The sequence below is a fragment of the Caretta caretta genome, chromosome 9, assembly GCF_965140235.1.
Source record: "Caretta caretta isolate rCarCar2 chromosome 9, rCarCar1.hap1, whole genome shotgun sequence".
Lineage (NCBI taxonomy): Eukaryota > Metazoa > Chordata > Testudines > Cheloniidae > Caretta > Caretta caretta.
The window spans coordinates 58,563,411-58,704,492 of NC_134214.1; the positions used below are offsets into that span (position 1 = coordinate 58,563,411).

At 46.8% G+C, this 141,082-nt stretch overlaps 3 protein-coding genes and 2 long non-coding RNA genes across 6 annotated transcripts in view; 3 read left to right on the top strand and 2 right to left on the bottom strand.

Annotated features, from left to right (window-relative positions):
• CLIC2 (chloride intracellular channel 2) overlaps positions 1–3,767 on the bottom strand; it is a 17,271-nt gene extending 13,504 nt beyond the window's left edge. Inside the window, exon 1 of the mRNA XM_048864027.2 lies at positions 3,323–3,767. Within this exon, the coding sequence (XP_048719984.1) occupies positions 3,323–3,379 (57 nt within the window). The 5' untranslated portion in view covers positions 3,380–3,767. The remainder of the gene's footprint in view (positions 1–3,322) is intronic.
• A 7,552-nt stretch (positions 3,768–11,319) lies between these two features.
• Positions 11,320–65,802, top strand: LOC125643007 (protein eva-1 homolog C). 2 transcript variants are annotated; one of them, XM_048865050.2, is made up of 8 exons: positions 11,320–11,729; positions 29,967–30,166; positions 52,699–52,822; positions 53,487–53,639; positions 54,526–54,669; positions 55,692–55,763; positions 58,559–58,648; positions 64,163–65,802. In XM_048865050.2, exons 1-8 carry the CDS (start codon positions 11,621–11,623, stop codon positions 64,546–64,548), a joined length of 1,278 nt encoding a protein of 425 aa, XP_048721007.1. In that variant the 5' UTR covers positions 11,320–11,620; the 3' UTR covers positions 64,549–65,802. The 2 variants fall into 2 exon arrangements, with proteins under 2 accessions (XP_048721007.1, XP_048721008.1); XM_048865051.2 differs by lacking the exon at positions 58,559–58,648.
• On the top strand, positions 32,878–34,758 carry LOC142073203 (uncharacterized). The gene is made up of 2 exons (XM_075132345.1): positions 32,878–33,811; positions 34,200–34,758. Exons 1-2 carry the CDS (start codon positions 33,232–33,234, stop codon positions 34,739–34,741), a joined length of 1,122 nt encoding a protein of 373 aa, XP_074988446.1. The 5' UTR covers positions 32,878–33,231; the 3' UTR covers positions 34,742–34,758.
• Positions 65,803–84,793: 18,991 nt separating the features above from the next.
• On the top strand, positions 84,794–88,531 carry LOC125642610 (uncharacterized). Its single transcript, XR_007358451.2, has 4 exons — positions 84,794–84,900; positions 84,998–85,046; positions 86,332–86,412; positions 87,499–88,531. It is a non-coding gene; the product is annotated as an uncharacterized LOC125642610 (long non-coding RNA).
• Positions 88,532–122,866: 34,335 nt separating this feature from the next.
• On the bottom strand, positions 122,867–127,182 carry LOC142073285 (uncharacterized). Its single transcript, XR_012670086.1, has 4 exons — positions 127,139–127,182; positions 126,993–127,041; positions 125,627–125,707; positions 122,867–124,540 (listed from the first exon to the last, which is right to left on the bottom strand). It is a non-coding gene; the product is annotated as an uncharacterized LOC142073285 (long non-coding RNA).
• Between the last annotated feature and the right edge of the window lie 13,900 nt (positions 127,183–141,082).

Genomic DNA, 141,082 nt, shown 5'->3' on the forward strand with positions numbered 1-141,082 from the left:
CAATTTGCAATTTGATAAATGGCCCCTTACAATACACTCCTGAGCTGGAAGGAGCTCTCCCTGCCATTGCAATGGGGGCAGCCATATCACCCAGGCTTGAGAGTTCAGTGACAACTAAGGAACAGCCACTGGGGAGGGAGAGCCACAGACACAGAAAGATTATTGCTTGGGTGACCCAAAGAGAGGACCAATCTTGCCGACTAAGGGGGAATGAAGGGATAGAAATTGATTGGAGCAAAGTGCCAGAGTGAGGGCACAGGGAAGATCTATATTTTTTCTATTCTTTTACAAATTAATCCAAAGCTGAGTAATGTTAGACAGAGCTGAATTCTAACAACAGAATGATGATTGTAGAAAAAAGCCAGTCCAGTGACAGACAGACAGATCCTTAACTCATATAAATTGGTGTAGCTCCACCAACTTCAGTGGCGCTGCACTGATCCATAGCAGCTGAGGATTTGGCTCTTAGTTTAACAGTTCAGGCAGTGGCCAGTCTATCACCAGTTTTGACACAGACTTCCTGTGTGACCTTGGGCAAGTCACTTCAAGTCAGATTTTTAAAGGTATTCAGGCACTAACCCCCTTGGAAATCAAGGGAAATTTGGTGTCTTTAAAATACATCCTTAATGTCTTTGTGCCTCTCTTCCCCATCTATAAAATGGAGATAATCATTCCTTTCTCCCACCTCGTCTGTCTTGTCTTCACCACAAAGTTGACTTGAGTTATAACTCGAGTCCCATCCGGACACAAAACTTTTGACTCTAGTGTGGTGATGCTGTTACTTCCTGTAGATGAGCCCAAAGTGTGGGTATAGGGTAAAGCTCAAGTTAGTACAACTTGTCAACTGCTGGTATGACCACTCTGCAGTGTGAATGCAGGCTAGCGTCACTCGAGTGCTGATAGTTCTCTGATGACCTTCCCACAATTCCCCCTGTGCCCAGAAAGGAGAGGCAAGTTTCCCCACAACCCACTGACAAAGAGATCATAGAGTGGCTCAGCCTACAATAATGCAAAGAACCATCGGATGGCCCCCAGCAGCCGTCATGCCACACATGAGTGAATGCAATGTATGCTGGTGTGAACACAACAGCTGAAGTGTTAGTCCTCCTTGTGGCTGTTCTCACGTACGTGAGGCTAACTCCAGAGGGGTAAATTGAGTATGGCTAACTCAAGTGAACTTCAACGAAGACATGCCCAGGGGCCATGCCAGGGACTGTCTCTTACTATGTGTTTGTACAGTGCCTGGCTCAACAGCGTATGCCTCAGGAATAGAAATAATGATCACAAATAATAGCTTTTACCATCTGAAGATGCATGAGTTACAAGGAAGAAAAATCAAGACCAAGAAGTTCCCAATAGATCTTCAGGAACTGCCACTCTGGAAACATTAGCAAAGGTAGGTAAAAGGGCAGCTGCATCACACCATCCATGTCCTGTGGGTCAATATCTCTGCCAGGAGACTAGACCAGGTGCCAAGCACCCAGTCCTGTAAGGTGCTTGGAACTACGTGTTCGGCACCTTGCGGGAAGCACTCAGCATCTCACAGGATTCTTCTCCCCCACAAAACAGTGTCGGGGTTTAAGGCCAGATTCTCTCCCACCAACACTGGTGTGAATGGGGTGTAATTCTAAAGTTACTCCAGTGTTACTTGGGGAGCAGGATCTGGCTCTTGATCTAGAGAGGTGCTGAGTGCCTACAACTCCCATTGGGATCTGTGGTTGCTCAACACCCCTTTAGATCAGACCCTGTTTCATTAAAGCCTGCCTGCCAAAGATGGTTAAAACACAGAGACTGTTACAGTAGGGGACTGTTAGTTTACCACCGTACTACTTGTTCCAAGGGGGGTTTTTACTGCTAAATTAAGTAAGTTTTAGGGGAAGTACTGACTAACCGTTTGTTTTCTGTTTCTCTTCTCTAATAAAAAGCCCCTTGATTCTGATGCAGTTTTGAAACAATCTTGTGTATCATATTCCTGCCTCTCCCTAAGATAGTTAGGGACTAGCTAGGTAACAGTGATAAAACAGGGAACCACAGAAGCATTGAATTCACCAGCAAAATACCCTGGGACAAGTTTGGTTTTATCAATTGAAGGACAGTAAACAGGAGATGATCTTAATGAAGTATCTATGTTCAGCAGCTTAGCCTAGGCTTTGAGAGGTTAAGGACAGATAATATCTTTTACCTAACCCTGAATAATTTTACTTTGGACAGTCCTGTACATCAACAATGACAGTGGAGTCTGAGTCCCTAGATTTCTAACATAGACCGAGATAGCCTTCTGTTATTTGCTGTGGGAAGGATTCGTTGTAATAGTTGGGGAATAAAACCTCCTGTCTCATTTAAATGACACTTTTAGAACATTAAACATTTCTTTTTAAAAGACTCAGAATCTCAACAATATTTGCAGCCTCAAATCTTGAGCATTTGCTGTTTGCATCAAAATGCCCTAGATAAAGTCACGTGTTGTTCTATTACTGTGATGGTGTAATCAATGGCCAGCCAAGTAACAAGCACAGGGCCGGGGAATTTAAAGTTATGGAAGTTGTTCAGGGTCATGTCTCTCTCTCAGACATTCATTTGGAAATTCAGGATATCTGATTTATTTATTGCTCTCTCCACTTCTGTTAAGAATGTTTTGAAGAGGGGAGTTGAAGTGTTCCAAAGGACATCCATCCCCAAAGCACTTAACTGAGGGGAAAACATTTCTACAGCAAAACAACTGTCAGCTGAATAATTGACACAGACAGAGTAAAAGAGAGGCAGAGCAGTTCAGAGAGTCTGTCTTGCAATCACAACTTGGAGAGAAGCAGAAATTGAATGAATGTGTTTGTATTATTGTCTGTTATCTCTTCTGGACAGGATCACGCCTTATCTGTCTCTGTAAGGCACATGCCATATTTACACTGCTGTACATATGATTTATATCAGCATAACAACAATTAACAACACAACATCACACCAAAAGAACTTGATCCCCGTGATAACTTTATAACCTGACGGTTCCTTTGGCACTATGCAGTAGAATGCATAGATCCCTGCAGAGCCCAGACTCAGAATTCCTCCAGTCTGGGCATGCTTGGCACCCTTTTCTGCCAACCGCTGTGCACACACACATGTAGTCACGGGTCTATTTGACCATATGTACCGCTGACAATTGCAAATGGGACAATGCCCCCCCACTCTGAAATGATAAAGAACTTGCAAAAAAATCTGCAGGTAACTTCATCAAAAGTAACTGGTGAGTTTAGTGGGTCATTGTCCTTCCTGCCTGGGGTGAATCCAGTGTGCAGAATTCATAAGCGTACATGTCTCTGAAACTCACCTTCACGAAAAGCTCAATCTCGGGCTCCTTCCGAGGGCTGTGCCACTGGCTTGCCATCCTCTCTGCTTGTTCAAACTGCTAGCCGCTCTCCACTGCAACAAGTTGCTCTGTTCTCTGCTGCTATTGAACCTCTGAGTGGAAGCAGGTGGCGATCCAGTGGGAGAGCCACTGGTGTACGGTGAAGGACCTCTCTAATGAAGATACACCAAGCCCCGTTGCCAGCTTCACTCACCAATGGGCAGTTCTATCGTGGCTCTTTTCCTTCCTCCTCCTGAGTTCTGAACTGAGGAGGAGTGACAGAGTGTGTGCAGCAGCTGCTGGAGGGGCAAGGGTATTTCCACAAGGGCCTCCCAGTTGTGACTCAGCATCCTAATCTATCGGAGAGCATGCATGAGGTCCCCCTGTCAGCTATCAAGCAGACCAGATGCTGCCCTGAGCTCTCTCTGAGCTGTGGGCTCATGTCCCAGAAAAGATCCTTCCACTTCTGTTACTGTAACCTCCCACCCATGAGATCTTTTATCACAGGAAATGGGCTGGAAGTGTCTTGTGCTTCATCAGTTGGAGAGATCACTTATCTAATTATCCTGTCCAGGAGGCAAAAAGTCCCCAGCTCCAGAGCACATCCTTCCCTACCCCACAACTCTCACTAAGGGAAAGCAAGTGTTGTTGGGAGAGACCTCAGATTCACTGATAAAAGAGGCCTATTTCCCTCTACTAGGCACAACTTTAAAATACATAGTATCTGCCTTAAACATCAACATCTGAGCAGGGCCCACACTGGCAGCTCAGATCTGAATCTCTCTCCGCCCTTTGGGGAAAGCCCCAGAGATCCAGGGAAGGGTCTGAATTTCATACCTCTGGCCTCTCACTTTTGTGGGCTGAGCTAGAACCCCAGATGTGAGCAACCCCCAAATTGGCAGGAGTTTCAATTCTGATCCTGATCTGAAGCTGTGGCTCTGGCTCATCTCCTCTGGATCAAGTTCGCTTTCCATGTGTTATTCCCCCATTTCCTTAGAGAGTTTCATGGATTTGTCATGGATATTTTTGTGTATCATCAAGGGCTGTGTGACAGGGGAGAGGGGATCTGCTTGGTCCATAGTAAACAAGGGAATATCTCCAGGTTTCCCCTGCCCTTGCACAGGTCGCGCAGGAGAGGGAATGCTTGGTGAAATGGAGGGGAAGAATGGTTTGGGGGACTTAGGAGAAGCTGGAGAATTTTACTGTCGGCCTTCCATACTCTGTCCTTTGCTGATTGGGGGCTGCTGGGACAAAGAGTTTGCTTTGGCTCAATGAAAGTCCAACATAAATAGATCAGCTCTTCAGACAAAAACACGGAGATTGAGGATGGCTCCTTCTCTTTGGCCCAGAGACTCCCAGGGGCCAATGGAGGGCGCTGCTGTCCTTGCAGCACAGGAGTGGGGGAAGTGACTGCCCTATGCCTTAGCAGGGAATCTCTCAATCAGACTCAGCGTAAGAGCCTACTACTGGAGATGATGTAGTGTCCCCCCTCTACAGAAGGGATGTGGACAAATTGGAGAGAGTCCAGCAGAAGGCAACGAAAATGATTAGGGGGCTGGGGCACATGATTTATGAGGAGAGGCTGAGTGAAGGGTTCATATAGAGTTTATGCACCTGGAAACATTCAGGACACACTCTAAATGTTGTGTAGGAGCAGTGCATACACTGCTCCGTCCAAAAACATAAACCATAAAAAATCGCCCAAAAAACATAAACCATAAAAAGCTTCCTTAAACTAGGCTCAAAGCCTAAAAACAAAAATTATAATAAATAAAAACTAATAAATAAAAATATTAATAAAAGTCATATTATTTCCTTTATTAATGCCTTTTACGATCAAAATATATAATACACCCCAAAAAAAAATAAATAAAAAGCTAACAGGCAAAAGCCCGTTAGCAAACCAGCTTGCTTGTTTACTTAAAGCTTTGTCCTATCTTGTCTTTAAACCGCAACAGGCTGAGGGAACTGGGCTTGTTTAGTCTGCAGAAAAGAAGAGTGAGGAGGGATTTAATAGCAGCCTTCAATTACCTGAAGTGGGGTTCCAAAGAGGATGGAGCTAGGCTGTTCTCAATGGTGGCAGATGACAGAACAAGCAATGGTCTCAAATTGCAGTGGGGGAGGACTAGGTTGGATATTAGGACACACTATTTCACTAGGAGGGTGGTGAAGCACTGGAATGGGTTACCTAGGGAGGTGGTGGAATCTCCATCCTTAGAGGTTTTTAAGGCCCGGCTTGACAAAGCCTTGGCTGGAATGATTTAGTTGGGGATTGGTCCTGCTTTGAGCAGGGGGTTGGACTAGATGACCTCCTGAGGTCTCTTCCAATCCTAATATTCTATGATTCTATAAAGTTATTTCATTAGAAAACCAACTTGACCAACTTGCTTTTTCTCCAGAAGGGATGTTGTTACCGGCTGGCTGCCCTTCCCTTCCCCCTCCCCCCTTCCACCCCCACCTCCCATCCCCACCCTGAGATTCCTGATTAGAGCTAGAGCATCCACTAGGAAAACAAAAGTGAAGCCTCTCCATTACAGCAGGGGGCAATTTATTGGATGAAACTTTTTTTCAATGAAAAATGTGGATTTAGGTTGATCAAACCATGTCGTGAATTCAGGTCAAATTTACCGAATTGTTTCAGTTAAAAAAAAAAGCTTGGAAAGAAGCCAAAACATTTCCATTTGGGCTTTGAACTGACTTGTTTGTTTCAAATTTCACTTCACGCTGACTTTAAAAAAAGTTAAAAAATACCTCCGCTCAAAACCAAGCCATTTCCTCCCACCTTGAAACTAAACTTCATTGACTTTTCCCATGTGGCCACTGAACCAAAAACTCAGTTATTTTCACAGATCTCCTGCCAGCCCTCATACTTCAGGACATAGGCTGAGCCCCAGCAGGGGTCGGAGAATGATGCTTCTGCCTGGAACAGCATTGCACACTTCAGTATTGTAGCAGCAGCACCCACTGTCAGCCACAGTGCACAGTGCTGGTCGATTCTGCTCTGGCTGCATGTATGGGCCAACGGCACAAGCCCCAGCCTTGGAATCAGGGGAGCTGTGCTCTGTAATGATAACTGCTTGCAGTTATGCTATTCAGCAACTAGGGGGGCTATACTGAAAATTTCAGAAAGGCTGTGGTCTGTGGGATTAAGCAAAAATGGAGGCTTCACAGATTCCAAGGCCAGAAGAGACCATGTAGGCTACGTCTACACTAGGAGCTTGGGGTGTGATTTCCCTACTCGTGTACATATACTAACACTAGCTCTCATCGAACTAGTGTGAGTATAAATGGCAGCGCAGCTGCAGCAGTATTGGTAGCAGCAGCAGGGACACGGATTAGTCATGTACCCACCGGTTTCAGGTAGGTTTGTCCTAGGCATGGAAAATCAGTGCCTTTGCTGCTGCTACCATGGCTACACTGCTATTCGTGCTCATGCTAGCTCACTGAGAGCGAGCACGCATGTGTACATGAGGGCGGAATCACACCCTAAGCTCCTAGTGTAGACGTGACCCTGGTCTGACCGCCTGTACTACACAGGCAATATTTCAGAGTAGCAGCCGTGTTAGTCTGTATTCGCAAAAAGAACAGGAGGACTTGTGGCACCTTAGAGACCAACCAATTTATTTGAGCATGAGCTTTCGTGAGCTACAGCTCACTTCATGCATCCGATGAAGTGAGCTGTAGCTCATGAAAGCTTATGCTCAAATAAATTGGTTAGTCTCTAAGGTGCCACAAGTACTCCTTTTCTCTTTACACAGGCAATAGAACTTCCCCCAAATAATTCCTGTTTGAACTAGAGCACATCTTTTAGAAAAGCATCCAGTCTTGATTTAATGATGAAGCTGGAAACTCTGATGGAAAGCGGCTTGTTTGGTTTGCTGCTGTTTCCCCCTAATAAGTACTTGTTGTTTAAGTCAGATGGTGGATTCATCCACTCTGACATTGACACTGAGTGTGATCTTGGGCTAGTCCCTTCGCCTCTCCATGCCTCAGTTTCTCTATCTGTAAGATGGGGGCAAAAATCCCTTTCTAAAGTGCTCTGAGATAATAAGTGCCATGAAAGTGTTAAGTATGCTGAGGATTAGCTCACACGCAGCACACAGCCCCTGCTTCCTATCTTGAATGAGTCACCCCAGAGTCGCAGAGAGAATTCAGAGATTTCTGAAAATGAGCATGCCACTGGTCAGAAAATAGCTATTGTAAGGACAGTTTGGTGACCAAAGTAGTCTGCTGCAGTGGAGTGCGTGGGAAGCATTTCTGCTCAGAGCTCCTGCTGTTATAGCATGGAGCCATAAGACACAGCCACTGGTGTGGAGCATATCATCACCTGCCTGGTGATACCCTGCAGCTCTGAAGTTGTCCTCTGCTGTTCACCTCCTGCCCAAGGACAGGAAGGAAGAGACACTCTTTGAGGTATCTCACCCAGCCACCCACCTCCTGCGGCTGGCCTTGCAATAGCCTAGACGCAGGAGATGCTCTTATTGTATATCAGGAGTATTACTTAAACCAATTGTAATGCTGCCCACTCAGAAAGGGAACCTGTGTGTAGGGCACTGAGTTTGTTTCCTGTAGTGCTGACAGCCTCGGTTATCCCCTGCCTGCAGTGGCGCTGGGGTAGCAATGAACGCAGGTAAAACAGATGCAGGACAGCATCTGTATACTGATGTATGATGGCTGTGGGAGACATGAGTTCCCTGGTGTGTAATTATAACAAGTACACTGACAGGCCCCAAGCAACATTTCACTGGGACCAGGGCAAACTCCTAACACTGGCCCCCATCCCATCCCACACAGACACATTAGTTAATGAAACAAAAAAATACTCTTTGATTTTTGAAATGGCAGAGATAGGCCTCGTTTCTTTACAACTTGCCTTTTCTGGCCTTTTTCATGGCAAAATCACGAACAACTTCACTAAAGTCAAGTTTTCTTTCAAGTTCACACTCAATAGACCAAACAGCAAGGTGACCTAAGCCTTCCTGCGCCTTAGTAGATTGGCTGCAGTTTCTGATGAGTGCTAGCTTGCTGAAACGTCTTTCAGCTTCTGCCACAGTCACTGGCAATGTGCAAAAAATTCAGAGGGCTATGCACACCTCACTGAAAATTAGTTGTTGTTATGTGCTGTCAATCTCATTAAGTAAGATATGTGGTGGCAGCTTAAGTTCTTTTCCAAAAGTAGACTTGAAACCAGTCTTTTCTCTGTTGAAGGAAGTCCTACATTTGAGAAGAAATTCAGGGAAAACTACGGCCGTCAGTATCTTTTGGCATTGACTTTACTAGCTTCTGCATTACTCTGAAATTCGGTGCTCAAGACAGAATAGGCATTTGATGAACAGAATCTGTAATGTATTTAGGTCACAATCCTGGAACTTTTAAAAATCATGAATCACTATGGACTGCGACCCTATTCTCTCCTGTTTCCTGAACACCTTCCTCTGACACTGGTGGTGCTGGTGGCGATATTACTCGGCTATCTTGGGAAGTCATTATCTTGGAATCACATGATTCATCTGGCTGCTTGTCTTCATCACTTTCCACAGTCTCTATATTGAAATCCCTTTCACCTTGCTGGTTCTTTCATCCAGTTCCCCAGTTTGGGCATTGCTTGAGCTAAACTGTTTACAGGTCTTGTTTGTCTTGAAAAACTGGAGGCTTGATTGGAGACCTTTATCTTCTCTTCCCCTCTCTCCCCCCCGCCCCCCCGCTTTCTTTATGCTCCTGATATTCCTGGCTTTTTGATTTGTATTGATAGCCAGACATGGCAGTATGGAACATATATTAATAATACACCAGTGACAAATGCTCTCTAGGCACCCTGGAAGTACTGTTTCCTGTCCCTGGGATCTTGTCTCAGCCCTTCTAGGCACCCTGGAGGACCAGCTCCCTATTCGGAATATTGCTTCTGTTAAGTAGCTCCGGTAAATCTCAGCAGATCTTGCTAGATCTGGATGCCGCATGGATACAAACAGACTCACCGGGATGATATAATTAACATATAAATAACATTTAGTCATTTAGTAACATGTAAACATATTTAGTAACATATAAATAACATTTAGTCAAATGCAATTTAGCCTGAATTTTTTTTCTCATGGAGACAGGCTTGTGGCCCTCTAGCCTGGCCCCTTGTTGGACCAGGCCCTGGTAGAGTACCCATTTTCCCACCTTTACTTGGGCCTGCCCACAGAGGTATAACAAAGAGGGGAGCACAGTACATTTGGGGTGAGCTTGGAATCAGTACACTGAGACACAGCCTGGACAGGAACTCTCATAAACTGACACAGAACCGTGGCAGGGTCTCACAATGCGATGGAGCAATAGGTGTGCTGTGGGCAACAGTACACAGTGATCTAAAGTAGGAGAAAAGGGAAGTGCACTAATTCTGGGCTGTTTATCTGGAACCTGAGTCATGGGAAGGGTGACCACCCATCCTGAATTGTGTGGGACAGCCCCGAAATGCAGACTTCAAGTCGCAGTCCCAGGCTGAATGACTCTGGGACAGCATTTGTCCCGGATTCCCTGTGGCACTGCCCATGCCTGCCTGAGGCACAGGGGTGGCACCAGCCTCTTCACAGTGGGGGCAGGGGCTGAAGTGGGCCTTAGCCCCCCCTTCACCATGAGGCCCCGCTCCTCCTCTTCCCCCTGATGTCTTGCTCCCTGGCCAGGCCAGAAGCCAGAGCCAGGCTGTGGTAAGAGCTGCAACAGATAATGCTGCACAAACACTTCCCATCTGGTATTTGTAATCAGGGTATCCACAAGAGGAAAACCTGATTTTAAGAGTTATGCTTGTCCAATAGGGGAACAGAAACAAAACTACGTGACCAATCAAAACAGCACAGCTACTGAATAGTCCAACAAACTGGTCCAAAGGAGGTGCTGACACAAATTATTTGATAAACAATTTAGAGTCATAAATAAATCTAAGGACATTGCAGTCAGTTCTTGAGCAAGAAAAGGCAATTTTATGTACTATATACTGGGCAATAACATGAGAACGCTCCTGATTTCTGAAACTAACCTGGCTCTTTCTAAAGAGACCTTTTTACAGAGATGCTGCAGCTAGCATGCCAACCATGTGCACACAGACTGACTTCCTTCTCCAAACTCTTCCCTACTGCCCCCGATGCTCTCCTCTCCAAGTTCCTTGCAGGTTGCTGCAAGTGACATTTTCCAGGTAAATTTCTAACAGCCACGTGAGAGCTCTTTAAAGAGTTGTGCCAGTGCCCTTGTCCTTGACACTGTTGTCTTGTCTTTCTGGTGCTGACCTCAGATTCTAAGCAGCTGATTCTCTGGACTTTGGAGGAGGAAATCCTTTGCTTTGGGCTTATCAAAGTTCTGCAGCTGAAGTAACCCTTTCAGACTGCCAGGCATAACAACAATGTGTTGAAGATTTTCCCCCACTTGTGAAAGTGCTGTGTGTCCTGAGTGCCCCCAAAAAGTCAGTTCAATGCCTCAGGCAAATTACTGATTTCTCAGCAGGGGAGGGTGGGGAGAGCAGCTGTGGATGGATAGAGGCAGCTAGAATTGCATACAGAGTGGTAGAAGCTATGGGGCTTTACCGCTGCCAGGGAGAACTAGCCCACTTGCTCTCCCTGAGTGAATTTTCATGCAAGGAATCATTTTATGAGCATTTGTGAGGTTGGTGCAGGGTGCACATTTCCTCTGGAAAATGCCTCTTTGTGTGGCAGGCAGCTGCCTGGCACCATTCCATTAAATGCAAAATGGAGACTAACTGGACATTTGCTGAGATGGAGATTATATATATTTAATATCTTTATTCATGGTTTAAACAGGGAAAATGGCTTTTCGTCTTTCTGAGAAACTAGAGGTGTAAGCTAGAAATCTGGCAAGTACATGAAACCCTGATTTGTGGAGAGACGTTGTTTGCGTTTGGCAACTCTGTGCACCCTGCTCCGTGGCACAATTCCCCACCAGGTCTTGCTGCAGAATTCCAGTGGACCTTTGTTGTGACATATTCCTCCTTTTAAAGTGCGTGTGGTGGTGGTGGTGGGAAAGACATCCTAGCTCTGAGAATGAGACTTTACTGGTTAATGAATGAGTCATTTTCTCATTGAAGGGAGAGAGACGCACACACACACACACACACACACACACACAAAGTTCCTAATAATTCTGGCAATGAAAAGAACCAACCCATTGTTAATGGACAATAGGAGCCTCTGAGCTACAGTACCAGCAACAACGAAAGATGAGATCCCACCCGGACTGGAGTCACGGTGGCTCTGGCACCCAGGCGACAGGGAATCTGGGACAAGCTACATGATGACTGTGTCTCAGCGGTTGCTTGGGGCTCGGGTCTCATGTCTGGGGGCACTGCTGGGCTTCCTTTTCTTCTCAACAGTGCTGAAGGCAGCCCCTGAGTTCTCAGGTGAGTTTGTGAGATGGCACAGTGGAGGGTGAGGGTTGGTTGTAGGGAGGAGAATCTTCTTAAGTCTTAGCCCTGTTATCGCTACCACTTCTTAGCAGACAGTGAATGAGGATGGGGTGGGGTGGAGATGGGTGGACAATTTCCTCTAATTGTACACCCAAGAGATCAGATTCTCAGACCTATCCAGGGAGGGATTCCCACCAGTGCAGATGCAGAGGTAGGGCAGGGTTATATTTGTCAGAGGTGTGGGGGTGGCACAGGCTGTATTTAGTTCTGGTGAGTCAGGGAATGAGTGACACAAACAAACACACCCCGTCTGAGTTCAAGACGGCTGTGATTCACCAGCAAGACTATTCTCCGTCTGACCCAGATCAGACCCCGAAGCAAACAATACCTTCCCTGAGCTCTGGCCATTCTGTGTTTGCTACAAATGGTCTAGGAGAAGGGCCCTGACTGCCACTGCTGCTGCTGGCCAAGTTAGAATGACGAAGTCACAAAGCAGAAAATTAATTCTAGGACGATCCCTTATGTGAGACGAGAATCAATGAAGCTTTAACCCCAGTGACATTTCCTCCCTGCCCCGCGGAGGTTTGGGCATAGTACGAGTGAGCTGTGAGGCACAGAGACAAAGCCGAGCAGCCTTTAGAACCCACATGTCATAGTGTGACGGGGACCTTGAAGAAGGAGTTGGGTCCAATGCACCTGTGACTGGCCAGTTGCCTTCCAGTTGGGCTTAAGGGAAGGCACCTGGGGCTGAGGGGGAGGAAGACATGAAGGGGCAGGGGAGAGCTTCCTCAGAACACAGACAGAAGGAACAGAGACTAGCCCCAGAGAGAGAGAGTTGCAGGAAGCCTGGAGAAGAAGAGTAACTGTGGCTGCTGGGGTGAGTTCTGTGGAAGGCCATGGGGAGGACTGGCTAGAGCTGGAGAAACCTGCCAAGTTGTGGGAAAGTTGCTGCAGAGGCCCCTGAGAATGAGGGGAAGACCCAGTTTGGTCAGTGTGTGCTGGGCACAGGAATAAGAAGATGGTCCTCGAGGGAGGTTCCCCTGAGTGAAGTGGGGCACACAGATGAGGAGCCCTGGGGCAGTGGAGCCTTGAGGGGGGCCCTCTCACAGGAGACCTCACGTGGGGCTACAGGAGAAGGCTGAGCTCCAAATCTTCAAGGAAGAGCAAGGCTTAATGGCTTCAAGGCTCATGGGAGAGCAGCAGGTCTGGGAACTCTCAGGTGGAGGCCTGGAGAGTGAGGCCCTGGGACAGGGGAATGGAACTGGGACCGAGAGGTTAATGACTCAGGTGAGAGATCTGGGAACAGACCTTTGTATAGGATTGAAGAGCTGGTGCATTGTGAGTGCATTTTACTGAGGGGTTTTGTTTTACCATGAAGGATCCACAGACTGTTGCCCTTTCTATGACTAAAAGGGTTTGCATTTGCCACAGAGGGAGAGAATATTCCTTTGTGTGGGTGACACTCTGGGGAAACTCTGGCAGGTACAACCTGACCCTGGAGGGCACCCAAGTCGGGGGAGCCCAGTGATGCCATATATATTTAGGACACTCATTTGAGCAGTGTTTTGCTTCTGTGAAATGAACAGGATGAAATGAGGGGTTGGGTAGAGCACAGCCACAAATGGAGTCTCTGGCTGGGATGAGAGAGCTGGAATTTTTCATTGTGCAGGGGTTCAGATGGGCAGTGATTTGGATTCTAATGCCTGGATTTGAACCAGCACCCTTGCACTGCAGGTAGTCTTTGGGGGCTACTTACACCGGCTTCAAGGTCCTTTCATGGTGCTGGAGTAACAGATAGGGGTTTCTTAGAGCAATTAAATGTCTGGCCCTAGAATTTATGAGCCCAGCTAAATGTACCCCCTCTGGGCTCAATGGTTCCGAGCACCCAAACTCCTGTGACTTCAGTGGAGCTACAGCCATTTATGCAAGTAGAGAAACTGGCCCTACTATGTGACCATTACAGTTTGTGACATTTCTCCAACTAAGCTCAGTCAAACTCCAGCTCAGCCTCTAGAGATTTGTGCCTAGCCAGAAAGAGCAAAATGTTTCCCCCCACCTTTGTCCAAAGACTCCTGGACCAAAAAGTGTTTGAGCGAAACCCAGCTGCTTCCCATTTTGTGGTAAACTGAAACCTGCTGTGTATTTTTGGGTTTCACAGTAAACAGCCCAGGGCTAGTAGGATAATAAACTGAACTGCCTGCCTTTCATTAAACCTAAGCATCTTGTAGAAGCATTAATGCATATCAAGATGTTAATAAGAATAACAGATGGGGCTGCAGTAAGATAAGAGGAAATGGCTTCATCAGGCAGGGTTATGGTAACTTCATAACCACGAGAAGAGGGACTGAGTCACTGGAACCTCAAGGCAGGAACAAGTCCCTGCAAGCCCCATTCCTTAAAACAAATGTATGGACTGAAGTCTGTTTAATTCTAACACTCCTAAAACAATATACCCCAATCCGCCCGCAGCTGTGAAAGCAGAGGCTGGATTCTGGTATTACGCAATATACCATGTACCCACGTTCCACCAGTGCCTTCACCAGCTTTGGCCTTATTTCAGATTTCATTTTAAAATAAAAGTTTTTAGTCCTAATGGTTGTAAAGAAAACTGTTGAACTGTCAGGACAATCATTGCTGGGAGGTGCCAGCTACAAGAGAGAGTGGGAGTTGGGAGCACACTGCAGTATTGAATCATTTTTGACTGCTTGGCATCAGGCACCTAAAATCACGAGACTAAAGAAAAGCCCAATACAATTTATATATATTTGGATTATTAGATGCCTTTTGAGTTTTCAGCTTTTAGGGTGCCCTCAGATCATGTTTTCAAGCTTTTCTCCGTGACCATCAGGGCTAGAAACGTACTTTAAAAAAAAAAAAAAAAGCTGAGAGTTCCATATAGTCACTTGACTCCAGGAATTGGAGCTTTAAGAAACCATCAAACGTCATGAAGCTCATGATAAAATCGTGAGAGTTGGCAACAATTAAGTTGTCATTGTAAGCTCAGTTGGCCATTCAATATACATAGAAGTTTAAAGAACAGGTCAGCACCATGTATGGCAGGCTATCAAGCAATGAAATCTCTCTTGTTTGGGCCACACTTGGAGGTGGTGTGGGCTGCCAAAAGTGTGATTTCCCCCTCTCTCTCACACACACACACACACACACACCCTCCTGGACCTGTGAGACCATTTGAACTACAGTTCCCTGTATCCTCCTGTTCTAAGGAATTTAGGAATTCCAGACTGGATTTAAAAAAAATCGTTTGGGACCTGAAAAAGCAGGAAAGCTTGTTTTTCTTTTCCAGATTATGGAATTGGATTTTTTTTTATTTAAATCAGATTTTGTGATACAATACGTTTTGAGAAAAAGACCTATCTAAAGATAGTTTTAATTAAGATACATTATAGCTCAATGATATCTCATAATGGACTAGGGATTATAAATTCTAATTCTATAGTATGAGACAATATAGTCATGTAATGTTTATGAAAAGTTTTGTAAATGAGTTCCAATAGTTCATGGATTAGGGACCCAATTTTATGGGGTTCCAGGGGCTTCTGTATAGATTATTTAGGTTAATCTTTCTATCTACCCAATGGGACTCAGTGCTCAGTCTAGAAGATACCATCAGAGATGCTTAGTTTTGCCATTCTCAAACTGTGGATTTTGTGTCTCCAGAGATAACATGCTTGTTAACAGCAAAAATGTTTTTAAATAAATAAATTAATATATAGAGGTGAGAAATAATAGACCTCAACCCTATTGTCCTTCTGCAAATTTGTGTACACAGAGTCAATCCCTTACCTCTCTTTAAAAATGCAAAGTTTCAAAAAGTTCAATGAATAGAAGATTGTTGGGGGCAGAATAGGTCTGGACAAGGAGAAGAAGTCTGGAGATAAATGTGAGAAGGGAGGGACAGGCAGTAGACACAAAAGTGAAACTGTTTGAGCAGCATATTCCAGAAGTCTTGAGGTCTTTCTGAGTGTAGCCTTCATTGATTTGAGCTCTACCATACCATTCTCTCATTAGAAGGGAAAACCTATAATGGCAGCAGGCCGTAAAAGAGACCCAGTTTGGTAATAAGAACCATTCAAGAAATATATGTTTGCTGATGATCTTTTAAAGAAAGACACACCAGTGAACTGGTAGAATCACTTAAGCGCTTGGATTCAGAGACTGTTGAAATGATAATCTCACTTTTAACAGCAGTAGTTTCTTCTGCCGGTGTAGAAAGAATATTTTCTTCCTTTGGACTAATTCATTCCAAACTGAGAAATCATTTGGGACCTGAAAAAGCAGGTTGTTTTTCTTTTCCAGATTATGAACAAACAGGAAAATGAAGGTGAAGACAACTGAGTTAGCTACAGAAGCCAATATGGCTGACATAGTCGATTTAATTTCTTTTTTTTTAATATTTGATTTAAGTATTTTAGTTAAAAACAATTTTAACAAAAACAAACCTGATTTTAAAAAACTTGAATGTTTAACTAAATTCAAAAATTAATATGCTTGTTTTGTTAAAATATTATTTTTGCTGTTGAAGAAAAAAATCCAGAATTCATAACGTTGTTGTTTTAGTTAAATAAAAAATTTAAATGTCTGTCTGATGATGTTCTCCTCCTAATACAGCATGGCAAGAAAATCCTCCAAATATTAATGATTAACCTATTGAACTGGAGATAGTTCACCTCCCAATGACTTCATAAATATCTGCTTCAATTACCTTTGGTAAATGAAATAACCAAGCAATCATTCATTTTCTGATATAGCTGTAAAACTAATCTGAAAAGTTGTCAAAATAAATCACTTAAAAATGTATAGTGTGTACCTTCTAAAAATGAAACCTACATCTATCTCTGAGTTGTGAAGAATATGTATTAAGGTTACAACAACCAACAAGAATGCACTTTTATGTAGAAAACCATGATTAAATCTAGTCTTCCTGACTAGTGATTTAAATCAAATCCACCCTGCTTCAGAGGAAGGTACAAGAAACTCTACAGTAGGTGTTTGGGTGATAATCTGTCCCCCAGAAAGATCTCTTCCTGATTCCTAATAGTTAGAGGTTGTCTTAAACCCTGAAGCAGGAAGTTTTATATCCCTTCCTATATTCTTGTTCTTATCATTAATTCTGCTGTTTCCATAGTCTTGTTATATGTATAAATGTCCAATCCCCCTTTGAATCTTGCTATTTAAGGGTTTTTTTAAAAATAACTTATGGTTCTGGTTCCTGAATAATTTATTACAGCAAATGTAATAATATGTGCTCACTGGGCCAAATCTTGCTAATGTAGGCACTCCAACAGCTGGAGATGGGACACTAGATGGGAAGGACTCTGAGTTACTACAGATAATTTTTTCCCAGGTGTCTGGTGGTAGGTCTTGTTGGCGAGAATCCAGCTCCTCTCAGTTCCCAGACACAGTTCACTGGAAAATAACAGTCCAGAGTCCAGTCTACAAGCAATTCAGTGAGTTTATGGAGTTAAGCAAGCCAGCGCATTCCAAAGCCCTTCACACCAGTTAGGCTAACTCTATACGCTGATAGAGTTTTCCTTTTCCCCTCCCCCAACTACAGTTCAATATGCTAATAGTACCCCCTTCTTCTCCTAAGCCCTAGCTTTGCACACTGATGGAGCTCCCTCTTCCCCCTCCCCCCCTTCTTGGCAAACTTAATTATATCTTTAGTTCCCCTCCCCTGGTACCACCCCTTCCAATATATGGTCGTGTTCTGTTCTGGGAGGTCTTGAGTCTAGGGGAGATGAGTACCTCTTTTGTACCTGATGGGAGGGGTAAGGAGCAGGGTTTCTTTTGGCAATGGTCACTTTCTTGCAGACTTTGCGTCTCCTTCTTATACCCTCCCACTGCTTGATTAGCCCCTTATCTTCTCTTGTTACTGAAAGGCAAGGCTACCCACTTGTGGTGGGAGGAGGGAGTGCAGCCTTGTACTTTCACTTATATTTTCTTGCTTGCTTGTTCAGCCGGTTTAAACTAAAAGCAAGGCCAGAAGCAAGATTATTGTTTAGTCTCTATCCTATTTATTTCACATTCTCCTAACAGGTCTCACCTACATGCCCAGTGTCTAACAGGTTGCTGTATTTAGGGTCAGGAAGGAATTTTCCCCTGGGTCAGATTGGCAGAGACCATGGAGGGGTTTTGCTTCCTCTGAAGTGTGGGGTCAGGGTCACTTGCTGGTTTGAACTAGAGTAAATGGTGGGTTCTCTGTAAATTGAAGTCTTTAAATCAAGATTTAAATAGTTTGGTCACCACAAAGCTGCATTTTTCTGGTGAATTTACTATTCGACCAAAAAATTTCTCCCAGTTCTAGTGCAGCCACACTGAAGTTGATGGTTGCAAAGGGCCAAATTTTGTGTTCAGTTACACCAGTGTAAATCCCTAGTGACTCTGTTGACTTCAGGATTTGGCTCATAAGTCAAGTACATTGGTGCATTCTTACACCTGGGCTGAATTTGGCCACAAATTAAATGCCCACAAATTAAATGCCCACAAATTATTGAGCTTGTTAGAGTTGACTTACATAGTTGGAAAGAATTAGTCTGTCCACTTCAGGAATCAGTGGATGAATGTCTATAACCAGGATTATGCAGAAGGTCAGATTAATTGATTCCAAGGTCCAAAGGACCATTGTGATCATCTAGTCTGATCTCCTGTATAACACAGGCCAGGGACCTGCCCCAAAATAATTCCTAGAGCAGATTTCTTAGAAAAAACATCCAATCTTGATTTTAAAATGGTCAGCAATGCAGGAATCCACAATGACACTTGATAAATTATTCCAAGGATGAATTATTCTCACTGTTAAAATTTATGCTTTATTTCCAGTCTGAAATTGTCCAGCTTCAATTTCTAGCCACTGAATTGTGTTACACCTTTCTGTGCTAGTCTGAAGAGCACATATTAAATATCTGTTTCTCATGTAGATACTTGTAGACAGTGATCCAGTCACCCCTTCACCTCTTCTTTGTCAAACTAAAAAGATTGAGTTCTTTGAGTCTATCACTCTGAGGTAGGTTTTCTGATCCTTTAATTGTTCTCGTGGCTCTTCTCTGAACCCTCTGCAATTTATCAACATCCTTCTTGAATTGTGGACTCCAGAACTGGACACAGTGTTCCAGCAGTGGTTGCACCAATGCCAAACAGAGAGGTAAAATAACCTCTCTAGTCTTACTCTAGATTCCCCTGTTTATGCATCCCAGGATTACATTAGCTCTTTTGACCACAGCATCACATTGAGTGCTCCTGTTCAGCTGATTATCCACGACAGCCCCCAAATCTTTTTCAGAGTCATTGATTGCCAGGATAGAGTCCCCCAGCCTGTAAGTGTGGACTGCATAGAATCATAGAATATACAGGTTGGAAGGGACCCCAGAAGGTCATCTAGTCCAACCCCCTGCTCGAAGCAGGACCAAATCCCAGTTAAATCATCCCAGCCAGGGCTTTGTCAAGCCTGACCTTAAAAACCTCTAAGGAAGGAGATTCTACCACCTCCCTAGGTAACGCATTCCAGTGTTTCACCACCCTCTTAGTGAAAAAGTTTTTCCTAATATCCAATCTAAACCTTCCCCACTGCATTCTTTGTTCCTAGATGTATACATCTACGTTTAGCTGTATTAAAATGTACATTGTTTGCTTGCATCTAGTTTACCTAGTGATGGTACTAGTTGGCAGCTGGTATCAAGTGGAGTGCCCCAAGGGTCGGTCCTGGGGCCGGTTTTGTTCAATATCTTCATAAATGATCTGGAGGATGGTGTGGATTGCACTCTCAGCAAATTTGCGGATGATACTAAACTGGGAGGAGTGGTAGATACGCTGGAGGGGAGGGATAGGATACAGAAGGACCTAGACAAATTGGAGGATTGGGCCAAAAGAAATCTGATGAGGTTCAATAAGGATAAGTGCAGGGTCCTGCACTTAGGACGGAAGAACCCAATTCACAGCTACAGACTAGGGACCGAATGGCTAGGCAGCAGTTCTGCGGAAAAGGACCTAGGGGTGACAGTGGACGAGAAGCTGGATATGAGTCAGCAGTGTGCCCTTGTTGCCAAGAAGGCCAATGGCATTTTGGGATGTATAAGTAGGGGCATAGCGAGCAGATCGAGGGACGTGATCGTTCCCCTCTATTCGACATTGGTGAGGCCTCATCTGGAGTACTGTGTCCAGTTTTGGGCCCCACACTACAAGAAGGATGTGGATAAATTGGAGAGAGTCCAGCGAAGGGCAACAAAAATGATTAGGGGTCTGGAACACATGACTTATGAGGAGAGGCTGAGGGAGCTGGGATTGTTTAGCCTGCAGAAGAGAAGAATGAGGGGGGATTTGATAGCTGCTTTCAACTACCTGAGAGGTTGTTCCAGGGAGGATGGTTCTAGACTATTCTCAGTGGTGGAAGAGGACAGGACAAGGAGTAATGGTCTCAAGTTGCAGGGGGGGAGGTTTAGGTTGGATATTAGGAAAAACTTTTTCACTAGGAGGGTGGTGAAACACTGGAATGCGTTACCTAGGGAGGTGGTAGAATCTCCTTCCTTAGAGGTTTTTAAGATCAGGCTTGACAAAGCCCTGGCTGGGATGATTTAACTGGGAATTGGTCCTGCTTCAAGCAGGGGGTTGGACTAGATGACCTTCTGGGGTCCCTTCCAACCCTGATATTCTATGATTCTATGATCCCACTCTCTCTAAGTCAGTGACCTGTCCTTGTCATTGTTTATTCCTCTCCCAATTTTTGTCTCATCTGCAAACTGCAAATCAGTGATGATTTTGTTTTCTTCCAAGCAGGGCTGTCAAGCGATTAAAAAAAAATTAATCACACAATAAAAAAATTAATTGCATGATTAATCGTGCTGTTAAACAATAATAGAATACCATTTAAATATTTTTGGATGTTTTCTACATTTTCAAATATATTGATTTCAATTACAACACAATACAAAGTGTACAGTACTCACTTTATATTTATTTTTGAATACAAATATTTGCACTGTAAAAATGATAAAATAAATAGTATTTTTCAATTCTCCCATTACACGTACTGTAGTGCAACCTCTATGTCATGAAAGTTGAAATTACAAATGAAGAATTATGTACAAAAAATAACTACTTTGTTTTTGAATGCAGTATAAAACTGTAGCCCCTACAAGTCCACTCAGTCCTACTTCTTGTGCAGCCAATCACTCAGACAAACAAGTTTGTTCACATTTGCGGGAGATAATGCTGCCCACTTCTTGTATACAATGTCACCTGAAAGTCAGAACAGGCATTCGCATGGCACTGTTGTAGCTGGTGTTACAAGATATTTATGTGCCAGATGCGCTAAAGATTCATATGTCCATTCATGCTTCAACCACCATTCCAGAGGACATATGTCCATGTTGATGACAGGTTCTGCTCGATAATGAATCAAAGTAGTGTGGACCGATGCATGCTCATTTTCATCATCTGAGTCAGATGCCACTGGCAGATGGTTGATTTTCTTTTTTGGAGATTCAGGATCTGTTGTTTCCACATTGGAGTGTTGCTCTTTTAAAACTTCTGAAAGCATGCTCCACATCTAGTCCCTCTCAGATTTTGGAAGGCACTTCAGATTCTTAAACCTTGGGTCAAGTGCTGTATCTATTTTTAGAAATCTCACATTGGTACCTTCTTTGCTTTTTGTCAAATCTGCAATGACAAATGAACAACATGTGCTGGGTCATCATCTGAGATTGCTATAACATGAAATACATGACAGAATGTGGGTAAAACAGAGCAGGAGACATATAATTCTCCCCCAAGGAGTTCAGTCACAAATTTTTAATTAATGCATAATTTTTTTAAAGAGCATCATCAGCATGGAAGCATATCCTCTGGGATGGTGGCCAAACCATGAAGGGGCATACAAATGTTTAGCATATCAGGCACATAAATATCTTGCAATGCCGGCTACAAAAGTGCCACGTACTCACTTTCAGGTGTCATTGTAAATAATAAGCAGGGAGCATTATCTCCCATAAATATAAACAAACTTGTTTGTCTTAGCGATTGGCTGAACAAGAACTAGAACTGAGTGGACTCGTAGATGATAAAGTTTTATATTGTTTTGTTTTTGAGTGCAGTTATGTAACAAAAAAAATCTACATTTGTAAGTTGTACTTTCATGATAAAGAGAATGCACTACAGTACATGTATGACGTGAATTGAAAAATACTATTTTATCATTTTTACAATGCAAATATTTGTAATAAAAATAATAATATAAAATGAGCACTGTACACTTTGTATTCTATGTTGTAATTGAAATAAATATATTTGAAAATGTAGAAAAACATCCAAAATATTTAATAAATTTCAATTGGTATTCTATTGTTTAACAGTGTGATTAAAGCTGCGATTAATCGTGATTAATCTTTTTAATCATGGTTAAATTTTTTAGTTAATCGCTTGAGTTAACTGCGATTAATCGACAGCCCTACTTCCAAGTCATTGATAAAAATGTATCTTCTGACTTTCAAATCTATTAATGTAATGATAGTTCTAATCCTAGTTCTTTTTAGCATAGGCAATGCTGTTTGGACTATACTACCTAGAATCTGCAACAAATAATAATTATTAACATTATCATTTATAACCTATATAGAATCATAGATGTTCTTGGCATATATTTTACAATATAGATAAAGACTGAGTCTCTGTCCTGAAGACCTTACAATCTAAGCTGGTCATCCTGCAAAATCATACAATCATAAGTAGTCCCAATGACTTCAATGGACTGCTCGTGTGCATTAAGTTAAACAGATGCATACATTTTTGTACAACTGGACGTTTGTGCAGATGAGACAACAGTGAGAAAGTGAATTAAGAGGAGGGAAGCATGCAGGAGAAGAGCATGTGATTATGAGTATATGTGCTTATCTAGAAGGGAATATGACATGCTTACAACTGTGACTACGCATCAAGATGATGAATATTTCTAAAAATAAGTGATATTTTGGGTTTAACGCTGTGCTTAGCGGATTTTTAGCTGTACAGCCAAGGTCAGTGTGTTTCCTTACAAAAATGAAACCCCATGGACTGTGGTGTATTGTACATATCTGTCTTGTTATACAATTCCCAGCACCCTGCATTTTACAGAGAAATGCCAACACTTCTTTGGATGCTGAATCCGGAGATTTTGGCAGCGTCGGGCTTTTAGATTCACCTATCACAGTGCATTTTCCTCCTTGGTGTATCAATGACGCACCTCTGCCAGGAATTATTACTGTTGCTGGTTAAGCACCTTAGCAGTAAGTTCTAACTTGGGTGGGCTATTGTTTTGTGTCTCACCGATCAGAACCCTCATCCACCAATCAACTTGAGCCTCTGGTTCTGTCATTTGCTTGCCACCTTCACTTAAAGGGTATTTGCTGTGGTGCCCTGGAGGCACACTCTGACCTGTGATTTGGTTCACTGGTCGATGGACACCTGTATTCTGCTGGCTATTGATACATTGCTTGTGACATGAACTCGTGCACTGTGTCTAGCTTTTGATAGAGAGGTGCCCACATTAATTTACAGTAATTGGCCTCTTTCAGGCAGTGGCACAGGGAGCCCAACTGACTGAATGGGCTATGAAGAATGGCCCCAATGGAGCAAATTGGCACTGCCATCATCCTTTGGCTCAGTGGAACACTTTGGTCTTTGGGGCTGTCAGTCCGTCTTGTTTCACAGCACTAAATTAAATGTTGAAGCATAAGGTACCAGGCTCAGAATTAGGAACCCTGGATTCATTTTCTGGCTCTACCACCACCACTTTGCATGGCTTTTGGCAAGTCACTTAATCTCTCTTTGCCTCAGTTTCCCCATCTGTACAATGGGAATAACTACACTTGCTTTCTCCCACCCTTTGTTTGTCTCATCTCTTTAGAACATAAGTTCTTTGGAGTAGGGGTGGCCTCTTAGCAGGTATGTGCAGTGCCTAGAACAAATTGGATCTGATCCAAATTGGATCTGATCCTAATCTAGGCAACCCTATTACATGCTCGAACCACTGTACTCTGTGAGGACCCTTGAAGAGCAGTATTTTTCCAAGGGCTGAATGTTGCTCTGTGGCCTTGTTGATCCTGTCCCCCTCTCTCAGTGGATACCAGTACCCCAAGAGCTTCCCTCTTTCGCCCTTGTTGGTCCAGCAGTGTTCTTTCCTGGAACCAGCGCCCATTCCAAGGAATGCCATTGCTTCCCCTCTGGGAGAGGTGGGCTTTGCAGGGACCCCACCAAAGTGGTTGATCCGCTGCCCTCTTGGCTGCATTTCCATCCTCCTCCCTTCCGTTCTCGTTTTCTTCTTTGTAGTGGCATTAAGATGAACGAACCAGCAGTGAAACGCCGAGGCCCTCCAGGGACAGATTTCAGACTGTTATTCTTCTCTCACCAATGAAAAGAGAAGGAAAGAAAATAATCAAAAAATCTGCTGCTGTGTCCAAGTGTAAAATTAACCCTGTGGGGCCCGGAGTGAGTCTGCATACAGGAAACCCTGCACTATGAGGAGCTTTGACGCCAGACATCAAAGGGTTAGCCCTGAGTACCGGGAAGGTAAAAGAGTCCATTGTGCAGCAGAGCCTGGTACCAGTGTTTCTGGATGGATTCAGAGAGCAGGTGTGGATACACGCAGTGTGGATGGCAGCTCTCTCCCCAGATAGCTCAGTTGGGGGATGGGGGTTAGCTGGATGTACACAGCCTCGCCACACGGCTTTCCAGATCCTTCACCAGCTGTGAATTCAGAGCTTCTCAGACCAGTGAGTGAAAAATAATCTGGTCAATTGACTCCTTTACTCAGAGTCATAGACTAGGACAAGTGTTTCTTAGACTTTGACTCTTGCTTGTAAATCTGGGTTGCTGCTGGTTTGTGGATCTCTAAGGCCTTGTCTACAAATGCCTCATGTAGCCAGTCTGGTGAGATCTGCACTGGTGTAAATAGTGCAAACTCCTACAGACAGAGATGCAGCTACATCAGGGGTTGAAATTCCAGTGTAGACAAGGCCTAAAACCTAGAAGGGAAGCTGGCATTAGGTTGACCAATTCACTACCCACCCTCGCTATTAAATCCCCAAGCTCAGGCATGTGCTGTAGGTATGTAAAGGATCCCTCAGGGTTTACACACAATCCTTCACCATCCTTCCCTGGGGCAGGACAGTACTGCCAGGGAAGGATTTCGGGGAGCTGGAGTGAGATCAGCCTACAAAGAAGGAGATAAGGGTGGGACGGGCTTTGATATGTCAGGAGTTTCATACAACCTCAGTAATTAATGGCCAGTGCTGGTACTAGAGGACATGGTTCCTTCCCTCAGCAAGTATCAGAGAGGGGGAAGCTCCCTGCTAATCACAAGCTGCGGGGAAGGCAACTCACAGCCAGATTTCCTCCCCCTCGACCTGGCAATTAATTTTGATGGGGGGCAATATGAGCAAATCTAATCAAAAGCCCAGTACGATGTACGTTGGGCGGGGAGAGGGCAAGTCGCTCATGGTCAGGGCGCTATGTATTCCATGATTCTTCAGCTGCAGCATTTGTCAATGTCCACCCCTTGCCAGAGAAATGCACTAAAGATTGTAACTTTCATTATAAATATCCAACCCCACCCCAAAATGGTTGCAAAGAAAACCTGCCAGAAGAAAATTGAGTGTAAGCGGATGCAGTCTTGCCTTAGACAGCCTGACAGTCTTAAACAAGAGAGCTGAGCTGCAGTATTAATTCTGAAACCCACTGAAGACCACTTAAATAGTTAATGTGGTTGCTATTTCACTGCTGGCCCTTTTAGCACCAACATCCAGCTACTGTGCTCATCCCACAATCCCACTCTGCCTCCATCACCTTCCACGCAGCCAAAAATCCCAACTGCCGCCTCCTCAGCTACCAAAACCTCCCTCTTCCCCACTGCTGAGGCCTACATGGCAGTATCTGCCATGCACTGAGAACTGATCTTCAGGGGCTGAGTGAAATTAACAGCGTGAAATAACCTGGTACCCAGACTGGATTATATTCATTGTCATATTTAACAACATAAGGAGCTCCTGTTTTTGTAATTCACCTCCAGCTGCTGTGGATTTTTCAGCCTGACCCCCCAGATTGTCATAGAAACCAAGAGACCTTTATACTGGATGTAGGCCCAACGCCTGCACAGTATACCTGGCCTTGCCCACAATGGCTGCAAAAAGTGCAGTGTCAGGGGGCATTGGCGCCCCATTGAACGCGGGACAGTGCTGACCTCTGGAATGGAGCATATAGGTGTCTGTCTAAATATGGGCTCGTGAGACGTGAAGTAGGGAGGGTTCCCTAGGGACCTTTCCTTCAAAGTCTGGCCACAGTCATGAGTGTCAGGATATACTCAGGCTGAAGTGTGCATGGTAAGGGGAACTGAAAGTGGCCCTCAATGCTGTGCTGTGGCTTTGGCTGGTTTTAAGCCCTGTAGCTCTTGCTGCTTTGGTGCCCTCTGAGGGTCAGATTCTGCTACTGTACAGCTCACTGCCAATGATCCCCTTGACTTCCGTAGCACAGGATCACATGTTAATGAGGTCAGGGATCTACATGGGGGAGCCTCTCCACATGGTCCTTCACTTAGTAGGTCTATGTCATTAAATTAATCATTGCAAATGGCACAGAGAACTGGGAGGGAGGCAATTGTAACTTACTCTGGTTTTATTTCCTTGTTTAGCTGAGTGGGGCCCAATGAGGGAGATATAGTATGAGTAGTGGAACTGCAGAGAGAGAAGAGCAGGGTGAGGAATGACTCATGTGAGACCTGAAAACTTCATGTGTGGAGCACTGGCCCCTCAATATCTAGAACCAAGCTTTCATGGTTTTTTAACTTTGCCTCCTTGCTGCTTCTCTTGTTCTCAGTGAAACCACCACTGCTCAGCTGGCTGATAAGCAAAAGCTCCCTGACACAAGCTATGTACTTCAGACACAGGGCTGGAGCTTCAGTCATGGGGAAATGCTTCTGTAGAAGCTTTCATGTCAGACTGAGCACATCTCATTCCCTGCTGTAAAGAGCTGAATAACTCTTTCTGAGGTGGTTAGGGACTATTTAGAAAAGCTGGACGTGCACAAGTCCATGGGGCTGGACGAGTTGCATCCGAGAGTGCTGAAGGAACTGGCGGCTGTGATTGCAGAGCCATTGGCCATTATCTTTGAAAACTCGTGGCGAACCGGGGAAGTCCCGGATGACTGGAAAAAGGCTAATGTAGTGCCAATCTTTAAAAAAGGGAAGAAGGAGGATCCTGGGAACTACAGGCCAGTCAGCCTCACTTCAGTCCCTGGAAAAATCATGGAGCAGGTCCTCAAAGAATCAATCCTGAAGCACTTGCATGAGAGGAAAGTGATCAGGAACAGCCAGCATGGATTCACCAAGGGAAGGTCATGCCTGACTAATCTAATCGCCTTCTATGATGAGATTACTGGTTCTGTGGATGAAGGGAAAGCAGTGGATGTATTGTTTCTTGACTTTAGCAAAGCTTTTGACACGGTCTCCCACAGTATTCTTGTCAGCAAGTTAAGGAAGTATGGGCTGGATGAATGCACTACAAGGTGGGTAGAAAGCTGGCTAGATTGTCGGGCTCAACGGGTAGTTATCAATGGCTCCATGTCTAGTTGGCAGCCGGTATCAAGTGGAGTGCCCCAAGGGTCGGTCCTGGGGCCGGTTTTGTTCAATATCTTCATAAATGATCTGGAGGATGGTGTGGATTGCACTCTCAGCAAATTTGCGGATGATACTAAACTGGGAGGAGTGGTAGATACGCTGGAGGGGAGGGATACGATACAGAAGGACCTAGACAAATTGGAGGATTGGGCCAAAAGAAATCTGATGAGGTTCAATAAGGATAAGTGCAGGGTCCTGCACTTAGGACGGAAGAACCCAATGCACAGCTACAGACTAGGGACCGAATGGCTAGGCAGCAGTTCTGCGGAAAAGGACCTAGGGGTGACAGTGGACGAGAAGCTGGATATGAGTCAGCAGTGTGCCCTTGTTGCCAAGAAGGCCAATGGCATTTTGGGATGTATAAGTAGGGGCATAGCGAGCAGATCGAGGGACGTGATCGTTCCCCTCTATTCGACATTAGTGAGGCCTCATCTGGAGTACTGTGTCCAGTTTTGGGCCCCACACTTCAAGAAGGATGTGGATAAATTGGAGAGAGTCCAGCGAAGGGCAACAAAAATGATTAGGGGTCTGGAACACATGAGTTATGAGGAGAGGCTGAGGGAGCTGGGATTGTTTAGCCTGCAGAAGAGAAGAATGAGGGGGGATTTGATAGCTGCTTTCAACTACCTGAAAGGGGGTTCCAAAGAGGATGGCTCTAGACTGTTCTCAATGGTATCAGATGACAGAACGAGGAGTAATGGTCTCAAGCTGCAGTGGGGGAGGTTTAGATTGGATATTAGGAAAAACTTTTTCACTAAGAGGGTGGTGAAACACTGGAATGCGTTACCTAGGGAGGTGGTAGAATCTCCTTCCTTAGAGGTTTTTAAGGTCAGGCTTGACAAAGCCCTGGCTGGGATGATTTAACTGGGAATTGGTCCTGCTTCGAGCAGGGGGTTGGACTAGATGACCTTCTGGGGTCCCTTCCAACCCTTATATTCTATGATTCTATGATTCTAACAGTGATGAGGGGAAGGGGAAGAAGCTAAAAAGTGAAGGGCCTAATTCTCCCCTTACACTAATGTATAATTCTGCCAACTTTGGTGGAGTTATTCCTGATTTACTCCTGTATAAATGGGGCCTGGACATGGCCACTTCCTGTGATAGTCTTCTCAGGATAAGGCCTGGCTTACATTTTTTTAATGTAGAAGTGACCTTGGAGAGGTCTTAATGCAGGTCCCTCCAGAACAAACTTGATGTCTCCTCAGTGTCCCAAGCCCTCTGCTCAGCTGGGGAATAGGAGAACAATGTGAGGAACTCGCTGTGGAAGAGCTGGTGATCTGAACTCCGATTCCCTGAGTGCCAGTGCATTGTGTCTCGAGAGGCAACTTAATCTTGGTCTATAAGTACCTGCACAAAATATATCTGATACTACAGGGCTCTTTAATCTGGCAGGCAAAGGTGTAACAAGATCCAATGGCTGTAAATTCAAGTTAGAAAAATTGAAGTGGAAATAAGGTGTAACTTTTGAACAGTGAGAATAATTAGCCATCACAACAGCTCACCAAGGGATGTGGGGCGTTTTCCTTCACTTGGTGTCATTAAGTCAAGACTGGATGTCTTTCTTAATGATAAGATCTAGTTCAACCACAAGTGATTGGGCTTGAGGCAAGTGCTGCTGGTGAATTTCTGTGGTCTGTTATGAAAACTATTAGATTATTATAATTGTCCCCCCTGGCCTTAGAAGCTATGAATCTATGAACCATCTTGGTCTGTTTCTAAAGTAAGTTTGTTATGTCACCAAAAACCTTGAAAACCGCCAATTGGTTCTTTTAGCTTAAAGACAGGTTAAAAAAACCCAAATGTTTGTCTCCAACTCTTGCTTATTCTTTCCAAGTGGCTGAGCTGGTTTTTATTACTTTTATCCCACTTTGGACAACCCTTAGCGTAGACTAGGGTTCTCAAACTTCAATGCACTGTGACCCGCTTCTGACAACAAAAATTACTACAACAAAAATGACCCCAGGAGTGGGGACCAAAGCCTGAGCCTGCCTAAGCTCTGCTGCCCCAGGTGGGGAGGATCAAAGCCAAAGCCCAAGCCTCACTGGCCCAGGCACGGGAGCCAAAGCCCAAGGGCTTCATCCCCAGGCAGGGGGCCTGTAACTTGAGCCCCACCAACCATGGTGGGAGCCCTCAGGCTTTGGCTTTGGCCCTGGGTGGTAAGGCTCAGGCTTTGGCCCTGGGCCCCAGCAAGTCTAATGCCAGCCCTGGCAACCCCATTAAAATGGGGTTGTGACCCACTTTGGTGTCCCGACCCATAGTTTGAGAACTGCTGGTATAGACCTTGGTACAATATTCCCCTCCCTCTGCCTGGCAGAAAAGTGCATTCCCCTCCCTGCCACAATATCTCCCTCCTTTCCTGAGTTTGCATTTGCCTGGGATACTTCAGGGCCATCTCCTCCAACTGGGTCTTGAACCTTCCTGCCCCCGCTGCCAGGAGTCTGGAGGCTGTGTTCTCATTCCCTGCGGCTCTAACACTTCCCAGCTCTAATGACTCTTTATGTTTTATAGGGACAAGTTGGGACTAGCATGGCTACAACGACCCTGCATACAACATCTGTGTGTTTTACTCCTCTCAGGTTACCTTCAAAAGGTGCTGAAGAACCACACAGCCCATGCCTGTGATGGGGAGCAACTGGGAGTCATTTGTCCCCACAAGACCTCCATTAGCATCCTATCTGCATTTTATGGGCGTCGAGTGCCCAGCCAGAACCTCTGCCCAAGCACTGGCAATATCTCTGGTGAGAGCATCATGTGTGTGTCTGCCACAGCCCGCCAGGTAAAAGCAAAAACATCCTTGAAATTCACAAGTAACAACATTCCAAGGGACTGCAGGAAACCAGGGCAGTACCATGCATGGAGGTGTTCAGGGTGACATGGGATACTCTTGGGTTCAGGCAAGGGAGATCAGATTGTCTGATCAGGGTCCCCCCAAAGTGCCCCCACATCTGCCAACTGGCCCTCAAACATTGTAGCCTCAGGTCCCATCCTAAAAAATGGTGGGTGGTTTGGGACCTTGTAGTGAAGCCCCGCCCCTTACCTATACATGCAGAAGGAATTCAGGATGCTATTTTACCAGTGGAGTGATGAAAGGTACTGACAATGGGACTTCTGTGATGGACTGGGTGGGGTTCACCTCCTGGAACTGCATTTGAGGATATAAACCTAGGAAGAGGCATTACAGATTTATTTTAACCAAGATGAATTTTGGAATAGGCATACAAAAAATTAATTGTGAGAAATTTGTCCATGTTAGGGCTTAACCCAGAGAGGAAGGATGGTCCAGTGACCGTGTAACCCCGAAAAATTGATTTTGGGGATGCCGCTATAATACCCTACCCCCCTTAAACTGTCCTTCCCGAGGTATAAGTTTCCAGGGTTGTTAAGGAAACGCTAAAGGACATGGATATAGCCTTCGGATAAAGTAATTGACACAGGCAGTATTGTTTTCCAAAACAAAGTAACTAATAATCCCTAATACGCTGTATCCTAAAAATTCTAAACAAAACACAAAATCCCCGAGACACAAATCCCTTGTTCCAAATTTAAAGAGCATTTAAACCACAGTAGTATACGGTTTACGATTCTAAGCAAAGTGCTTTGTTACAAGTGGCCAGTTTGTAACAAATTGCTGACAGTAGTTCTTTAAATCAGTGGTTCTCAACCTTTCCAGACTACTATACCCTTTCCCGGTGTCTTGATTTGTCTTCCATACTCCATTTCACCTCACTTAAAAACTACTTGCTTACAAAATCAGACATAAAAATACTAAAGGGTCACAGCACACTTACTGAAAAATTGCTGACGTTCTCATTTTTACCATATAATTATAAAATAAATCAATTGGAATATAAATATTGTACTTACATTTCAGTGTGATACTTGAGCCTGTTTTTCACTTGTGAGCCTTGTCTGAAGTCCAAGCCCTGCTGTCCAGGGCTGAAGCCCTGGCTGTCACCCACTGATTTCGGCCCTGCACTTGCAAGCCCGTCCCGTGACCTCCCTGGAGGCTGCAAACCCCAGGTTGAGAAACACTGATCTAGATGAGTTGAGTACCCCCTGGAAGACCTTTGACTACCCCCAGGGGTACACGTACCCCTGGTTGAGAACCACTGCTTTAAGTTTTGCATAAGTAAAATACAATTAAAAACACACACACTTCTAGCATACACATGTTAAATACTATGCTAGACTACACTACACTAAAATTATATTAAAACTGGCAAGCTTACTTTATAAATTCATTGGTATCCCTTTATATCACTACTGCTGCTGTGATAAATCTTTTAGTATTCTTTTTAATCGCTGTTCAGCTCCTGGTCAGTCAGCTCTGCTCTGCTCCAGTTTTCTTTTCTCTGTCTCTCTCTGCAGCAGCTTTTCTGACTTCTTTCCTTTGGCTTCTCTTGCTGGTTTCCAGTTCAGCCGTCTGCTCCCGACTGAATCTCTCTCTGACTCAGACTCCAAAACTGCCTGGTGGCAGCTGGCCTTTTATGGTGCACTGTGGGTCTCTCCTAATATACCTTTCTATTCTTATCAGCAATTACCCCACTCACACATGCCCAGTATCAACCACTTCTTTAGGAAATGTAAATTTCAAAGATTTAAATACAGAGAGATCATGGTTTTTAATTTACTGGGGCTAATACAGAATGAAAGGAAATCATTGTTATCCTTTGACTCTGGGTACTCGAGTCATGTATGGTGGAGGTGAATACCTAAGTCCTTATTCTTTTCACCCAAGAGATTCTTCGAGAGGTGCTTTTTTTGTGTAGAGTCCAATGGCAAAACAATTTGTAAACCTGGTTAAATATTTCCTTAACATTGCACTTTGCTGGGAAGAGATCTGCCTTCGTGTGGGCTTATGAAGGAAAGACATTGTGTGCCAAAAAATCAGAAAGCCAGATAGAGGCACAGGTTCTTTGACATTAGCAGCAGCTAACTTTTCATTCTGGGTATGGATAGTGTCACCATTTTAAGGAGGGGTGTCTGGATAAGAAACTAGGAGATATGTTGGGGTTTTAAAGCAATTGAACCACCCCCACCCCACTAGGTTCTGACAACTACTGTGAAAATTGTTTGAGGTGGGAGGCATCCTCTAACCATCTGAAACAGGCAGTGACTTTTCTGACACCAGTTAGATCCTCGTCACAATCACAGTGGAATGTTTTTATTTAGTGACAGGCCATTTATCACCATTTACAGCAAGCTGATCTTCATCCTTTTCATTTAGTAGAAACATTCGTGACTGTCCCAGCTGACATATCAGGGAGTCAAAATGAAGCCATGAGCCTAGACTGATCCTGGGTCTCTGATCTCATGAGCCAGGGGACTTTATACTTGTGAAATTTAATTGCCTCCTGTTGGCTTATCTTGGGGATAGGATGCAGCTGGGTTTTGCAATTGAACTGAGAGCTCTGACTTGTTTTGTAGCTGAGCCTGTGGTAACACCACTGAGCTCCTTTTTACTCACCATCACCTCCTTGTTCTAGCCCTGGTCTACACTAGGACTTTAGATCGAATTTAGCAGCGTTAAATCGATTTAAACCTGCACCCGTCCACACAATGAAGCCCTTTATTTCGACTTAAAGGGCTCTTAAAATCGATTTCCTTACTCCACCCCTGACAAGTGGATTAGCGCTTAAATCGACGTTGCCGGCTCGAATTTGGGGTACTGTGGACACAATTCGATGGTATTGGCCTCCGGGAGCTATCCCAGAGTGCTCCATTCTGACCGCTCTGGACAGCGCTCTCAACTCAGATGCACTGGCCAGGTAGACAGGAAAAGAACCGCGAACTTTTGAATCTCATTTCCTGTTTGGCCAGCGTGGCAAGCTGCAGGTGACCATGCAGAGCTCATCAGCAGAGGTGACCATGATGGAGTCCCAGAATCGCAAAAGAGCTCCAGCATGGACTGAACGGGAGGTACGGGATCTGATCGCTGTTTGGGGAGAGGAATCCGTGCTATCAGAACTCCGTTCCAGTTTTCGAAATGCCAAAACCTTTCTGAAAATCTCCCAGGGCATGAAGGACAGAGGCCATAACAGGGACCCGAAGCAGTGCCGCGTGAAACTGAAGGAGCTGAGGCAAGCCTACCAGAAAACCAGAGAGGCGAACGGCCGCTCTGGGTCAGAGCCCCAAACATGCCGCTTCTATGATGAGCTGCATGCCATTTTAGGGGGTTCAGCCACCACTACCCCAGCCGTGTTGTTTGACTCCTTCAATGGAGATGGAGGCAATACAGAAGTAGGTTTTGGGGACGAAGAAGATGATGAGGAGGAGGTTGTAGATAGCTCACAGCAAGCAAGCGGAGAAACCGGTTTTCCCGACAGCCAGGAACTGTTTCTCACCCTAGACCTGGAGCCAGTACCCCCCGAACCCACCCAAGGCTGCCTCCTGGACTCAGCAGGCGGAGAAGGGACCTCTGGTGAGTGTACCTTTTAAAATGCTATACATGGTTTAAAAGCAAGCATGTGAAAGGATTACTTTGCCCTGGCATTTGCGGTTCTGCCTTTGCAAAAGGTTTCTGGGGAGGGCAGCCTTATTTCGTCCTTCATGGTAGGACACTTTACCACTCCAGGCCAGCAACACGTACTGGGGAATCACTGTAGAACAAAGCATTGCAGTGTATGTTTGCTGGCATTCAACCAAAATCCGTTCACGCGGTGGGAGGAGGCAAAATGCGACCTTGTAACGAAAGCACATGTGCTATGTATGTAATGTTAACTTTCAAGGTTTACCCTGAAAGAGTGTAGCCACTGTTTTATAAAATGTGTCTTTTTAAATACCGCTGTCCCTTTTTTTTTCTCCACCAGCTGCATGTGTTTCAATGATCACAGGATCTTCTCCTTCCCAGAGGCTAGTGAAGCTTAGAAAGAAAAAAAAACGCACTCGCGATGAAATGTTCTCCGAGCTCATGCTGTCCTCCCACACTGACAGAGCACAGACGAATGCGTGGAGGCAAATAATGTCAGAGTGCAGGAAAGCACAAAATGACCGGGAGGAGAGGTGGAGGGCTGAAGAGAGTAAGTGGCGGGCTGAAGAGAGTAAGTGGCGGGCTGAAGACAGGGCTGAAGCTCAAAGGTGGCGGCAGCGTGATGAGAGGAGGCAGGATTCAATGCTGAGGCTGCTGCAGGACCAAACCAGTATGCTCCAGTGTATGGTTGAGCTGCAGCAAAGGCAGCTGGAGCACAGACTGCCACTGCAGCCCCTCTGTAACCAACCGCCCTCCTCCCCAAGTTCCATAGCCTCCACACCCAGACGCCCAAGAACACGGTGGGGAGGCCTCCGGCCAACCAGCCACTCCCCCACAGAGGATTGCCCAAAAAAAAGAAGGCTGTCATTCAATAAATTTTAAAGTTGTAAACTTTTAAAGTGCTGTGCTTAAAGTGCTGTGTGGCATTTTCCTTCCCTCCTCCACCACCCCTCCTGGGATACCTTGGTAGTCATCCCCCTATTTGTGTGATGAATGAATAACGAATGCATGACTGTGAAGCAGCAATGACTTTATTGGCTCTGCAAGCAATGATTAAAGGGAGGAGGGGAGGGTGGTTAGCTTACAGGGAAGTAGAGTGAACCAAGGGGCGGGGGGGTTCATCAAGGAGAAACAAACAGAACTTTTACACCGTAGCCTGGCCAGTCATGAAACTGTTTTTCAAAGCTTCTCTGATGCGTACCGCGCCCTCCTGTGCTCTTCTAACCGCCCTGGTGTCTGGCTGCGCGTAACCAGCAGCCAGGCGATTTGCCTCAACCTCCCACCCCGCCATAAACGTCTCCCCCTTACTCTCACAGATATTGTGGAGCACACAGCAAGCAGTAATAACAGTGGGAATATTGGTTTCGCTGAGGTCTAAGCGAGTCAATAAACTGCGCCAGCGCGCCTTTAAACGTCCAAATGCACATTCTACCACCATTCTGCACTTGCTCAGCCTGTAGTTGAACAGCTCCTGACCACTGTCCAGGCTGCCTGTGTACGGCTTCATGAGCCATGGCATTAAGGGGTAGGCTGGGTCCCCAAGGATACATATAGGCATTTCAACATCCCCAACAGTTATTTTCTGGTCTGGGAATAAAGTCCCTTCCTGCAGCTTTTGAAACAGACCAGAGTTCCTGAAGATGCGAGCATCATGCACCTTTCCCGGCCATCCCACGTTGATGTTGGTGAAACGTCCCTTGTGATCCACCAGAGCTTGCAGCACTATTGAAAAGTACCCCTTGCGGTTTATGTACTCGGCGGCTTGGTGCTCCGGTGCCAAGATAGGGATATGGGTTCCATCTATAGCCCCACCACAGTTAGGGAATCCCATTGCAGCAAAGCCATCCACTATGACCTGCACATTTCCCAGGGTCACTACCCTTGATATCAGCAGATCTTTGATTGCGTGGGCTACTTGCATCACAGCAGCCCCCACAGTAGATTTGCCCACTCCAAATTGATTCCCAACTGACCGGTAGCTGTCTGGCGTTGCAAGCTTCCACAGGGCTATCGCCACTCGCTTCTCAACTGTGAGGGCTGCTCTCATCTTGGTATTCATGCGCTTCAGGACAGGGGAAAGCAAGTCACAAAGTTCCATGAAAGTGCCCTTACGCATGCGAAAGTTTCGTAGCCACTGGGAATCGTCCCAGACCTGCAACACTATGCGGTCCCACCAGTCTGTGCTTGTTTCCCGAGCCCAGAATCGGCGTTCCACAGCATGAACCTGCCCCATTAGCACCATGATGCATGCATTGTCAGGGCCCATGCTTTCAGAGAAATCTGTGTCCATGTCCTGATCACTCACGGGACCGCGCTGACGTCGCCTCCTCGCCCGGTATCGCGTTGCCATGTTCTGGTGCTGCATATACTGCTGAATAATGCGTGTGGTGGTTAATGTGCTCCTAATTGCCAAAGTGAGCTGAGCGGGCTCCATGCTTGCCGTGGTATGGCGTCCGCACAGAAAAAAGGCGCGGAACGATTGTCTGCCGTTGCTCTGACGGAGGGAGGGGCGACTGACGACACGGCTTACAGGGTTGGCTTCAGGGAGCTAAAATCAACAAAGGGGGTGCCTGTACATCAAGGAGTATTTCAGGCAGGACTGCACGGAGGGTTCCAATAAGAAATGGTGCACCTAAGTTATCGTTGTTATTGGAACAAGGAGGTTAGCCTGGCCTCTGATTGATACATGGCTAGATTTACCTCGCTGCACCTTCTCTGTGAGTGACTGCAGTGTGACCTAGAGGAATGAGTCCCCTAGACAGGGGAGGAGGCAAATGAGTACAAAACAAATCTGGTCTATTTCTTGTTTTGACCCACTCCATCTATCTTTTACATCTTTGGCTGGCAGCAGACGGTGCAGAAGGACTGCATGCCATCCACATCTCATGGCTGCTTGGCAGAAGATGGTACAGTACGCCTGCTAGCCATCCCCATCTCTTGCCTGCCTGGCAGAAGATGGTGCAATACGACTGCTAGCAATCCTCATCTCTTGCCTGCCTGGCAGAAGATGGTACAGTACGACTGCTAGCAGTCCGTATCGCCTGCCTGCTCACCATAAGACGGTTCAATAGGACTGACTGCAGGACTAAAGAGAATGACCTGGTCAAGTCACTCCAAATTTAGTCCCTGCGCCCATGTCTGCCCAGGCGCTCCCAGCCGACGCGGCCAGGAGCACCTCGGACACGATGAGGACGACTACCAATCGTATTGCACCGTCTGCTGCCAGAAGGCAAGGGGTTGCTGCTACTGTGCAGCAAAGCCGTACCGCGTCTGCCAGCACCCAGGAGACATAGGGTGACGGTTACCTGAGCGGGCTCCATGCTTGCTGTGGTATGGCGTCTGCACAGGTAACTCAGGAAAAAAGGCGCGAAATGATTGTCTGCCCTTGCTTTCACGGGGGGAGGGAGGGAACGGGAGGCTGACGATATGTACCCAGAACCACCCGCGACAATGTTTTAGCCCCATCAGGCATTGGGATCTCAACCCAGAATTCCAATGGGCAGCGGAGACTGCGGGAACTGTGGGATAGCTACCCACAGTGCAACGCTCCGGAAGTCGACGCTTGCCTCGGTACTGTGGAAGCGCTCCGCCGAGTTAATGCACTTAATGCACTTAGAGCATTTACTGTGGGGACACACACACTCGAATTTATAAAACCGATTTCTAAAAAACCGACTTCTATAAATTCGACCTTATTCCGTAGTGTAGACATACCCCTAGATTCACCAAGAGAGTGGAAATCCTTGTCCTTGTGCCTTTGGCTGCCAAGGGCAGCTGGATTTACAGAGAATATTAGAGCAAGAGGTGGGCAGAGCAGCACAGGAGAGCTAAGAGCTGATTGGAACCTTCCTTATAACCTCAGACTGACCCTTTCATAGTACATGCCTCAATAATAAGAGCAACCCTCCATAGGCAGTTAGGAGTGCCCTGGATGTCATGTTCCCTGAGTCATGAATGGAATAAGGAATGAGGCAGACAGGGGATAGCAGTGTTACCATCTCCCCATAGCTCAGAGTTAGCATAGTTATCCATCACCACTCTTAACATGGGTGACCGCTGGGGCAATCCCCTCACCCCTCAGAATCAACCAACTTTCCTGGTTCTCTGGAAACCAACCTGATTTCAGTGAAAATAATGCTGCTGATAATGAGCATAAATCACACAACTAGTTACAGTAGCTTTGTCTCTTTGGAAGATTCCCCAGCCCAGCAGCTCTAGTTCTTTCTCTGCCATTTCACTTTTGACTTAATAAACATACCAAAGGCTTTTCACCCACGGGCTGGGCTTTCCATTCCCAACTTTTGTTCCCCATCAAACGCCTCACATCAGCCTGAGCTGTCCTTGTGTTGAGCCTCTCTTTAGTTACAACACTCTGGGCCCATCGACCCAGCTAGAGGAGGGTGTGGCTAACTCCCTGGTTCCCTCCAGGGACTGAATCTCCCTGGCCAGTCCAAGTATACAAACTAGGAAATATCATTTGGTCCAGCCACTGATCATTTTAATCATGGATAAGCCTGTGATTCTGTCACAGAGGTCGTAGAAGTCACGGATTCCATGACTTTCTGTGACCTCCAGAACTTCCAGAGCAGCTGGTACGGCTGACTGCAGGGCCACCCGAGCAGATGGCCCCAGGACCAGCTGCTCCGGTGCCCCATAGCCAGCCGCACCAGCCACTGCTGGAACGGCCGCAGGGCCAGCTGCTCAGGCCATCCCCAGGGCTGGCCGCACCGGCTGCTGCTTGGGCGGCCCCAGCAGCTGGCTCCGGGGAGCACCCATGCACCAGTTGGTGTGCCTGGCTCTGGGGAGCACCTGACCATGGGTCCCGGGGTGCCTCGGGGACTGCCCGAGCAGCAGCGGCCCCAGGGGCAGCTCTGGAAGTTATCTGGAGAGTGGTCCATGGGGAGTAGCAGCCGCTGGGAGCAGTCAACCCCTAGCATTGGAGTAGGGGCCCCTGAAGTAAGGTCTGTTGACTTAAGGTATTGAGGCTTAAGAGTGAAATGGGTCAAAGTTGTTTTCCATTTGTGTAATTACAGATGTAGAGGGAACCAGTCACCAGGTTTGGAGGCTTATTGAGTTATTTGTCTTTATGGCCTGTATCCATCAGTCCCCTATTCCTGCCACTCGTGGGGCCACTGACTTTCCCTTACTCACCACAACCAGCATGCAGGGCATTTCTTAGGGGTCTTTCTAAACCAAGTGCTCCAGGGTATGTGCCCTTTTCCCCCAACTGCCTCTCTCATGAGGTCAGAAGGCTGCCAACCCTTTAAGGGAAGTCCCTATGCTAGATCCATGAAGTCATTCAAGCCTCCAGTTATCTCATGTACACAAGATGATGGGGTTAGAACCAAAGAAATGGTATGTAAATAACAGCACTGGTGTGACACCCCACCAAGGTCATCCAGACAGGGTCACCCTAGGGCTAAGTACAATGAGTAAGAGACACCTCACAATTATAGAGAGCACTTTCTCACCCTCCTACGGGCTGCAGAGCTATCAGAGACACCACTCTGGATTTCAGCACAGCACAGGTATACACTGCAGGTTTCTATCTGGCCCCACCATGGGAATCAGTAATACACTTATCTTAGCAGCCTTCTGTGAGGCAGGGCAGGGCTATGAGTCTCATTTTACAAGGTGAGGATTAAGGAGTTTGCCTGCAGTCACACGTGGCAGAGGAGAGAATCAAACCCAGATCTCTCCCAGCCTAGACAAATGCACTAATCACTGGACCATCCTTCCTCACTGCAGGGTGCCTGGCTTGTCTGCTGGGATCTAGCCCTGAACTGATCCAGGATTGTCTCCAGAGCAGTAGCAAACACTCTCATTGCCAAGTCTACCTTTGCATCTCATCACTTCTACTAAGCATCCCTGATCTCCCAGGCTGCCTGCTTTCTGGGCTAGCCATAAAGACCAGGCTTTGGCAAATTGTCTTGCCTTGGTGTGTGGGGTCACCCTGAAACCAGTGCAATATGCTTTGAAAGATGCAGGACAGATATAACACCAGATGGGAATGACCTGATTGGGTACACAGCCCTCAGACAGTGGAGTCCTGTCAGGGGCCTAGGATTTCATGTGACATTTTTCTATTGTCATATCTAGTGTAGGCTCTTGCCAGCACTGGTCTTAGAGACAACAGACACCTGAAAGAGTCTGAATGGGCACTGCAGTAGAAGAGAGACACAGAGTAATAGAGAGACCCAGAAGTATAACAGCAGCTCACATACATTTTGCAGTGTCTGGGACTCTAAAGCCTCTTTGCCTGCACATGTTCCTTTCAGCTGTGGTTTCATGGCTAAGTTCAGTACTAACCCCCAATTGTACACGGGGATCTGTAAGTGCTAATACAGAATGTTTTGCCCTAGGCTTCCACTTGTTCTCCCCATAGTAAATAGGAGAGCTGTGCTGCCCCGGGCTGGTAGTGTCCTTTTAAAATCATTCTTCTCAACATGTGCCTCCATTGGTGGGGCTGTGGAAGCTAGCTCAGGATGAGAATGTCAAAGAATTGTTCCATATTGGCTACATTTAAAGTTGCATGAGTAGATAGAAAGGGATTATTTGTATGTGACCTTTCTGGTTTTAGCCTTTTCCTTTAAAAAAAAAGGGGGGGGGGCAGGCAACCAGGAAGCCATACTTGGCACTGATGTGGCCATTGCTGGAATATTGTGTCCTGTTCTGTTGCCCACAAATCAAGAAGGATGCTGATAAATTAGAGAGAGGTCAGAGAAGATCCATGAGAATGATTAAAGGATTAGAAAACCTGCCTTATGGTGATAGACTCAAGGAGCTCAATCTATTTAGCTTAACGAACAGAGGTTAAGGCGTGACTTGATTAGTCAGTAGTCCATGGGGAACAAACATTTAATAATGGGCTCTTCAGTCTAGCAGAGGAAGGTCTAACATGATCCAATGGCTGGAAGTTGAAGCTAGATAAATTTAGACTAGAAATAAGGCATACATTTTAACAGTGAGTAATTAACCACTGGACAATGTACCAAGAGTTGTGGTGGATTCTCCATCACCGACCATTGTTAATACAAGAAGGGATGTTTTTCTAAGAGATCTGCTCTAGGACTTACTGTGGGGATGTTCCCTGGCTTGTGTTATACAGAGGGTCAGACCAGATGATCACGAAGGCCCCTTCCCGCCTTGGAGTCTGTGAATCTATGAAAAGACTGGAGTAAGATATATGAGAAATAGGCTCCTGACTCTCTAAATCAGGGGTCGGCAACCTTTGAGAAGTGGCGTGCCAAGTCCTCATTAATTTAAGGTTTCACGTGCCAGTAATAAATTTTACATTTACAGGGGCCCCCCGATGGAACCCCAGACTGGCAGCGGGCTAAGCGGTGCTGGTGGCCAGGACCCTGGCTAGCAGGGGCCAGTGGACAGAACCCCAGACCAGCAGCGGGCTGAGCAGCTCAGCACGCTGCCTGTCTGGGGTTCCATCTGCTGCCCTCGCTGCAGGTCTGGGATCCCAGCCGCTGGCCCCGCTCATCCCACTGCCGGCCTGGATGGGCAGAACCTCGTGCCAGCAGCAGGCTGAGTGGGGCTGGTGGCCAGGACCCCGGCTGTCAGGGGCCGCCAAATGGAACCCCAGACTGGCTGTGCGGGCGCCAGATGGAACCCCAGACCGGCAGTGCGCTGAGCCGCTCAGCCCTGCTCAGCCTGCTGCCAGCCCAGGGTTCCATCCATCCAGGCCAGCAGCGGGCTTAGCAGGGCCAGTGGCCAGGACCCTGGCAGGCAGAAAAGTGCCACTAAAAATCAGCTGGCTGCCGCCTTTGGCACGCATGCCGCAGGTTGCTGACCCCTGCTCTAAATCTTTCCCCTGTCCTCTGAGTGAATGCCAGCTGTAGGTGTCAGGCCAGCACTTCTTGGGTTGACCACAGCTCAGAATGCAGTAGATCAATTTAGATTAAATTGAGTTAGACCAGATGATCAGTTCTTATCCCTTATTTGGTTATTTCTGGGTCTCCCAGCTGCTACCAAGCTTTCAGTAATGCCATTCTGGGGTGGGCTTTTTTCCCCTGACCTCTGCAAAGCTGTGGCACCCAGGCACTCCCATTAGAAACAACCCCCAGCATCTTGTTGCAGATTCTTCTAAACCTCTCACTAGAGCTGGTGAACCATGGAGCTTAGAGAGCTCTGCAAACGCTCGTACAGAGTTTGTTGCCCTAAGCTCCCGCTTGCTCTGCCTATTCAATGGAAGAGCTGACAATGTCCTCTTAAAATAATTCTTCCAAACCTGGATCCACCTCAGGCCTGGCTCTGGCTGCTTATATGGGGCTTCCGTTGACTGAAGTTGCAGCAAAGGTAGTATTTTACCTAGAGACTGTGGTGAAAATGAGCCTTCTCTGTGTATGCTAAACCCCATGTCCCTGGGGTGCATGGGCTCTGCTGAGAGTAGTGTGGAGGGACTGGGGAATGTCTTCCCCCAAAGAACTCACCATATTGAAGTCCAAAGCAGAAGCACCTCCATCGTGGGACAATCACCCCCAAACTTCTTTTCAAACTGGTTTTTGTATTTTAAGAAGGGGCTTTTGAGCGCCTGCTCCAGCCCATCACTGAGATCACGCAGGATGACTAATGCCTGCATGCTGCAACCAACTCCATCCTTTGCTGGAAACAATCCGCACAGAACTCCTCAACAGCCACCTCTGAATTTATTTTCTAGGTACGTTCATGGCTGTTTTTAGCCCCATTGGAGCACTGGTCCTTTAAAATACCTGATCCTAACCTGCTCAGCTCTGGGCCAGAAAGTCACGGGCTCAAATCCTACATGTCCCATGAGTTCAGGTCTGGAGCTTCGACCCAGTGCTGTGACTGTGGGGCATTTCTATGCGGGTGTTGCACTGTCAAAGCATCATCCACTGGTCCCTTCTACCCATCTCCAAATGGCCGTGTATGTGGGAGTTAGAGAGCCCAGGGCACTCTTCTCTTAACCTTGGTGTCTTGGTCAGTGTTCCTTCTTTCAGCATAAAACCAAGTGCTACAAGCCATAGCTTTCTGGAGCTGCTGCTATTGAGCTAAAAAGCTGTTGTGTTATAGTCTCTGGCTGCAGTGTTTGTGCTGCCAGCATCTAACTTAAGGATTTCTCTGTAAGACCAAATTCTACTCTGTTTAGGGAGCAACTGAGTTGCAGCCAGTAATTGTGTTTGCTTATTGATCTGTGTCTGTGAAGGGAGGAAGTGCCATCTAGAGGCCAGTGCCCGTAATAATCGGTGCTGTTGAGAGTATATCACTTACACACTAGTGAAAGGTTTCAGAGTAACAGCCGTGTTAGTCTGTATTCGCAAAAAGAAAAGGAGTACTTGTGGCACCTTAGAGACTAACCAATTTATTTGAGCATGAGCTTTCATGAGCTACAGCTCACTTCATCGGATGCATACTGTGGAAACTGCAGAAGACATTATATACACAGGTTTCAGAGGAACAGCCGTGTTAGTCTGTATTCGCAAAAAGAAAAGGAGTACTTGTGGCACCTTAGAGACTAACCAATTTATTTGAGCATGAGCTTTCGTGAGCTACAGCAATAGCCCATCCAAAGTGACCACTCTCTTTAAAATGTATATGATAATCAAGGTGGGCCATTTCCAGCACAAATCCAGGTTTTCTCACCCTCCGCCCCCCCCTCACACAAACTCACTCTCCTGCTGGTAATAGCTCATCCAAAGCGACCACGCTCCCTACAATGTGCATGATAATCAAGGTGGATCATTTCCAGCACAAATACAGTGGGGGGAGGGGGGATGAGAAAACCTGGATTTGTGCTGGAAATGGCCCACCTTGATTATCATGCACATTGTAGGGAGAGTGGTCGCTTTGGATGAGCTATTACCAGCAGGAGAGTGAGTTTGTGTGAGGGGGGGGCGGAGGGTGAGAAAACCTGGATTTGTGCTGGAAATGGCCCAACTTGATGATCACTTTAGATAAGCTATTACCAGCAGGAGAGTGGGGTGGGAGGAGGTATTGTTTCATGGTCTCTGTGTATATAATGTCTTCTGCAATTTCCACAGTATGCATCCGATGAAGTGAGCTGTAGCTCACAAAAGCTCATGCTCAAATAAATTGGTTAGTCTCTAAGGTGCCACAAGTCCTCCTTTTCTTTCCACTAGTGAAAAGCAGCTGTGCAGTCCTGACTCTGGAGCTGCGCATGCAGCATTTTAATGCAAGACGGAAAGAATAAGCTGGCAGTCGTTAAACTGTGGGCAAGGCCTCATCAGGCTTTTAAATAGGAATTTGCTAATGCCTAGTGGCTGCAGTAAAAGAAACAGGTCGGGAGAGCCCTGAGCCAAGGCGTGAGAAAGCCACAATACTTTGGAATGGTGCAGGATCTCTTCTTAGCCTAGGTAGGGTCCCTTTGGTCTCTCTGCTGATGAGCTAAGTTCCCAACAGTGTTCAGTACATCTGAATGCCTTTCCCTGGGAAGCTAAGGAGATTAATATATATATACAAGGTCCAGCAACACTGTGGCCCTGTTTTCCAAATTCTCCGTCTTTTGCAATATGAGGCACTTGAATTGTTTGAAGAAATCTATCCTTGGGTGGGACTTGAACTAGCCATCTTGTTATACAAAGTGGCAGCTCTGTCACTGGAACAAAAGGAAAAACCCTGTGAGCTGTCTGTGGAAACACCACTAGAAGCTCCATGTAGATTGTGATCCGACTGAACCAGGCACTGTACAAACTTAGAGAAGACATAATCCATACATCAAAGAGCTTGAAATCAATTTATGCGTAAAGCAGACATAGCAAATAGGTATAACCAAATGGAAGGGGTGCAGGGAAGTTGCGTAATATATGAAGATCCTTTTGCATAGACAAGCTGTCTGCACAATGTATAGGAAATGAGGATTTTTAACTCTATTTGCTGCAGCTACATGGTGTATTTTGCTCAGCACAACACACCTGTAGGTTCACAGGGCAAGAATCACATTCAGCCATGTGTTAACTGTAAAACAAATGTCAGAACAATTTGTAAAATTAAAATTGGTTCTTTCTTTCCCTAGTAAAATACCAAAAGAGCAAATCACCAGATACCTAGAGAGTAGCAGAACCAGGACCAATAACCAAGTTGGTTTTCTAAAGAGTAGGTTTGTCTAATCAATTTGCTATTTTTGATTTTGGCTAGAATTGCAAAATTAGTGGGAAAAGGGAATGCAGTAGATTCCATGGATTTGGATCTTAGCAAAGGATTTGATATGGTTGCATGAAATTTGAATTGAAAATCCAATTCAAAATGGTCTGGGATGAAAACACTCTTATGTTGACTGAAAAAATGTCACACGGGGTAATGCCAAACTGCACAGTATATAGAACTATGAAGGCTACAGCTGTCTTCCTTAATGATCTAAGGCAGAGTTTCACATCTGGTGGGTTGCAACTCCCAGGGAGGTCACAATAGGCAATTGCAGGAGTCAAGAAGCATTGGAAATTTTATTACAGTCTCAAGCAAAGATAATCTCACTCCCCCACTCCCAGCACACTTCAAGGTCAACTATTCTGTGTCCACCTCTCGAAACACACACCAATCAATTCTATAGGCATAATATTGCTATCATTTTTTATTCTTACTTTTATCGTAAATAGTATTTATGGTATAGTAAAAATGTTTGACTTTGAAGAAGGCACCGCCAACCTGAAAACTGTTGAGAAAACTGGCCTAGAAGTTGGAATAAACACCATGGTTAATGGAACCGGCAGATGGTTTTAACTTGAGACGAGCTGTGTATGTGAGGGCAGAGAAATTGTACAGAGGAACTGGATCAATGAAGCAGGACTGGAAGGGAGCTCCTGGGTCACCACACCCTGTCTCCTGCTATTGCCGGTAACCCTCACCATATAGTCCGGTCATAAATTTATCAAGATCCCTCTTAATCCCTGTTCGGTTGCTGCTCCCACTGCTCCTGTTGGGAGGCTGTTCTAGACCCCTCCCTCTGATGATTAGAAGCCTTCTTCCAATTTCCAACCTAGATTTATTCATGGCTAGTTTATCCTCATTTGTCCTTGAACGACCATTGTCCTTTAGCTTCTATAGCTCTCCTCCATCCCTGGTGTTTGCTCCTGATGTATTTATAGAGCACAACCAGCTCCCCACTAAACCTATGTTGGCTTAGCACGGCTCTTCCAGCCTCCTTACATGAAATTGGACCTCCCTTCCCCTGATCATCCTTGTAGCCCTTCTCAGCGCCGATTCCAGTTTGAATGCATCTTTCCTGAATAGGGGTGACTAGAAGAGTATGCAGTATTCCAGATGAGGCCTTGTGAAATGGTTTTAATATATTGGCAGAAAATAACCAGATTAAATTAAATTTGGAATAATCCAGGCCAGTATCTCTGTGGAAAAATAATCTGAAGGGCAGATATTCAATGGGAGGGTGAAGTCTGGAAAGCAAAAACAACGAGGAGTCCTTCTGGCACCTTAGAGACTAACAAATTTATTTGTGCATAAGCTTTCGTGGTCTAGAACCCACTTCATCAGATGCACAGAGTGGAAAATACAGGAGCAGGTGAAAATACATAAAAAGATGTGAGTTGCCTTACCAAGTGTGAGGTCAGTCTAACGAGACAAATCAATTAACAGCAGGATACCAAGCGAGGAAAAATAATTTTTGAAGTGGTAATGAGAGTGGCCCTGGACCCATGGAAAAGAAGCCCTTGAGGAATTCCACCATGGTTTCAACAATTTCCATCCCATCATCAACCTCAGCCTAGACCAGTCCACACAAGAGGTCCGCTTCCTAGACACTACAGTGCTAATAACCAATGGTCACATAAACACCACCCTATACCGGAAACCTACTGACCACTATACTTACGTACATGCCTCCAGCTTCCATCCAGGACACACCACAAGATCCATTGTCTACAGCCAAGCTGTAAATCACAAACATATTTGCTCCAATCCCTCAGGCAGAGACAAACACCTACAGGATCTCTATCAAGCATTCTTAAAACTACAATACCCACCTGCTGAAGTGAAAAAACAGATTGACAGAGCCAGAAGAGTACCCAGAAGTTACCTACTACAGGACAGGCTCAACAAAGAAAATAACAGAACGCCACTAGCTGTCACCTTCAGCCGCCAACTAAAACCTCTCCAGCACATCATCAAAAATTTACAACCTATCCTGAAAAATGGGCAGCATGTGACCTCCAGAAGAAGAAAGGGGAGTGTCCATGTACCAGCAACGCAGATACAGGTAAGTAACCGTTTTCATGTTCTCTCGACAGGTACTAATGTGGAGAGTGGACTAGATGATACATCTGAGGGAAGGGAACAGAAGGAGACTCCGCCGATTGGAAGGCATGAGATGCACTTGTCCTAGGGTTGGGGGTTCCACGACCACCGCTCCCAAGAGAAGGAGGCAGGTGGTGGTGGTCGGGGACTCTCTCCTCAGGGGGACTGAGTCATCTATCTGTCACCCCGACCAGGAAAACCAAGAAGTCTGCTGCTTTCCAGGAGCTAGGATTCACAATGTGACAGAGAGACTGCCGAGACTCATCAAGCCCTCAGATCGCTACCCCTTCCTGGTTCTCCAAGTGGGCACCAATGATACTGCCAAGAATGACTTTGAGCGGATCACTGCAGACTATGTGGCTCTGGGAAGAAGGATAAAGGAGTTTAAGGTGCAAGTGGTGTTCTTGTCAATCCTCCCCGGGGAAGCAAAAGGCCTGGGTAGACACCGTTGAATCGTGGAAGTCAACGAATGGCTCCTAGGTGGTGTCGGAGAGAAGGCTTTGGATTCTTTGACCATGGGATGGTGTTCCAAGAAGGAGGAGTGCTGGGCAGAGACGGGCTCCACCTAACGAAGAGAGGGAAGAGCATCTTCGCAAGGAGGCTGGCTAACCTAGTGAGGAGGGCTCTAAACTAGGTTCACCGGGGGAAGGAGACCAAAGCCCTGAGGTAAGTGAGGACACGTGGGATACCGGGAGGAAGCACAAGCAGGAGTGCGCGAGAGGGCAGGGGTCCTGCCTCATTCTGAGAAAGAGGGACAATCAGCGAGTTATCTCAAGTGCCTATACACAAATGCAAGAAGCCTGGGAAACAAGCAGGGAGAACTGGAAGTCCTGGCACAGTCAAGGAATTATGATGTGATTGGAATAACAGAGACTTGGTGGGATAACTCACATGACTGGAGTACTGTCATGGATGGATATAAACTGTTCAGGAACGACAGGCAGGGCAGAAAAGGTGGGGGAGTTGCACTGTATGTAAGGGAGCAGTATGACTGCTCAGAGCTCAAGTATGAAACTGCAGAAAAACCTGAAAAGGAGTACTTGTGGCACCTTAGAAACTAACCAATTTATTTGAGCATAAGCTTTCGTGAGCTACAGCTCACTTCATCGGATGCATCCGATAGCAAGCTTTTGACACGGTCTCCCACAGTATTCTTGTCAGCAAGTTAAAGTATGGGCTGGATGAATGGACTATAAGGTGTATAGAAAGCTGGCTAGATTGTCGGGCTCAACGGGTAGTGATCAATGGCTCCATGTCTAGTTGGCAGCCGGTATCAAGTGGAGTGCCCCAAGGGTCAGTCGTGGGGCCGGTTTTGTTCAATATCTTCATAAATGATCTGGAGGATGGTGTGGATTGCACCCTCAGCAAGTTTGCAGATGACACTAAATGGGAGGAGAGGTAGATATGCTGGAGGGTAGGGATAGGATACAGAGGGCCCTAGACAAATTGGAGGATTGGGCCAAAAGAGATCTGATGAGGTTCAACAAGAACAAGTGCAGAGTCCTGCACTTAGGACGGAAGAATTCCATGCACCGCTACAGACTAGGGACCGAATGGCTCGGCAGCAGTTCTGCAGAAAAAGACCTAGGGGTTACAGTGGACGTGAAGCTGGATATGAGCCAACAATGTGCCCTTGTTGCCAAGAAGGCCAATGGCATTTTGGGATGTATATGTAGGGGCATTGTCAGCAGATAGAGGGACGTGATCATTCCCCTCTATTCGACATTGGTGAGGCCTCATCTGGAGTACTGTGTCCAGTTTTGGGCCCCACACTACAAGAAGGATGTGGAAAAATTGGAAAGAGTCCAGCAGAGGGCAACAAAAATGATTAGGGGACTGGAACACATGACTTATGAGGAGAGGCTGAGGGAACTGGGATTGTTTAGTCTGCAGAAGAGAAGAATGAGGGGCAATTTGGTAGCTGCTTTCAACTACCTGAAAGGGGGTTCCAAAGAGGATGGATCTAGACTGTTCTCAGTGATTGCTGATGACAGAACAAGGAGTACTGGTCTCAAGTTGCAGTGGGGGAGGTTTAGGTTGGATATTAGGAAAAACTTTTTCACTAGGAGGGTGGTGAAACACTGGAATGCGTTACCTAGGGAGGTGGTGGAATCTCCTTCCTTAGAAGTTTTTAAGGTCAGGCTTGACAAAGCCCTGGTTGGGATGATTTAGTTGGGGATTGGTCCTGCTTTGAGCAGGGGGTTGGACTAGATGACCTCCTGAGGTCCCTTCAACCCTGATATTCTATGATTCTATGATCCCTCACTCTCACAGATCTTGGGAGACAGACCAGTCCTCATGTATAGACAGCCCCCCAACCTGAAGCAAATACTCTCCAGCAACCACACACCACACAATGAAAACACTAACCCAGGAACCTATCCTTGCAACAAAGCCTGATGCCAACTCTGTCCACATATTTATTCAAGTGACACCATCATAGGACCTAATCACATTAGCCACGCCATCAGGGGCTTGTTCACCTGCACATGTACCAATGTGATATATGCCATCATGTGCAAGCAATGCCCCTCTGCCATGCACATTGGCCAAACCAGACAGTCTCTACGCAAAAGAATAAATAGACACATATCTGACATCAGGAATCATAACATTCGAAAACCGGTAGGAGAACACTTCAACCTCTCTGGCCACTCAGTAAAAGATTTAAGGGTGGCAATTTTGCAACCAAAAAGCTTCAAAAACAGACTCCAACGAGAAACTGCTGAGCTTGAATTAATATGCAAACTAGATACCATTAACTTGGGTTTGAATAGAGACTGGGAGTGGCTGGGTCATTACACATATTCAATCTATTTCCCTATGTTAAGTATCCTCACACCTTCTTGTTGACTGTCTAAATGGCCCATCTTCATTATCACTACAAAAGTTTTTTTTCTCCTGCTGATAATAGCTCATCTTAATTAATTAGCCTCTTACAGTTTGTATGGCAACTTCCACTTTCTCTGTATGTATATATAAAAGTATCTTCTTACTATATGTTCCATTCTATGCATCCGATGAAGTGGGCTGTCGCCCACAAAACCTTGTGCTCTAATAAACTTGTTAGTCTCTAAGGTGCCACAAGTACTCCTGTTCTTTTGCAGATACATACTAACATGGCTGCTACTCTGAAACCATTTCAGACAGTTGACAAGAAGGTGTGAGTAACAGTAGGGAGAAATTAGTATTGGGGAAATTAGGTTTAGGTTTTGTAATGATCCAACCATTCCCAGTCTTTACTCAGGCCTAATCTGATGGTGTCCAGTTTGCAAATTAATTCCAATTCTGCAGTTTCAGGTTGGAGTCTGTTTTTGAAGTGGTTTTTTTTGATGAATAATTGCCACTCCTCTGAAACCACTTTTAGGACTGTAATTGAGTGTCCAGGGAGGCTGAAGTGTTCTCCGACTGGTTTTTGAATGTTATAATTCTTGATCTCTGATTTGTGTCCATTTATTCTTTTGCGTAGAGACTGTCCGGTTTGGCCAATGTACATGGCAGAGGGGCATTGCTGGCATATGATGGCATATATCACATTGGTAGATGTGCAGGTGAACGAGCCTCTGATGGTCTGGCTGATGTGGTTAGATCCTATGATGGTGTACCTTGAATAAATATGTGGATAGAGTTGGCACCAGGGTTTGGTTCCTGGGTTGGTGTTTTTGTTGTGTGGTTTGTAGTTGCTGGCGAGTATTTGCTTCATGTTGGGGGGCTGTCTGTAAGCGAGGACTGGCCTGTCCCCCAGGGTCTATGAGAGTGTGGGATCGTCCTTCAGGATAGGTTGTAGATCCTTGATGATGCACTGGAGAGGTTTTAGTTGGGGGCTGTAGGTAACGGCTGGTGGCATTCTGTTACTTTCTTTGTTGGGCCTGTCTTGTAGTAGGTGACTTCTGGGTACCCTTCTGGCTCTGTCAATCTGTTTCTTCACTTCAGCAGGTGGGTATTGTAGTTTTAAGAATGCTTGATAGAGATCCTGTAGGTGTTTGTCTCTGTCTGAGGAATTGGAGCAAATGCAGTTGTATCGTAGAGCTTGGCTGTAGACAGTGGATCGTGTGATGTGGTCTGGATGAAACTGGACGCATGTAGGTAAGTATAGTGGTCAGTAGGTTTCCGGTATAGGGTGGTGTTTATATGACCATCACTTATTAGCACTGTAGTGTCTAGGAAGCGGACCTCTTGTGTGGACTGGTCCAGGCTGAGGTTGATGGTGAGGTGGAAATTGTTGAAATCTTGGTGGAATTCCTCAAGGGTCTCCTTCCCATGGGTCCAGATGATGAAGATGTCATCAATGTGGAGCAAGTACAGTAGGGGTGTAAGGGGATGAGAGCTGAGGAAGTGTTCTAAGTCAGCCATAAAAATGTTGGCGTACTGTGGGGCCATGTGGGTACCCATTGCAGTCCTAAAAGAGTCCTAAGCAGTAATCCTAAAAGAGATCTAGGGGTGATAGCAGATCTAGCCCACTTTACAGCTAGGAGTTGCAACTATCTGCTCCTACCCCTTGGCCAAAGCCATACTGTCAGGTGGTGGCGTGAAGAGGAAGAACATCCTTAGATAAGGATCAGCGGGAGAATAGACCCACCATGGAGGGAGAGGCCCAGCAAGAAAGCAGCCAGGGAGGCCACCTGGAGTTAAGTACATTAAAAATAGTTTCCTGTATCTTTACATCTTCTTCCTGCTGTGAGAGTGGCTGGCCCAGAATGAGATTGGGCCGGCCCTTCCTGGATCAATGAGAGGCTCAGAATTTAGCAGAGAGCAGCAGAGTTGGGGAGAGGAGCTCTGTGCTCAGTAGATGGCCCTGACACCAGACTGGGCCTGCAGGATTTCTTAGAATTGACCTTGTCAATCAGGATCGGATCACTCCTTACCACTGTGTGTGTTGGGTGTTATGCATGTCTCCTTTGGTTTAGCTTTATGCAAAGGCCTGTGGTCACACTGCTCATCACAGGGCAGTATGGCCAACCCTGAGCAGCACAAATCACAGTCAAGCCCAAGAAGGAGTGTGGGGAGAAGTGGAAGGCGATTTGAGGAAAGGTTCAAAGAGCTAAACTAAGGAGGAGAGCTCCTGATACAAATATGGGTAGGCTGTAAACATCATGATTTGTGTCATTCCCAGAGAGCTGTGGCTATACGTCCTGAGATGAAGTGAAGACAGAGGGAAGTCAGGGTGGCCTCTTTCAAATGTGGCAGCCACCAGGACAATACATTAAACAGCCTGAAAAAGGAGGGGAGTCAGTGGGAGCAATTGAACTAAAGTGATATTTCATTGTAAGAGATTCCAAAGCCATTGTGATCATCCAGTCTGCTCCACTGGGTACTGTCTTGTCAAGAGGAGATTGCTGGCTTGGCAGTTTTTAAAATGGTTTGAAAGGTTCTTATGGAGGAAACGGTCAGCTATAGAAGGCAGCACTTGCGTAGTTGTTGCAGTCTGATGCTTTGCTAGCAACATAGAGCTTGGGAGTAGCAGCAGCAGGTCCCTGTCACCAGGGCTACGTGCACTTTGCCTGGCTTTCTTATTATAAAGGTATTCTAGGGTATGCCAATGTGGCCTCAGGATTTCTAATGTTAAATTCATGTCTGTCTCCCCATCTGCCCCCGCCCCTCCACAGAAACTTCTGGATGAGTGCCAGGACCAGCGCTGGTGTCAGTTCTCTGTGCATAGCCCAGTGTTTGGGCCAGACCCGTGTCCCGGAACACGCAAGTACCTAATAGTTTCATACAAGTGCAGACCAGGTGAGTTCTGCAAATGGCTTTAAAGTGCAAAGGAGGGTGTCATTTAGCATCCTCTCTGGTTTTTCCATAGACTATTGGTGCAGTCAGCACTATAAGTGTACCAGAGGCAAAAAGGGGATTCATTGTCTTTGTCGAGCCATTGTCAATTAACCCCACCTGTCTCTTGGACAGATCATCCTACTCCTGGAGAGAGAAGGAGATTATAATTTTTTTTCTTGCCTTGCAGTAGCATTCCAAGGCCTCAGTCCAGATCAGGCCCTATTGGACAATGTGCTGTGAAATCACACAGGAAGACAATGATCTCCATTAAGGAGCCTAAACTGTGCCATGTGATTTAGGTGACACAGATAAATAGTCAAAGCAAACAGTTTGCAAAAATCCCATAGGATGAAAAATATCTGCCAAATCGTTTAAGCAAATGCTAACAAATAGCTAGTACATTCACCAGATGCCGAGACGACAGCAAAGGGAATTGCTCAGTCTCTTAGTTTCTTCTTGTTAGGTGTTTTATATATTGATTGGGAAGGGATGCTTTTAGGCAAATGGGAGGAGCTCAGAGCTGCCACTTCAGAGAGGACCGCATAAAATTTGCTCTCTGACTTTTGGAATAGTAAAGGCCTACTGTTAATGCTGCAACAGAATATTGTGTAATGTTGTTTCCCAGCTAACCACCGCATTAAGACCGTATGTGAGAATGACAAGCTGAGGCTGCAGTGCAGGGCTAAATCCATCCTAGCAATTTACTCTGCAAGCTATGGCAGATCCATGAGGGGCAAACCAGAGTGCAACTCTGCAAACAGGACTGGACCCAATGTAGGTATGTTGGGAAGGTGTGAACTAGAAATCTGACTGGGCCCCTTTCACATTGAAGAATCTGGAACTCATTACCAGGGGATGTTGTGGAGGCCAAAAGTGTAATTGGGTTAAAAAAAGAAGTAGATAAGTTCCTGGAGGATAGGTCCATAATGGCTATTAGCCAAGATGGTCAGGGATGCAACCCCATGTTCTGGGTATCCCTAGCCTCTGATTGACAGAAGCTGGGCATGGACAGAGAATGGATTACTCGGTAACTACCCTGTTCAGTTCACTCCCTTTGAAGCACATGGCACTGTCCACTGTTGGAAGACAGGACACTGGGCTGGATGGACCATTGTTCTGACCCAGTGTGGCCGCTCTTATGTTCTTAATAAGTAATTACGCTGTCAGAGACGTTACATTGGGCACAGCTGTATCACTGCTGTGTGGGCATCGAGACATGCACGTTCCCAGCCTATTGCTGGGGATAGGTGACTGTTGGGCGCTGGGATACGCAGTCTCTCAGCCAGCTCACTGCCATATGGGCTGAGGATGTATGCATATAATCAGCTGCATGGACACAATACATGCACCCTTCCTTCACAGCTAACTCCGTGCTCAGTGGGCAGGGAGGCATGCGCTCCTGACAAGGTCACCACTATGGGCTCATTCATGTACACTCCTACGTGGTGCATTTGAATGGGATATTACAGACCAAGTCTGGCTTTGGGTTACATGGTTTCCAGAAGCAATTTCTAAGCTTTTCTGCCTGCTGCTGGGAATGCAGGTGCCACAGCCTGGTGACCACCTGGTCTATATTTTCAGAGTGCTTAGCTCCTGATGCCTTGAGGAGAGTCTCTCGGAATGCAGGTGCCACAGCCTGGTGACCACCTGGTCTATATTTTCAGAGTGCTTAGCTCCTGATGCCTTGAGGAGAGTCTCTCGGAAGTGTCACAGGAAGGAGAACTGTACCATCTCGGCTAACAAGGCCACCTTTGGTGACCCCTGCTTCCCTGGCGTGAAGAAACAGCTGAGGGTCTCCTATACATGTGGTAAGAGTCCCAGGTCACCCTGACACTGCACTGGGGAGGGGCTGGAAGGACTCCAGCAAGTGCTTTACGATGTACAACACAGATCCCAGAGAGCAGGGGCATCTTGAGGACTAAGGGCACCCGTTGGCCTAGCAAGCCACTAGCATAGCTGTTGAGGCTGCTGGGCAGGATCAGTTTAGATGAGAGTGGTGTCATGTCTCCTGCCTTGAGAGATGCTTGTGCATTCTGTCAGCAGCAGGCTGAGAACTATAGAAATGGCCACAAAGCCAAGCCCCTGAGAAACAGGGCAGATGCTGAGCAGCTGTTGCTCTGTCTTCTCCTCTTGGGGCATGGATCTTTAACCATGTGCATGCAGGTGCGGAGTGGGGAGATGGGAAGCTTCAGGGTGCACAGATACAGACAGAAAGTGAATCCTCAAATCTCCCCATTAGAGGAAATATTTTTGTCTTTCTTTGTAAGTAGCAAACTGTAAGGATCTAAGGGCTCATGAAAGCAAGATTAATATCCAACCAGCCAGGGCATGGGCAGGTTCTGTGCAAGCTGCCTCTGACCCCATGGCTGTACCACATGCCAGCCTCCTGACCTGCAGCACCCCCTGGGACCTTTGTACAACTCTACCAATGTGCCTCTGTCCTGCCAGTAGCCCCCCTGCTATTTCAGCCCAGGGTCTGCTCTCTGCCCACTACAGACGAGGATGACACGTGACTCACTGAACTCATGTCTTTGGTGGTCAAGGCCAAGGACATTATTTACCCAACCTGGCCCTCCCTCCTTGACCCACAGAATTCCCCCGGTCAGACTGAGGCTGGCTCCTGTGCTGTCTCCTTGCCCACTGCTTTGACATAGGGAAATATTTTGTATGTACATTTCTGGCAGTGGTGGTTGGTCCTGATCTGTCAATACACCCCTCACCTGAGGTACCTGTGCAGCCCTCATGTCTCCTCTCCATCCCTGGCTGCTACCCCCATCCCAGGGGTTCTACATGAGCTGCCCTTTCAGTGCAGTCTCCTTTCTCATTACAGTGCCAAGGCAGCTGCTCGAGGAGGTGGGCCAGGATTCCCCAGACCCCTTCTCGCTCTCCGACTACACACATGGTAAACACTTGCTGTTCCCCTGGGGCTGTGCTGTGTGGGCTAAGAAAGGCTCTTGTTTGAGTGTCCAGTTGGGGTTTCCTGGCTGGCTGGGGACTGCATGTATGTGATGTGCCAGGCTGGCTCCTCTCACACAGGCTGTGCGCAAGAAGGTTTGCCCAAAATCTGGCTCCTGCATCGCAGTGAAGGGGGAAGTCCCTGAGCCAGGCACTTCTACCCTCCATGAGGAATGCAGACTGAGCCCAGAGAAAGGGAAGCAGAAATCTAAATCAGGGCCTTTTCCCCTTCATGGATCAGGCTGATGGTCACAGAGATCCAGTTCATCTGCCTATCCTAGATGTGCAACAGAAGGAGGGCTCTATTCCTTTATTTAGGCACACAGCCTCTATGTCTCCTGGGTGTGGGAAATTACTTTGAGCACCCCGGCCTGGTTATGCAGGCAGTTCAGTGCAGTGCTGTTCACTAGGATGTCTCATTCAGTCTTTTATTTCTTAATGCTGTTCCATCAATGCTCTTGCTAGACCCCGCTCTGCCCTGTAGCGGCCCCTCTCCACTGGGAATTCATTCACCGGGTGTGACTGGTTGGATCACAGAAACCCCCTTGGGGCTGCCACCTGATGTGCCAAGACTACTTCTGCCCCTGCCTTTCTTGCCAGCTTGGGACTCCAGAACCCTGCCTGGCTGTATCAGACACACTTGCCAGCCACAAACACAGACCCAGGTCTGAACCACGTCCTACAAACGCAAGCTTAACTGAGAGCAGCTTACAGAAGTGTGCCTGTCTTTAACACTCAGATGCCCAACTCCCAATGGGGTCCAAACCCCAAATAAATCCTTTTTACCCTGTATAAGCTTTAAAAAAAATCCGATGAAGTGAGCTGTAGCTCATGAAAGCTTATGCTCAAATAAATTGGTTAGTCTCTAAGGTGCCACAAGTACTCCTTTTCTGTTTGCCCTCTATAACTCTGAGAGAGAGAGATGCACAGCCGTTTCCCTCCCCCCCGCCCCCCAAGGTATTAATACATACCCTGGGTTAACTAATAAGTAATTTTATTAAATAGAGAAAGTAGGTTTCAAGTAGTAACAAACAGAACAAAGTGAATTACCCAGCAAAATAAAATAAAACACACAAGTCTAAGTCTAGTGCAGTAATAAAACGGAATACAGATAAAATCCTCACCCAGTAAGCTTCCTTTTACAGACTCGTCTCCTTCTAGTCTGGGTCCAGCAATCACTCAAACCCCATGCAGTTACTGTCCTTTGTTCCAGTTTCTTTCAGATATCCTTGGGGGTGGAGAGGCTCTCTCTTTAGCCAGCTCAATACAAAATGGAGGGGTCTCCCCGGGGTTTAAATAGACTTTCTCTTGTGGGTGGACACCCCCTCCTCTCTCCTATGCAAAGTCCAGCTCCAAGATGGAGTTTTGGAGTCACCTGGGCAAGTCACATGTCCATGCATTACTCAGTATTTTTTACAGGCAGCCCACATGGTATCTTGAATGTCTCCAGGAAAACTTCTTATGTGGATTGGAGCCTTCCAACATCCATTGTTCATTAAATGCTTCTTGATTGGGCACTTAACTTTGCAAATTCCTTTCTAAAGAAGTTGACCAAATGTCTTACTAAGGTTATTTAAAATCAGCAAGTATACAGCCAATATTCATAACTTTGAATACAAAAATGATACATGCATACAAATAGGATTAATAGATTCAGTAGATCATAACCTCTACAGAGATATGTTACATGGCATATGTAGCATAAAACATATTCCAGTTATGTCATATATACACATTCAAAAGCATATTTCCATAAAGCCTTATGGGGGGCACCGTCACACCGGGTTTGTTCTCTCCTCGGTATCACACACTCTCCCAATGGACCCCAGCTCTTCCTGGGGACTCCACCTTCTCCTTGACTAAGGGCAGGTTTCAGTCCCCATAGTTATCTGGGCGTGGACTAGGATCCCAGCCCAACACTGCAGGATACATTTTGCCAGTGGCAAAAGAGAAGTGGAATTGCTCTGTGAGGCCTGTCTCTTTGGTGTATTTGTAGCACCCTGCACGGTAGCAGTGGCAGTCAGGTTGCACTGGGAGTTCATGCAATGGCAGATGAATTAGAGAAAAGGCAGCTGGTGGAAGGCTAACAAGAACTGGGAAGAGAACTCTTCCCCCTGCACTGCCTCCACACACACTTAGCTTTGTAACATTTTTTCATGAGCAAAACCAAGGTTGCAAAACCAGGAGTGAGATCTAGAGGATGTGGCCAAATGGTTTGGCAATAACATGGGGTCTCTGGAGGGGAGATGACAGATAGATACAGACCAGCCAGGAGAAGTGAGCAGAGTGGCAGATAGGAGAAGCTCTGAGACCCACAGAGGAGGGGTACCACAGAACATAGCAAAGGGGAGCAGACTATGGAAGAGTTAAGGGAAGAACAGATCCAAGGGGCAGAGAAGTGGCTAGGAGCAAAGGAATACTAGGAGGAGCTATAGCAGAAGGTTTGGAACATGGCATGGAGGAGAGAGAGACGGTAGTGGGGGAGCAAAGAGTGGGAACGCAGACAATGGAAGGCACTGAGAGTGGACAGGAAGAACTTAGGGATGGGATGGCGAGGATCATGAAAGAGAGACGTGCCGAGTGCCTGGGAGGAGCAAAGCCGAGGAGGGAGGGGTGGGAGTGAAAGTTGGCAGATGTGTGGTGACAGGTGAAGGTTGAAGTCCACAAAGTGGATGAGGGCGTTGAGAAGCGCCTCACCCCTGTACCCTAGCCAGTAAGACCATGTCCCCTTGTTCACTGCAGGTGGCTGGTACCGTGGGCCGAGGCTGTCCAGGCTCCATGAAGATCTGATGATTTTTACTAGCTCTCTGGAAATGTTTGCCCACCTCTGGGGTACGTGAATTCTCTGAGCATGTGCACAGTGCTCTGTGGAGAGGGTGTGGGCAGAGAGTCACATTCCACTCTGTCTCTCTTGCTTTAGTGTGCCGGGAGACATGGACATGTTAGGGGGCACTTGGAGAAGAGCCTGCAGCACTGTGCGTTCCCTTTATGCCCATTAGTGCCCCTCTGGTGTAGGCTGGCCATTGAAGCCACATCCAAAATGCTGCTGCAGGGGTGGAGCAATGTCATGGAGACTCAAGGACTGAATGACTCCAGGGTTGAACTCTCTCTCCCTCAGGCAAGGAGACAGTACTAAGTCTATCTGAGAGAGGACTTTAAAGAATGTGATTCCTGCTGAATTCCTCACTCACTCTGGGAAGAAGCAAAGATGCCAGTCTGGTTGGCCACTTGTTGGAACTCCATGGCCACCCCTTTCCTGGCCCCCTTCCCTTAGGGTGTCTGCACACTGCAACCAGGGGGGCGGCTGCAGCACATGTAGACAGACCCAAGTTGACTTTAATCTAGCTAGTTCCAACAGCAATAGCAGTGAAGGTGCATCAGCGCGGGCTAGCCACTCAAGTAACATACCCAGGGTCCTGGGTGGAGTTGTACAGCCCATGCTGCCACAACTTCCTTGCTATTGTCACTGGAGCTAGCTAGACCAGAGCTAGGTTGGGTCTGTCTACACGTGCTGCAGTCACACCTCTGACTGCAGTGTAGCCAGACCCGTAGCCTTTTGCAGGATATTGATTTGCATCCGTTTCTGTAGAGAGAGAGAGACAGTGCCTCACAAGGTTTATTGCTCAGACCCCCAAGCTCAGTGTGAGCTGTACCATTTGGCGAACTAGCTCTCCATTCTGGAAAGTTACTAGTGTAAATGAGTTACAAAGTAACTCCTGGAGTTACCAGTCCACTCACTGTTTGCCTTGCCCCCACCCTGCCAGGAGTCAAACCCATTTTTGATTGTGCTAGTCAGAGAAACACAGAATTTATCCTGCTGGAATAAACCAATGCCTTCCAGCCCGGCACCCTGTCTCCTACTGGGACCAGTGACAGATGCTTCTGAGCAAGGTGTAACACCCTATACTGTCTGTCCCTTGTTCATCAGCAACTCTGCCAGCTAACAACTGGAACAGTTTCCTTTATTACTGACAACACCTCTCCTGCCCCTGCTCCTGAGGACATGTTGCCTTCTGCTGGAAAGGAGCTAGTCTCAGCTCCTCCCATACTTGGAAGCACGCTGCTTCCCTGTGTTACAGAGTCACAGGGATCCTCACCCACCTCAGTGGTTTCTGAGACTCCCTCCCCCTTCTCTGGACTCCCCTTTGGGACATATTTCCCTATGCTTCCTAGAGTGGGGGCTGTCTCTGGTTCATCTGCAACTTACTGGTAGCTAACTACCTGGACAATTCTCTCCCTGGCAGCCATTACATCCCCATCTTTTCCTAATGTGGTGTTGCCTGTAGCTGCAATGCAGAAGCTGGTCTCAACCACTCTCACACCTGGAAGCATGTGGCTTCCCCCTGCTGCAGAGGAATCCAATTCCCTCAGCAGTTCCTGAGACCTTACCCTTTCCCTTGGGGTCCCAGCATGAAACTCCCTCCTGCTGCAGGCAAATACTTTAACCTGAGCTACATGGAAAAATCATTACCAAGAAGCAGGTCAACTAGGAGGTGTTCCATTACCCCTACAGTCAAAATGCTTTCCAAAACTTCCAACACAACATGGATTTTAGCTAGTGGTACAAGGAATCTGCTTTCGCCCACCCCCACAATCTCTGCCATTTGGCAAGGTAACATACTAGCCTTTGGGACCACACTCTGCTTAACCAGAGAGATCTGGGTCCTGTATCCCTCTGCCCCATGTACTCCCTGCCATTAATTCTGACAACCTTAACGTGCTCCATTCTGGTTCTGCAGAGGCTAATCTCACAAAATCAATACAATAGGGTTCAATTGCTTGTGGGGGGGCTCTGTGTTGAGGACAGCAGAACTAACATGAGCTATTGGTTGCCTGCTTCCTCCTAGCACAGGGCATTTATTTCTCAGATGATCAGTGGAATTACACTGATAGCATCTTATGGGCTCTTCTGTTTTTACAGGAGGTTTGGGATGAGGGTTAGAGGAATGGTTTTGGGGAGGTGAGTACCCAGCCTCCCTCCCTCTTGATAGGGATAAAATGGGATCTTCCCTTCCCACCAGCTTTAAACACCTCTGTCAGTGCTGTTTTCAATAGATGCCTGCGTCTGTTCAAAGGCATCAGCTAGAGACACCATCTCCATCCACAGACTCACAGCTTTGTCCCATAGACACTGCTTTACATCCGTCTTACATATGCCTAGGAAATGCTCTTGAGCAACAAGATCCAACATTCCCTCAAGGCTTGTAACACCTTTGCTCCTCACCCACTTTCCCATCAAATCTTTCATTTTGTTCACATATTCCCCATTACTCATACCAGTATCCCTCTCAAGATTCCTAAATTTAACTCTGTGTTTCAGAGGTAATCTGAAACCTTTGCAAAACAGTGTTTTTAAATTTACAATAGTCTAAAGCATCCTCAATAGGCATTTCATTGAATACATTCAGAGCTTTACCAGTTAATTTTGCAATCAGGGTAGGAATTCTCTTGGCATCAGGGATCTCATGCACTGCACACAGCCTTTCAAAGGTAGTCAGATATTCAACAATATTATCTGTCTCCTTGTATGCAGGACATAAATTGTTCCAAATTGTGGATTTTTGGAATGATGGGAATCACTGGGGTCGGTGTGTTCTGGTGCTGCTTCTCTAGCAGGTCCAGTTGGTGTTTTCGCTCTCTCTCTCTTTCCTCCTGCTTCTCCTTTACCTCCAGGTCTTTCAGTTCCAATAGTCTCTGATCAGCGGTGGCAGGTTTGTAGAAATTTTGGTGATGCTCAGAACCCGCCCCCCCAAACTCCGTCCCCCGCAAACTGCACCCCACACTTGCCTAAGCCTCTGGGAGGGAGTTTGGGTGGGAGGAAGGAGATCTGGGGTGCAGGCCCTGGGCTGGGGCAGGGGATTGGGGTGCAGGACAGGTGAGAGGTTGGGCTCTGGGAGGAAGTTTGGGTGGGGGAGGGGCTCTGGGATGGAGTTTGGGTGCAGGCTCTGGGGGTGCAGGAGTGGGTGAGGGGTGCAGGCTCTGGGAGGGAGTGCAGAGGGCTGGGGTGCAGGCTCTGGGAGGGAGCTTGGGGATGGGAGGGTGTGCGGAGGGATGGGGTGCAGGCTCTGGAAGGGAGCTTGGGTGTAGGCTCTTGGCTTGGGCAAGGGGTGGGGGTGTAGGAGGGGGTGAGGGGGGCAGGCTCTGGGACAGAGTTTGGGTGCTGGCTCTGGGCAGGAGTGCAGATTCTTGGAGGGATCTTGGGGATGGGAGGGGGTGCAGGCTCTTGGAGGGAGTTTGGGGACCAAAGCAGGGGTGCAGCGCTTACCTGGGGCTCCTAGGCAGAGCATGTCGGGAGTATCCATGTGCTGCTACCCCAGGCACTGCCCCCGCAGCTTCCTATTGGCTGCAGGGGCGCTTGGGGCGGGACACAGACCCATCCTGCGCAGGGGCTGCAGGGAGGGGGTGGCAGCCACATGGAGCGAGCAGGCAGGAAGCCGCCCAGCTCCGCTGCGCTGCCGGTGGTGAGTGGGGACCCTGGGCTGTTTTAAATGGCCCAGGGGACGTGCGGGGCGGGGGCACGCAGGGTGGAAGGCAGGGCCAAGGGAGAGACCTGGCCTCAGACATTGCCGGAGCCGGGCCCAGGCCAGGAATAAGACTCGCCGCTCATGTTTCTCTCTCCTTTTCTGCAACCTGTAGTCTAAAAAGCTCCAGCTTTGCAATGGCTTCATTATTTCAGTCAGGTTCCTGCTTTTCTGTCCCTACTTCCCTTTCTCGAAATAAGCAAACAGAAACTAACAAATCAGTAGCCTCCTCCTCACTGTCCTTAGCCACCACACTTAAAATCTTTACACCACTGTATGAAGTACAAGTCTTGCTCATAGAATCATAGAATATCAGGGTTGGAAGGGACCTCAGGAGGTCATCTAGTCCAACCCCCTGCTCAAAGCAGTACAACAAGCTGTGTATTTCACCCTGCTTGCTGCGCCACTTTGATGGGATCCCCAGGGTGCAGCCTGTGACGGTGGGACTGCTGTGCCCCCTGAACACTCTCCCAGCCCGGGCTGTCTCTCACAGTGCCTTGCAAGTGACAAGCAGCAAGCCCCTCCAGGCACTGTGATCACTCATCATAACAGCATGTGGAGCCCCACTCCCAGCCATATTACATGAATACTCCCAGGGCCACTCATGAATCACACAGGGAAAGGCACCAGCCCAATCCTCCCAGCCTTGCACCTCAGGAAATATACCATCTTGCTCTGCTCAAGAAGAACAATGCAGATTTATTAATTGGTTCACCAATTGGTTCATCAATGGAAAGTGGATATACACCAGCCTTTGCAAAACATGAGCAGATTTGCCACACAATTCATACAAACTTACTGGCAAAGATAAACAGTGAAACAAATTTATTGACTACAAAAGATAGATTTTAAGTGATATTAAGTGATAGGCAAAAAGTCAGAGTTAGTTACCAAAAGAAAAGAAAATATAAGCACACAGTCTAAACTCTCAACCCCATTAGACTGGGCAACATCTAGATTAAGCAGTTTTTCTCACCTCACTGGATATTGCAGTCCTTAATATACAGATTTGTCCCTTAAATCTGGGCCAGTCTCCTCTGTTGGAGTCTTCAGTTTTCTTCTCAGTGTCTTTGTTGCTTGCAACATAGGTGGGGGCAGGAGAAAGGCCCAACATGGGCCTGCTATGTTCTGCTTTATACCCTCAGTCCCATGTGCTTGGGGAACACTCAAGTCCAAGCATGTCTGGTGGAATTGCTGAGCCTCCAAGGCAAGGTTGAGCAATTCCCCTGGTGTGGCCTCATGCAGGTAAGTCACTGAATTGTAGCTGCCTTGTTGGACAATGGCTGTTGATGGGTTGTTTCACACCCCGCCCGGGCGTTGGTTACTTTCCTTGGTGTTGCCTCTGGGAAGCTAATATCTGGCTGATTCCCCAATTTACAGCATGTTTTAGTGACAACCATACAACACAATTCTCATAACTTCATATGCATTAATGATATACATATATGGATAGATAAATGACTTTCAGCAAATCATACCCTTTCCCCTGATACCTTACAAGGCATGTTTTATATGTAAGATTCTGATTATATAAAAATGAGGAATATGGGGGTTACAGGACACTCCCCCAAGGTATAGAATGTCACACTCTCCTAATTCCACAATATGTTATCATGGGGAACAGGGGAGGTTCCTTCCTGACCCCTATACTATGAAGAATGAGGATTGAGGACCCTTGTTCTTTTACATCCCTTCTTCCCACTTGCTCTCGTGCTTGCTCAGTAGGGCTACAAGAGTGGTAGCTCATTGCTAAGGAGAATGATGCCTGTTGCTCTTTAGGAGTAATTCATATTCTCTTCTGACGTGTTTGCACTTCTCTCCTTAGGTGTCCCCGAGAAAGTGGGCCTCTATTTTCTGTGTGGGGTTTCCGGGGGCCTGGTGTTCCTGCTTTGTATCTTCAGCCCCAAAATGGCCTTCATACAGGACATGAAGGAGGTCTTAAAAGACTCAAAAGTGGGGAGCAGCTTAGAGCAGAGCCGGGGCAAGTTACAGGATGACCACAATGAGGATAACCACAACGATGACAGCTCCTCAGACTCCTCGTTCCGCCACCTCAGCCGCACCTACCATGCATCCAACATCTTCAGCCCGGAGCTGACCGCAGCCCTGGAGGGTGCTGCTGAGCACAGGGCCCACGAGGGAGAGGAGATCTGGATGCTCAAAGAGTCCAGCCCCTATGCTATTCACAAACTCAAATCTGCTACCAAATGAGAACAAGGAGCAGGGGCCACCCGTCAGAGCAATGAGCCAGCACTGGCTCCACATCAGCAAGCAGCAATTCCTGGAGTGGGGGCGGGGTGGGAAGGGAGACAATTTTCATCTCTGGGGACCCAAACTCATAACAGGCTTAGGTCATGTGCAACGAGTATGTTGATAACAGTCTGATCCCTGACAGAGATTTGTCATGACTCAAACAAAGCTAGGCAAACTAGTATACATTCTGTGAACGCCATGTAATAACTTTCCTGCTATAGAAACCATACATTCCATAATCAGTATTTATATCACACACAACAGAAGCATATTTGTTACGATTGGCAGTCTCTGCTCAAGAGGCGAGCTGGTTGGAGAAATGTAGACATAACCATATTCACCAGAATATACAGTTCTGTTGAAAGCAAAACGTTTCACAAAATGGGGTTGAATTCTGCCTGAACTTTGTTTAGGAAGAAATACATGGGGGAAAACGGATTCCAACAATGTTGAAATGACCTGTACCAACATTTTCAGAATGAAACTTTTTTGATTTTTTTTGTTTTGAAACAACTTTTAGTTTCAATTTTTTTGCATTTTGTAGTAAATACAAAATTTTTATAATACAAAATGAAAAAAGTAAAAATTGAAACAATATGTTTCGCATGTCCCCAAAAGAAATATTTTTTGGAATGTTCCTTTGCAGAAAACATTGAGATCTTCAGTTTAGGAAAAACAAAAATTGTGAAATCTCAAAATCCTTCTGTCCTCCCTGAGATCCTGGTTTAAAACAGCAGGGAGTGCTGCAGGGCAGGATTGAATGGGATTGTCTGTCATTTCAACTGGAAGTTCTGACTGGGAGTTACCCTGGTTTGGTTACCAAGAAGAATCCAGAAGTGGAAACCTTGCATTGTCATTAGAGTTGGGTGTTTGTCAGTGAACTATCTCAATAATATCAAGCAAGAAATCAGACTGGTACATTATGTGGTGTTTTGTCTGATTTCTTGGTGACATGTGACTAATTTTTAGCCAATTAATGATGCAGTTCATACTGAATGCTCTGCTTACTCATGGTTGTGTTGCAGTCAATTGCTAACACTCAGTTACTGTTAATTTCTTGGCTATAGGCCTATTTATAAGGCCCCTTTATCCTCCTTTTCACTCATTCCTAACTGTCTTCTGTTTTTTATTCCAGTTATGTCATTTTACATTACAATTCATGGTCAATGTTCCTTAATGATATGTGATAACATTGTGTGGATAGAGAGCCAAGGAGATCAGAGTCTGTTTTTTGGCGTGTATGGGAAAATCAGTAAAGATGCATATTCTAAGTAAAAATGAGAGAGAGAAAGGGAGGAATGAGTAAGACAGACAGTGCTGTGTGAGGCACTGGACTAGAACAGAGGTGGGTACAAGAGGTCAGAGCTGTGCAAGATCCAGTGCTTGAATTAGCAATGCTACAGACAAGGTTGAGTGTACTAGGAACAAACAGGGGTCAGTACCACCATGTTGCGTGACGGACACTTGACAAAATTACCTGACTTAGTGACTGACATTGGTGGAGGGTTATGTCATTAAGTCATTCAATCTGTAAAATAGCGCACACAATTTTCCACACTGAAAAAAAACAGTAACCTAGTATGGGAATGGGTTTTGAAGCAGCCGTGTAACATTACTGGCCTTTGCTCTAATCTTCAGGGAGTTGATTCAGAGCCACCTGCAAGGCCTGGGAGTGGAAACCAGGCAGTGCAATGGGTAGGACCATCCCTAGCTATTCTGGGGCCCTATGCAGCCCACTCCCCCTCCCCCCCCCGCGGTGTATGTATGTGTGGCCCCAGGCATCTGTGAGGGGACTGGGCTGGCTTGAGGAGCTGGAGGGAACCACCCCCCAGCACTCACTGGCGGCGAGGCTGGGGCCAGGACGCTGAACTTCCCGCCACCGGTGAGTGCAGGCCCACCCCTGCTGTACTCCTCAGGGGTGTGGGGGTAGGACTGGGGTGGGAAGAGGCGGAGCTAGGGCAGAGCAGGGGCGGGGGCCATTGGGAAGAGGTGGGGCAGGGGCTGGAGCAGCACGCAGCTGCGCAGGGCACCAGGAAATTTAGTGCCCCACATTTCCTGGTGCCCTACGTAGCTGCATACTTTGCGAATGGGTACAGATGGCCTTGGCAATGGGGTCTCCCCTTGGGTTGGGGGATGAACCCCTCGTGAGCTCATAAAGGGACAGTGCCCCGAGTTGATTGCCTTGATTCACAGCAATTCACATGCAGATAAACCCGAGCAGCCCAGTTCTCATTTCAAAGTGCCTCTTCAAAGGTGCAGCCAGCTCCTTGCTACTCCCTGGGGAAGTGGAGATTGACACAGTCTCAACACCTCTGAGAACTGCATGAAATATTTGGCTGGTGCTATTTAAATGCGGAGGGGGATTTTAACGTAAACAGGGCCTGGCCAGGCGTAAGGAAAGAGCCCTCTGCGAGATCAGCTCCGTGCACTGCCATGAGATCCCAGGCCAGCCCGCAGGAGAGCGGCCCCCAAGGGGGAGCATTGGGGAAGGCTGGATCTTGGCACAGCCAAGAGGCCCTCTCCCCTCTCCATGTTCCCAACTCTCTGATCTACCAGGAAAGGGCAGGGCTCTGCAGGGCGGTGCTAGGTGCGGGCACTGCTGCTGCACCTCATTCTCGCTGACTCTGGGTAGCTATGGGGTATGCGCCTAGGAGCCCTGTGGCAATTTAAAAGGGCCTGGGGGCTCACAGCCACTGCCACTACCGCCAATAGGCTGGGAGCTGCAGAGTCAGCGCTCAGGGACGGGGGACAGAGGCAGCCTGCAGAGCCACCTGGCCATGCCTCCGCCAGCAACAGCAGGGACGGAGAGCCACTTGTGGGGAGCCTCCCAAGGTGAGCACTCCCATGGACCTCAACATTTTTACCATGGACACTTGTGTCCATGTACGGACACGTTGCTGACCCCTAAAAATAAACTGGCAGATGAAGTTTTGCCTTCTTCTGTCCCCAGCTTCTGTTTTCTGTCCCTCAATTTCTGGAAGACCAGCTATTGCCCAAAAGAAAAATCACACCCAGAAACACCAATAATGTGCTATGCACTTGTAACGTATCAAACAACGTTGATACGCTTACTTTCCATAGCTCGAGGTAAATGAATTATCCCTTCATGGTGCTTGCATAACTGCTCCAAAGGTAAGGAGTCACTCAACTCTCATTGAAAGCTTTGTGAAATTCCCAGAGAATTTAAAGGGCGGGTCTGATGGTTGGTCACCTGAGGGCAGGGCATAGAGTTCAAGGTGATGACCAGAGTGACTAGAACAGGCATTCTGGGACACTTCTGGAGGCCGATCAGAGTGTATTAATAGACCAGGGCGTCCACTCTGGTGCCACGGCACTCCAGCCAGGGTTCAGCAAGCGTTATGCCTCACTGCAAGGTGGATTACCAGGAGCGCTCCAGCCGCGGAGTCTGGGCACTCAACGTGCCTTGCCAATGTGAACGCGTCGTGAGTTAGGGCACCCGGGGCTACTTTAACATGCTCTAACTCGCAAGTGTAGCCAAGCCCTAATTCTCCCCTCACACTGGGGTAGCTATATTAACTTTACTGGAGTTACGCCTGGTTTACACTGAAATAAGTGAGAGGATAATGAGGTGCTCAGATTTTAATTTCTCTTGTGTCAGGTGATTCGGAATAATGGGACAGACCATAAATTGGTGCAAATGAGCATAGCTCCATTGATTGCACTCACTAGGGCTGTGCCGTGTAGATCAGCTGAAAATCTGGTCCAATGAGTCCCCCCTGGACCTATGCATTACAATAGGGCCTTTTGTTTAAAAAATGACACAACACTCAGCAATGAGACAAACCATTTGCTAATTACAGTGACACAAAGGAGCTGTTCCTTTTTACATAGCTGTTACCTTTTGTGTTATCTCCACAGGGTTCTGCAAATCGATGGAGACGCAGGTTTGTCCAGGGGATGAGGGGGTGACAAACACCCTAAATCCCATGGTTGTACATATTTTCACTTCGGTGCTTTTCATTGTTGCCAAAACCAAAACTTCCATTGATTACAATGGGAACATGATGAGGTTTCTAATAATGCTATAATAATAATAATTAATAATAATACTGTGAATTCAGGTTTCAGAGTAGCAGCCGTGTTAGTCTGTATTTGCAAAAAGAAAAGGAGTACTTTTCGCACCTGTCAAGGTTCCTCCCCCACTCTGAACTCTAGGGTACAGATGTGGGGACCTGCATGAAAAACCTCCTAAGCTTATCTTTACCAGCTTAGGTCAAAACTTCCCCAAGGTACAAAATATTACACCCGTTGTCCTTGGACTGGCCGCTACCACCACCAAACTAATACTGGTTACTGGGGAAGAGCTGTTTGGATGCGTCCTTCCCCCCAAAATACTTCCCAAAACCTTGCACCCCACTTCCTGGACAAGGTTTGGTAAAAAGCCTCACCAATTTGCCTAGGTGACTACAGACCCAGACCCTTGGATCTTAAGAACAATGAACAATCCTCCCAACACTTGCACCCCCCCTTTCCTGGGAAATGTTGGATAAAAAGCCTCACCAATTTGCATAGGTGACCACAGACCCAAACCCTTGGATCTGAGAACAATGAAAAAGCATTCAGTTTTTTACAAGAAGACTTTTAATAAAAAATAGAAGTAAATAGAAATAAAGAAATCCCCCCTGTAAAATCAGGATGGTAGATATCTTACAGGGTAATTAGATTCAAAAACATAGAGAACCCCTCTAGGCAAAACCTTAAGTTACAAAAAAGATACACAGACAGAAATAGTTATTCTATTCAGCACAATACTTTTCTCAGCCATTTAAAGAAATCATAATTTAACACATACCTAGCTAGATTACTTACTAAAAGTTCTAAGACTCCATTCCTGGTCTATCCCCGGCCAAGACCCAGCATACAGACAGACACAGACCCTTTGTTTCTCTCCCTCCTCCCAGCTTTTGAAAGTATCTTGTCTCCTCATTGGTCATTTTGGTCAGGTGCCAGCGAGGTTACCTTTAGCTTCTTAACCCTTTACAGGTGAGAGGAGCTTTCCCCTGGCCAGGAGTGATTTCAAAGGGGTTTACCCTTCCCTTTATATTTATGACAGCACCTTAGAGACCAACAAATTTATTTGAACATAAGCTTTCGTGAGCTACAGCTCACTTCATCGGATGTATTCAGTGGAAAATACAGTGGGGAGATTTATATACATAGAGAACATGAAACAATGGGTGTTACCATACACACTGTAACCAGAGTGATCACTTAAGGTGAGCTATTACCAGCAGAAGAGCAGGGGTGGGGGAGGGGAAGAAAACCTTTTGTAGTGATAATCAAGGTGGGCCATATCCAGCAGTTGACAAGAACGTCTGAGGAACAGTGGGGGTGGGGAGTCGGGAAATAAACATGGGGAAATAGTTTTACTTTGTATAATGACCCATCCACTCCCAGTCTCTATTCAAGCCTAAGTTAATTGTATCCAGTTTGCAAATTAATTCCAATTCAGCAGTCTCTCCTTGGAGTCTGTTTTTGAAGGTTTTTTTTGTTGAAGAATTTCAACTTTTAGGTCTGTAATCGAGTGACCAGAGAGATTGAAGTGTTCTCCGACTGGTTTTTGAACATTATAATTCTTGACGTCTGATTTGTGTCCATTGATTCTTTTATGTAGAGACTGTCCAGTTTGGCCAATGTATATGGCAGAGGGGCATTGCTGGCACTTGATGGCATATATCACATTGGTAGATGTGCAGGTGAACGAGCCTCTGATAGTGTGGCTGATGTGATTAGGCCCTATGATGGTGTCCCCTGAATAGATATGTGGACACAGTTGGCAACGGGCTTTGTTGCAAGGATAGGTTCCTCTGTTAGTGGTTCTGTTGTGTGGTGTGTGGTTGCTGGAGAGTATTTGCTTCAGGTTGGGGGGCTGTCGTAAGCAAGGACTGGCCTGTCTCCCAAGATCTTTGAGAGTGATGGGTCATCCTTCAGGATAGGTTGTAGATCCTTGATGATGCGTTGGAGAGCTTTTAGTTGGGGGCTGAAGGTGACGGCTAGTGGCGTTCTGTTATTTTCTTTGTTGGGCCTGTCCTGTAGTAGGTGACTTCTGGGAACTCTTCTGGCTCTGTCAATCTGTTTCTTCACTTCAGCAGGTGGGTACTGTAGTTGTAAGAACGCTTAATAGAGATCTTGTAGGTGTTTGTCTCTGTCTGAGGGGTTGGAGCAAATGCGGTTGTATCGTAGAGCTTGGCTGTAGACAATGGATCTTGTGGTGTGGTCTGGGTGAAAGCTGGAGGCCTGTAGGTAGGAATAGCGGTCAGTAGGTTTCCGGTATAGGGTGGTGTTTATGTGACCATCGCTTATTAGCACTGTAGTGTCCAGGAAGTGGATCTCTTGTGTGGACTGGTCCAGGCTGAGGTTGATGGTGGGATGGAAATTGTTGAAATCATGGTGGAATTCCTCAAGGGCTTCTTTTCCATGGGTCCAGATGATGAAGATGTCATCAATGTAGCGCAAGTAGAGTAGGGGCATTAGGGGACAAGAGCTGAGGAAGCGTTGTTCTAAGTCAGCCATAAAAATGTTGGCATACTGTGAGGCCGTGCGGGTACCCATAGCAGTGCCACGGATTTGAAGGTATACATTTTCCCCAAATGTGAAATAGTTATGGGTGAGGCCAAAGTCACAAAGTTCAGCCACCAGGTTTGCCGTGACATTATCAGGGATACTGTTCCTGACGGCTTGTATTCCATCTTTGTGTGGAATATTGGTATAGAGGGCTTCTACATAGTGGCTAGGATGGTGTTTTCAGGAAGATCACCGATGGATTGTAGTTTCCTCAGGAAGTCAGTGGTGTCTCGAAGATAGCTGTGAATTTAGATGTACAAATTGCATTAATGTAGGTTTTTGCATATGCTTTTATTATATTTCTAATCTAAGGTTCTAAACATGGTTCAGAAATGTTTTTTCTTGTCTTGCACAAGAACTGAACTGTGTACGAGACCATGAACTTTGCAACTTGCTGAGATGCTAAAAGCCAACACTGCAGGTTAGTCTGGGACTGGTTTCACTTTCTTGTTGATAAAGAAGGAGGAATCTTTAGTCTGTTTATTCAGACTCAGCTGAGGCTGAGGAATTTCTACACAACATATTTATAGCAGCCACTTAGATATGATTTCCGTGTTAAGGAGAGGGAATGGTCAGAGAATGTTATTTCTTATTTACTTTTAAAAAGAACCTGACAAAATATCACACAAGTGGCATTTCTGGGGCACATATCAGGAAATGCCAAATCACATCATTCTTGGTCAATAAGTCCCCTCACATTGAGCACAACTCCACATGTCTGGGCAGTGGGCAAAGCTTTCCCTGGAGGAGGCTAGCTCCCGGTCTTACCTGTTCTGCCAGGGGCCCCACCCACACTCCACCCCACTCCACCCCAGGCCCCACTCCCTCCCCACTTGGCCCCCTCCCCACTGCTCTCCACGTCCCTCCTCTCCTCCCCGCTCCTCCACGAGGCCCTCACCGCCTGCAAGTGGTGCTGACTTTCTAAAATGCTGGGGGGTTGCTCAACCCTGGGCTCTGCCCCAGGCCCATCCCCCACTCCACCCCTTCCTCCAAGCCTCCCCTGCCCTGCCTCGCCCTGCCCCTGCTCCACCCGTGCTCCACCCCTCCCCCCAAGGCTCCACCCCCACCCTGCCTCTTTCCATCTCCACTCTGCCCTGCCCCACCTCTTTCCCACCTCTTTCCACCTCCTCCCCTGCGTGCGCCCCATTCCCATTCCTCCCCCTCCCTCCCAGTGCCTCCTGCACACCGTGGAACAGCTGATCGCGGCGCGTAGGAGGTGCTGGGAGGGAGGAGGAGGTGCTGATTGGCCGCACTGCCAGCAGGCGGGAGGCTCTGGGGGGTAGGGAGATGAGCTGGCTGCCAGTGGGTTCTCAGCCCCCACCATTTTTTCCACGAGGGTACTCCAGCCCTGCTCCCCTCTTCTCCCCTCCCCCACAAGGGTGGGGCCATGAGGAGGGATGTAGCGGGAGGAAGGGTCTCACGGGGGATGGTGGTGGAGGAGAGGAGGGATACGGGTGGGGGGTCTCGCAGGGAGCGGGGATGGAATGGAGTAGAGAAGTGAGGAGGGATTCACCAGGCAGCGGCAGGCGGTGGGGCCTCAGGGAACGGGTAGAGCAGGAAGGGGAAGAGGTGGAGCCCAGGCATGGTCACCAAGGCCCAGGTGTCTGGCGGCGGGGCAGCAGCGGTGGCGTATGGGGAGTCTTACCCTCTCCTGGCCTATTATACCCGCTGCCCATGTCTACCTGTCTGAAGTTCAACAAGGCCTACGGGGGACAGCTAGTGACAACTGGAGCAGTCACAATGCTCTGTCCCGTAACTAGTCAATCAGGCAGTGAATGACTGAGAATGATGGTGGAACCAGTAGAGGGGGGCCAGAACTAAACCCTGGAGTCAAACACCCCCAAACTATAGGGAATTTGGATCTATAGCCACACATCCATCCACCACTGTGATGGGGGCTCAGCACAGGGAGTAGCTGCCCTGCATAGATTGTTCTTCCCTTGTGCTGCTACCTTCCTATACTGACAGTGAGTGCAGGGGAGGGAGAGCCCATCCTACACCTACACCTTGACTTCAGTGGGACGCAAGCGTATGCAGGACAGGATTGCCATTATTGAATCAGGGCCTGTGTGCTGGAGAGGCGCTAGGAGGAACAGCAGAAGAAACCTGGCTGCCATAGCTGACTGCGAGACACCTGCACGTGTTCTAGTAATGTCAGCTGTTTTAAACCTCAACTGGAAATGCAAAGCCCTTTAAATCAACAATAAAACTCAGACTTTGTTTCTTAAGTGAGTTAACCTTCGTCATTCCGAATTTATGGTTCTGAAGTTTTATATAGCAGAGAGAATATTACTTTATTACCTTAAACCCACAAAACAACATACTCTGTCCTAGACACAGCCTTCTTTACAATAGCCTCAACTTCACCCTGGCTTACCAAGGACCCAAGCAAATGACAGGAGTTGACAAAAGTCCAGAGTTGAATCTGATTGACTGCCACATGAGTCATTTTTATGTTCCTATGCCAGAACTAAACCCTGGAGTCAAACACCCCCAAACTATAGGGAATTTGGATCTATATCCACACATCCATCCACCACTGTGACGGGGGCTCAGCACAGGAAGTATCTGCCTGTGTAGATTGCTCTTCCCTTGTGCTGCTACCTTCCTATACAGACAGTGAATGCAGGGGAGGGAGAGCCCATCCTACACCTGAGAGATTGACCAGGAGCCCAGCTGTCCCCTGTTTCTTGCTTCTGCTCTCCACGCTGGGAGTAGCGAGAGAAGCTGCCTGGAGCTTCTGATGGGGAGAGCCACACCCAGAGTCCGGTTGGCTGACGAGCTCCCAAAGGGGAGTAGGGAGACAGGATCTTGGGGGGCAGCAGGGCGGAGTGGGGAGCCCTGGCAGCAGCCCAAGCTGGAAGCCTGGGTGGCAGCCCAACTTGGAGCAAAGACCAGGAAGCAGCCCAGCTTGGGAGCTGGCTTTCTTGTCAATTTCACAGCTCGGCAGAGCCATGATGTAAGAGATGCAGTGTCTACACACACACTGCATCACCCTAACTACACCGACATAAGCCCTATGCCTCTCGCTGAGGTGGTTTTATTATGTTGGCATAGCAGGAGAGTTACATCAGCAGGAGGAGCATTTCAGGGTATACACCTCCACTGTTTTTTCAACAAGAGCTGACTTTTATCGACAAAACTGTTTAGTGTAGACGAAGCCTTAGGGAGAGGTTTGTCCTTTGTGTGGTATCCTGCCAGACCCGTGGTTATAATCAAGTCAAATCCTTCACTGCCCTAGAAGCAGTGACTTTCCTGAGCCCAGCAGATCTCTGCTACAGAGAGATCCCAGGACAGACAAGTAGAGTTGGACTCTCAAACCGTAGTTGCATATTTTACTGTAATCAATGGGACTAACTGCATAGTATGGCACTTAGGGCAGCAAGGGTGGCAAAATCAGGCCCACAATGAGCAAATGAAATGAGGGCAGAGGCAGCTATGGCAAGAGTTTAGGAAGGCTTCCAGACTCGAGTCCCAAAAGAACTGCAGGTCCTTGCTCCTTCTCTGATTTCTTGCTGGAATTTCGAAGGGAGGGAGGGGAAGTTTGCAAGGAAGGTGTAGCGTATAAGAATTGGGTCGTATCCCTTTAAAAGTTTGTGAGCCTTCTAGTGGTCCCCATGGGCTAGGGTTCAGAAACCACTTGGACCCTGCCAGACCAGCAGGGTATATAAGTAGCTAGGCCTGGCATGTTATGTATGTTTAGTACATGGGGTGATTTGCACTTCACTATGCCCAGGTGGCTCCTTCATACCATGTATGTCAGGCGAAGAGCAAAAGACAACAAGTGGAAAGCATGGACTGTTCATCAGAAGGGGTTAAATCAGAGCAGGAACCCAAGTGCCTCTCTCCAGCTGCCCAGTGTCCTGCCCTTCTGCACACCCAGAGCAAATACTCCTTGCAATTCTGGGCTTCAAGCAGCCTAATCTGGTTACCAAGAGGTGAGGAAGAAAGGAAGGGGGAGAAAGGCTGAGCGGAATTCCTGAGCACAATTACTCCTGTGTGCTACAATAATTGCCCTTAACGCTGCATTATCACCTCTGTAAGCATCAGCAGTTTGGACCCAAATTGCCCAGTTCTTATTTTTATAACTAAAAATACTGTTTAGTTCTTCATGTAATTATTAGTAAAATTAGAGGTGCATGTATCGTAATAACTCTGTTTTCCTAAACCTCCAGGAAGAAATCCCAGCCAGTGTTGACCTGACCTGAACCAGGCTGGCCAACACCATCTATGATCTGGGGGGCATGTGACAAATGAAGCGGGGGGATAGCTCCCTTCTATGGACACCCATCCACCCAGTAGCTATAAAATCCCTCTTAGTAGCTGTTCTCTAATTGCTCTACCTGTAAAGGGTTAAAAAGTTTCACTTCTATGCATAGGTAAAAGGAAGTGAGTGGGCACCTGGCCAAAAGAGCCAATGGGAAGGCTAGAACTTTTAAAATTAAAACAAGACTTCCCTTTTGTCTGTCTGTCATTGTTCTCGGGGAGAGGCAGACAGGGAGCAGTTATGCTGTGAGAAGCTTGGGCCAGGTATGAAAAATTATCAGTATCATACCTAAAAACTACTCATCTAAAACTCCAAATATGTAAGTAGATCAGGAAATGTTTCGGAAGACGTGATTAGGTTTATCCCTTATATTTGTTTATGGCTTGTGGATTCTTCTGTGCTAACCCCAGGTGCTTTTGGTTTGCTTGTAACCTTTAAGATGGACCTCAAAAGAGCTATTCTTGATGCTTAATCCTTGTAACTGTTTTTTTTTTAATCTAGAAAAAGCCTAAATCCCAAATTTATTTATTTTTTTTAATTAATAAAATTTATCTTTTTTAAGAACAAAATTTGATTTTTGTGTCCTAAGAGATTTGTGCATGTTGTTTACTTAGCTGGTGGCAACAGCTGATTTCCTTTGTTTTTCTTCTCAGCTCTTTCCCGGATGAGCGGTGGTGGTGGTAAAAGGGCTTCTCGGAACCCAAAAGGAAGAAATTCCCAAGTGCGCCTTCCTGGGTTCTCAAGAGGGTTTTGCATTTCATAGAATCACAGAATATGAGGGTTGGAAGGAACCTCAGGAGGTCATCTAGTCCAACCCCCTACTCAAAGCAGGACCAATCCCCAACTAAATCAACCCAGCCAGGGCTTTGTCAAGCCTGACCTTAAAAACTTCTAAGGAAGGAGATTGCACCACCTCCCTAGGTAACGCATTCCAGTGTTTTACCACCCTCCTAGTGAAAAAGTTTTTCCTAATATCCAACCTAATCCTCCCCCACTGCAACTTAAGACCATTACTCCTTGTTCTGTCATCAGCTACCACTGAGAACAGTCTAGATCCATCCTCTTTGGAACCCCCTTTCAGGTAGTTGAAAGCAGCTATCAAATCATCCCTCATTCTTCTCTTCCGCAGACTAAACAATCCCAGTTCCCTCAGCCTCTCCTCAAAAGTCATGTGTTCCAGTCCCCTAATCATTTTTGTTGCCCTCCGCTGGACTCTTTCCAATTTTTTCACATCCTTCTCGTAGTGTGGGGCCCAAAACTGGACACAGTACTCCAGATGAGGCCTCACCAATGTCGAATAGAGGGGAACGATCACGTCCCTCTATCTGCTGGCAATGCCCCTACTTATACATCCCAAAATGCCATTGGCCTTCTTGGCAACAAGGGCACACTGTTGACTCATATCCAGCTTCTCGTCTACTGTAACCCCTAGGTCCTTTTCTGCAGAACTGCTGCCTAGCCATTCAGTCCCTAGTCTGTAGCGGTGCATGGGATTCTCCCATCCTAAGTGCAGGACTCTGCACTTGTCCTTGTTGAACCTCATCAGATTTCTTTTGGCCCAATCCTCCAATTTGTCTAGGTCCCTCTGTATCCTATCCCTACCCTCCAGCATATCTACCTCTCCTCCCATTTAGTGTCATCTGCAAAACTTGCTGAGGGTGCAATCCACACCATCCTCGAGATCATTTATGAAGATATTGAACAAAACCGGCCCCATGACCAACCCTTGGTGTACTCCACTTGATACCAGCTGCCAACTAGACATGGAGCCATTGATCACTACCCGTTGAGCCGGACAATCTAGCCAGCTTTCTATCCACCTTATAGTCCATCTAGCACATACTTCTTTAACTTGCTGACAAGAATTCTGTGGGAGACCGTGTCAAAAGCTTTGCTAAAGTCAAGGAACAACACGTCCACTGCTTTCCCCTCATCCACAGAGTCAGTTATCTTGTCATAGAAGGCAATTAGATTAGTCAGGCATGACTTGCCCTTGGTGAATCCATGCTGACTGTTCCTGATCACTTTCCTCTTCTCTAAGTGCTTCAGAATTGATCCCTTGAGGACCTGCTCCATGATTTTTCCAGGGACTGAGGTGAGGCTGACTGGCCTGTAATTCCCAGGATCCTCCTTCTTCCCTTTTTTAAAGATAGGCACTCTATTAGCCTTTTTCCAGTTGTCCAGGACTTCCCCTGATCGCCATGAGTTTTCAAAGATAATGGCCAATGGCTTTGCAATCACATCCGCCAACTCCTTTAGCACTGTCTGATGCAGCTCATCCAGCACCATGGACTTGCGCTTGTCCAGCTTTTCTAAATAGTCCCAAACCAGTTCTTTCTCCACAGAGGGCTGGTCACCTCCTCCCCATGCTGTGCTGCCCAGTGCAGTAGTCTGGGAGCTGACCTTGTTCGTGAAGACAGAGGCAAAAAAAGCATTGAGTACATTAGCGTTTTCCACAACCTCTTTCACTAGGTTGCCTCCCTCATTCAGTAAGGAGCCCACACTTTCCTTGACTTTTTTCTTGTTGCTAACATTTCTGAAGAAACCCTTCTTGTTACTCTTAACATCTCTTGCTAGCTGCAACTCCAGGTGTGATCTGGCCTTCCTGATTTCACTCCTGCATCCCCGAGCAATATTTTTATACTCTTCCCTGGTCATTTGTCCAATCTTCCACTTCTTGTAAGCTTCTTTTTTATGTTTAAGATCAGCAAGGATTTCACTGTTAAGCCAAGCTGGTCGCCTGCCATATTTACTATTCTTTCTACACATCGGGATGGTTTGTCCCTGTAACCTCAATAAGGATTCTTTAAAATACAGCCAACTCTCCTGGACTCCTTTCCCCCTCATGTTATTCTCCCAGGGGATCCTGTCCGTCAGTTCCCTGAGGGAGTCAAAGTCTGCTTTTCTGAAGTCCAGGGTCCGTATTCTGCTGCTCTCCTTTCTTCCCTGTGTCAGGATCCTGAACTCAACCATCTCATGGTCACTGCCTCCCAGGTTCCCATCCACTTTTGCTTCCCCTACTAATTCTTCCCTGTCTGTGAGCAGCAGGTCAAGAAGAGCTCTGCCCCTCGTTGGTTCCTCCAGCACTTGCACCAGGAAACTGTCCCCTACACTTTCCAAAAACTTCCTGGATTGTCTGTGCACCGCTGTATTGCTCTCCCAGCAGATATCAGGGTGATTGAAGTCTCCCATGAGAGCCAGGGCCTGCGATCTAGTAACTTCTGTGAGTTGCCGGAAGAAAGTGGGTGGTGGCAGAAAAAAGCTGTAACCTTGGGAGTTTAATAGCAGGCTGGAGTGGCAAGTGTTAATTTTTAGAGTACTTGCGGGCACCCACCTTCTGCACTCAGTGTGTTAGACTGGGGAATCAGCCTTGATATGGTGGCAGAGCGATGGGATCATTTTGAACCAGAGGCACAGATCTCAGGATTTTAAAAGGGCACATTTTTCCTTTTGGCAGCCTGCAAAGCCAGGGAGGTTTTTTTTCTTTCTTGCCAGAGTGGGGAACCAGCCTTGACCACCTCTGTAAGCAGTCAGCAGTTTGGACCCAATAACAATAGGAGGAGGATTCGTAGGATGTCCCTTTAACTGCCTGAGGAGAGAGAATATCTGAAATTCTGGAGGACTAAACAATAGGAAACAAAACGAGCAGAAACTGTAAAGCAATGAAAACAGAATTCTTCCCATAGGATGTTGGCAGGCTCAGACCAGGCCTGCCCTCCTTACCTGCCATGGCAGACAGAGGAACAAGCCATATGCACCTCTGAAAGCTTGAGAGAGCCTTGGACCCAGGTTAACAAACTGGAGGGTCCCATGAACAGCAGAAAGGATTTCGTGTTACAAAGAGACTCAGCCACAAGCCTGGCTTTGGGTTTCAGTGCAGAGCCCTAACAGGCAACAGAGATAAAGGCTGGACCTGTGGCTAAGGCAAAAGAGCTGGGTTAGGTTCTCAGCTCTGAGACAGACTGTGTGTGACCTTAATGTCTGTGCCTCAGGTCCCCATCTATCACATGAGACCATTCTAGTACCAGCCTTTTGTCTTTCTGATTGTAAGCTGTTTGGGTCAGGGACTGGCCTTATTATGGGTATATGGAGTGTCGACCATGGTAGTGCCCCAGTCTCAGCTGGAACCTGTAGGAGCTACACAAATACATATTCCTGTAGATTCATAGATATTAATGTCATCTAGTCTGACCCCCCGCACAACTCAGGCCACTGAACCCCACCCACCCACCCCTCCAACAAACCCCCCCACCCACGTCCGAGGCACCGAAGTCCCCAAATCATGGTCCAAAGACTTCAAGGTGCAGAGAATCCTCCAGCAAGTGACCTGTGCCCCATGCTGCAGAGGAAGGCGAAAAACCCCCAGGACCTCTTCCAATCTGTCCTGGAGGAAAATTCCTTCCCAACCCCAAATATGGCGATCAGCTGAACCCTGAGCATGTGGGCAAGATTCACCAGCCAGATACCCAGGAAAGAATTCTCTGTAGTAACTCAGATCCCACCCCATCTAACATCCCATCACAGGCCATTGGGCCTATTTACCATGAATAGTTAAAGATCAATTAATTGCCAAAATCATATTATCCCACCATACCTTCTCCTCCAGAAACTATTGAGTTTAATCTTGAAGCCAGATAGGTCTTTAGCCCCCACTGCTTCCCTTGGAAGGCTGTTTCAGAACTTCTCTCCTCTGATGGTTAGAAACCTTCGTCTAATTTCAAGTCTAAACTTCCTGACGGCCAGTTTAAATCCATTTGTTCTTGTGCCCACATTGGTACTGAGCTTAAATAATTCCTCTCCCTCTCTGGTATTTATCCCTCTGATATATTTATAGAGAGCAATCATATCTCCCCTCAGCCTTCTTTTGGTTAGGCTGAACAAGCCAAGCTCCTTGAGTCTCCTTTCATAAGACAGGTTTTCCATTCCTCGGATCATCCTAGTAGCCCTTCTCTGTACCTGTTCCAGTTTAAATTCATCTTTCCTAAACATGGGAGACCAGAAGTACACACAGTATTCCAGGTGAGGTCTCACCAGTGCCTTGTATAATGGTACTAAAACCTCCTTATCTCTACTGGAAATACCTCACCTGATGCATCCCAAGACCGCGTTATCTTTTTTCACAGCCATATCACATTGCCGGCTCAATGTCATTCTGTGGTCAACCAATACTCCAAGGTCCTTCTCCTCCTCCGTTACTTCCAATTGATGCGCCCCCAGCTTATAACTAAAATTCTTGTTATTAATCCCTAAATGCATGACCTTACATGTCTCACTATTAAATTTCATCCTATTACTATTACTCCAGTTTACAAGGTCATCCAGATCCTCCTGTATGATATCCCTGTCCTTCTCTAAATTGGCAACACCTCCCAGCTTTGTATCATCCACAGACTTTATTAGCACACTTCCACTTTTTGTGCCGAGGTCAGTAATAAAAAGGTTAAATAAGATTGGTCCCAAAACCGATCCCTGAGGAACTCCACTGGTAACCTCCCTCCAGCCTGACAGTTCACCTTTCAGTAGGACCCGCTGTAGTCTCCCCTTAACCAGTTCCTTATCCACCTTTCAATTTTCATATTGATCCCCATCTTTTCCAATTTAACTAATAATTCCCCATGTGGAACCGTATCAAACGCCCTACTGAAATCTAGGTAAATTAGATCCACTGCCTTTCCTTTGTCTAAAAAATCTGTTACTTTCTCAAAGAAGGAGATCAGGTTGGTTTGGCACGATCTACCTTTTGTAAAACCATGTTGTATTTTGTCCCATTTGCCATTGACCTCAATGTCCTTAATTACTTTCTCCTTCAAAAATTTTTCCAAGACCTTGCATACTACAGATGTCAAGCTAACAGGCCTGTAGTTAGCCAGATCACATTTTTTCCCTTTCTTAAAAGTAGGAACTATGTTAGCAATTCTCCAGTCATACGGTACAACCCCTGAGTTTACAGACCCATTAAAAATTCTTGCCAAAGGGCTTGCAAATTCATGTGTGAATTCCTTTAATATTCTTGGATGAAGATTATCTGGGCCCCCCGATTTAGTCCCATTAAGCTGTTTGAGTTTCGCTTCTACCTCAGAAATTTTCATTATGTTCCTTTTTAGTTGGATGTACTTAGAGAGCTGTGTTTGTTTTTCAGATACTAAATTTAGTGCTCCCTGTCTATATTCATAGTTTCGTTGCATGCCTAACACCCAGGGTAAATACCATTTATAGAATGACAATGCAGTTTCTTTAGTTACACTTTCCTAACTGCTGAGCAGTAGCGACATGCTATGAATACTCAATCCTTCACAGGCGACTGACATAAAAACAAATCTCCTTTGGGGAACAGAGCCCAAGGTGAGCGAATTGGCCTACGAAGGTGATACGTTTTCATCTGTTAAATGCAAAAAACAAAAGCCAATCCAGTTCTCTGGACAAACAATTGCACTGCCGAGAGCTGTAGGGAGATGTAACGCGGGAGAAAGCAGTACATTACGGTTTAATGTTCTGGACAAGACACACTCGTATAAGTGACTTTAAATTTTGGGAAGAAGGGTTTTGAATTTTTCATTCTCCATCCTAGCAACTCGTGACAGCCTCTAGCTGTCCCTCTGCACCTGTTCAAATATCTGTCATGACATCCAGCAATGGACGAGCATGTTAGCTTGATTTTTTGTTCAAATAGTTAGCGATCTGCTGATCTTTAGATCTTCATCATCCTGTTTCAGTGTTAACACCCCACAGCGATGAACGGGAAGAGTTCATGCTTGCATGTGAGCTATTTTGTCTGTCTGTACGTCTGCAGACTCAGGCAGGTATCACTGAATTGATTTACAATCCGTTTACATTTTGAAGGTGACGTTTGCAACCAAAATGGCAGGAGACATTTTTTTTAAAAATCAAAGGTTAAACTCTGGAGTACAATTATGCAGTAACTTTAAAAACTACATAATATGGTGATTTGCCCAGTCATACAACTGCCTTTCATGCTTGGCCTCGTAAAATAGTGAAAAATGGCAAAAACTCCTGAGCTGGCTATTTTATAATTTCCAGTATTGTTATTACCAGTGATGTAGTCTGGGTCCCTGGTTCTGCTGGTATAAACACATCCCTATAGAATACAAACATACCCTACATGCAAAGAGTATGAGACATACAGCACATCTTCCATATAACAACCAGGGCAGCAGGACCTGAATGCACATGTCTTGAAAATGTAACTGCTCCTGTTGATGGATGTAAGAAACAGCAATTATTCCACTCCACAGCAATCGAAGCCACTTTGCTACCAGCCCCTATGGAAAGCTACATTTTTTATATTGTTTGTTTGAATGCTTTGTAAATGTTTTCTTTACATTATAAATGAACACTAAAGGGTGATCGGGAAACTAAAAGATTACTGGGACCCATGTTCTTGGTATTGTACGCCTGACACAAATCAGTCTCAATCTTCCTTTTCCAGTGAAGATTAGCAAGGCGATTTTGGTAGGGTGGGACTGGCCTCACCTAACATCCTCAGCCGCTTATGCTCTTATTTCAGGCCTGGCTGTGATGCAGACACATCGCTGTCCGCATTCACTGGTGGATACCTTGGGGCGAAGGGCAAACGCTAAGTGCCTCATTCAGCTCTCATTTAGACCGGCCATACAGCTGCAGAATTACTCCTGATTTACATGGAGTGTGAATTCAACAAGTTACCTATTTTGCCCTCAAGACTGGATTACTGCAATGGTCTCCAAATGTGATTGCTCTAGGGGTCGCACTTGGAAAGTTTGGTTAGTGAGGAATGTGCTTGCTTGCTTACCTAGCAGTACTTCCTGCCTAGAACATGCTACTCTGGCAAGCACTATAGGTCACCCAAGCTCCCAGGTGGTTTTTGGTACAGTTCAAGTCATTGTTCTTTAGCTCGAAAGCCCTTTGTGGATGGTGCCCTGTGCAGCTTAGAAATAGCCTCTGCCTTCTGGCTTTCACCCAGCAGGGATGCTGAGACTGGTGCTCCGAAAGAACATCTGAAATGTGGGCAGGGCACCCTGGTGAGACCCGACCTAGCTAAGATACTTGTGTGGCATCAGGAACATCATATCCGAGCATCTTATGGCTGTCAACTCTTCACACACGCCTGGGAGGTGGGGACATGCTGTGTCTCACTTTCCAGGTGGGGCAGTGAGGTATAGTAGGAGGAAGGCCTAGATTCACAAAGGGACTCAGGTGCCCAAAGCCCAGATTTCAGTGCCTACGTCCTGGTTTTAGGCTCCTCTGTAGTTCACAAAACTCCTGCCGAACTCTGTAGGTGCCCGAATTCCCTCGGTGCCTCAATTTCTGCCTCGGAGCACATGTACTGCTGCCTCCCTCTGGGCATCCTGTTGCCTATCTCCTGTCTACGCCTGAGAGCAATGCACACATTGGGGGAAGATCAGTCTTGTTAGGGCCTGGGCCAGTGGGTGTGCCCCGAGGCTGCCTGCTGGATTGGGTCCCATTCAAAGTCTGGCTGGGCAGAGGTTGCTACCGCAGCCTCCCTTAAAACTGTTAGCCTCATGGGTAGCGCACTCGCCAGGGATGTGGCAGACTCCCGCTTAAATCCTCTAAGGAGAGTGCTCTAACCACTGGGCGATGGGAGACTCTGGGGTGAGGCCCTGTCAATCTCTCCTGCTACATCTAAAGAATTAGTCATTGGAGCAGGGGGTTGGACCCTGGGTCCCCCTGACTGCCCAGTGGGTGCCATAAGCACTAGGCAACAGAGTCATTCTCTCTCTCTGGCCCAATGACTCATTATTTATATTGTTTATAAAGAACCCCAAAATCCAAGAGTCTGGAACTAGAGTCCAGGGGCCAGATTACTCCCCCAAGATGTGAGCACAGTGGCCCCGGAGTGTTTCTGAAAAAGCCACAACAAGGGGTGGGGGACCCTGACCTGGAAGGGCTCCAGCCTCACCTTACTTCTTTGCTCTCCGAAGTTCTCCTTCTCACTCCATACACATTCCCCATGTAAGCTGCCTTCCAGCTGCTAGTTCAGTGTCGTCTTTGGCCAGCACCCAGGAGACAGCGACCCAGGGCTAAGGGGTGAACCACAAGCCGCTGTGGGAAGGCAGAATAGAAACTGGCTGTGGGAAGAGAGGGTTGGGTTGTGTCATTTTGGAGGGACGGGATGCAGGAAGGCTAGTGGGTGTGGTGGGGGGAAGGGCAGCACGTTTGGTGGGGTGTATGGGGGAAGAGAAAGGAGAAGAAGTGAAAATCAGTGTATTTGCCTTCATTTCCCTATGCAGTTCACTGAGAAGGAGCACACCTGTCCCGTGCTGACAGCTCCTTTGCAACTGGAGGAAAGTTAGAGGAGGAACTCTGAAACCCCAGGGGGAGGTGCTCATGAGGCTGTCTTCAGCTCCTGAGCCATAAAACATTCCACTTGAGATTCAGAGTTCAGACTACAGAAAACAAGTGCAGCAGAGACACTTCTATCATGTCAAGCCAAGCAACAGGTAACCCAGCTGTTCCTTCCTGTCTAATGACTCAAGAGCTGTTACATGGCAAGAAAATAAAATCTAACTTCTCAATGGTGATTGTTTTCATGAATAGAGGGCCGTGGATCAGATTCCCACAGCAAGCTAGACCGGTTCACAGAATGGTATGTAATGCTGGGGGCAGCCCCTTTTTATTAGTGAGCATGAACGAGTGAGTGTGAGTGTGTTTTGAAGAGTTGGAATTACTCTGATTTGTGGCTGTTTCATTTCATCTAGGCAGTTGCCATTGAAAAAATCATCATCCCAGACCTGTTGCGTGTACCTTTCTTTCTTTTTTCCTCTCCATGTGCATTCTGGAACTGTCAGTCACTCCTAACCGAGGTGTTCGCTGTTAGCAGACCAGATTTAAATTCCTCTTTACAGAGGATGCTAGGTTGCTCTGGGGAGCTTTGTTAACAATCAGTCAATAATTAATGATCACTACTAATATTTTCATAAATTTACATAGTGCTTTAAACCATAGAGTAAAATACTTTCCCTGCTCTGTATTCTGCATTACTTTCTAGTGTCCAAGATATTATTGTGCAACAGCACCCGGATAAAATCACAAGGTTTCCTGTTAACCGTGTCAGTACTGTGTAGCATACCAGGTACACAGGGGAAATCCACTGCCTGGGCTGCTCCCTGTACCTGCGTGGTCCTTGTTCATGGCACTGCCAGCATGGCCCTGCCAAGGGCTGAAAGTTAGGGGCCGGCGAGGGAGGTGCTATTCCGAGCTGGATTTGGTTTAGGCTACCACTCAGGTTCATGTTGCGGCTGTATCCTCAGGGCTAGCATTTGAGGTTTGGTATGAGGCTGCATCAGCGCCAGGGTTCAGGGTCAAGCCCCCATCAGGTCTAAAGCTCTTGTCTTGATTTTATGAACGTCACCAGGCTGGCCTCCTCCCCGCTGCCCCCTCACGGCTAGAGGTTGCTCTGCAGGTGGCCTGCCTTGCCTCAGTTTACCCCTTCAAGGGATTTCCTCAATAATTCACAAACCCTTTGACCCTTCTCAGCTTCTGTGTTATTAAATTAATAAACACTTAACACAAAGTTTTCAAGTCCCTCTCTTCTCTGCTGGAGCTTACGCATTGCAAACTCCCTTGCTCTGCAGCTTCCTGCTGCTCTTCTAAGGGAATCGAGTGACCGCCTCTAGCCCACCCTGTTAAAATGACACTGAAATCTCACAAGTGGTAAGGTTGAAATGTCTGTGAGATCAGCTTCTCTCCTAAGATTCTGGCCACATCTGAATCAGAAAACAAACACCTTTTAACTGAAACCATCCAAGTGGATTTGGGATTCAGGGACTTGAATCTGACCTCCCCCCTTTGGCACACATCGAAAGGGGCAGGGACATGAATCACCAGACTTTATCGCTAACAGCACACGTAACAACACCTGTCAATTGCAGGCTGCTGCAGAAGCTCAGTTACATCAGCGTGACAACCGGCCATGACGAGTACATGAAAGAGATTGGAGAGAGGCAGCAGAGGTGAGAGCCGGGAGGTATTTAATCAGGGAATGACAAGGGTGGGCTATTCCCCCTCTAAATCAGTACATTGCTCTTAGGAAGTGGGGGGCCCTTCCCACTGGCTTGAGCCAGGCACAGAGAGGTACAGGGCACTGACAGGGCTCAACTTCTGCTGCAGGCCTGCCTGGCTTCTGAGCAGTGGCAGTATGCAGCAGCAGCCGACTCCACTGGCCAGGTGTGCTAGGCACAACACCAAACTCAGCTCATGTCGTACCTGCTCCTGCCAGGGCCTCAGCACCTCAGTGCTCTGTGCTAGGGATGTGGAACAGAGCAGTAGCAGATTCCGCAAAGCCCAGCTCGTGCCCAACAACGGGACAGAGCAAGGGCGATTCTAGCTCCTTTCCAACAGAGAGTGTTGCTTTGACTTGTTCTGGAGCTGCCACTAGCGTTCAGTGGTCTCCCCACACTGCACGGGACCAGGACGGCCGAGGGCCTCTGTCCTTCTCTTGCAGTTTAGCCTGTTACCCTTTGCCATGCTATCTAAGCACCAGTTCTCCACTGCTCTAGCCCTGGACACTCTAGGGAAATCAGTGCTGAAGGTGGGTTAATTAAAACAGGACAAAGGCCTTTTCAGCCCCACTACAAAAAGCATTTGAGACTTCAGGGCCGCAGCCCACTCCTTCCTGTCTAGACTAGTAGTTAAACCTCTCAGCACCAGCTCAAGAGCATCCAGTGCTGATGAACATTTACAGTCTCCCAGTGGAGGCTGGGCTTTGTTAGTCTGGACAAGGCCTGAGAGACAGACATTTTTCTTCAAATACTTGACCTCTGAGCTACCACCAATGCAGCTCCCCCTGTGGTAACAATGACAGGAGTGCTAGCGTCCACCAGCATCTTAACCAGTGTGTTATCTGGACCTGCTCTGAACAGGTGGCTAAACTACCTATGCCTGGTCTTTGTGAGAATTGCTACCACCAGGGAAGCAGTACATGTCCTAGCAATGGGGGGACACTGGAGTTGTAGCAATGACCTCCAGCATTTGGACAGGGTTTGGATGCTAAGACTGATGTAGAAGGTACACTGACTTCAATTTCTGTCTCATTGCAGGAATGGGGATTTGAACTGCGAGAGATTAGTGCAACGTGCACCAGCCACGGCAGACACTTAAAAGAATATTATTCTTTCCTACAGCTTATACTGTAGTGTATGTAGTATATTTTTGCTACTCTGTATAGTGTTTCTCATGCTTGGCCTCCTATAACAAAAGAAAATTAGAAAGTGGGGAGTGATTGGGGAGATGGGGGCGGGCTGGACAAGTGATTTAGAAAGTAATCCGAGCCGAACTGAAAAAAAATATTTCAAACTGACTGAGCCAAACCTGGAAAGCTGCACAAAACAGGAAGGGAAGGAAAAGAACAGACAAAATAAATAAGAAACAATTGGGGAAAGAGAAACAGGGGACACAGGCTGTGGGGGATGAGGACAGTGTTCATGAAGCGGGACACATAGGCAGTAATTTTAAAGCAGAAAGAAGCTAATGGAGGCAATTCTCATTTTCCTTTGCCTTCCCAATTATAAATAGTCATTGAGAAGAAACAGCCCCAGGATCCATTTTTCATAAGTTTTCATGGCAAAAAATGTAACTAGACAGAGCAGGCAGTGGTAGGTGTGGCTACTGTTGCTTGAGACGTCTCACTCTGAGACCCAGTTAAAAACTGTACCGTGATGCACAGAAACAAGGGGCGGGCAATTAAAGCTGTGAGGCAAGCTGAAGTCTGCCATTTCCTCACGTTTGTTGCTTGACGTGGAGCCGATTGGCTTTGTGAATGTAACGTGGGACGTATGCTAAATCAGTGCAATGAATCACATAAATATTCTAAACTGGAGGAAGCTCCAGCCTCTTGCTCTGGGAAGCAATTTAACAGCGGTCTCAGGAGAGGCACCCCGCTGGTCATGGCGGGCACTAGTGGTCACCTACTACAGGACAGGCCTAACAAAGAAAATAACAGAACGCCACTAGCTGTCACCTTCAGTCCCCCACTAAAACCCCTCCAACGCATTATTAAGGATCTACAACCTATCCTGAAGGATGACCCAACACTCTCACAAATCTTGGGAGACAGGCCAGTCCTTGCCTACGGACAGGCCCCCAACCTGAAGCGAATACTCACCAGCAACCACATACCACACAACAGAACCACTAACCCAGGAACCTATCCTTGCAACAAAGCCCGTTGCCAACCGTGTCCACATATCTATTCAGGGGACACCATCACAGGGCCTAATAACATCAGCCACACTATCAGAGGCTCGTTCACCTGCACATCTACCAATGTGATATATGCCGTCATGTGCCAGCAATGCCCCTCTGCCATGTACATTGGTCAAACTGGACAGTCTCTACGTAGAAGAATAAATGAACACAAATCAGATGTCAAGAATTATAACATTCATAAACCAGTCGGAGAACACCTCAATCTCTCTGGTCACGCGATTACAGACATGAAAGTTGCGATATTACAACAGAAAAACTTCAAAACCAGACTCCAGCGAGAGACTGTTGAATTGGAATTCATTTACAAATTGGATACAATAGAGACTGGGAGCGGCTAAGTCATTATGCAAGCTAACCTATTTCCCCTTCTTTTTTCCTACCCCCCGCCCCTTCCTCAGACGTTCTTGTTAAATCCTGGATTTGTGCTGGAAATGGGCCACCTTGATTATCATACACATTGTAAGGAGAGTGGTCACTTTAGATAAGCTATTACCAGCAGGAGAGTGGGGTGCGGGGAGAGAAAACCTTTTGTAGTGGTAAACACCCATTTTTTCATGTTTTGTATGTATAAGAACATCTTCTGTATTTTCCACAGTATGCAACCGATGAAGTGAGCTGTAGTTCAAGAAAGCTTATGCTCAAATAAATTGGTTAGTCTCTAAGGTGCCACAAGTACTCCTTTTCTTTTTGCGAATACAGACTAACACGGCTGTTACTCTGAAACTAGTGGAAGTGTGCATCTGAGCGGAGCCACTTTACATTTTGGTCAGCCACGGTCTGATTGAAGCTTTCCCTGGCCATTATCTAGAACGCACCACTGGCCGCTCACGGCTTAGGGAGACATAGCTCTGTGTGGAGCCGCGTAACTGAGCAAACGTGGCCCAGAAGAGATATAGCAAATGAGCCTAAGCAAATAAAACACTCGAAAGGACGTGGGGAGCTTTGCTGATGTGCACTCAGCTCTCCTGTGAGCTTCTGAAGGGTTCGTTTGCTTAGCTGCCTTCTGAGAATCCCAGCCACTCCCTCACTGCAGACAGTACCCCCGGGTGTTCAATAACTTGGATTTACCGTAACCCAGGTATATGAGTGCTCAGGGAGTTCATCGTGCTAACCTGTGTGGAGCTACCCAACAGAGTGAGCCCACAGGCAGTTGTACCATGGGTAGGTGAAGGGGGGTGACAGTTACACTCAGGATACAACTCTTCAGGGTTCTGGCTCTGACCACGACAACAGGAGGTGTGGGGCGAGGACGTGGTTTCAGTGCTGCAGTATCAGCATGGGAGAGTTCCTGTGCCTGGAGGTGGGTTTTTTTGCCAATATGGAGGAGGACTGGATGTCATACAAGATGATCTGGATGACCTTGAAAACTGGAGTAATAGAAATGGGATGAAGTTTAATCATGCAAAGTCATGCACTTTGGGACTAAGAACAAGAATTTTTGCTGTGAGCTGGGACTTATTAGTTGGAAGTGACAGAGGAGGAGAAAGACCTGGGTGTACTGGTAGATCACAGGATGACTGTGAGCCGCCAGTGTGATGTGGCTGTGAAAAAGGCTAATGCAATCCTAGGATGCATCAGTGAAGTATTTCCACTAGAGACAAGGAAGTCTTAGTAGCATTATACAAGGCATCATCTGGAATATTGTGTGCAGTTCTGGTCTCCCATGTTTAGGAAAGATGAATTCAGACTGGAACAAGTGCAGAGAAGGGCTACTAGGATAATCCGAGGAATGGAAAATCTACCTTATGAGAGGAGACGCAAAGAGCTTGGTTTGTTTAGCCTAACGAAAAGACGGTTGAGGGGAGATATGATTGCTCTCGATAAATACACCAAAGAGATAAACACCCGGGAGGGAGAGAAATTACTTAAATTAAGGGCCAATCGTGATAGGGCCACAAGAACAAATGGCTATAAACTAGCCATCAACAGGTTTAGGCTCAAAATTAGATGACAGTTTCTAACCATCAGAGGAGCGAAGTTTTGGAACAGTGTGGGCAAAAAAACTAACTGGCTTCAAGAATGAGCTCTTTAAGGAGGGGATGGTGTGATGGGACTGCCTACCATTGTAGCCGATCTGCGACTGCTAGCAGCAAATATCTCCAATGGCCAGTGATGGGACACTAGATGGGGAGGGCTCTGAGTTACCACAGAGAATTCTTTCCCAGGTGTCTGGCTGGTGGGTCTTGCCCACATGCTCAGGGTCTAACTGATCACCATATTTGGGGTCGGGAAGGAATTTTCCCTCAGGTCAGATTGGCAGAGACCCTGGGGGGTTTTCACCTTCCTCTACAGCATGGGGCATGGCTCACTTGCAAGTTTAAACTAGTATCAGTGGTGGAGTCTCTGTACCTTGAAGTCTTTAGACCATGTTCTGGGGACGTCAGTGACTCAGCCAGAGGTTAGGGCTCTGTTACAGCTGTAGGCAGGTGAGGTTCTGTGGCCTGAAATGTGCTGGAGGTCCAGACTAGATGATCAGGATGGTCCTGTGTGGGCTTAGAATCTATAATTTTATTTCATCAAATTTCTCAGGCTGCCCTAGTGTGGGCAGGAGCCCTAAGTGCTAGGATGGCTATGCTGCATCCCATGCTCTCCAGCCAAACCCAGCTTAGGAGCTCGCATGACCCTAGGATTGCCAACTTTCTAATGGCACAAAACCAAACACCCCTCCCCTGCCCCTTCTCCAAGGCCCCACCCCCACTCACTCCATCCCCCATCCCTCTGTCGCTCACTCTCCCCCACTCTCCCCAGGCTGGGGTAGGAGGTTGAGGTGTGGGGGGTGTGTGTGGGGGGGAGGTAGGGGGTGAAGGCTGCAGCTGGGGGTGTGGACTCTGGGGTTGGGGTGAGGGGTTTGGGGTGCAGGAGGGGGATCAGGGCTGGGGCAGGGGGTTGGGGTGTAGGGAGTGAGTGAGGACTCCAGCTGGGGGTGCAGGACCTGGGGTGGGGCAGCATTGAAGGTTTTGGGGTAGAAGAGGGGGCTGGGGCATGGTATGGTCAGGGTGTGACCTGCAGGAGGGAGTTTGGGTACAGGAGGGGACTCCGGGCTCGGGCAGGGGGTTGGGGTGCAGGGTCCCGGCAGTGCTTACCGTGGCTCCCAGGAAGCGGCCGCCAGCTCCCTGCAGCCCTTCACCACATCGGCAGCCAGGGAGGCTCCACGCACTGCCCTTGCACCCGCAGATGCTGCCCCCGCAGCTCCCATTGGTCAAGGTTCCCAGCTAATTGGAGCTGTGGGGCTGGCCCTGGAGTGGGGCCAGCATGCTGAGTGTCACTGGCTGCCCATGTGTGTAGGGACAGCAGGGACCTGACGCCCGCTTCTGGGAGCCGTGCAGAGCTAGGACAGGAAGGGAGCCTGCCTTAGTCCCCGGCTTGCAACTGGATTTTAAATGGCCCGGTTGGCAGCGCCGACCGGAGTCACCAGAGTTACTTTTTGACCAGGCGTTCCAGTCGAAAACCAAACACCTGACAACAGTACGGCACCCTCCCACCTGCTGACCCAGAGTAGCATTGGCCATGGACATCACTATAAGGACAAAAAGAAAAGGAGGACTTGTGGCACCTTAGAGACTAACCAATGTATTTGAGCATAAGCTTTTGTGAGCATGCATCCGATGAAGTGAGCTGTAGCTCACGAAAGCTTATGCTCAAATAAATTGGTTAGTCTCTAAGATGCCACAAGTCCTCCTTTTCTTCTTGCGAATACAGACGAACAGGGCTGCTACTCTGAAAACTATAAGGAGAGTATCAGAGAACTGGACACTTTGAAGGAGGTGTGACATTGTACTCTATACGTTTATGGAAATATGCTTATGAGTGTAAATATGACATAACTGGAATATGCTTTGTGCTAGATATGCCATGTAACATATCTTTGCAAAGGTTATGACCTACTAAATATATTCATCCTATTTGTATACTTGTATCGTTTTTATATCTGAAGTTATGAGCATTGGCTCTATGCTTGTATTTTAAGTGTTTGCTGTAGGAAACACATAAGGGAGGTTTGGCCAACATATTTGTGAAGGGTCTATTCAAGTAATTGGGAACACTTAACTAACAATGGACTTTGGGAGACGCCAATCCACATCTGAGCTTTCCTGGGAATGTTCAAACTAACATGTAAACAATGGCGTTGGCCTGCAAAAAGCTAAATCATTCATAGACATGTGACTTGCTCAGGTGGCTGCAAACTCCATCTTGTTGCTGTGATTTTGCATAGAAGAACAAAGGGGTTTCTGCCCATAAGAGAGAGACAATGAAAGGCCCTGGAAACCTCTCCATTTTGTCTTCAGCTGGCTCAAGAAATGGCCTCTCCGCCCCAAAGAGATGCCTGAAAGTAACTGGAACAAGGGACTGTAAATATGGGGGTGTGAGTGATTACTGGACCCAGGCCATCAACTACAACGTTGGTCTGAAAAGGATTGTACCTGAGATAACATCTAGGGTGAGAAGTTAATATTTGTAACTAGATCCTAAGTGTATTAAGTTAGCCTTGCATATTTTGATTGATTTTACTTAGTAATTTACTTTGTGCTGTGTGTTATTACTTGAAATCCCTTAAATCCTACTTTTTATACTTAACAGAATCACTTTTGTTTATTAATTAACCCAGAGTAAGTGATTAATCCCTGGGGGAGCAAACCACTGTGCATATCTCTCTATCAGTGCTATAGAGGGTGGACACTTTATGAGTTTACCCTGTATAAGCTTTATACAGAGTAAAACAGATTTATTTGGGGTTTGGATCCCATTGGGAGCTTGGTGTCTGGGTGCTGGAGACAGGAGAACTTCTTAAGCTGTTTTCAGTTAAGTCTGCAGCTTTGGGGTCTGTGGTTCAGACCCTGGGTCTGTGTTGCAGCAGGCTGGCATGTCTGGCTCAACAAGGCAGGGTTCTGGAGACCCAAACTGGCAGCGAAAAGGGGCTCAGAGGTAGTCTCAGCACATCAGGTGACAGTCCCAAGGGTATTTCTGTGATCAAACCCATCACACCTCCACAGCTGGGACTCCTCTGTAATTGGGCCTGGCCCACTCACAAGGTGCAACCAGGTGCCCTAACTGAGCTCTCCAGCTCCGGTTAACTCTTTCAGAGCTAAGATGGGGGATACATCCCATTACACCTCCCTGTGGGGACCTGGGCATGGGCAATCAGGCCTAATGGTTGGAGTCAGGAGCCTGGAACCAGAGCCAGCTGCCAAGCCAAAGGGCAGAGCCAAAGGTCCAACCCCAGCACCAGGGGTAGGGCTCAGGACCATACGGCATAGGGCTCTAGTGGGTAAGAAAGGGCCTCATAAACATTCCTGGAACCAGTGAGAGTCCTGCCCATTCTCCCAAGAAAAAGTCATAAAACCTAAGTGGGAGGGGGATGACATCATGAAAGGGCTTTGCAGGCAGAGAATCTAGTGGCAAATGGGACTCAGAAAGTAGGCGAAGTCTGAGAAGCTTCAGATTAGCTGGCTGACTGCCCAACCTGTCCCTGATCCCTGTGTCAGTGCAGGGACTGAGAACAGGCTATTGGAACTTACTGGGTTCATGGGGTATCAGAACAAGACACAGAACAGTCATGGACCAAAGTCAAATGAAACAGAAATAATCCACCAGCTGCTGGACAAAGTAAATTGTGAGACCAAAGCCCCTTGCTGCTGGGCTCGGAGCATTTCACCCTAGGAACTATCAGCAGAACCAACTCAGCTGATCTCTGCTGCCTTCATGATGTACAGAGCAAGAGATGTTGCCCAGATAGCCAGATCCCCACCTTCCTGGGCTCCAAAGAGCAGTCCTAGCATGTGGGGCCCAGGTGCAGATAGCAAGTCAGTGCCTAGCAGTGTTATAGCTTCATAGATTTTTAGGGTAAAAAACAATCATTCACGTAGACTCACAGACAACGTTAATCCAACAATCCCAACTAATTCAGAGGCTTTTATTCTCCATCACAGCTGGGGCACAGGAACATAAAAATGACTCATGTGGCAGTCAATCAGATTCAACTCTGGACTTTCGTCAGCTCCTGTCATTTGCTTGGGTCCTTGGTAAGCCAGGGTGAAGTTGAGGCTATTGTAAAGAAGGCTGCATCTAGGACAGAGTATGTTGTTTTGTGGGTTTAAGGTAATAAAGTAATATTCTCTCTGCTATATAAAACTTCAGAACCACAGATTCGGAATGACGAAGGTTAACTCACTTAAGAAACAAAGTCTGAGTTTTATTGTTGTTTTAAAGGTCTTTGCATTTCCAGTTGAGGTTTAAAACAGCTGACATTACTAGAACACGTGCAGGTGTCTCGCAGTCAGCTATGGCAGCCAGGTTTCTTCTGCTGTTCCTCCTAATGCCTCTCCAGCACACAGGCCCTGATTCAATAATGGCAATCCTGTCCTGCATATGCTTGCGTCCCACTGAAGTCAAGGTGTAGGTGTAGGATGGGCTCTCCCTCCCCTGCACTCACTGTCAGTATAGGAAGGTAGCAGCACAAGGGAAGAACAATCTACACAGGGCAGCTACTCCCTGTGCTGAGCCCCCATCACAGTGGTGGATAGATGTGTGGCTATAGATCCAAATTCCCTATAGTTTGGGGGTGTTTGACTCCAGGGTTTAGTTCTGGCCCCCCTCTACTGGTTCCACCATCATTCTCAGTCATTCACTGCCTGATTGACTAGTTACGGGACAGAGCATTGTGACTGCTCCAGTTGTCACTAGCTGTCCCCTGTAGGCCTTGATGCACAGCTGTAGGCACCAATCCAAGGTTCACTGGTTGATCAAAGGGCGGCAGCTCTGTTCTCCTTTGCTGATGCAATTTGCTTCTTTTGGGATGTTGGGCTCTCCAAATAAACCAAAAGAAAGTATCATAGAATCATAGAATATCAGGGTTGGAAGGGACCCCTGAAGGTCATCTAGTCCAACCCCCTGCTCGAAGCAGGACCAATTCCCAGTTAAATCATCCCAGCCAGGGCTTTGTCAAGCCTGACCTTAAAAACCTCTAAGGAAGGAGATTCTACCACCTCCCTAGGTAACGCATTCCAGTGTTTCACCACCCTCTTAGTGAAAAAGTTTTTCCTAATATCCAATCTAAACCTCCCCCACTGCAACTTGAGACCATTACTCCTCGTTCTGTCATCTGATACCATTGAGAACAGTCTAGAGCCATCCTCTTTGGAACCCCCTTTCAGGTAGTTGAAAGCAGCTATCAAATCCCCCCTCATTCTTCTCTTCTGCAGGCTAAACAATCCCAGCTCCCTCAGCCTCTCCTCATAACTCATGTGTTCCAGACCCCTAATCATTTTTGTTGCCCTTCGCTGAACTCTCTCCAATTTATCCACATCCTTCTTGTAGTGTGGGGCCCAAAACTGGACACAGTACTCCAGATGAGGCCTCACCAATGTCGAATAGAGGGGAACGATCACATCCCTCGATCTGCTCGTTATGCCCCTACTTATACATCCCAAAATGCCATTGGCCTTCTTGGCAACAAGAGCACACTGCTGACTCATATGCAGCTTCTCATCCACTGTCACCCCTGGGTCCTTTTCCGCAGAACTGCTGCCTTGCCATTCGGTCCCTAGTCTGTAGCGGTGCATTGGATTCTTCCATCCTAAGTGCAGGATCCTGCACTTATCCTTATTGAACCTCATCAGATTTCTTTTGGCCCAATCCTCCAATTTGTCTAGGTCCTTCTGTATCCTATCCCTGCCCTCCAGCGTATCTACCACTCCTCCCAGTTTAGTATCATCCGTAAATTTGCTGAGAGTGCAATCCACACCATCCTCCAGATCATTTATGAAGATATTGAACAAAACTGGCCCCAGGACCGACCCTTGGGGCACTCCACTTGATACCGGCTGCCAACTAGACATGGAGCCATTGATCACTACCCGTTGAGCCCGACAATCTAGCCAGCTTTCTACCCACCTTATAGTGCATTCATCCAGCCCATACTTCCTTAACTTGCTGACAAGAATACCGTGGGAGACCGTGTCAAAAGCTTTGCTAAAGTCAAGAAACAATACATCCACTGCTTTCCCTTCATCCACAGAACCAGTAATCTCATCATAAAAGGCAATTAGATTAGTCAGGCATGACCTTCCCTTGGTGAATCCATGCTGGCTGTTCCTGATCACTTTCCTCTCATGCAAGTGCTTCAGGATTGATTCTTTGAGGACCTGCTCCATGATTTTTCCAGGGACTGAGGTGAGGCTGACTGGCCTGTAGTTCCCTGGATCCTCCTTCTTCCCTTTTTTAAAGATTGGCACTACATTAGCTTTTTTCCAGTCATCCGGGACTTCCCCCGTTCGCCATGAGTTTTCAAAGATAATGGCCAATGGCTCTGCAATCACAGCCACCAATTCCTTCAGCACTCTCAGATGCAACTCGTCCGGCCCCATGGACTTGTGCACGTCCAGCTTTTCTAAATAGTCCCTAACCACCTCTATCTCCACAGAGGGCTGGCCATCTCTTCCCCATTTTGTGATGCCCAACGCAGCAGTCTGGGAGCTGACCTTGTTAGTGAAAACAGAGGCAAAAAAAGCATTGAGTACATTAGCTTTTTCCACATCCTCTGACACTAGGTTGCCTCCCTCATTCAGTAAGGGGCCCACACTTTCCTTGGCTTTCTTCTTGTTGCCAACATACCTGAAGAAACCCTTCTTGTTACTCTTGACATCTCTTGCTAGCTGGAGCTCCAGGTGCGATTTGGCCCTCCTGATATCATTCCTACATGCCCGAGCAATATTTTTATACTCTTCCCTGCTCATATGTCCAACCTTCCACTTCTTGTAAGCTTCTTTTTTATGTTTAAGATCCGCTAGGATTTCACCATTAAGCCAAGCTGGTCGCCTGCCATATTTACTATTCTTTCGACTCATCGGGATGGTTTGTCCCTGTAACCTCAAGAGGGATTCCTTGAAATACAGCCAGCTCTCCTGGATTCCTTTCCCCTTCAAGTTAGTCCCCCAGGGGATCCTGGCCATCCGTTCCGTGAGGGAGTCGAAGTCTGCTTTCCTGAAGTCCAGGGTCCGTATCCTGCTGCTTACCTTTCTTCCCTGCGTCAGGATCCTGAACTCAACCAACTCATGGTCACTGCCTCCCAGATTCCCATCCACTTTTGCTTCCCCCACTAATTCTACCCGGTTTGTGAGCAGCAGGTCAAGAAAAGCGCCCCCCCTAGTTGGCTCCCTCTAGCACTTGCACCAGAAAATTGTCCCCTACGCTTTCCAAAAACTTCCTGGATTGTCTATGCACCGCTGTATTGCTCTCCCAGCAGATATCAGGAAAATTAAAGTCACCCATGAGAATCAGGGCATGCGATCTAGTAGCTTCCGCGAGCTGCCGGAAGAAAGCCTCATCTATCTCATCCCCCTGGTCCGGTGGTCTATAGCAGACTACCACCACTACATCACTCTTGTTGCACACACTTCTAAACTTAATCCAGAGACACTCAGGTTTTTCTACAGTTTCGTACCAGAGCTCTGAGCAGTCATACTGCTCCCTTACATACAGTGCTACTCCCCCACCTTTTCTGCCCTGCTTGTCCTTCCTGAACAGTTTATAACCATCCATGACAGTACTCCAGTCATGTGAGTTATCCCACCAAGTCTCTGTTATTCCAATCACGTCATAGTTCTTTGACATCACCAGGACCTCCAGTTCTCCCTGCTTGTTACCAAGGCTTTGTGCATTTGTATATAAGCACTTGAGATAACCTGTAGACGAGTAGACGAGAGCTTGGGAGAAGTTGTGAACATGAGTGCTTCTTGTTAGATACATGTCAAGCACTGATCTGTTTTTGGTGGGCATAGCTGGTAGTATTCCCTTTAGCTATCCAATGTGGCCTGGGTTCTTTGCCATGTTGAGCACTGCAGGTGTACCCGATCTGCTTACATAGGGTTTAAATAACACAAAACTACTTCAGACAGGTGGACATGGGCAGCGGGTATAATAGGCCAATGGAGGCCAAGAATCCCCTGGCAAAGCTGCCCTGCTGCCGGACACCTGAGCCATGGTAGCTATGCCTGTGCTCAGCCTCTTCCCCTCCCTGCTCTGCCCCTTCCCCAAGGCCCCGCTGCCTGCCACTGCCTGGTGAATCCCTCCTCGTTCCTCACCTCCATTGCATCCCCCTCCCTGTGAGACTCTCCCCATCATCTCCCTCCTCTCTTCCACCCCCCGCACCCCAGTGAGACACCCACCACATCCCTCCTCATACACACACCCCTGTGCGGGATGAGAGGGAAGTGGAGGAAAGGAGGGATGTGGAAAGTGCTAGCAGTGGGGGCCTCGCAGGGGAGGAGAAGAGGGAAACTGTGAACATCGTGGAGGGTGCCCAAGCAGGTAGGCGGCTGAGTAGGGGAGGGAGTGTGGTCTGGGGTGGCGTGTGGGTGGGGCCACTGGTGGAAGAGGTGGGACAGGGAGCTAGCCTCCACTAGGGGAAGCGTAACCCACCTCCCAGGCATGTGGAGTGGTGCTCAGTGTGAGGGGACTTATTGACCAAGAATGATGTGATTTGGCATTTCCTGATATATGCCCCAGAAATGCCACTTGTGTGATAATGTATTTTGTCAGGTTCTTTTTAAAAGTAAATAAGAAATAACATTCTCTGACCATTCCCTCTCCTTAACACGGAAATCATATCTAAGTGGCTGCTATAAATATGTTGTGTAGAAATTCCTCGGCCTCAGCTGAGTCTGAATAAACAGACTAAAGATTCCTCCTTCTTTATCAACAAGAAAGTGAAACCAGTCCCAGACTAACCTGCAGTGTTGGCTTTTAGCATCTCAGCAAATTGCAAAGTTTATGGTCTCGTACACACGTTCAGTTCTTGTGCAAGACAAGAAAAAACATTTCTGAACCATGTTTAGAACCTTAGATTAGAAACATAGTAAAAGCACATGCAAAAACCCACATTAATGTAATTTGTACATCTGAATTCACAGTATTATTATTAATTATTATTATTATTATAGCATTATTAGAAACCTCATCATGATCCCATTGTATTCAATGGGAGTTTTGGTTTTGGCTACAATAAAAAACACCAAAGTGAAAATATGTAAAACCATGGGATCCAAGGTGTTTGTGACGCGCCCCAGACAAACCTGCTTCTCCAACGATTTGCACAATCCAGAGGTTGCTGCCAGGTCTCTTTTGCAGTGTGGACATACCCTTAGCCTCTGTCTCAGTTCCCATCTGAATAAAGGGGATGACAGCACCACCCCACCTCAAAGGGTGTAGGAGGGTCAATACATTAAAGATTGTGAGATGCTCAGATACTCCAGTGATGGGGGCACATATGTGCCATAGATCGGAAAGGAAGATGTGTGTTTATAAACCCCCTCTCCTCTCCCCATTAACAAAATCTGCTTCTGGGCTGAGAGCAAACATGAGAGATTTGAGCCAGTGGTTATTGTTTTATCCTGTTTTATATGTAACCCTTCTGCCAGGCAGAGCCAGCAGCAACCAGGGCTGGGTTCAATATCTAGGGGTTCCTTTCCATTGATACAACACAGAACTGACTCAAGCCCCCATCCAGTAACCTGTGAAATTTACACACCAGCCCTGGGTGCCTCTGAGAGGCAATACTTCTGTACTCAAAAGCACAGAGTCTGAGTGTAGAAAAGAAACTTTTAATAAAAGAAGGGAAGTAACTCTGCGTTAATTTGGGAAAACACCGCAAGCAGGATTCATAAACATGAACCATGAGTAAAAGACCCACCCCCAAGTAGGTTGGACATTGTCCTTTTCCCCTCAGGTTCTTAAGTCCAGCAACCCAAAGGTCCCTTTCACTTGCCTGACCATTCTCTGCACCCCACTCACAGTTGCTGTCCTTGGCCAGTGCAGACTCAGAGTTCAGAGGTACATCTGGAGAGTTCACCTCCCCCTCCCCCGGGTGGGGTAAAGAGGTATCTTACTCGCTCTGCTGCTCGGGCACTTGCTCTCTGCCCCTCTCTGCCCGCCACCCTGCTGGCCACTCATGCCGGCTGCCTGCTCACCGCTCTCACTGTGCCTCTCCACTAATTGCTCTGCTAGCCGCTCATCACACCTCTCCACCGCTGCTTTGCTGACGGCCTGCTCACCACTATCACCCTGCTTCTCCACCAGCTGCCCTGCTGGCCGCTCATCATGCCTCTCTGCTGCACCAGCCACTCATTCACCATGCTGCCACCTGCCTCTCTGCTACAATCACTGCACATCAGTCTCTTAGTAAATTTCAGCTCTTTGCAGGCTAGGCAGAAACACTACCCCATCTCAAGTGATTTCAGCTCTCAGTGATTTTTAGCTCTTAGCAGGCAGGGTAGAAACATACTCCTACCACAGCTGATTTCAGTATTTGACATAACAGAAAGGGTCCTAATGAAGCCTATTTAGCTCTATTTCTTGAACAGTAGGGAGGAACACGCTAAACCAGTCTCAAAAGACCCTTTGAAGGTATACAGTTTTCTAGCTAGGGACACAAGTCCCCACCCCTCTTACTTTCCCAGACCGCTGACATTCGAGCCCCTGCTTAATTAGGTTCTTTCAACTGAGGGTGGCCCCCCTCATTTGGGACAGGTTAAACACAGTCCTGCTTTCCTGTATTCCTACAATAATTACAACATTGGTAACCATATTTCACTACCCCTTCATTCAGTACTAAGGTCATTTGTACCCAACACCAGCCAAAGTTGATCCTTTGACACAGCTGTATATTATGACTATGTAAACAAGGCAGGAGCAAACTGTATTTAAATAAACACACCCATAGTCTCTCCCCCGCCCAGCTAGCTGTCAGGGAAGCATTCATTCAGACCCTGTTTACATATGTGGTTGAACATAGGCACTTAGGATCTGATCCTGCAACTCTGTCCCCAGTTAAACTAAGGCCCCTGGGATGCAAGCACAGCATTTGATCGCATCTGCTGGCAGCGCTATCGAAAGAATAACTGGTACCTCGTCCCTTGGTAAATACTGTGGTGATAACAACAATGAATTGTGGCTGTTATTTCACCTGAACACCAGCTGTTTGTGACATGCTCACTTCTACACACATACTAGACATTTTCATTGTCTGTGCTCGAGCTCTGTGGCTCCATGTGCCAGTCAATTATCCAGATGTCATTAGAGATGGAGAAGCCACCATTTCTCCACATACACACCTCCTAGAGCATGAAATGATAACACTTCCATGAGAATACCCCACCGCAAAGTGGTAACAAAAACTGTGTAACCTTTCTGCCAGGTGGAACTGGCAGCAACCAGGGCTGGGTTCAAATATCTAGGGTTCCTTTTCAACAATAGAACACAGAAATGGCTCAAGCCCCCACCCAGTAACCTGGGAAAATTACACACCACCCCTGGGTGCCTCTAAGAGGCAATACTTCCCCACTCGCAAGCAGAGTCTGAGTGTAGAAAAGAAACTTTTAATGAGAGGAGGGAAGTCACCCGACATTAATTAGGGAACATACCACAAGCAGGATTCATAAACATAAAACTATGAGCAGGACACCCACCCCAGCATGCGTGAGACAGAGTCTTCTGCCTCATGTTCTTGAGTTCTACCACCAAAAGTTCTTTTCTGTGCCCCTCTCTGCTCCCTCACCCATGGGCAGCAGGTATAATAGGCCAGGGAAGGCTTAGCCTTCCTTGGCACTGCTGCCCACCCACTGCCAGATACCTGACCTAGAGTGGCCCCACCCCATCCCTTCCCCGAGGCCCCCATTGCCTGCTGCTGCTTCTGCTGCCTCCCTGCCATATCTCCTCCACTCCACCCCCACTCTGGTAGTCCCTGCTGCTTGCAATGTCCCTCCTCCTTGGGGACGGAGAAGTGAGGAGGGATGCGGAGAGTCAGTGGTGGGCGTGGGAGCGGGGTGGCTTGGCCGGGGGGTCCAGCGCTCGGGGGGGCAGGCAAGGTGCTGAAGCTGGCCTGGTGTTCAGAGGGGCATGGAGGCAGCTTAGCCCAGTGTTGGGGTTGGCCCAGCTCTCGGGGACTGGTGCTGGGGCCAGCCCAGTGCTCAGAGGAGGCAGTGGGGGGGCCAGTGGCTTGGCCCGGTGTGGCTAGGGTGGGCAGGCCGGCACCCTCTGGTTGGGGGGACCCTCAGGGCTTCTCCTGTTTGGGGGAGGAGGGGTTGGGGCTGTGGGGGGTTGGGGCTTGGGCATAAGGGGCAGAGCCAGCAGGCTATCCTCCCCAAAGCGTGGTTTCACCCGTCACCCATTCCCTCACCATACCCCACTCACAGTGGTTGTCCTTGGTCAGTGAGAGCCCAGAGTTCAGAGGTCTATCTGTGTGAGTTCACCTCCCACCCCAGCAAGAAGGCACCTTGCTTGCTCTGCCATCTGAGCACTTGCTCTGGCTGGCCATCTCACCAGCCATAGCTCTTCTCTGCTGGCCTCCCTGCCAGCCACTGGTTCTGCTCCTGCTGATCAACTGTCAGTTACCTTCTGCTGCTACCTGACTCCCTGGTGTGACCTCTGCACATCAGTCTCTTAGTGATTGTCAGCTTTTAGCAGGCTGGGCAGAAACACAGTCCCACCACAAGTGATTTCAGCTCCCAATTAAGCACTTAAAATAACAAAGGCTCCTAATGGCATCTATTTAGCTTTATCTTTGAACAGTGAAGAGGAACTGGTTAAACCAGACCAGAGCCCCTTAGGGAGAGACCACATCTCCTGGCTGGGACACCTTTCCCCACCCCTCTTACTTTCACAGGGGTCTGGCATTCGAGCCCCTGGTTTAGGGAGGTCCTTTCAGCTGAGGGTGACCCCCTCATTTGGGACACGTTAAGCACAGTTCTTCTCCCCTTTATTCATACAATAAAGATTACAGCATCGATAACATTTCACTACCCCTGCATTCAGTACTAAAGTGATTTGTAACCCACCTGTGATGGGATCCCTGGGGTGCAGCCTGGGACCATGGGAGCACTGTGCCCCCTTAACTCTCCAGCCTGGGCTGTCTCTCACAATGCTTTGCTAGTGACAAGCAGCAAACCCCTCCAGGTGCTGTTATCACTCAGCACAACAGCATGTGGAGCCCTACACCCAGTTAGATTGCAGGAATGCTCCCAGGGCCATTGATGAATCACACAGAGTAAGGCACCAGCCAAATGCTCCCAGTCTTGTACCTCAGGAATATACCATCTTGCACTGCTGAAGATGAGCCACTGGTTGTATACCCCAGCCTTTGTAAACCTGAGCAGGTTTACCACACACTTCAGGCAACTTCACTGGTAAAGATAAACAGTAAAACAAATTTATTGACTACAAAAGATAGATTATAAGTGATAGGCAAAAAGTCAGAGTTAGTTACCAAAAGAAAAGAAAATATAAGCACGCAGTCTAAACTCTGAACCCTATTAGACTGGGCAACATCTAGATTAAGCAGTTTTTCTCACAAGTCATAATACACAGGTTTCACCCTTGAAACCTGGGCAAGTCTCCTCTGTTGGAGTCTTCAATCTTTCTGAGCGTCCTTGTTGCTTGCAGCATAGGTGGGGGAAAGAGAAAAGCCAAGCATGTGACCACTGTGTTTTTTATACCCTTAAACCATGTGCTTGGAGAATGCAAGTCCAGGCATGTCTGGGGGGCATTGCTGAGTCACCAGGCAAGGTTGAGCAATTCCCCTGGTGCGGCCTTGTGCAAGTGAGTCATTGCATTGTTGCTCCCTTGTTGGACAATGGCTGTTGATAGATGTTCAACAGCCACCTGGGCATTGATTACTTTCCTTGCTGTTTTGGGGAGCTAACATCTGACCAATACCCCAACTTACAGCATGTCTTACTGACAACCATACAACACAATCTCATAACTTCATATGCATTAAAGAGATGCATATTTAGATAGAACAGTGACTTTCACCAGTTCATAACCTTACCCCTGATACCTCACATGGCATGCTTTATGTGCAAGATCACAATTATATACAAATGAGGAATATGGGAGTTGCAGGGCACTCCCCCAAGGTATAGAATGTCACATCAACACCAGCTAAAGTTGATATTTGAGCAACACAGCTCTATCTGCTGGGTGTCTTGGCAGAGCAGGTGTGTTCGTCTAAATGCAGTTAGCTCCTGAAGTCTCTCCCCATCCCAGCTAGCTGTCAGGAGAGAACTCATTCAGACCTTGCTTACAACTGGTATCTAGTATTACAGATGTGTGTAGTCAACTGGCTTTAAAACTGGTTTGTAAAATCATACTCCCTGGTACCCACTGAGATTCTCCTCCTGTAGTGATGGAGGGATGGGAGACTGGCTTCTCGAAAAGGATAGTGGGGAGGCAGACCAAAACGCTTCATAGATTATAAAGCCAGAAGGGACCTCTGTGACCCTGGCAACTCTGCACTGGCTGGGGAACTCCTTTATGCAGAGGGTATTTCCCGGGGGGCATTTCTGCAGCATTATGACCCCTTTGTGCTGTGTTGTTGCAAGAGAGAAGCGGGCCTTACTTTCTACTAGGGCTGTCAATTAACTGCAGTGAACTCACATGATTAACTCAAAAAAATTAATCATGATTTAAAAATATTAATCCCAATTAATTGCAGTTTTAATCACATTGTTAATAGAATACCAATTGAAATTTATTACATATTTTGGATGTTTTTCTACATTTTCAAATATATTGATTTCAATTACAACACAGAATACAAAGTGTACACTGCTCACTTTATATTATTATTTTTACTACAAATATTTGCACTGTAAAAATGATAAACAAAAGAAACAGTATTTTTCAATTCACCTTATACAAGTACTGTAGAGCAATCTGTTTATCATGAAAGTGCAACTTACAAATGTAGGTTTTTTTTGTTACATAACTGCACTCAAAAACAAAACAATACAAAACTTTAGCGCCTACAAGTCCACTCAGTCCTACTTCTCATTCAGTCAATTACTAAGACAAACAAATTGTTTACATTTACAGGAGATAATGCTGCCCATTTCTTTTTTACAATGTCACCACAAAGTGAGAACAGGCGTTCGCATGGCACTTTTGCAGCTGGTATTGCAAGGTCTTTACGTCCCAAATATGCTAAACATCTGTATGCCCCTTCATGCTTTGGCCACCATTCCAGTAGACATGTTTCCATGCCGATGAAGCTCATTAAAAAAATAATGCATTAATTAAATTTGTGACTGTACTCCTTGGGGGAGAATTGTATGTCTCCTGCCGTGTTTTACCCGCATTCTGCCACATATTTCATGTTATTGCAGTCTCGGATGATGACCCAGTACATGTTCATTTTAAGAACACTTTTGCTGCAGATTTGACAAAACCAAAGAAGGTACCAATGTGAGATTTCTAAAGATAGCTACAGCACTCGACACAAGGTTTAAGAAGCTGAAGTGCCTTCCAAAATCTGAGAGGGACTACGTGTGGAGCATGCTTTCAGAAGTCTTAAAAGAGCAACAATCAAATACGGAAACTACAGAACCCAAATCACCAAAAAAGAAAATTAGCCTTCTGCTGGTGGCATCTGACTTAGATGATGAAAATGAACATGCGTTAGTCCACACTGCTTTAGATTGTTATCAAGCAGAACCTGTCATCAGCATGGACACGTCCTGTGGAATGGTGGTTGAAGTGTGAAGGGACATAAAAATCTTTAGCGCATCTGGCATGTAAATATGTTGCGATGCCAACTTCAGCTGTGTCATGTTCTAACTTTCAGGTGACACTGTGAACAAGAAGCGGGCAGCATTATCTCCTGCAATGTAAACAAACTTGTTTGTCTGAGCGATTGGCTGAACAAGAAATAGGATTGAATGGACTTGTGGGCTCTAAAGTTTTTCATTGTTTTATTTTTTAATGCAGTCATTTTTTTGTACATAATTCAACTTTCATGATAAAGAGATTGCACTACAACACTTGTATTAGGTGAATTGAAAAATACTATTTCTTTTTTTTTATAGTGCAAATATTTGTAATAAAAATAAATATAAAGTGAGCACTGTACACCTTGTATTCTGTGTTATAATTGAAATCAATATATTTGAAAAGGTAGAAAACATCCAAAAATATTTAAATAAATGGTATTCTATGACTGTTTAATAGTGTGATTAATCACAATTATTTTTTTAAATCACTTGACAGCCCTACTTTCTACATTTTCACTGATCAAATAGTTTTTTTCCCCTTTTCAGAAACCCTTCCCTGGCCTCTCTCTGTGCATGAAATTACACTGAATCGAATCAAAAGCACAGCACTTGAAACATACTAAAAACCATTTATACCCAAAGTGTAATTGTAGCGCCTTTTAATGCCACGTAGCTTCTCAGACGCAGGAGAAGCCAGGTCCATATGAGCAGCCAGCTTCCTGCGAGTCACTAGCAAGAGTCTGCAGACCATAGTCTGGGAACCCCTGTTCTCTGCCAAACACACAGGCCGGGGTAGCAGAGTGGAGCAAATACTGGATTTTTCAGGAAGCCAGCCCAAAAGCTGGAAAAACAAATCTGCTGGATTTGCACCCAAACTGATTTTTTTTTCATGTTTTTTTTTTAATTTTTGCCAAATTGGAAAAAAAAAGAAAGAAACATTGTTTCAAAGCAACTGACATGGCTCAGTCAACCCTAAATGCATTTTGGGAGTTTTTGGTTTCATTTTGGGTTGGTTTTGGGTGTTTTACACCACCTTTCTCTTTCTTTCTTTCTTTCTTTCTTTCTTTCTTTTTGTAAATCACGCAAATTTGGAACAAAATTCTGTTTTGAATGGAAAAATTGGATTGAAATGTCAAAACATTGCCTTCTGAAATAATTTAAATTAAATATTTTGACTTTTCTGAATTTTTTTCAGCTGAAACTATTGTCAAATTTCACTGAATTTGCAAATCATTTTGGCGCCCTGAAAAAATGCATTTTCTGGAGCATTTACTATCTGCTGAGAAGCTTCGGCCCATCTCTCCAGTGCAGCACATTCACCTCTCTCCCTATTGAAAGGCTTGTACCAGATTTGATCACTTGCTTTGGAGTGCGGCTTGACTGCTCCCACTAATGACCCATGCCCCAGAGATCAGCCTGGCCTGTCCTTCCCTGCACAGCAGGGGCAGGAGGAGGAACTTGTACATATACAGTCACATTTACAGCTCCTGTCCAAAAGGAAAAAAACCTGCCTCCAAAGTCTTCTTATTGGCACTCCAGTGTTGGGTCCAATTGCCCTAGTCACCAGAGCCCACCCTTCCAGAAATAATCCCATCTAGCACTTATAGAGACGTGTCATCAGTGGATCTCCAAGTGCTTTACAAAGCAGGTCCATAGCATTAGCCCCATTTTACAGCTGGGGGAACTGAGGCACAGAGTGGGGAAGTGACCTGCACACACAAATGCACCCAGCAGGCCAGTGGCAAGGCCCAAGACTAGAACCCAGGACTTCCAAGTCCCTGGGCTCTATCCACTAGGCTACATTTTCTCCAAAAGTGCCAAAGGGACTAGGAAAGTTCACCAGAGACTTTTTGAACGAATCAGAACCAAAGACTCCCATCCCGCCCATCCCCCAGGGAGTGGGGCAGTAAAAGGGTGATGAGAGGCTATCCGAAACTGTGGAGTCAGCTGGGAGCTCTAGGGGATGGAAGGCTCAGCCAGAGTGCTCCTAGGTCATCCTCTGCAAGACCCAGGTTGAGTGGCAAGGCCAGACAGAGCCTGCTTGCTGATACCAGGAACCATTATCCTGCTGCTCAGTTACTATGGCAATGGGGGCCAGGAAGACAGATTAAGAGATAGGATGAAGAAGCAAAGTTGAGCGCAGAGGAGGAGTGCTAACCCATGGCAAAATGGCTTTTGGACCTACCACAAATTGGATTCTCCCCTTTTCACATTCTAAACTCTCCCACCATTTCCATTCCTAATATGCCATCTCCTTCCCCAAACAGAGCTCTGGCCAGCAACCAATGCAGAGATTCCTGCTTTCAGAGCTCTCTAGTCAATGTAATGCCTATTGAAGATGCTTTAGATAGTGTTACTCAAAGTGGTGGTCGGCGAACTGGTGCCAGTCCGTGAGCCATCAGCTGCTAGTCTGCGCGCACATTAGGGAAAAAAAATTGCCGGTTCCCCACATCAGATAGCTTGAGATTTACTGCTTTAGATTATTGTAAATTTAAAGATACTGTTTTGCAAAGTTTTCAGATTACGCTTGAAACATATAAAGTTAAATTTAGGAATCTTAAAAGGGATATTGGTATGAGTAATGGGGAATATGTAAACAAAATGAAAGATTTGTTGGGAAAATGGGTGAGGGGTAAGGAAGTGGCAAGTTTTGAGGGAATTGTGACATTGCCACTCCATATGTGTTATGGAAATATGTTTATAAGTGTGAATATGATGTAACTGGAATATGCTTCATGAAAAGGTCTCTTGTAAAGTATCATTACAAAGCTTATAATCTACTGAGTGTGTTCATCCTATTTGTATGCATGTATCATTCTTGTATCTGAAGCTAGAAATATGAAATATAACTCTGAAGTCCTATTGTAATTATGCAAAGTGTGGGCCATTAATGGTGGTTTAGAATCTTGATGGCTCCCATTAACCAGGACAATTGGTTGTAAATGGCTCTGTTCAGATAAAGAAAAGGAGTACTTGTGGCACCTTAGAGACTAACAAATTTATTTGAGCATAAGCTTTCGTGAGCTACAGCTCACTTCATCGGATGCATTCCCTGTAAGCCTTCCTGTGTTCATGTGAGTCAGGCTGGAAAGAATGGAGGCTGGGGTCTCACAGGACATGTCACCATGTCACCTGGTACTGGAATCCATCTTAAATCTGGTGCTTTTCCATTTAGAAAGAGGGTTCGGGACCCAGAGAGACAAAAGATTCCTGCCTTGTGCCAAAGCCATAAAAGGGAGTGGAACAGAACAAAGGAGGCTGCCAATCATGAGAAATCCCCTAGTTACAACCAGAGCTGGAACTAACAGGACTGTACCAGGGGAAAGGATTGGGCCCAGACTAGGAAGGAGTCTAGTCTGTGAAAGAAGCTTATTGGAACATCTCTGAGGGTGAGATTTACCTGTATTCAGTTTCTTTAATGTATTAGGCATAGACTTGCATGTTTTATTTTATTTTACTTGGTAACTTACTTTGTTCTGTCTGTTATTACTTGAAACCACTTAAATCCTACTTTTATACTTAAAATCACTTTTGTTTCTTAATTAACTGGATCTTGTTGCTCAAGAGCATTTCCTAAGCATATATAAGGCTGATGTAAAGCAGTGTCTATGGGACAAAGATGTAAAGGCTGTGGATGAGATGGATTTTTTAGCTGACACCTTTGAACAGACTCAGGCATCTGAGGGCAGGCCACAGAAAGAGGGGTTTAAAACTGGGGGGAAGAGAGGATCCCATTTTGCCCCTGGGAAGAGAGAAGGGCATTGGGAACCTAAACATTCTCCTACCCAAAAACATACCTCTACTGGTAACTCCTATCCCAAATCTCCTGTAAAAGCAGAAGAGCCCAAAAGGTGCTAACAGTGTAATTCCACTGATCACCTGAGGAATAAATGACCTGTGCTAGGAAGAACCAGGCAACCAATAGCTCATGTTAGTTCTGCTGTCCTCAACACAGAAACCTCCAAGCAATTGAACCCTATCATATTGGTTTTGTGAGATTAGCCTCTGCAGAACCAGAATGTAGCATGTTAAGGTTGTCCAAATTAATGGCAGGGAGTACTTGAGGAAGAGGGATACAGGGGCCCAGATCTCTTTGGTTAAGCAGAGTGTGGTCCCAAAGACTAGTATGTTACCTTGCCAAATGGCAGAGATTGTGGGGGTGGGTGAAAGCAGATTCCTCATACCACTAGCTAAAATCCATGTGTTTTGGAAGGTGCCTAATTAGGTGCCTGGACCCTGGAGAAGATGCACATGTAAGGTGAGGTGGTGGCCAATGTTCCCTCTCATTTTTGACAGGCCCGTGTGAGCAAAAAATTTATTCTGTGTAAATTTGTTGTGCTTCTGTGCAAATTTTTGTGCATGTGGTGTTTCTCCGTGTGCGCTGGGTTTATGATCTGTGTGCACATGCACACATGCATAGCTTAGAGGGAACAGTGGTGGTGGCCTTCGAGGGAATAGGGAGTAGGTGGGAGGGGGCAGTGGGGTGAGAAGAGGGGGTGGAGGGAATATGGGATGTGCAGGGCTGTGGCGACCAAAGAAAAAGGTAACTTTCCCCAGTTCCAGGGCTGCAACTGCTGGGGAGAGATGGCCCTCCTTCCCAGCCCCAGTTCGGGGGCTGCCATGGTGGGGGGAGAGGGCACATCCATCACATTAGAAAGGTAAGACTACTGATATTAAAATATGAGTTGTGTGCTTTTATTTGTAGAACAAAAATGTCTATTATTATTGTTTTTTTATGGAGAGCTTTTATCCAAAGTGCTTTACAATAGTTAGCTAATGGTACAAACAACATTTGCAAAGATCACTAAGTGGTCCACTGAGACCCTCAGCAATTTTCAAGTGGTTCACGAAAAAAAAGGTTTGAGAACCACCGATCTAGATGTTGCCCAGTCTAATAGGGTTGAGAGTGCTTATATTTTAATTTTATTTTATTTTGATAACCACTCTGAGTTTTTGCCTATCACATAATATCACTTAAAATCTATCTTTGTTTTTAATAAATGTGTTTGTTTATTCTACCTGAAGCAGTGTGTTTGGTCTGAAGCACGTCAGAAACTCCCCTTGGGAGAACAAACCTAGTACATATCAATTTCTTTGTTAAGTTGATGAACTCATATAAGCTTGCAGCATCCAGCAGGCATAACTGGACACTGCAAGAAAGAGATTCCTAGGGTTGTGTCTGGGACCGGAGATACTGGCTAGTGTCATAGAATCATAGAATATCAGGGTTGGAAGGGACCTCAGGAGGTCATCTAGTCCAACCCCTTGCTCAAAGCAGGACCAATCCCCAACTAAATCATCCCAGACAGGGCTTTGTCAAGCCTGACCTTAAAAACTTCTAAGGAAGGAGATTCCACCACCTCCCTAGGTAACGCATTCCAGTGTTTCACCACCCTCCTAGTGAAAAAGTTTTTCCTAATATCCAACCTAAACCTCCTCCACTGCCACTTGAGACCATTACTCCTCGTTCTGTCATCAGCTACCACTGAGAACAGTCTAGAGCCATCCTCTTTGGAATCCCCTTTCAGGTAGTTGAAAGCAGCTATCAAATCCCCCCTCATTATTCTGTCCCATAGACTAAACATCCCCAGTTCCCTCAGCCTCTCCTCATAAGTCATGTGTTCCAGTCCCCTAATCATTTTTGTTGCCCTCCGCTGGACTCTTTCCAATTTTTCCACATCCTTCTTGAAGTGTGGGGCCCAAAACTGGACACAGTACTCCAGATGAGGCCTCACCAATGTCAAATAGAGGGGAATGATCACATCCCTCGATCTGCTGGCAATGCCCCTACTTATACATCCCAAAATGCCATTGGTCTTCTTGACAACAAGGGCACACTGTTGACTCATATCCAACTTCTCATCCACTGTAACCCCTAGGTCCTTTTCTGCAGAACTGCTGCCAAGTCATTTAGTCCCTAGTCTGTAGCAGTGCCTGGGGTTCTTCCGTCCTAAGTGCAGGACTCTGCACTTGTTCTTGTTGAACCTCATCAGATTTCTTTTGGCCCAATCCTCCAATTTGTCTAGGTCCCTCTGTATCCTATCCCTACCCTCCAGCGTATCTACCTCTCCTCCCAGTTTAGTGTCATCTGCAAACATGCTGAGGGTGCAATCCACACCATCCTCCAGATCATTTATGAAGATATTGAACAAAACCGGCCCGAGGACCAACCCTTGGTGCACTCCACTTGATACCGGATACCGTGGGGCACTCCACTTGATAATTCTCATTCGGTTGCACAATCCAAGGAGCAGTTTACATGCCAGAGGCTGTGCGTGAAGAGCCCAGGAGTGGGGGTTCTCACAGCAGAGCCGGGTAAAGCTGGTTGGCTCCCAGAGTTGAGGACTGGAGTAACCTAGCAGATCACTGGTTTGGATACCACACAGAGGGGAATGTCACAGTCCCACCCCTGGCCAGGCCAGCATGCAGCCCAGGGAGCTGTGGGAAGCTGCGACAGACCCTCCACCTACCTGGAATGCAGTGGGGAGGGCTGAGAGCAGCCCCCAGCCCATGTCCCCACCCCGCAAGGTCCCCGGCTGCCAGAAGCAGGAGGAGGGTCCACGACTCCATGCCAGCTCCCCACACCAGCCTGCGCGGCTCTCCCAACCCAGCTTAGGCTGCGGGGTCCTCGGAGATGCAGCCTAGCCATGGTAAGAGTTGCACAGACAGCTGTGAGGACTGGTGGACTCTCCATCTGTCCCAGGTGGCCGGAGAGCCCAGGGGGCGGAGACAGGGGCTGCTCACTCCTCCCATACTGCGGGCTGGTGGAGGGTCTACGATGGCTCCCACAGCTGACTGCCTGGCTCTTATCATGCCTGGGCTGCAGCTCGGAGCCTCCTCCGCCCCTGCCGCCCGGAGCCAGGTCAGGCAGCTGTGGGGAGCCTGGGTCCTCCACCTGCCCTGAGCAGGGGGCCTGTGATGTGGGGAGGGGGCTGCTTTTGTCTCCACCTCAGGCAGGGGCCCCAACCCCTCCCAATTCTCTGGCGCTGGCCCACCCACTTATCCAGCCCCCTTCCCTCTGTCTGGGGCTACTGGGGGCCAGCCTGCAACAAGGGACTCCGGGTGGCTGGAGCAGGTGCTTGCACTGCCCGCCCACCCAGCGCTCTGGGGCTGAGGGCCATGCTGCCTGCCTGCCCACTGTGCTGAGGGCCGCACTCAGCTGCCTGCCCACCCGCCGCTCCAGAGCTCATATTGGGGGAGGGACTGGGGGAGGAGCTCTGGACTCCGGCAGGGGGCCGGCCAGGGGCTAAGCTCCCCAAGCCCGCTGTTCACTTGCCACTCATGGCTGCAGGCAAGGTTGAGCACATTAGGAACAAGCTGGCAGCTGAAGTTTTGTCTTCTTCTGTCCCTAGCTGTTGTATTCTGTCCCTCACTTTCAGGAAGACCAGCTATTGTCCTGAAAGAAAAACCACACCCAGAAATACCAATAATGTGCTATGTACTTATAACGTATCAAACAGGTTTACTTTTCATAGCTCGAGATAAATGAATTATCCCTTCATGGTGCTTGCATAACTGCTCCAAAGGTAAGGAGTCACTCAACTCTCATTGAAAGCTTTGTGAAATCTTTTGCTTTTATTATTCTAGCTTGGCCAACGCGACTCAGTTTCTAGATAACAGGCTAAACTGGCATGGTCCTTTTTCAGCAAATAAGCAAACACTAAACATTTCATTAAACTTGGGCTGCTGCCAATCACACGGGCATGGGGAGAGTCTTTTTTCACTGAAAAATGCAGAGTCAGATTGTTTGAAACATCAGGTGAATTTGGGTCTAATTTGCTGAATTATCTGGATCAGAAAAAAAATTCTGAAAACATCAAAACTTTTCAATGTTTCGACTCAAAATGACTTTTTGCTTCAAATCTTATTTTAATGTTGTTTTTAAAGGGTTAAAAACTCTCAAAACCAAAACAAAATGTTTCATTTTGCGTCGAACATTACGTTTTGTTCCACCTGAACCCATTTTTTTTAAACATTTTTGGTTTGAGAAAAATTCAAAAAATTTTCATTTGGAGTCGATCCCAAATGATTTTTTCTTCCTGATTTTTGTGGTTCACCCATCAAACCAAAAAATCAGTTGTTGGCCTGGATGTGTTCGCATCAGACACTGACGTTACTGTTGGAAACACACACTTGTGTCAAATGCATGCTGTTCTTTTAGCAGTGGGCTGCCATATCACTCTGAGCTGCGAGAGCAGCCCTCTCCTTTGACATGGGGAGGGCTGGGACTGGGAGTTACGTGTCCTGGTTTCATTCCATGTGTAAAGGGTCACTTGTCTATAGTGAATCACCTGTATCTAGAGCAAATATCCTACACTGAGTGATTTGCCTCCCTTAGCTCCATACAATCTGAGGAGAAATAGATGTAACACAACCATCCTGGCTTGGTGGAGCACCCGCACTGGTGTCAGCTATAGCCTTCTCTGGGGGCAGGCTCAGCCAGGAGACAAGGAATGACTTGTTCCCTCTTAGCAACGCACCCTGTGGCCCTTTGGCAGAGCAGCCTGGGGCAAAGCTGCTGCTGCCTGGGGATAGACAGTGGGCTTTGGTCTCCTCTTAATGCATCTGATGCCAACACATGCCTCCCACCTGCAGACCCAATGGTGTATTAGACATGCATGCGTGCCATTTGTGTCATAGACTGTTACATGTGTGTATGTAACACCAGAGCTACAAACTTGGTTTTAGAATTGTGTCTCACAACCCCCTCTCCTGCCCCCCCCCCGGCCTTGTCTTTTGTGACCCCCTCAGGGGCAGGACCCTCCAGCTGGGAAACACTGGACTAAAGGACAAAAGATTTTTAAGTTACTGGTAACAAGGGCTGTTGCCCTTCTGCTTGGGGGCTGCAGAGATTATCAGATAATGCACATCCATACCCAGAATGAAAACCAATAAACCAGGTCCTATACCTTGCTTCAATTCCATGACGGGCAATGCGGAGATTTCATGTACCTGCTGCTGAGGGCCAGACGTTTGCATCTGCAGCTGGCCAACAAGGGCAAGGGCTGGTCACAGCTCAGTTAGTGACCAAGGAGTATTTAAATGAGAATGACAAAGTTTCCCGGAACACAGGTCTACCAGGCTGAGCTTCCAACACGGGGGTCCTGGGCATCATATTCACACTTAAAAACATATTTCCATAAAACATGGAGTGCAATGTCACAATTCCCTCAAAACTTGCCACCTCTTTACCCCTCACCCATTTTCCCAACAACTCTTTCATTTTGTTTACATATTCCCCATTACTCATACCAATATCCCTCTTAAGATTCCTAAATTTAACTCTATATGTTTCAGGGGTAATCTGAAAACTTTGCAAAACAGTATCTTTAAATTTACAATAATCTAAAGCATTTTCAATAGGCATTCCATTGAATACATTTTGAGCTTTACCAGTTAATTTCTCAATCAGGGTAGGAACTCTCTTCTCATCAGGGATTTCATGTATTACATACAGCCTTTCGAAGGTAGTCAGATATTCAGCAATATTATCCTCTTCACTGTATGCAGGACATAAGTGTTCCCATTTGTGGATTTTTGGAGTGACGGGAGTCGTTGGGGTTGAGGGATTCTGCTTCTGCTTCTCTAGCAGGTCCAGTTGGTGTTTTCGGTCTCTCTCTCTTTCTTCCTGATCTCTTTCTCTTCTCTCTCTCTCTCTCTCTTTCTCTCTCTTTTCTCTCTCTCTCTCTGTCTTTTTCTTCCATGACCCTTCTGTGTGCAACCTCCTCCCCGGCTGCCTCTGCCTCCACAGTTTCCCTGGCCGCAGCTGCTTCTTTGAGCCTCATTTCTGCCTGCCACATTTGAAACTCATGGTCCTTTACCTTCTCTGCCACTTCCAGTCTGGCCAGCTCTAGTTTTGTCGCTGCAGTGGCAACCTTTCCAATTCCTGGGTGATAAGTGGCAATTGCCTGAGGTGCCTCCCTGCTCTGGGTAGCAGCATTTCCATGCGTTATATGCTGCCTGTTCTCACTCAGCATAGGGCATTCATTCCGCAGGTGTTCAGTGGAATTACAATGATAGCATCTTCTGGGCTCTTCGGTTTTCCCAGGAGATTTGGGAAGAGGACTGGAGGAGTGAACTTGGGGTGGGGGTGCGGGGAGGTGGAGGGGGGTGAGCGTCCAGCCTCCCATCCACCCTCCTTCTTCCCAGGGGTAAAATGGGACTTTGCTTCCCACCAAAATGTAAACCCTCTGCCTGTGATTTATTCCTAGTAGATGCTTGGGAATGCTCAAATTTATCTGCAAAAACTGCAAGTTCATCGACCATTTCCACCTTTTTATCCCATACACACTGTTTTACATCATCACTAGACATATTCAGGAATTGTTCCTGAGCAATCAAATCACGCATTCCTTCTAAGTTTGTAATATCTTTTCCCCTCACCCACTTATACAGTAGATCTCTCATTTGGTTCACATAAGCCACATTATTTAATTCAGCCCCTCTCTTAAGGCTTCTAAATTTTATTTTATACGTTTCAGGTGTAAACTGAAACTGTTTCAAAACCATTGGCCCTTAACTTAAGTAATTTCTCTCCCTCCCAGGTGTTTATCTCTCTGGTGTATTTATAGAGAGCAATCATATCTCCCCTCAACCTTCTTTTCGTTAGGCTAAACAAGCCGAGCTCTTTGTGTCTCCTCTCATAAGGTAGATTTTCCATTCCTCGGATTATCCTAGTAGCCCTTCTCTGCACTTGTTCCAGTCTGAATTCATCTTTCCTAAACATGGGAGACCAGAACTGCACACAATATTCCAGATGAGGGCTCATCAATGCCTTGTATAATGGTACTAAGACTTCCTTGTCTCTAGTGGAAATACTTCACTGATGCATCCTAGGATTGCATTAGCCTTTTTCACAGCCACATCACACTGGCGGCTCACAGTCATCCTGTGATCTACCAGTACACCCAGGTCTTTCTCCTCCTCTGTCACTTCCAACTGATAAGTCCCAGCTCACAGCAAAAATTCTTGTTCTTAGTCCCAAAGTGCATGACTTTGCATGATTAAACTTCATCCCATTTCTATTACTCCAGTTTTCAAGGTCATCCAGATCATCTTGTATGACATCCAGTCCTCCTCCACATTAGCAAAAAAACCCCACCTCCAGGCACAGGAACTCTCCCATGCTGATACTGCAGCACTGAAACCACGTCCTGCGCCCCACACCTCCTGTTGTGTTGGTCAGAGCCAGAACCCTAACGAGTTGTATCCTGAGTGTAACTGTCACCCCCCTTCACCTACCCATGGTACAACTGCCTACAGGGGACAGTTACTGACAACTGGAGCAGTCACAATGCTCTGTCCCGTAACTAGTCAATCAGGCAGTGAATGACTGAGAATGATGGTGGAACCAGTAGAGGGGGGCCAGAACTAAACCCTGGAGTCAAACACCCCCAAACTATAGGGAATTTGGATCTATAGCCACACATCTATCCACCACTGTGATGGGGGCTCAGCACAGGGAGTAGCTGCCCTGCATAGATTGTTCTTCCCTTGTGCTGCTACCTTCCTATACTGACAGTGAGTGCAGGGGAGGGAGAGCCCATCCTACACCTACACCTTGACTTCAGTGGGACGCAAGAATATGCAGGACAGGATTGCCATTATTGAATCAGGGCCTGTGTGCTGGAGAGGCACTAGGAGGAACAGCAGAAGAAACCTGGCTGCCATAGCTGACTGCGAGACACCTGCACGTGTTCTAGTAATGTCAGCTGTTTTAAACCTCAACTGGAAATGCAAAGACCTTTAAAACAACAATAAAACTCAGACTTTGTTTCTTAAGTGAGTTAACCTTCGTCATTCCGAATCTGTGGTTCTGAAGTTTTATATAGCAGAGAGAATATTACTTTATTACCTTAAACCCACAAAACAACATACTCTGTCCTAGATGCAGCCTTCTTTACAATAGCCTCAACTTCACCCTGGCTTACCAAGGACCCAAGCAAATGACAGGAGCTGACGAAAGTCCAGAGTTGAATCTGATTGACTGCCACATGAGTCATTTTTATGTTCCTGTGCCCCAGCTGTGATGGAGAATAAAAGCCTCTGAATTAGTTGGGATTGTTGGATTAACGTTGTCTGTGAGTCTACGTGAATGATTGTTTTTTACCCTAAAAATCTATGAAGCTATAACACTGCTAGGCACTGACTTGCTATCTGCACCTGGGCCCCACATGCTAGGGCTGCTCTTTGGAGCCCAGGAAGGTGGGGATCTGGCTATCTGGGCAACATCTCTTGCTCTGTACATCATGAAGGCAGCAGAGATCAGCTGAGTTGGTTCTGCTGATAGTTCCTAGGGTGAAATGCTCCGAGCCCAGCAGCAAGGGGCTTTGGTCTCACAATTTACTTTGTCCAGCAGCTGGTGGATTATTTCTGTTTCATTTGACTTTGGTCCATGACTGTTCTGTGTCTTGTTCTGATACCCCATGAACCCAGTAAGTTCCAATAGCCTATTCTCAGTCCCTGCACTGACACAGGGATCAGGGACAGGTTGGGCAGTCAGCCAGCTAATCTGAAGCTTCTCAGACTTCGCCTACTTTCTGAGTCCCATTTGCCACTAGATTCTCTGCCTGCAAAGCCCTTTCATGATGTCATCCCCCTCCCACTTAGGTTTTATGACTTTTTCTTGGGAGAATGGGCAGGACTCTCACTGGTTCCAGGAATGTTTATGAGGCCCTTTCTTACCCACTAGAGCCCTATGCCGTATGGTCCTATGCCCTACCCCTGGTGCTGGGGTTGGACCTTTGGCTCTGCCCTTTGGCTTGGCAGCTGGCTCTGGTTCCAGGCTCCTGACTCCAACCATTAGGCCTGATTGCCCATGCCCAGGTCCCCACAGGGAGGTGTAATGGGATGTATCCCCCATCTTAGCTCTGAAAGAGTTAACCGGAGCTGGAGAGCTCAGTTAGGGCACCTGGTTGCACCTTGTGGGTGGGCCAGGCCCAATTACAGAGGAGTGCTGAGACTACCTCTGAGCCCTTTTCGCTGCCAGTTTGGGTCTCCAGAACCCTGCCTTGTTGAGCCAGACATGCCAGCCTGCTGCAACACAGACCCAGGGTCTGAACCACAGACCCCAAAGCTGCAGACTTAACTGAAAACAGCTTAAGAAGTTCTCCTGTCTCCAGCACCCAGACACCAAGCTCCCAATGGGATCCAAACCCCAAATAAATCTGTTTTACTCTGTATAAAGCTTATACAGGGTAAACTCATAAAGTGTCCGCCCTCTATAGCACTGATAGAGAGATATGCACAGCGGTTTGCTCCCCCAGGGATTAATCACTTACTCTGGGTTAATTAATAAACAAAAGTGATTTTGTTAAGTATAAAAAGTAGGATTTAAGGGATTTCAAGTAATAACACACAGCACAAAGTAAATTACTAAGTAAAATCAATCAAAATATGCAAGGCTAACTTAGGATCTAGTTACAAATACTAACTTCTCACCCTAGATGTTATCTCAGGTACAATCCTTTTCAGACCAACGTTGTAGTTGATGGCCTGGGTCCAGTAATCACTCACACCCCCATATTTACAGTCCTTTGTTCCAGTTTCTTTCAGGCATCTCTTTGGGGCGGAGAGGCCATTTCTTGAGCCAGCTGAAGACCAAAATGGAGAGGTTTCCAGGGCCTTTCATTGTCTCTCTCTTATGGGCAGAAACCCCTTTGTTCTTCTATGCAAAATCACAGCAACAAGATGGAGTTTGCAGCCACCTGAGCAAGTCACATGTCTATGAATGATTCAGCTTTTTGCAGGCCAACGCCATTGTTTACATGTTAGTTTGAACGTTCCCAGGAAAGCTCAGATGTGGATTGGCGTCTCCCAAAGTCCATTGTTAGTTAAGTGCTCCCAATTACTTGAATAGACCCTTCACAAATATGTTGGGCAAACACTTCAAATACAAGCATAGAGCCAATGCTCATAACTTCAGATATAAAAATGATACAAGCATACAAATAGGATGAATATATTTAGTAGGTCATAACCTTTGCAAAGATATGTTACATGGCATATCTAGCACAAAGCATATTCCAGTTATGTCATATTTACACTCATAAGCATATTTCCATAAACGTATAGAGTACAATGTCACACCTCCTTCAAAGTGTCCAGTTCTCTGATACTCTCCTTATAGTTTTCAGAGTAGCAGCCCTGTTCGTCTGTATTCGCAAGAAGAAAAGGAGGACTTGTGGCATCTTAGAGACTAACCAATTTATTTGAGCATAAGCTTTCGTGAGCTACAGCTCACTTCATCGGATGCATGCTCACAAAAGCTTATGCTCAAATACATTGGTTAGTCTCTAAGGTGCCACAAGTCCTCCTTTTCTTTTTGTCCTTATAGTGATGTCCATGGCCAATGCTACTCTGGGTCAGCAGGTGGGAGGGTGCCGTACTGTTGTCAGGTGTTTGGTTTTCGACTGGAACGCCTGGTCAAAAAGTAACTCTGGTGACTCCGGTCGGCGCTGCCAACCGGGCCATTTAAAATCCAGTTGCAAGCCGGGGACTAAGGCAGGCTCCCTTCCTGTCCTAGCTCTGCACGGCTCCCAGAAGCGGGCGTCAGGTCCCTGCTGTCCCTACACACATGGGCAGCCAGTGACACTTAGCATGCTGGCCCCACCCCAGGGCCAGCTCCACAGCTCCAATTAGCCGGGAACCTTGACCAATAGGAGCTGCGGGGGCAGCATCTGCGGGTGCAAGGGCAGTGCGTGGAGCCTCCCTGGCTGCCGATGTGGTGAAGGGCTGCAGGGAGCTGGCGGCCGCTTCCTGGGAGCCACGGTAAGCACTGCCGGGACCCTGCACCCCAACCCCCTGCCCGAGCCCGGAGTCCCCTCCTGTACCCAAACTCCCTCCTGCAGGTCACACCCTGACCATACCATGCCCCAGCCCCCTCTTCTACCCCAAAACCTTCAATGCTGCCCCACCCCAGGTCCTGCACCCCCAGCTGGAGTCCTCACTCACTCCCTACACCCCAACCCCCTGCCCCAGCCCCGATCCCCCTCCTGCACCCCAAACCCCTCACCCCAACCCCAGAGTCCACACCCCCAGCTGCAGCCTTCACCCCCTACCTCCCCCCCACACACACACCCCACATCTCAACCTCCTACCCCAGCCTGGGGAGAGTGGGGGAGAGTGAGCGACAGAGGGATGGGGGATGGAGTGAGTGGGGGTGGGGCCTTGGGGAAGGGGCAGGGGAGGGGTGTTTGGTTTTGTGCCATTAGAAAGTTGGCAATCCTAGGGTCATGCGAGCTCCTAAGCTGGGTTTGGCTGGAGAGCATGGGATGCAGCATAGCCATCCTAGCACTTAGGGCTCCTGCCCACACTAGGGCAGCCTGAGAAATTTGATGAAATAAAATTATAGATACTAAGCCCACACAGGACCATCCTGATCATCTAGTCTGGACCTCCAGCACATTTCAGGCCACAGAACCTCACCTGCCTACAGCTGTAACAGAGCCCTAACCTCTGGCTGAGTCACTGACGTCCCCAGAACATGGTCTAAAGACTTCAAGGTACAGAGACTCCACCACTGATACTAGTTTAAACTTGCAAGTGAGCCATGCCCCATGCTGTAGAGGAAGGTGAAAACCCCCCAGGGTCTCTGCCAATCTGACCTGAGGGAAAATTCCTTCCCGACCCCAAATATGGTGATCAGTTAGACCCTGAGCATGTGGGCAAGACCCACCAGCCAGACACCTGGGAAAGAATTCTCTGTGGTAACTCAGAGCCCTCCCCATCTAGTGTCCCATCACTGGCCATTGGAGATATTTGCTGCTAGCAGTCGCAGATCGGCTACAATGGTAGGCAGTCCCATCACACCATCCCCTCCTTAAAGAGCTCATTCTTGAAGCCAGTTAGTTTTTTTGCCCATGCTGTTCCAAAACTTCACTCCTCTGATAGTTACCTGTTGGGTAGCTCCACACAGGTTAGCGCGATGAACTCCCTGAGCACGCACATACCTGGGTTACGGTAAATCCAAGTTATTGAACACCCGGGGATACTGTCTGCAGTGAGGGAGTGGCTGGGATTCTCAGAAGGCAGCTAAGCAAACGAACCCTTCAGAAGCTCACAGGAGTGCTGAGTGCACATCAGCAAAGCTCCCCACGTCCTTTCGAATGCTTTATTTGCTTAGGCTCATTTGCTATATCTCTTCTGGGCCACGTATGCTTAGTTACCCGGCTCCACGCAGAGCTATGTCTCCCTAAGCCGTGAGTGGCCAGTGGTGCGTTCCAGATAATGGCCAGGGAAAGCTTCAATCAGACTGTGGCTGACCAAAATGTAAAGTGGCTCCGCTCAGATGCACAGTTCCACTAGTTTCAGAGTAACAGCCGTGTTAGTCTGTATTCACAAAAAGAAAAGGAGTACTTGTGGCACCTTAGAGACTAACCAATTTATTTGAGCATAAGATTTTGTGAGCTACAGCTCACTTCATCGGATGCATACTGTGGAAAATACAGAAGATGTTCTTATACATACAAAACATGAAAAAATGGGTGCTTACCACTACAAAAGGTTTTCCCTCCCCCCACCCCACTCTCCTGCTGGTAATAGCTTATCTAAAGTGATCACTCTCCTTACAATGTGTATGATAATCAAGGTGGGCCATTTACAGCACAAATCCAGGTTTTCTCCCCACCCCCCCACAAACCCACTCTCCTGTTGGTAATAGCTTATCTAAAGTGATCACTGTCCTTACAATGTGTATGATAATCAAGGCGGGCCATTTCCAGCACAAATCCAGGGTTTAACAAGAACGTCTGAGGAAGGGTTGGGGGGGGGGTAGGAAAAAAGAAGGGGAAATTGGTTACCTTGCATAGTGACTTAGCCACTCACAGTCTCTATTCAAGCCTAAGTTAATTGTATCCAATTTGTAAATGAATTCCAATTCAACAGTCTCTCGCTGGAGTCTGGTTTTGAAGTTTTTCTGTTGTAATATCGCAACTTTCATGTCTGTAATCGCGTGACCAGAGAGATTGAGGTGTTCTCCGACTGGTTTATGAATGTTATAATTCTTGACATCTGATTTGTGTTCATTTATTCTTCTACGTAGAGACTGTCCAGTTTGACCAATGTACATGGCAGAGGGGCATTGCTGGCACATGACGGCATATATCACATTGGTAGATGTGCAGGTGAACGAGCCTCTGATAGTGTGGCTGATGTTATTAGGCCCTGTGATGGTGTCCCCTGAATAGATATGTGGACACGGTTGGCAACGGGCTTTGTTGCAAGGATAGGTTCCTGGGTTAGTGGTTCTGTTGTGTGGTATGTGGTTGCTGGTGAGTATTCGCTTCAGGTTGGGGGCCTGTCTGTAGGCAAGGACTGGCCTGTCTCCCAAGATTTGTGAGAGTGTTGGGTCATCCTTCAGGATAGGTTGTAGATCCTTAATAATGCGTTGGAGGGGTTTTAGTGGGGGACTGAAGGTGACAGCTAGTGGCGTTCTGTTATTTTCTTTGTTAGGCCTGTCCTGTAGTAGGTGACCACTAGTGCCCGCCATGGCCAGCGGGGTGCATCTCCTGAGACCGCTGTTAAATTGCTTCCCAGAGCAGGAGGCTGGAGCTTCCTCCAGTTTAGAATATTTATGTGATTCATTGCACTGATTTAGCATACGTCCCACGTTACATTCACAAAGCCAATCGGCTCCACGTCAAGCAACAAACGTGAGGAAATGGCAGACTTCAGCTTGCCTCACAGCTTTAATTGCCCGCCCCTTGTTTCTGTGCATCACGGTACAGTTTTTAACTGGGTCTCAGAGTGAGACGTCTCAAGCAACAGTAGCCACACCTACCACTGCCTGCTCTGTCTAGTTACATTTTTTGCCATGAAAACTTATGAAAAATGGATCCTGGGGCTGTTTCTTCTCAATGACTATTTATAATTGGGAAGGCAAAGGAAAATGAGAATTGCCTCCATTAGCTTCTTTCTGCTTTAAAATTACTGCCTATGTGTCCCGCTTCATGAACACTGTCCTCATCCCCCACAGCCTGTGTCCCCTGTTTCTCTTTCCCCAATTGTTTCTTATTTATTTTGTCTGTTCTTTTCCTTCCCTTCCTGTTTTGTGCAGCTTTCCAGGTTTGGCTCAGTCAGTTTGAAATATTTTTTTTCAGTTCGGCTCGGATTACTTTCTAAATCACTTGTCCAGCCCGCCCCCATCTCCCCAATCACTCCCCACTTTCTAATTTTCTTTTGTTATAGGAGGCCAAGCATGAGAAACACTATACAGAGTAGCAAAAATATACTACATACACTACAGTATAAGCTGTAGGAAAGAATAATATTCTTTTAAGTGTCTGCCGTGGCTGGTGCACGTTGCACTAATCTCTCGCAGTTCAAATCCCCATTCCTGCAATGAGACAGAAATTGAAGTCAGTGTACCTTCTACATCAGTCTTAGCATCCAAACCCTGTCCAAATGCTGGAGGTCATTGCTACAACTCCAGTGTCCCCCCATTGCTAGGACATGTACTGCTTCCCTGGTGGTAGCAATTCTCACAAAGACCAGGCATAGGTAGTTTAGCCACCTGTTCAGAGCAGGTCCAGATAACACACTGGTTAAGATGCTGGTGGACGCTAGCACTCCTGTCATTGTTACCACAGGGGGAGCTGCATTGGTGGTAGCTCAGAGGTCAAGTATTTGAAGAAAAATGTCTGTCTCTCAGGCCTTGTCCAGACTAACAAAGCCCAGCCTCCACTGGGAGACTGTAAATGTTCATCAGCACTGGATGCTCTTGAGCTGGTGCTGAGAGGTTTAACTACTAGTCTAGACAGGAAGGAGTGGGCTGCGGCCCTGAAGTCTCAAATGCTTTTTGTAGTGGGGCTGAAAAGGCCTTTGTCCTGTTTTAATTAACCCACCTTCAGCACTGATTTCCCTAGAGTGTCCAGGGCTAGAGCAGTGGAGAACTGGTGCTTAGATAGCATGGCAAAGGGTAACAGGCTAAACTGCAAGAGAAGGACAGAGGCCCTCGGCCGTCCTGGTCCCGTGCAGTGTGGGGAGACCACTGAACGCTAGTGGCAGCTCCAGAACAAGTCAAAGCAACACTCTCTGTTGGAAAGGAGCTAGAATCGCCCTTGCTCTGTCCCGTTGTTGGGCACGAGCTGGGCTTTGCGGAATCTGCTACTGCTCTGTTCCACATCCCTAGCACAGAGCACTGAGGTGCTGAGGCCCTGGCAGGAGCAGGTACGACATGAGCTGAGTTTGGTGTTGTGCCTAGCACACCTGGCCAGTGGAGTCGGCTGCTGCTGCATACTGCCACTGCTCAGAAGCCAGGCAGGCCTGCAGCAGAAGTTGAGCCCTGTCAGTGCCCTGTACCTCTCTGTGCCTGGCTCAAGCCAGTGGGAAGGGCCCCCCACTTCCTAAGAGCAATGTACTGATTTAGAGGGGGAATAGCCCACCCTTGTCATTCCCTGATTAAATACCTCCCGGCTCTCACCTCTGCTGCCTCTCTCCAATCTCTTTCATGTACTCGTCATGGCCGGTTGTCACGCTGATGTAACTGAGCTTCTGCAGCAGCCTGCAATTGACAGGTGTTGTTACGTGTGCTGTTAGCGATAAAGTCTGGTGATTCATGTCCCTGCCCCTTTCGATGTGTGCCAAAGGGGGGAGGTCAGATTCAAGTCCCTGAATCCCAAATCCACTTGGATGGTTTCAGTTAAAAGGTGTTTGTTTTCTGATTCAGATGTGGCCAGAATCTTAGGAGAGAAGCTGATCTCACAGACATTTCAACCTTACCACTTGTGAGATTTCAGTGTCATTTTAACAGGGTGGGCTAGAGGCGGTCACTCGATTCCCTTAGAAGAGCAGCAGGAAGCTGCAGAGCAAGGGAGTTTGCAATGCGTAAGCTCCAGCAGAGAAGAGAGGGACTTGAAAACTTTGTGTTAAGTGTTTATTAATTTAATAACACAGAAGCTGAGAAGGGTCAAAGGGTTTGTGAATTATTGAGGAAATCCCTTGAAGGGGTAAACTGAGGCAAGGCAGGCCACCTGCAGAGCAACCTCTAGCCGTGAGGGGGCAGCGGGGAGGAGGCCAGCCTGGTGACGTTCATAAAATCAAGACAAGAGCTTTAGACCTGATGGGGGCTTGACCCTGAACCCTGGCGCTGATGCAGCCTCATACCAAACCTCAAATGCTAGCCCTGAGGATACAGCCGCAACATGAACCTGAGTGGTAGCCTAAACCAAATCCAGCTCGGAATAGCACCTCCCTCGCCGGCCCCTAACTTTCAGCCCTTGGCAGGGCCATGCTGGCAGTGCCATGAACAAGGACCACGCAGGTACAGGGAGCAGCCCAGGCAGTGGATTTCCCCTGTGTACCTGGTATGCTACACAGCACTGACACGGTTAACAGGAAACCTTGTGATTTTATCCGGGTGCTGTTGCACAATAATATCTTGGACACTAGAAAGTAATGCAGAATACAGAGCAGGGAAAGTATTTTACTCTATGGTTTAAAGCACTATGTAAATTTATGAAAATATTAGTAGTGATCATTAATTATTGACTGATTGTTAACAAAGCTCCCCAGAGCAACCTAGCATCCTCTGTAAAGAGGAATTTAAATCTGGTCTGCTAACAGCGAACACCTCGGTTAGGAGTGACTGACAGTTCCAGAATGCACATGGAGAGGAAAAAAGAAAGAAAGGTACACGCAACAGGTCTGGGATGATGATTTTTTCAATGGCAACTGCCTAGATGAAATGAAACAGCCACAAATCAGAGTAATTCCAACTCTTCAAAACACACTCACACTCACTCGTTCATGCTCACTAATAAAAAGGGGCTGCCCCCAGCATTACATACCATTCTGTGAACCGGTCTAGCTTGCTGTGGGAATCTGATCCACGGCCCTCTATTCATGAAAACAATCACCATTGAGAAGTTAGATTTTATTTTCTTGCCATGTAACAGCTCTTGAGTCATTAGACAGGAAGGAACAGCTGGGTTACCTGTTGCTTGGCTTGACATGATAGAAGTGTCTCTGCTGCACTTTTCAGAGGAACAGCCGTGTTAGTCTGTATTCGCAAAAAGAAAAGGAGTACTTGTGGCACCTTAGAGACTAACCAATTTATTTGAGCATGAGCTTTCGTGAGCTACAGCTCACTTCATCAGATGTTTACCGTGGAAACTGCAGCAGACTTTATATACACACAGAGAATATGAAACAATACCTCCTCCCACCCCACTGTCCTGCTGGTAATAGCTTATCTGCTGCACTTGTTTTCTGTAGTCTGAACTCTGAATCTCAAGTGGAATGTTTTATGGCTCAGGAGCTGAAGACAGCCTCATGAGCACCTCCCCCTGGGGTTTCAGAGTTCCTCCTCTAACTTTCCTCCAGTTGCAAAGGAGCTGTCAGCACGGGACAGGTGTGCTCCTTCTCAGTGAACTGCATAGGGAAATGAAGGCAAATACACTGATTTTCACTTCTTCTCCTTTCTCTTCCCCCATACACCCCACCAAACGTGCTGCCCTTCCCCCCACCACACCCACTAGCCTTCCTGCATCCCGTCCCTCCAAAATGACACAACCCAACCCTCTCTTCCCACAGCCAATTTCTATTCTGCCTTCCCACAGCGGCTTGTGGTTCACCCCTTAGCCCTGGGTCGCTGTCTCCTGGGTGCTGGCCAAAGACGACACTGAACTAGCAGCTGGAAGGCAGCTTACATGGGGAATGTGTATGGAGTGAGAAGGAGAACTTCGGAGAGCAAAGAAGTAAGGTGAGGCTGGAGCCCTTCCAGGTCAGGGTCCCCCACCCCTTGTTGTGGCTTTTTCAGAAACACTCCGGGGCCACTGTGCTCACATCTTGGGGGAGTAATCTGGCCCCTGGACTCTAGTTCCAGACTCTTGGATTTTGGGGTTCTTTATAAACAATATAAATAATGAGTCATTGGGCCAGAGAGAGAGAATGACTCTGTTGCCTAGTGCTTATGGCACCCACTGGGCGGTCAGGGGGACCCAGGGTCCAACCCCCTGCTCCAATGACTAATTCTTTAGATGTAGCAGGAGAGATTGACAGGGCCTCACCCCAGAGTCTCCCATCGCCCAGTGGTTAGAGCACTCTCCTTAGAGGATTTAAGCAGGAGTCTGCCACATCCCTGGCGAGTGCGCTACCCATGAGGCTAACAGTTTTAAGGGAGGCTGCGGTAGCAACCTCTGCCCAGCCAGAATTTGAATGGGACCCAATCCAGCAGGCAGCCTCGGGGCACACCCACTGGCCCAGGCCCTAACAAGACTGATCTTCCCCCAATGTGTGCATTGCTCTCAGGCGTAGACAGGAGATAGGCAACAGGATGCCCAGAGGGAGGCAGCAGTACATGTGCTCCGAGGCAGAAATTGAGGCACCGAGGGAATTCGGGCACCTACAGAGTTCGGCAGGAGTTTTGTGAACTACAGAGGAGCCTAAAACCAGGACGTAGGCACTGAAATCTGGGCTTTGGGCACCTGAGTCCCTTTGTGAATCTAGGCCTTCCTCCTACTATACCTCACTGCCCCACCTGGAAAGTGAGACACAGCATGTCCCCACCTCCCAGGCGTGTGTGAAGAGTTGACAGCCATAAGATGCTCGGATATGATGTTCCTGATGCCACACAAGTATCTTAGCTAGGTCGGGTCTCACCAGGGTGCCCTGCCCACATTTCAGATGTTCTTTCGGAGCACCAGTCTCAGCATCCCTGCTGGGTGAAAGCCAGAAGGCAGAGGCTATTTCTAAGCTGCACAGGGCACCATCCACAAAGGGCTTTCGAGCTAAAGAACAATGACTTGAACTGTACCAAAAACCACCTGGGAGCTTGGGTGACCTATAGTGCTTGCCAGAGTAGCATGTTCTAGGCAGGAAGTACTGCTAGGTAAGCAAGCAAGCACATTCCTCACTAACCAAACTTTCCAAGTGCGACCCCTAGAGCAATCACATTTGGAGACCATTGCAGTAATCCAGTCTTGAGGGCAAAATAGGTAACTTGTTGAATTCACACTCCATGTAAATCAGGAGTAATTCTGCAGCTGTATGGCCGGTCTAAATGAGAGCTGAATGAGGCACTTAGCGTTTGCCCTTCGCCCCAAGGTATCCACCAGTGAATGCGGACAGCGATGTGTCTGCATCACAGCCAGGCCTGAAATAAGAGCATAAGCGGCTGAGGATGTTAGGTGAGGCCAGTCCCACCCTACCAAAATCGCCTTGCTAATCTTCACTGGAAAAGGAAGATTGAGACTGATTTGTGTCAGGCGTACAATACCAAGAACATGGGTCCCAGTAATCTTTTAGTTTCCCGATCACCCTTTAGTGTTCATTTATAATGTAAAGAAAACATTTACAAAGCATTCAAACAAACAATATAAAAAATGTAGCTTTCCATAGGGGCTGGTAGCAAAGTGGCTTCGATTGCTGTGGAGTGGAATAATTGCTGTTTCTTACATCCATCAACAGGAGCAGTTACATTTTCAAGACATGTGCATTCAGGTCCTGCTGCCCTGGTTGTTATATGGAAGATGTGCTGTATGTCTCATACTCTTTGCATGTAGGGTATGTTTGTATTCTATAGGGATGTGTTTATACCAGCAGAACCAGGGACCCAGACTACATCACTGGTAATAACAATACTGGAAATTATAAAATAGCCAGCTCAGGAGTTTTTGCCATTTTTCACTATTTTACGAGGCCAAGCATGAAAGGCAGTTGTATGACTGGGCAAATCACCATATTATGTAGTTTTTAAAGTTACTGCATAATTGTACTCCAGAGTTTAACCTTTGATTTTTAAAAAAAATGTCTCCTGCCATTTTGGTTGCAAACGTCACCTTCAAAATGTAAACGGATTGTAAATCAATTCAGTGATACCTGCCTGAGTCTGCAGACGTACAGACAGACAAAATAGCTCACATGCAAGCATGAACTCTTCCCGTTCATCGCTGTGGGGTGTTAACACTGAAACAGGATGATGAAGATCTAAAGATCAGCAGATCGCTAACTATTTGAACAAAAAATCAAGCTAACATGCTCGTCCATTGCTGGATGTCATGACAGATATTTGAACAGGTGCAGAGGGACAGCTAGAGGCTGTCACGAGTTGCTAGGATGGAGAATGAAAAATTCAAAACCCTTCTTCCCAAAATTTAAAGTCACTTATACGAGTGTGTCTTGTCCAGAACATTAAACCGTAATGTACTGCTTTCTCCCGCGTTACATCTCCCTACAGCTCTCGGCAGTGCAATTGTTTGTCCAGAGAACTGGATTGGCTTTTGTTTTTTGCATTTAACAGATGAAAACGTATCACCTTCGTAGGCCAATTCGCTCACCTTGGGCTCTGTTCCCCAAAGGAGATTTGTTTTTATGTCAGTCGCCTGTGAAGGATTGAGTATTCATAGCATGTCGCTACTGCTCAGCAGTTAGGAAAGTGTAACTAAAGAAACTGCATTGTCATTCTATAAATGGTATTTACCCTGGGTGTTAGGCATGCAACGAAACTATGAATATAGACAGGGAGCACTAAATTTAGTATCTGAAAAACAAACACAGCTCTCTAAGTACATCCAACTAAAAAGGAACATAATGAAAATTTCTGAGGTAGAAGCGAAACTCAAACAGCTTAATGGGACTAAATCGGGGGGCCCAGATAATCTTCATCCAAGAATATTAAAGGAATTCACACATGAATTTGCAAGCCCTTTGGCAAGAATTTTTAATGGGTCTGTAAACTCAGGGGTTGTACCGTATGACTGGAGAATTGCTAACATAGTTCCTACTTTTAAGAAAGGGAAAAAATGTGATCTGGCTAACTACAGGCCTGTTAGCTTGACATCTGTAGTATGCAAGGTCTTGGAAAAATTTTTGAAGGAGAAAGTAATTAAGGACATTGAGGTCAATGGCAAATGGGACAAAATACAACATGGTTTTACAAAAGGTAGATCGTGCCAAACCAACCTGATCTCCTTCTTTGAGAAAGTAACAGATTTTTTAGACAAAGGAAAGGCAGTGGATCTAATTTACCTAGATTTCAGTAGGGCGTTTGATACGGTTCCACATGGGGAATTATTAGTTAAATTGGAAAAGATGGGGATCAATATGAAAATTGAAAGGTGGATAAGGAACTGGTTAAGGGGAGACTACAGCGGGTCCTACTGAAAGGTGAACTGTCAGGCTGGAGGGAGGTTACCAGTGGAGTTCCTCAGGGATCGGTTTTGGGACCAATCTTATTTAACCTTTTTATTACTGACCTCGGCACAAAAAGTGGAAGTGTGCTAATAAAGTCTGTGGATGATACAAAGCTGGGAGGTGTTGCCAATTTAGAGAAGGACAGGGATATCATACAGGAGGATCTGGATGACCTTGTAAACTGGAGTAATAGTAATAGGATGAAATTTAATAGTGAGACATGTAAGGTCATGCATTTAGGGATTAATAACAAGAATTTTAGTTATAAGCTGGGGGCGCATCAATTGGAAGTAACGGAGGAGGAGAAGGACCTTGGAGTATTGGTTGACCACAGAATGACATTGAGCCGGCAATGTGATATGGCTGTGAAAAAAGATAACGCGGTCTTGGGATGCATCAGGTGAGGTATTTCCAGTAGAGATAAGGAGGTTTTAGTACCATTATACAAGGCACTGGTGAGACCTCACCTGGAATACTGTGTGTACTTCTGGTCTCCCATGTTTAGGAAAGATGAATTTAAACTGGAACAGGTACAGAGAAGGGCTACTAGGATGATCCGAGGAATGGAAAACCTGTCTTATGAAAGGAGACTCAAGGAGCTTGGCTTGTTCAGCCTAACCAAAAGAAGGCTGAGGGGAGATATGATTGCTCTCTATAAATATATCAGAGGGATAAATACCAGAGAGGGAGAGGAATTATTTAAGCTCAGTACCAATGTGGGCACAAGAACAAATGGATTTAAACTGGCCGTCAGGAAGTTTAGACTTGAAATTAGACGAAGGTTTCTAACCATCAGAGGAGAGAAGTTCTGAAACAGCCTTCCAAGGGAAGCAGTGGGGGCTAAAGACCTATCTGGCTTCAAGATTAAACTCAGTTTCTGGAGGAGAAGGTATGGTGGGATAATATGATTTTGGCAATTAATTGATCTTTAACTATTCATGGTAAATAGGCCCAATGGCCTGTGATGGGATGTTAGATGGGGTGGGATCTGAGTTACTACAGAGAATTCTTTCCTGGGTATCTGGCTGGTGAATCTTGCCCACATGCTCAGGGTTCAGCTGATCGCCATATTTGGGGTTGGGAAGGAATTTTCCTCCAGGACAGATTGGAAGAGGTCCTGGGGGTTTTTCGCCTTCCTCTGCAGCATGGGGCACAGGTCACTTGCTGGAGGATTCTCTGCACCTTGAAGTCTTTGGACCATGATTTGGGGACTTCGGTGCCTCGGACGTGGGTGGGGGGGTTTGTTGGAGGGGTGGGTGGGTGGGGTTCAGTGGCCTGAGTTGTGCGGGGGGTCAGACTAGATGACATTAATATCTATGAATCTACAGGAATATGTATTTGTGTAGCTCCTACAGGTTCCAGCTGAGACTGGGGCACTACCATGGTCGACACTCCATATACCCATAATAAGGCCAGTCCCTGACCCAAACAGCTTACAATCAGAAAGACAAAAGGCTGGTACTAGAATGGTCTCATGTGATAGATGGGGACCTGAGGCACAGACATTAAGGTCACACACAGTCTGTCTCAGAGCTGAGAACCTAACCCAGCTCTTTTGCCTTAGCCACAAGTCCAGCCTTTCTCTCTGTTGCAGAGGTCATTACACAGGGGAGGTGTTGTGCTACCTGCTTTATTTGTCTTGTTCCTTCGTTACCCCCCTTATAAAATTAAGCACTCGGCAGTTTGGGTCCAAACTGCTGACTGCTTACAGAGGTGGTCAAGGCTGATTTCCCACTCTGGCACTTTGGAGGCCAACAAGAACTTTAAAAATTAATACTTGCCACTCCAGCCTTGTATTAAACTCCCAAGGTTACAGCTTTTCTCTGACCTTGGATTGCTAGATGCTCCCACCACCCAAATGCAAAACCCCTTTACGAACCCAGGAAAGCGCACTTGGGAATTCCTTCCTGTGGGGTCCCAACAAATCCTTTTACCCACCCCCTCATCTGGGAAAGAGCTGAGAAGAAAAACAAAGGAAATCAGCTGTTCCCCCCAGCTAATTAAACAACATGCACAAACCTCTTAGGACACAAAAATCCAATTTTGTTCTTAAAAAAGATGTATTTCTTTTTTAATTAATAAAATCTATTTGGGACTTAGGCTTTTGCTAGATTTAAAAAAAAAAAAACAATTACAAGCATTAAGCATCAAGAATAGCTCTTTAAGGTCTAGCTTAAAGGTTACAAACAAACCAAAAGCACCTGGAGTTAGCACAGAGGAATCCACAAGCCATAAAGAAATAAAAGGGATAAACCTTATCACGTCTTCTGAAACATTTCCTGATCTACTTACATATTTGGAGTTTTAGATAAGTAGTTTTTAGGTATGATACTGACAATTTTTCATACCTGGCCCAAGCTTCTCACAGCATAACTGCTCCTTGTCTACCTCTCCCTGAGAACAACAACAGACAGACAAAATGGGAGTCTTGTTTTAATTTTAAAAAGTTCTAGCCTTCCCGTTGGCTCGTTTGGCCAGGTTCCCACTCACTTCCTTTTACCTATGCATAGAAGTGACACTTTTTAACCCTTTACAGGTAGAGCAATTAGAGAACAGCTACTAAGAGGGATTTTATAGCTACTGGCTGGGTGGGTGTCCATAAAAGGGAGCTACCATCTCCCCCTTTTCATTTATCACAGAAGTGATATTGCAGCATTAAGGGCAATTATTGTAGGGTACCAGAGTGATTGTTATCAGGGTTTCCTCCAGCCTTTCTCCCCCTGTGGGCTTGGTAACCAGATTTGCCTGCTTGAAGCCCAGAATCGCAAGGAGTATTTGCTCTGGGTGTGCAGAATTGCAGGACACTGGGCAGCTGGAGAGAGGCACTTGGGTTCCTGCTCTGATTTAACCCCTTCTGATGAAGAGTCCATGCTTTCCTCTTGTTGTCTTTTGCTCCTCGCCTGACATACATGGTATGAAGGAGCCACTTGGGCATAGTGAAGTGCAAATCACTCCATGTACTAAACATACATAACATGCCAGGCCTAGCTACTTGTCATAAATATAAAGGGAAGGGTAATCACCTTTAAAATCCCTCCTGGCCAGAGGAAAAATCCTCTCACCTGTAAAGGGTTAAGAAGCTAAAGGTAATCTCGCTGGCACCTGACCAAAATGACCAATGAGGAGACAAGATACTTTCAAAAGCTAGGAGGAGAGAGAAAAACAAAGGGTCTGCGTCTGTCTGGGTGATGCTTTTGCCAGAGACAGAGCAGGAATGGAGTCTTAGAACTTAGTAAGTAATCTAGCTAGATATGTGTTAGATTATGATTTCTCTAAATGGCTGAGAAAATAGCTGTGCTGAATAGAATGAATATTCCTGTCTCGGTGTCTTTTTTGTAACTTAAGGTTTTGCCTAGAGGGATTCTCTATGTTTTGAATCTAATTACCCCATAAGGTATTTACCATTCTGATTTTATAGAGGTGATTCTTTTTACTGTTTCTTCTATTAAAATGTTTCTTTTCAAGAACTGAATGCTTTTTTCATTGTTCTAAGATCCAAGGGTTTGGGTCTGTGGTCACCTATGCAAATTGGTGAGGATTTTTACCAAACCTTCCCCAGGAAGTGGGGTGCAAGGGTTGGGAGGATTTTGGGGGGAAAGATGGGTCCAAACTCCATTTTTTCAGGAACCCAGATAAAGTTTGGTGGTGGCAGTGGAAATCCAAGGGCAAAGGGTAAAATAATTTGTACCTTGGGGAAGTTTTAACCTAAGCTGGTAAAAGTAAGCTTAGGAGGTTTTCATGCAGGTCCCCACATCTGTACCCTAGAGTTCAGAGTGGGGAAGGAACCTTGACACTACTTTTATACCATACTGCTCTGGCAGGGTCCCAGTGGCTTCTGAACATAGAAGGCTCACAAACTTTTTAAAGGGATACAATCCAATTCTTACATGCTGCACCTTCCTTGCAAACTTCCCCTCCCTCCCTTCAAAATTCAAGCAAGAAATCAGAGAAGAAGCAAGGACCTGGAGTTCTTTTGGGATTCGAGTCTGGAAGCCTTCCTAAACTCTCGCCATAGCTGCCTCTGCCCTCATTTCATTTGCTCATTGTGGGCCTGATTCTGCCATCCTTGCTGCCCTAAGTGCCATACTATGCAGTTAGTCCCATTGATTACAGTAAAATATGCAACCACGGTTTGAGAGTCCAACTCTACTTGTCTGTCCTGGGATCTCTCTGTAGCAGAGATCTGCTGGGCTCAGGGATGGATTGCTCAGATCAGCGGTTCTCAGACTGTGGGTTGGGACCCCAAAGTGGGGCGCAATCCATTTTAATGGGGTCACCAGGGCTGGCATTAGACTTGCTGGGTCCTGGGGCCAAAGTCTGAGCCCCAGGGCCGAAGTACGAGGGCTTCAGCTCTGGGTGGTGTGGCTCAGGTTACAGGCCTCCCACTTGTGACTGAAGCCCTTTGACTGGAGCAGTGGGGCTCAGGTTTTGGCAGGCTCAGGCATCAGTCCCCATTCCTGTAGTTGTGTAGTGATTGTTGTCAGAAGGGGATTGCAGTGCAATGAAGTTTGAGAATCCCTGGCTTATATCCATCTTGATGCTCCGAAAGACACAGGAAAGTCACTGCTTCTAGGGCAGTGAAGGATTTGACTTGATAATAACCATGGATCTGTCAGGATACCACACAAAGGACAAACCTTTCTCTAAGGCAGTGGTCCCCAACCTTTCTTGTGGGAATAGCATATTGCTATTTCCAGAAGACTGTGGCGGGTGCCTGACACCCCGCCACCGAAATGTCGGATCGCCGAAAGAAGCGTCACTGCTGAAATGCTGCCAAGAAACAGCAACGCTTCTCGGCAGCATTTCGGTGGCAGGGTGTCCTGCGGGCGCATAACAATGCCCCAGCAGATGCCATGGCACCTGCGGGCACCGCGTTGGGGACCCCTGCTTTTTACTTCTATTAAAATTCTTCTTTTAAGAATCTGAATGCTTTTTCATTGTTCTTATGATCCAAGGATTTGGGTCTGTGTTCACCTATGCAAATTGGTGAGGATTTTTATCCAACCTTCCCCAGGAAAGGGGGTGTAAGGGTTTGGGAGGATTTTGGGGGGCAAGACATTTCCAAACGGGCTCTTTCCCAGTTATAGACCTGTTAAACGTTTGGTGGTGGCAGTGATAAACTCCAAGGGCAAAAGGTAAAATAGTTTGTACCTTGGGGAAGTTTTAACCTAAGCTGGTAAAAGTAAGCTTCGGAGGTTTTCATGCAGGTCCCCACATCTGCACCCTAGAGTTCAGAGTGGGGAAGAAACCTTGACAGCATGTGATCCTGCCGTGGAACTTCTTGCCACAGGCAGTTGTTGAGGCCAAGAACTTAACAAGATTCGAAGAGGCATTGGAAATGGATGTGCATATCCAGTGTGATCCTAAATAATGGGAAAGGATATTACACCTCATGGTCAGGGTTCAAGCCAATCTCTAAGTACTAATGACCAGGATGAGACCTCATGTAGGGCGCAGATTATCCCACATCTCATCACTGCCGTGTGATCACACCTTCCTCTGAAGCATTCAGTACTGACCACTGTTGAAGACAGGATCCTGGATTAGATGGACTGTGGCTCTGATCCAGTCTGGCAATTCCTATGTTCTATTGCATGTATTCTTGTTTTGTAGCAGTATAGAACCATCTCTTTACTGGCAAAATATCTTTAAGCTTTTTCTTTCCCAAGATTATCATTGTTCAGTAATTCTGATTTGGAATAACACTTTACTACATTGCTCAATATATTTGTAAAACAAATCAGACCTATTGGCCAAAAAAGCTCTAGAAGAGTCTAGCATGCCTAGAATTTGATTTTGAGCCTTTCTCAAGTCAGACATAAAATCTGGTTACATAGACTGTTTGTTCTTACCTTTGGCTCTGCTCTTCCATTGTCCTCTAACTCGGATAGCTGCAACTGAAAAGCCCCTGGATAAAGCTGCTCGTCCTGAATACAGATGGATGCTACAGAACATATCTGGGGGGCCTTTTGGGTGTGTTGAGGCATGAGAGAATTTTCAAGATCCCAAAATCTAGCACAGTCCACTGGACTTGGAGCCAGGAGACCTGTGTTCTAGCCGCAGTTCTGCCACAGACCTATGTTCTTGGGCAAGTTCCTTCACCTCCCTCATTTTCCCCCCATCTTGTAAAATAAGGTAAATGACACGTTGTTATTTGTAGTGTGATTGGCGCCTAGTGGCACTGTCAAGGTTCATTCCCCACTCTGAACTCTAGGGTACAGATGTGGGGACCTGCATGAAAACCTCCTAAGCTTACTTTTACCAGCTTAGGTTAAAACTTCCCCAAGGTACAAACTATTTTACCCTTTGCCCTTGGACTTCCACTGCCACCACCAAACATTTATCTGGGTTTATTTTTATTAGGAAAGCATCATTTGGAAACGTCTTTCCCCCAAAATATCCTCCCAACCCTTGCACCCCACTTCCTGGGGAAGGTTTGGTAAAAATCCTCACCAATTTGCAGAGGTGACCACAGACCCAAACCCTTGGATCTTAAGAACAATGAAAAAAACATTCAGTTCTTGAAAAGAAACATTTTAATAGAAGAAACAGTAAAAAAAAAAATCACCTCTGTAAAATCAGGATGGTAAATACCTTACGGGGTAATTAGATTCAAAACATAGAAAATCCCTCTAGGCAAAACCTTAACTTACAAAAAAGACACAGAGACAGGAATATTCATTCTATTCAGCACAGCTATTTTCTCAGCCATTTAAAGAAATCATAATCTAACATATACCTAGCTAGATTACTTACTAAATTCTAAGACTCCATTCCTGTTCTGTCTCCGGCAAAAGCATCACCCAGACAGACACAGACCCTTTGTTTTTCTCCCTCCTCCTAGCTTTTGAAAGTATCTTGTCTCCTCATTGGTCATTTTGGTCAGGTGCCAGCGAGATTACCTTTAGCTTCTTAACCCTTTACAGGTGAGAGGATTTTTCCTCTGGCCAGGAGGGATTTTAAAGGTGATTACTCTTCTCTTTATATTTATGACAGGCCCCAATCAAGGTGTTCCCTGAAGGACCTGTATTTCTGGGCTGGCAGCAGCTGCTTTCTATGCTGCTTGTACATGGTTCTTGTCAAACCCATAAACTACAGGCTATTGTAAGGAAAGGGAAGTTGTCTGCTGAAGCCTTGAGCACTTTTCCTTGCTCAAGTATGTAGCAAATTGCCAGCTGACAATGGCCAGCAGGGGGTGAGTTAATATGTTTGTAATGGTCTTATCAGTAGCATCTACACATTGTGTACACTGCTAAGGTGAGGACAGGCTTTGTTACGAGCATTCTATCCTGCTCAGGGTAAGGCCTTTGGGGCAGGGACTGGCACCTGCTACATGTAGAGTGCCTAAAACAATGGTGCCTAGCCTGGCAGGCGTCTTTAGATGCTATAGTAGTTCAAACAATGTCATAATAGTTCTGGGAACTCAACTCCAAGGATGTTCTCAAGCAAAAAGCTAGGATCTAACGAAAAGCCTTTAAAAAACAACCTACTATACCTCATTCTCCTCAGTGCTCAGTCATCTCCCCTGCCTTTGTGTCTCTGCCATCTCTTGCAGTGATCTGTAAGGTCAGTGATTTGTTACTCTGTGGTCCTGGAATGAACAAAAGCTTTTGCAATTGCCTTCCTTCAGGGAGCAGTACCAATGAAATCCAAAGGCTCTCAAGAACAAGGACTGGTGGGCAAATGTCCTAACATTCACATACAGGCCACATGATATAGTTCTTTGGGAATATGCAGAACCAGGAAAATTGGAAAACTAGGGGCCTCAGAAATTTGGGAGATATACGTGTGCAGCTCTCGTTGATCTCAGAGGTACTCCTCATTTACCCCCGGGTCAGAGACAGAATATGTACCAAGGGGATTCAGTCTTCATTCACAGGGCATAAACTGATCACTGTCTGAGGTCACGAAGATATTTCCCCATTAAATGGGATTATTCAGAGGTCAGGGGAGATCCTGCTTTGAAGCATCCAGCAATCACTACTGTCAGAGACAGGATATCTGTCACTGGCCTGTTCTGCTATGTGCCTATGGCCAGAGGATCCCAGTTAAAAAGGACTGAAAGGACCCGGGGTAGGAAGGTGACTTTCTCTAAGGCCATCTCTACAATGTCCTGCCCCCCCCCCCCCCCCAAGACAACGGTTCCCTGGTTAAGAGAGGTGTGTTTTGAACACTGGCAAGAGAGTCAGAAACACCTGGGTTCTAATTCAAACCCTGCCTCTGACTCCTTTTTTGACCTTGGGCAAGTCACTTAAGCTCACCATGTCCCAGCTTCCCCTTTTGTAAAATGCCAATGATACTTATCCAGCTCACAGAGGGGTTGGGAGCTTTACACTCATTAGTACAAATAGAAAGGTGGCTAGAGTAAGAGCAAACAGGGAAATACGATTACTCACACCGTCCGAATACTGCCAGAGAAGCTGCAACAGGCACAAGCACTGTGCTAACAATGCTGACAGTCAGATCGGCATGAAGCTGGCAGCCTCTCTCTTTGGAGAAAAGAAGCATCAGAGAAACTATTATATTTGATTTTCCCCCTTCATTTTACCCCCACAAATGTACCTGGAGCCAGGTTGCACTTGGCTCTCCCCTAACCATGGCAGGGACAAGGGGTGTAAAATCACAGCACAGCTTGGGTACAGGATCAGAGAACAGGGATTGACAGGCAGAGCATCAGCTGCACCCCCAATGTGTCAGCCAGGGGGGATGTCAGCTGCCTCTTTGGGATGCCAGGGAGGTTACGTCCCTGAGACGCAGCAGCAAAGGGAAACCAGAGGAGGAGCTGTGATGCTGAGAGCAGTGCAGTCATGTCTCACTCCAGGTACAGGGTTTACAGCTGAGTCTCAGTCTAGCCCATAGAGACGAGAAACACCTAAAAACTCGAAGGATGCCTGATTTATTCCATATAAATTCTGATTGGCTTGAGAGTCAAGGAGCACAATTCACAGTTCTGAGTCCCTCTCCCCTACAAAGAAAAAATCAAGTGGGGAGAGAGTTTACCAATGTTGTTGGGAAACCTGGGGGGAGAATTGACTGCGTGTGATGAAGGAGTGTCACTAGTTTGTGTGTAACGGTGTGTCACAAGGGAGTGCAGTTTCGTTTAGTTCGACGCTGTGACCAGACAGCCATGCCCAGCTTTTCAATGGCAGAGCCTGGACAGAACAGCCAAGCCCACGTTGGCACATGCTTTTCAGGACGTTGGCAAGTAAATGCTGGCCTAAGTTTTCAGGAGTAACTAGTGAATTCATCTCCTTCCTCTCTTAGTGCCCAATCTGAACCATGATAGAGGGGTCTGACTGTCGACTAGGGTTACCAGATGTCTGGTTTTTGACCAGAATACCCAGTTGAAAAGGGACCCTGGCTATTCCGGTCAGCACTGCTGACTGGACTGTTAAAAGTCCAGTCAGCGACACAGCAAGGCCCTGGCTCCATGCAGTTCCCGGAAGCAGCATCATGTCCCTCCTCCGGCTCCTAGGTGTAGGGTCAGCTTGGGGGCTCCATGTGCTTCCCAGCTCTGCAGCTCCCATTGGCTGGGAACCACAGCCAATGGTAGCTGCAGGAGCGATGCCTGCAGATGGGGCAGCACGTAGAGCTGCCTAGCCACACCTCCGCGAAGGAGCCAGAGGGGGGACATGCTGCTGCTTCTGGGAGCTGCCTGAGGTAAGCACCATCTGGAGTCATAGAATCATAGAATATCAGGGTTGGAAGGGACCTCAGGAGGTCATCTAGTCCAACCCCCTGCTCA

Excerpts from the sequence above, each read along its gene's own strand:
- LOC125643007 (XM_048865050.2), top strand. The coding sequence starts at position 11,621 with ATGATGACTGTGTCTCAGCGGTTGCTTGGGGCTCGGGTCTCATGTCTG. Across the intron at positions 30,167-52,698 it reads TGTCTGCCACAGCCCGCCAG|AAACTTCTGGATGAGTGCCA; the intron begins GTAAAAGCAAAA and ends GCCCCTCCACAG. Across the intron at positions 53,640-54,525 it reads CAGGACTGGACCCAATGTAG|AGTGCTTAGCTCCTGATGCC; the intron begins GTATGTTGGGAA and ends CTATATTTTCAG.
- LOC142073203 (XM_075132345.1), top strand. The coding sequence starts at position 33,232 with ATGCAGAGCTCATCAGCAGAGGTGACCATGATGGAGTCCCAGAATCGC. Across the intron at positions 33,812-34,199 it reads AGGCGGAGAAGGGACCTCTG|CTGCATGTGTTTCAATGATC; the intron begins GTGAGTGTACCT and ends TTTCTCCACCAG.